We start from the raw sequence: 144,179 nt of genomic DNA, 5'->3' as shown, positions 1-144,179 counted from the left end.
TTCAGCTACACTAGTTCCCTCAGAAAAAGTTACATCCTGTGTCTTGGCCAACCTCCAATCAACCCAAGGCTGCCTCATTGCTCTGCACTGTGAGACCCTTCATTGGTGGAACACTATAGTGCTTTCAGCTACACTAGTTCCCCCTCAGCAAAAGTTACATCCTGTGTCTTGGCCAGCCTCCAATCAACCCAAGGCTGTCTCGTTGCTCTGCACTGTGAGACCCTTCATCGGTGGAACACTATAGTGCTTTCAGCTACACTAGTTCCCCTCAGCAAAAGTTACATCCTGTGTCTTGGCCAGCCTCCAATCAACCCAAGGCTGTCTCGATGCCCTACACTGCGAGACCCTGCGTTGGTGGAATAATAAATTGCTTTCAGCTACACTAGTTCCCCTCAGCAAAAGTTACATCCTGTGTCTTGGCCAACCTACAATCAACCCAAGGCTGTCTCGTTGCCCTGCACTGTGAGACCCTTCATCGGTGGAACACTAAAGTGCTTTTAGCTACACTAGTTCCCCTCAGCAAAAGTTACATCCTATGTCTTGGCCAACCTCCAATCAACCCAAGGCTGTCTTGTTGCCCTGCACTGTGAGACCCTGCGTCAGTGGAATACTAAAGTGCTTTCAGCTACACTAGTGTATGATAGAGTTGTATTTAATCTGTCCTCCAAACTGAAGACTGTTTCCCCTTTCAACGTATGTGTGCACACTGCTGGTCACCCCCCATTTCTCTCTTCCTATAGTACTCATAGGTCAATAACTCAAAACTACTTTTTCTTGGAAAATGTTTACCTATGTAACTGCAGCCCATACTTCTTTTGTTTTTCCCTGCAGAAGTGGTGGTCCTTTCCACCACTCTGTACTATATTAGTAGTATAACATTTGTAGTTATTATGTAAATACTGCACCACACTGACCTGCAATTAACTTAGCTTGGTTTTCCTGTTTTCTTTTTAACAGTTGGCTTAGTCCAGTTTTTCTGACTTTCAACCTTGCATTACTTTGTGTCTATCCCTTCCCCCACCTTGAACCTGCACATCTCCCCACCCCCTTCTGCTTAATTACAGAGGTATCAAAAAGCCGGATGTAGAAAGGCACCATCATACTCCTAAAGTTTTTGTACATTTAAGTGCATCCTGGTGTCTCCCTCTTAGCTGCAACATTAAAGAATAACCTCCTGCTATCCTGAAGACCCCCTTGAAGCTGACTCCTTGCATGGCATCATAAAGCTTGTACTCCTAAAATTTTTGTACTTGTATGTTGCAAAATACGTTTTTACTACCTTTCTGTAGTGCCTATAACTAACTGCTTGTTAACCCTCCGGTGTGAGATTTAGTAGCCTACCACAGACCCAAAGCTACTTCCTCCCTCCACCTTTTTGTCCCCTCATCCTATATCTTATCCCTTTGGAATAGCTTCTTGCCTATCACCCCCAACTGCTATTACTCCCCTGACCACTAGGTGGCAGTCTTCACCTACACTATATTCTAGCATTAAATCTAACTATACCTCGGGTCCTACACACATTCTTTTGGCATTTCAGTACAATTCTAATCCCCCCTCTATGCACATGAGAACCTCACTCTCACTTTACTAAATCATCTACACATATCTGATAAGCGTATATACTCTGCTCCCCAGTTTTAACTTTAGTTACTTCTGTATTATGTCAAACACAAAAGACAGCTGATTGTCTTTTGGCTAAACTTACCTTACTGCTCTTGCCCGCTCCGTCCACCCTGCGGGCTCACTCCGCTCCCCTAGCCTACCCCCAATTCCTACCCACCCCCAGAGCACCTATCCTTATACCGCTAGATGCCACACCCCCACCCCACATCAACCAATAGCTCGACATATCTCATTACATACTCAACCATCTGTTACTAATTTACTCACACCTTCCACTATCTATACTTTCCTCATTAAACAAACCCACCTCATATTTGCCCTTCTATAACCCCTTATTTTCTCATTACTTACATTCCCACATTCTCTCATTATGTCAACCCCTGGGTTACTAAAACTTTCTAATTTCCTCCTCTTGCCCATAATATTTTCCACTCCACTTCTATCTCTTAGCCTCACAGGCTATGAATACCTAAGCTCCTTTCAATTTCAACACTCCTTTAAACAAACTTCCACTTTCTATCTATCAGCCTCACAAAACCACAGTAACATTACATCCTCATCAGCCTACCTTCTCCCACAGTTTCACAGATTAAACCATATTAAGTATTTCCAAACCAGAAAAATAGACCCTATTTTATGTAAACTAGCAAAACGTCCACACAATCCTCAGTACCTACTACTACACGGCGATATTCACCCAAACTCAGGGCCTGGTAATACCTTCCCTGACTCCCATTCTTCCTTCACCTCTATTTCCCATACCCCCTCTTCTTCCTGGAACTCTCTTCTCATTGCCCACCTCAATATACGTAGTTTAAATAATAAAATTACCCATCTTCATGCCCTACTAGACTTACATTCCTTTGACATCCTATATCTCAAGGAAACCTGGCTCAAACCAGTTACTAAAGACAATGATATCATCCCTCCAGGTTATAAGAACTGACCGTCCTAACAAAAAGGATGGGGGGGGTAGTGATATTGTTTAAATCTGAACTACAGGTAACCTCACTAAACACTCAACCTCCCTCACATAGCAATGCTGAAATCTTAATATCTAAGCTAATTATTAATTATTATTAATGCTAATAAATCTATATACATAATTTGCTCTTACATCCCCCCAGGCAACAACATAAGTACTCTTGAAAATATCCTTAACTGGATTTCCACATCATTCCCACAAGAAACCATTCTCCTTGGAGACTTTAATATTGACTGGAACTGTTGTATTTCTGACAAACCTACATCTCACATTAATCTCTGTGGCTTCTATCAAACTATCACCGACCCTACCAGAACCCATAAACCCAGCAACAAACAAACTACCTTAGACTGGATACTAGTCAACAATAACCCCCAATCTTACAAAATAGGCATACTTCCTGATGATATTAGTGGCCACTTTCTTACCTTTATAACTAAACAAAAGATCACCATTTCCACTGAACTAAACTTTAGAACCACCCAGAACAAAAAGAACCTGAACCTAGGTAACTTTCAAGCAGAGCTAAAAGCTTGCAATTGGTCACCCCTAAAATATCTACCTCTCAATAAAGAAGTCTCTTTTTTTAACAATACATTCCTAAAAATCCTTGAGCACCATGCTCCCTCTTGTACCATTAAAATTAGGACCAAACCTGCTCCCTGGCTCTCAAATGAGACAAGGCAAAAAATGAAACAGAAATAAAATCTGGAATATATGGAGAAGTACCAAAGACCCTATTGATCATTTAAACTTTAGACAGCTCAAGAATGCCACTAAAAAAATCAATATTCCTCGATAAAAAAAATATTACCTTAAATTCCAACAAACCCAATATCTAAACCCACAAAATTTCTGGTCAGGATTAAATAAATTACTCTATCCTGGACAAGCCAAAACACCTACCACCTCTAACTTGACTCATAATTCTCCCAACCAAATTGCTGATATTTTTAACAAATTTATTTCAGAAACTGTTCAATCTTTAGCAAATACCTTACCACCACTGACTCATCCTTGCCAACCACCCTACCCCAAGTATTACAACTGCAGCCTGTCCCAACATCTCTCATACACTCCCTACTTCTTAAGCTTAAACCATGCACTCCATCAGCTGACCTCCTCCCACCTGAATACCTTCAAATGGAAGCTGGAGTGCTTGCCTACCCTGTTTCCATCTTAATTAACAGAACCATTACAGAAAGTTCCATCCCATCCCTCTGGAAAGTCTCATATATTATCCCACTGCATAAGGGTGGGAACTCAAATGAACTCTCAAACTTCTGCCCCATATCCCTACTTTCCCCTTAGCAAAAATTATGGAGAGATGTATTCACCGTCAGCTACTTGATCATCTTCTGCAAAACCACCTGCTTGTTGACTGCCAGCATGGTTTTAGGCCTTTCCATAGTACTACAACTGCTCTACTATCCTTTTCTAACTGCATTAATAAAAATCGTAACAACAGCTTACTGTCCTCAGCCCTCTTTATTGACCTCTCAAAACCATTTGATATGGTTAATCATCAGTTACTGTTAAATTTCTTAAGTCACTTTCATTAGATACCCAGACAGTTAATTGGTTCAAGTCCTAGCTAGGAAATAGACAACAAGCAGTCCTCCGGGAAAATAAACTATCTACTCTTCTCCCTATAACTCTTGGAGTCCCACAAGGCTCTATTCTGGGACCCCTCCTCTTCACTATTTTCATAAATGATCTGAAAATCTCCCTTGCACAAACCACCTGCATACAATATGCCGACGACTCGACATTAATATGTTCAGCCTCCTCGCCTGTTGGATTTCATTCAAGTACCCAAGCAGTATTTACCTTAGTTGAAAACTGGTTCCATCAATGCTGTCTCCTCCTTAACCCCCAAAAGACTAAATTGGTACTATTCTCTCCCACTCAGAAGTCTCCTGTTATTATCTTCACAATTATACCTAATAATGGTACTGTAATAACTCCGGACCCAACCACCAAACTTTTAGGTGTAACAATTGATCTTAATCTAAACTTCGACACACATATCAACTTAACCATTAAATCAATTAATAAAAAAATTGTTTTCCTCTAAAGACTTAAACCCTATCTCACACCTCTAGCTAGGATTGCTATTGCCCAAACTCACTTAATCTCCACCCTTCTCTATGCATCCCCAATCTATACCAAATTATCCAAAAATAATCTTCATAAGTTGGAAACAGCCTATAATAACATAGCTAGATTTGCCACTGGTGCCCCTTTTCAAACCCACCACTGCCAAAATCTTAAATTGCTAGAATGGCTGGAATTGCAAAGTCAGATTCTTTTCCATCAACATACTACTATACACAAGTTCTTACACCATCCCACATATACACCCATACTCTCTACCCTCATCTGCCCATATAAAAATCTAACAACCCTTCGATTAGCTAATAAGGTACTAGTAGCAACCCTAAAGTCCAACAACAAATCTGGAGATAGCGTGTTCTCAAACTCTTTTGGTAACTCTTGGAAAACTCTTACAACTGAACTAACAGTCCTTTCTTCTACCCCACTTTTCAAGAAGCAATTAAGAATCTTCCTTAAAGCCCAATGGCTTTGCCCCTGCACAAATCCTGACTGACACTTTCTCCCCTAGCAGGATCATTCTTTACTATCTATCTTTAACATGCTATTTCAGGTGCTCTGATATTCTCTTTTAATTCCTACTGTAGTAGCTCACCTCCTAAGGTTTGGTAAACTTTATAAACAATGTTACCCTAAAAAAAAAAAATGTTTTATTAATCCTTTTACTCAAAAATTTTAACTTATTTAGTCGGATATGTTGGTATGTTACTGTAACAGTACTATATAAATGTTCCTGTATTTGAAATGTTTTACCTGTTTGACATTATCTGTATTGTATATGGTCAAGATTTCTGTCTTGTAAATTGTCTTAATGTGGAGCTTTTCTCCCCGGGCATCTGCTGAAAATGGACATACATCCAGTCTGACTATCTCGGTCAACAAATGTAAAATAAATAAATAAATACATACATAGCATATCAATAACAACCACACACAAACCAGCAATTAAATGTTTGCCATCCTTTCCAGCCTATGAAGATTGTGGCACTCAGATAACCCACATGGCTACAGTCAAATGTATCTTAGCTGTGCTATCCCAAGGAAGCTTGCATGATAATAAGCTGCAACTGATGGGGAGCATTACACAGCTGCAAATGAAAAAAGTGCCTCAACAGCAGATACATTTGAACAACAGGAACAAGTAAAACTTAAGGAACAAGTAAAACTTGCGGAGGGAAAAAGAAGAAATTGATGCTGAAAATTTGTAACGTAACAAAATGGAAAAGAAAAGCTTTCATGGAGAACAGCTCTTCCTCCATTGCTTAAGACTATATGTATTTACAAAGGTGCTGCTGTTTATGAAAATGTGTGTGTTTTATATTGTGTTATTTAAATATAAATATCTAGAGCTGCCACCTTTTCAAATGCTGAAGTGGGACATTTTTTGTAGAAATGTGACATTTTGTAAGACAAAACATACCCATGGCCAGCGCAAAGAAGAGAGCATCACTTTTTTGCTTAAATAAAAGCTTATTCTTGTAGCCTTTGGGTTGATTATGTTATTTCATGTAACAGTTTGGTGTTTCAAATACAAAATAATTGTTTTATGCAACTTTTAGAGAAAACAACCGAAATATTTTTGTCTTAAAATCTCACAACATTTACCATTTTTTTTTCCCCCACAGGAAACAACTTCCCAAAGAGGGACAGGTGATAATCCTATAAATGTCCTTCTGTGTTTTCTTTGACTCTGGCTTTATTTTTGTCTTCACTTGAAACTTCTTTGGTTCCCAGTTTTGCTGCACATTATGATAAGCAATATTTCTATGATATGTGAGTCATCACTATAATTTTTCATGTTGTATCCCTGACACCAGCATTATATTTAAAAGGAATACTTTGGTTTCAAGCAGAAGAGAGCTCCAACATAAGCTGGCAGACATTTCACATGCATCCTGAATCTTATTTCTGTCCATTCCATATCTGTCAATAACCTCCTTCTCCATGAACTCATTTAGGTGTTGTCTGGTGGAGTTTTGGAGTCTTCAGCAACAGACTGCATATTAGATTAATTTGTCCGGTTACCTCCTACCATCAGCACATTAACCTGCTAAATTTCATTTCCGAGAGAGAGAGAGGATCCTATTGCCCATGGGATGTTTGTACTAGCTGGTGTTCACTAATCTTTACCCATTCCTTTTAAGGATATTGAAAATTGCTTCACAGTTTTAGAATTGTGCATAATTATGTTGCAGGTTATGCAATGTTTGCTCACTTTATCACCTGCATTCTACTTTTAAAAAATACCTCTCAGAATGCAGCTGCTATGCAAATATAACTCTAGCACAAATTGTTTCAGTAAACAATGTTGATCTGCCAATTAAAATGAAAAGAAGGATAAAAGGACCAATCAGTAAACAATGTTGATCTGCCAATTAAAATGAAAAGAAGGATAAAAGGGCCAATCAGTAAACAATGTTGATCTGCCAATTAAAATGAAAAGAAGGATAAAAGGACCATTCCCATAATTCCTCTCCTAGAAGAGCTATCTTTCTCTCTTAGATGAATATTCCTGGGTATATTAAAATGCCTTTTGAGTTTATTTTCAGTGTGGGTAAAGGCAAATGTCTTTGCACTGCACACATGTGGTAGTAGCGGCTGTGTAATCACAGCCTAATAAGCTGGCGATAGACCCAAACAGAAAGAAAACTAATAATCTTGACAATGTTTAGTCCATTCCATAATTACCCCATATGCTGACTTGCCACACCACTAACAACTGCTTCCAGTGACTAAAGGACATCTCTATGCAATGTGCAGTATACATTAATAGAAGTGAAAATGATGGCTTTACCACTGAAGCATTTGTTTAACTCTTCTTGGAGAGGATGGGGAGCCAAATAAGTAAACTGATATGAGTGGTTCTCTAATTTGTAAGCTCAAAATTAAATAATAAAATATGCACATAAAGATAATGTGACATCAAATCTGTTCAAAATTTACCAGTAACCAAATATTATTATATCTTACTGCACATGGGGTTAAAGGACTTTATTGCTATACACCTATTATGAGAGATGTGCCTATCATACCTTTGACCAGTAGCACTAAAATATTCAGTTCCCATGGTGTCTCAGTATCATTTTTTTATATTTTGTGGTTATGGTGCATTAGCAGCAGCCATATGCAGTGTTCAGAATATAATCACTGAGAGGCCTTTCCTTGAGAGAAACAGTTTGCAACAAAACTACTGAAGAGCAGACTTCAATTTTGAGTATTATATGAAGACAATGGGGCATCATTCAGGGTAGCTTTATTATATGAACCCCTTTATGCTTAGTATGGGACATTAAGGGAGAGCAAAGTTATTCTACTGTTTTTGCTGTCCATTTACTACACATTTACAGCTTTCAGCAGCACTCAATAAATACTGCCTCAAAATCAGTCCAACGGCAAGAAGACATCTATTACCTGATGATTCATCCACTTCTTCAGCTCCCTCATTAGCTGTTAAAATGAATGCTGAAATGCAGTATCCTTTAAAAGTTGTTAATGGTGCTAATCAAAAGCTGAAAATGAAGTGTTATTTGCAGCCAAGAAAATAAAATGGGGGAAAATGCAAAGCTGGTCCAAGGGCAGAAAGAGTTGAGATATATACGTGTGTGAGTGTATGTGTGTGTGTGTGTGTGTGTGTGTGTGTGTGTGTGTGTGTGTGTGTGTGTGTGTGTGTGTGTGTGTGTGTGTGTGTGCACACAAAGAGAAAGAGAGAGGTGAAGTGTGATTTGATATATTTAAAAGGACCAGCTTAACTTCTTCACCGCCTTTGTGTTCTAGGGTTTGCAGCTTGGAAAATGTTCATCTGTGTCACTGTCCCTACCAGACTTGAACAAATTACCAAAAAAAAAAAAAACTTTGTAGATGGTAACGGTGCATACAAAAAAAAACCCCACATATCCTGAGCCTTAGAGTTTGTGGTCTTGGTAACTAATGCTGGCAAATATGACAGAAATAAAGCATCTAAGACAAAGTAAGTTATTCTTAAAGGTGTAAGATATCTATTAAATTTGTCTCTTCATAAAAGCATGCCAACATGTATATAAACAACAGAGTAAGCAGGAAAATAGAGTGAGCAGGCATGTTATTTTAGTTTGCCCACCCTTGTTGATTTATTGAATATATACATCAGTCTTCTAACTAAGAAAGACTATAGGCATGAAAATACAGGCATGTAAAAAGCAATATTGTTTTAAGACAGCTGCTCAGTCTGTGTTGCAGCAAAGGGAATCACTAGTCTTGCCTATAATTGGAACATACTTAGTACTCCTGCAGCACATCCTGTTCAATAGTGTCGCTTATAAGCTGGGACATACTGAGTATTCCTGCAGCATATACTGTTCAACAGTGTCGCTTATAAGCTGGGACATACTGAGTATTCCTGCAGCATATACTGTTCAATAGTGTTGCTTATTATCTGGGACATACTGAGTATTCCTGCAGCACATCCTGTTCACTAGTGTCACTTTTAATCTGGGTTTTACTGAGTATTCCTACAGCATATACTGTTCACTAGTGTTACTTATTATCTGGGACATACTGAGTATTCCTGCAGCATATCCTGTTTACTGTGTCACTTTTAATCTGGGATTTACTGAGTATTCTGCAGCATATACTGTTCACTAGTGTCACTTATTATCTGGGACATACTGAGTATTCCAGCAGCACATCCTGTTCAACTCTTCACCTTTCATAATGTATACATGACAGTATCACTACCAGAATAATATTGCATTGCCAAAATTAACTGTAATTAAAATATTTATATATAATGATAATTCTGAATCCAGACTATTAGAAAAAAATATTTAAAAAAAACTAGAATTTCCTTCTCATCTGATTTCTATTTACGCATTTTGAAAAAAGAAAAATATTTTTTTAAGTAATTTCTGTTTGCAGAAAAATTGCAGAAATGTATTCTGTTCAATCCAGCAAAAAGTTGGTGCCCAGAAGAAACAATACAAAAATGTTGCAGTTAATAACCATGGTTAATGACACATGCTAGTTAAATTTCCACAAGTACTTAACTCATTCACTCCAATGGAGCTTAGGAAATTTTCACCATAATTTCCAATGGGTGGGGCCTAAGCCTTTTGACTAAATCAAATTATGTCCTCACATTTCAAACAAATGTTCATAGCTCTAGAACCATAGGAGTTATGAAAGCAGTATAAATGGCATTCTAAACCCAAAAGTTTCACCATCACTGATATAATACATACTACAATGCAACAATTTAGACACTAAGGTGTAAATAATCATTGAAAACCATTATATTTTGCAAGCATGCTTTATTTCTGGTACTTTTGTGAATGTGGACTTGCATGTAACTATATAATTGCTAAGATAATCCATATGATGCAAATGAATAAAAAGCAGCTAAACATTTGCAGATGTAGTATCTGATATTTTCAATGCAGTCTATGAGCTCTTTATGCAATATTAGCTGCCCTAATAGTTTTCTGTCCTTCAAAATATGTAGTTCATTACTTAATATAGATTACAATCCTAGCACTTCAAATTATGACCTCATACTGTTTTATCATAAATGTCAAAGAAAGGATTTTTTTGTATTATTAAAAAAAGCACATGCGATAAAATACGTTTCTTGCTGTGCTGACATTCATGCCAGTATTCATGTGAAAATTCCTTTTTTCATGTAGATCACTTTCTGCTTATTACCCTTAAAGGTTTATATTTTATACAACTTACCTTGTACTCGGGCTGCACATCAGCTTACTGTGCTATAATACATTTTCTTTTACTTGAAGGCAAGTTAGGCAGAGTAAAGTGATTTAAAAAACTGGAAGGAACACACATGCATTGTGTAAAACATGAAATCAATGTAGTTGGGAAGTTATATTCCAGTAAATCAGGTTTCGTTATTGACTGAATTGCAATGCACCACAGTAAGTAGGTGTATATATGTATCAATCTACTGTTTGAATATTCTCCTTGCTTGAAACATAAAGCATGCTTATTCAACTAAACTCAACTGAAAGGAAACTAAAGGAATTGTAAATGGAAATGCGTGATATAGATGAAAAAATAATAAATCTAAAATCTGTTACATGAAATGTATATCTCACGACTGAGTATGGGACAATAATATATATTTTTTAATTTCTCAGTATATATGTTAAAGTAATTTGATAAGTATTATGTCTGTCAAACAGTCCACAGCAAATATAAAAGTTAAAAACATTTTGTGAAACTAGTTTTCAGATCAGAATTTTATTTGGATCATATTGAATGCCAGTTTGTTATTGCATTACTGTGAAGCAAATTTGAATAATATATAATTAACATAAACCTCACTTTAATGTTTGAACAAAGAACAGGGCACCCCTGCAATACTTTAAGCCATAATGGAGTATGTCAAAAATGTATAGATTAAGAATTCCTGCAGGGCATTAGATGACAGCAACATATCTGACACAATGTGTCAGTGGAGAAAGTGTATTTTTATTTGTTTTTTTATTATGGATATAGGTATATAGACCTGGTTAAAAACTTGTATCAGGTAAATAGGTTCTGTAATAAGGTGCTCTCAAAAAGGACTATTTTATATATATATATATATATATATATATATATCTATCTATATCTATGTATATATATATATATATATATATATATATATATATATATATATTTATATATATATATTTATATATGGGTGTACTACCCGAGATCAAAATTGCACTATTTTGAATTCCAGTAGTACATGCCCACTAACGCGGAAGTGCACTTCACCGAAAGTGCACTTTCACGAACACCACTTGAGCGAATGGTTATGGACCTTAGGGTTAGTGCTTGGGTTAAGCATAGTGGATAGCTAGTAGGGCTATCCACTATCCTTAACCCAAGTCCTAACCCTAAGGACCGTGACTACACACCACAGTGGAGGACATTGCCCATTCATTCTAGTGATGTTCGCGAAAGTGCACTTTCGGTGAAGTGCACTTTCAAGTTAGTGGGCATCTACTACTCGATTTTGAAATAGTGTAATTTGAATCTCCGGTAGTAGACCCATATATATATATATATATATATATATATATATATATATATATATATAAAACACACACAGAAAAAATAAAGAATGCAGTAAAATAAGAAAAAATAATAAGGAAAGAATACACAATACATCACTTATCTAAGCATTTGTCTAGCCTGTAATACAGGTTTAATGGAGATTTTAGATAAGTGATGTATTGTGTATTGTGTATTCTTTCCTTATAATTTTTTCTTATTTTACAACATTCTTTGTGTTTTTTTTCTGTCTGTGTTTTTATATATTTTATTCCACTATATATATATATATATATATATATATATATATATATATATATATATATATATATATATATATATATATATATATATATATATATATATGGGTCTACCTGATAACACCGACATGCCAAAACACCAACAACGAAATAACCGGCACGACAAAACCGAAAGTTCAAAAACACGAAACTTCACGTGCCCAACAAATCACAATCCCGACAATCAGCAAAACAAATACCTTTCCTGAAAAACACATACAAAACACAAGCACACTAAAAACCTTACAAACCTACACTAAACCTTACATACACAACTATCTATGCACTAACCTTAACACAAACCCTAACCCTAAGGTCCATCACTATGACACACTTACCTTACTTGCACCCTAACCTTAACTCACTTAATCCGCCCCTAACCCTTAATTCTGTCACTATCGCACACTTACCTTACCCACACCCTAACCCTAACTCACTTAACCCGCCCCTAAACCTAAAGTCTGTCACTATCGCACACTTACCTGACCCGCACCCTACCCTAATGTCCGTCACTATCATACACTTATGTTACCCACACCCTGTCCCTAACGTCCGTCCCTATTGCACACTTACCTTAACATGTTGGTGTTCTCAGCATCGGGATTCTCAACTTTCGGTCTTTTCCGTTGTCGATCTTCCAGTGTCGGTGTTATCATTGTAGGAGTTGTGCACTTTCAGCATTTTCAGGTAGACCCATATATATATATATATATATATATATATATATATGTATATATATATTTATATATTATAGTGATGCTTGCTTTATTGTTTTAAGGTGCTTTGTAATTTGGGCATTTAAATGTTTAATGAATCTTGTCATTTTATTGGTTATTTGATGTTTAAATATGGAGGGAATGTTAAGTGACTATGTCTGATGAAGCAGCGTAGGTAGCTGCGAAAGCGCTCACAATAAAGGAAGATTTTATGCTGTTGTTCCTGGCTGTGGTTTGGCTCTCTACTTTTCTGTTTTTTGGACTATAAAATACAATTATTTATTTATTTATTTATAGTTTGTTTGCCAGGATAGTCCATCGGGCCATGAGGAACCCATTTTCAATGGAATCCTGGCGAGAAAAGCTCCAGAAAATTACAAATTACAGATTTAACATCAGTAAGTTATTAGAGAAATGTAATGAGCACAAATGAAGCAAATAGAAAAACACATATTAGTAGAGTGCACATATTAGTACAATGCAATAGAAGTAATATTTACAGACAATCAAAGTTTTTAACAGTTTAACATATTAGCACAATGCAATAACAGAAACAGTCTTAAATTTTTTTAGCAGTTATGCTAATTCATGCATTTAACTTCTAGGCTACTGAACTGTACCATTCTAGGAGTTGTGCTAATTCCTAGAGTTTATTAGGGGTACAAAACAATTGGAGGCTGTTATGAATTATAGCTTATAGACAATAGTTATAGTGTAGGGAGATTATGTGGGGTGGGAGCAAGAGCAATCCCATAGTAAAGTTAGGTGTGTATGAAGTAAGGTTTTGAATGAAGAGAGGCTGCTGATGGTGTGGATGAGAGGTGGAGGGGATTCCAATGGCGTGCTAGAGAGAAGGACATTAGATGTTTGCCTGGTGGACAGACAGGTTTATGCAGTTCAATTAGATTTTGAGAATTAGATCTCAAAAGTCTATTTGGTTGGTGCATTTTAAAGGTGGTGGCAAGACAGAGACGGGGGGGGGGTGAAAATAAGTTTGTGTGCTTGGACAAGTTGAATATAGATTAGGTAACTGGACAGCTCAAGCTAATTCACTTGGTGTAGGGCAGTGCAGTGATGGAAAGTGGATTTATGGCCAGTTGCAAATTTTGTTATTTTATTATAGCAAGAGGAGAGTTTAGTCTTGAGGGAGGATTGCAGGTTAGTAAGACTAGAGGCTCTGTTATGGGATAAGGTAAGTGTTGGCAAGGGTGAGCCTAGTGGAGGGAGAGATGTAACAGTTGTGGTGGTAAAGCATGTCTATTTTTTGTGTGTTTTTTTATATTTACTTGTAGATGATTATCAAACTTTAGCTGGTCATCGATCAGGACTTCTATTAGTTTAGCATTAGAGACTATTTTGAGAGGAGTATTATTCTGACTGGTGACTGAGAATGAGGTTTTATCTAGGGTGGTGGTTTTGGAAGCAGTAAATATCATGAGTTTAGTTTTAGTCGAATTGAGTGATAGATGGTTGTTCATCATCCATTGCTCAGTGGAGAAGAGGTCATCTTGGGTTAATTTAACTAGGGTGGGTATAGAAGAGACAGAGCAGATTATTGTTGAATCGTCGGCATATTGGACAAGGTTGGCATTTGGGATAGCTTAGTAGAAATCATTTATGAATATATTGAATAGAAGGGGGCCTAAAATTGAACCCTGGGGGACACCTGTGGGAGTATTGAGAAAAGGTGAGGTGGCTTTTTTTCATCTGACTGCTTGTTGCCTGGTTGAGAGGTAACTGGTAAACCAGTTAATAGAGGAGTGGGATAGATTTAGTTTAGAGAGTTTAGTGAAAAGAAGCTTATGAGAGATAGTGTTGAATACCTTAGAGAGGTCAAGGAGGAGAGTGGACACGATGTGGCTAGTGTCACGGGCCTTATTAACTGTTTCTAGGAAGGAGAAGAGAGTTGTGGTAGTGCTGTGACTGAGTCTGAAACAATGTTGTGTAGGGGTTAGAAGTTGGTTGTTTATGAAGTAAGGTAGAAGATGTAGATGGATGCGTTTTTCGAGAAGTTTAGAAATGGGGGATAAGATAGCGATAGGTTGAAAGTTTGTGATATTATTGCTATTACCACCTTTATGGAGTGGAATAATAAAGGCCTTTTTCCAGAGCTGGGGACTTGACATTCAGTAATAGATTGATTTATAAGAATGCAGATGGGAAGAGCTATGCCTTCTGTGGCAACTTTTAAGAAATATGAGGGCATATCATCAGGGGCATTGGAGCTGGGTTTCAATGTTAGTATAAGTTTTTTTATGGTAGCTGTAAGGATGGGGTTGAAGGAGAAAGGAGGAGGTTGTGAGCAAAAGATGCTAGGGGAGGGAGGAATAGGTGGAAATAAGGGTGGGAAATCTGAGTGGGAGCTGAAGAATGATGTATGTTTACTTATGAAATCAATAAATAAAGTGTTAAATTGGGTGGCTAAGTACAAATTGGAGCCATCTGGATCAGGGCAGGGGGTTTCTTTTTTACCAGGGATGAGAAAGGAAGAAATTCATGCCAGAATCCTTTGGGGTTGGTGTTATGGCTGGTTTGGAATGTAGAGAAATAGGCTAACAAACTCAAATTGCTGGGTTAATGCTGGACAAAGTTTTGATTGCATTCTTTATGAAATCAGATATGATATGGTCCATAACCTTACATATTCGACTAGCCAGTCAAATGATTCTAGAATTCTCAGGGTGTGTGGCAGAATCTCTTTTGTGGATGGGCACCATAACAGCAGTTCTCAATGCTGCTGTGATGTACCCTGTAGGCGCTGAACTTATGTTAAACAAGTTTAGGAGAGGTTCCACCAAGACATATTTGGTACTGTCTATTAGGCAAGCGGAAAAATTATACGGACCCAGAGAAATAGCACCTTTTGGTTTTTAGAGATCACATTGTTGCATCTTTTGACTTATTAATATGTAAAACAACACAAACTAGGTATACCAAAGAAACTCTGGTTAAATCCACAAGGCACACTGGAACACACACCAAGAAATCTCCAAAGGAACTCCGGGCAAAAACAAAACTGAAGTCAAACATGTTAAGCAACAATTTCTTTCCGCAATGCTTACCTAGTACTTTCAATCCTCCCACACACCTGTCTCTTGTCTTATTCGAACACGTGTGAAATAGACATTAGGAATTTATGTCATGCTAAACGTAACTGTAATATAAACATGTCTAGGGATGAACATGAGGCATTGCAGACGTTTAAATCATTACTGGTGCATGTGTTGAAACCAGACAAGGGAGGGGGTTTGGTTTTAATGGACACAGAAAATTACAATGAGAAGATGAGGAATGTGATTAGTGGTAAAACTTATGAGGCATCTAGTGTTAGTGAATTGAATACTGCGTACAAACGCATCAATGGCTTTTTGGGAGACCTCTTTTTGGAAGGAGTTATGGATGTAGAAATGTTTAATTATTTATCTGTGGTTTCACCGAGAATTCCTACCTTGTTTGGATTGCCAAAACTACATAAAAGTACCATGGACCCTTCAATGAGAGTCTTAGCTAACGCTAGGTTTTCCATCACATACGCTAGTGCTAAACTTGTTGTCAGTATTTTGAAAAAATATGTCCAGATGGAGACCCAGATTTGTAAGGATTTGTGGTCCATTTTAGCAGCTATCGAACAATGCCCTTATCAGGACAACATTGGTTTGTTGACTATAGATGTCACTGATTTATACTTTTCAATACCCCACAATTTGGGTATTGATTGGGTGGTGGAGCGGATGCTAGCCCATGGAGCAGAGAGTAATGAAGTGCGTTTGGTACAGGAATTGTTGGATGCCATTTTAACCAACAATTTTGTGAAGTTTGACAATGACATCTACATCCAAAAAGTAGGGGTGGCTATGGGCTCCCGGTGTGGAGCCAGTTTTGACAACTTGGTTATGGCACAATGGGACCACCAGTATGTGTTGAATACACTTGAGATCAGGACTAGTGTCAAGTTTTATACAAGATTCCTTGACGATGTTTTTGTTTTGTTCGATGGGGATAAATTGGAGGTAGATAAATTTGTAGAAAGATTAATAACAGTGCCACTTTCTTGAAGTTTACCCACACTTTTGCGGAGGACAGTATAGCCTATCTAGACATTTATTTGAAGAAGGATTTTGTAAATAAGTGTTTCGTGGCTAGCATCTATCGTAAAGAAACATATTCTAACACAATGCTCCACTACTCTAGTGCCCACCCCCAACATCAGAAGAAATCTATAGTTAAGGGACAATTGGTTTGTGTTGCTTGGATGGTATCAGAAGATGTTAGTTTTGTTGAAGAATGTGAGGTTTTGAAGGACATGTTCACCAAGAGAGGGTACCTTGAGTCAATGGTTTTGGAAATAATAGAAGAGGTACAAAACAAAAGAAGAATGGGAGTTTACAAACTTATTTTGACAGGACAAACCATGATGTCTAGTACCGGTTACACTAACGCAGGTTCCCTCTCTTTCGTTTCCATTGATGAAAATAATGTAGAGGATAACAGGTTGAGTTTCACAATGAGATTTATTACCCCTTACAGTGTAGAGACAGATTTAATAAAGTGTATCCTGGTGAGAAACTGGGGTTTGTTCAGTTTTGATTCTGACATAATAGCCAAATTGGGTGACAGATCTTACATCACTTACAGAAAAGGGTATAATTTTAAGAGTATTATGGAGATGAGTAGTGGAGTGTGTCACCGGACTGATGGGACTTTCAAGTGTGAGGCATGCAGTTTTTGCAGGTATTTGGCAACTGGAGCCAGTTTTTCAATTGCTAACAAAACTTACAGGATAAAGGGAAGATATACATGTTCTTTGAGGTCTGTGGTTTACCTTGCTTCCTGTCAGCTTTGTCCCGCATTTTATGTGGACAAGACTGACAGGAAGTTTAAAGAAAGGATCTATGATCATGTATACAGCATAAGGAAGGCTAGGTTAGAAAATGCCTTGGCCAGTCATTGTAGTGAGAATCCCACTCACTCTTTTGTGTTTAGGGTTTTAAATCAAATTACACCAGATGTGAAAGGGGGCCCTTATCAGTTATTGTTAGAGAGACCGGAGTTGATTTTGCAGTTGAGGTTGAGTTCTTACAGAGCTCTGGGCCTTAACGACAAGGTTTCTCTTTCGTGCATATTGAAATTAAGAAGTTTATTCAGATAGAGCAATGGCTATCTGATGTTTGTGTTGATGGTAGTTGCACACACATTGTCGTGTACTTGTCTCCATTTGTCTACATGTTTGTTTGCGATTTAAGCAAGCATTATATCAACAGCATGTTTTTATAAACCTTGAAATGTGAATGTTTTGGTTAATATCTCATGATTGTTTTACTTTTCATTGGATTAGGTTTATTTTATACTAGTTTTCAGTTTCAAGTAGGATTTTTAATAATAATTTTTGTTGAGTTAGATTTTTTTATAAGTCCAGCATTTGAAGATGTTGGTTTTTATCAAGTAGTTAATATTTGATTGACTATGTATAAAATGTATTTTTTATTGTATATTTTATATTTTTTATTGTTGATTTGTAGTTTAGTTTTTTATGGTATAGTCCCTTTAAATGTCAATTAGTTTTAACATGTGTTTGTAAAGAAGATGTATATATGGGTGTGGGTGTTGGTTGCTCTGTTTGTCTGAAGAAGTTTGGCTATTAGTTGAACGAAAAGCGTTGTGGAAATAAATTGTTGCTTAACAAGTTTGACTTCAGTTTTGTTTTTGCCCGGACTTCCTTTGGAGATTTCTTGGTTGTGTTCCAGTGTGCCTTGTGGATTTAACCGACTTATTAATATGTACTATCCGAAATGAGTAGACATAATACTGGAGTTCCACAGGGCTCAGTACTAGGACCTCTCTAAATCACAATATTTCTGAACAATATCACACATTTTACCCAACTATAAGGTAATTATGATGGTTATAACTTTATACTTAAAGCTCAGAAAACCCACCTAAGACTCCAACAAGCTACACAGTCTCAATTTGCCAACCTTTGTAAGTGGATCCACACTAATAAATTCCATTTAACAGTACAAAGACAAATGTCATGTTTTTCTCTATCACACAGGAAGTGACGTCACTACCTCCTATAAACTTAAAAAGGAACTGACATCACTACCTCCTATAAACATAAAAAGGAACTGATATCACTACCTCCTAGAGACGTTAAAGAGAACATTATACCAAATGTTATGCAACAAAAATATCTTAGCATAACACTTGACCCCTCACTAAACTTCAATATTCATACAAATAAGGTTACCCCTAAGTTATTGACATAACTAAAACTGTGTTGTCGGCTCTTACACCTTCTCTCTTCAGTAGCATGTATGGCTTTAACCAAAACTGTCTTAATTATGAAGAATGAATGTGCCTTTCCCTTATTGCCGTTCTTTCAGTACAAAACTACAAGTATCTGAAAATAAAATATTTAGATTTGCACTTCCTGCAGAATTGATGCCATTGCACATTATACTAAAAGGCACGCTGGCTGCATGTTACTGACAGAGCTACTGATCTACCAAGTACTCTGATGTAAGACATAAAATTCTTACAACAGCCGACTGCCCACCCCTTAAATGGTTATTCCAGATTAGAGAGCAGAACTACTCTCTTAGATGCATCCAACTTAATAACTGATTTAAACTGGTCATTGAAGAAAAAGCCCTGTCTGGCGTGGGACTCACAAAATATGCCAGCAACTACCTACAGATATAAAAAAACCTGCAAACATTCAACCAAATCTTATAGTATATGTAGAAAGAAAGTGAACTTGCTTTTGTGCTACTGGATAATTTTGGCAGCGTATAACAGCAGGTACTCACTTTTATGATAACCTTTCTACCTGTAAATGTTATAAATAGAAACCTCTGATATTGATATGCATTTATTTCATACACTAACTAATATGATTTTGATACTGGTTTTATTGCTAAAATTAAGCATCTTTCTGTTACTTTTCTATGCTGATTTTTGTTACTGTACCCTTGTACAAAAGTTATGACTGTAAAGGTCAGTTGACCAGATCACCCATCTAGTTATCAAATTGCAAAATAAAAAAAAAAAATGGTTTTAGTGGGTGCGATAGACTCAGCAATTTGTAGAGTTTTGGTGATTTGTTATCCAGCTGAAGTTGACAATGAATCTATCTGCTAGTGTATTCGATAAGAGTCGGTAGTGACGTTCTGGAGCAGTTCAGCACACTCATGGCTGCTCTTTCTTAATTTCCTGATATAACTAAAGAAAGATTTAGAGCTGGCCACTGCTGTCAATGCTATTTTTAGTTTGTGGCTTGCTTATGCTTTAGTCTTCCTGATGGTAGCTTTGAGCTGCTAATCTATTTAATACAGTTTTTAATACAAGGCTATTTGGATTTGTTACAAGACTTCAGGGATTTCTTCCTCTTGTTATAGAGCTTATTTATAAAGGTGAACAACCATGGTTGTTCATACTTTTCCCATTATATAAGTGTGCAGACTGCCAGATCTAAGCTCTAAGGTGAGAATAGAATTCTGTTACAAAAGTAGCAGATGAGGTTGCATCGAGATGGTCATAGTATAACTGAATTTCAAACGTTTATCACAGAATTTGAATATGGTAGTACATTTCAAGTCCTTTCATGTAGATGTGTTGATTTTGGGGAGTGTTTGAGACTTTAAAGGAACAAGTGGCATGTTTGTTGTCAGATTTAACCATGAATAAGAATACTAAAGGATTGGTTCATGTAGTAGCTATTTTGGATAGAAACAGGTCTAGACTGTTCTGCTCCCTAGTTACATGGCTTACAACTTGCACAATATGTTCAGAGGAATTCCATTAGGTGTAGGAATCTCTGGGCATATCTTACAGTAGGTGTGTAGGTGCACCAGTTTATCAAATAATATTTGAGATCAATCATTATAAAGGAATTATTAATTATGAGTAGTTTGAGTACGTTAAGGGCTTTTTCATTGTACTCTGTGGACAAGGAGGGTGTCCCATAATGTGCTCTAAACTAATAACTCAAGATAAGTTGGAGCTTACTGTGTTCATTTTGTGAGTCTCCATGAATCTGCCTAGAGGTGATGTGGCGTCTGGAAAAACTGGAAATGCCACTGCAGCTTCCCTCAGCTCTAAATGCATGATGTACACAAACCCCTAATATGGAGGGAGTGCTGTTTCTACAGTGAAACCAAGTTTCGATTTCAAGACACATGTTGATGTATTCAAGCTGAAGGAGAGCCTCACATTTCTAGCTATTTATTAAGACTTCTGACATTGAGATACAGTCAGAGTTGGAGTTCAAATTAAGTATGTTTTTCTGTATGTTGGAATGTCTAGTAGCTGGAGTGCACCTAAAAAAAGCACTATGGAGACAGCAAAACATTTACCAATGCATGGAAGCAATGAAGTGAGAAAATCAGAGGCTTGGGCTGTCCTTTACAATGCAGCTTGGACTGTCAACCATCTCATCCCAAGATGACACATACTAGACTCTCTCCCATAATGCCCATAATGCCAATTACTTAGCCAGTTTTTCAAGCCAATTATATTTATTTATTTTTGCATTTGGGCATCATTCTTTGTTAACATATGATTACATTCAGGACAGAGTTTTGCCTGGATTTGATACCTGCATAGTGAGATGCAGCATATCTCTGTGCATGTCCCCTCAAGGCTGAGCACTTAGTCATTCAAACCCCCATGGGCTACCTGAAGATCATGGTCCATAACTGCCTTTTTTGAAGGACTGTAAAGACCTTGTAACATCATTGATCTTAGTGCCGGAGAGAAAACTGCATTCTTCTGCCTTTGTCCAGCCTAATAAGTATAGCTTCAGTGTGCCTGTTAATAGAGTCACTTATTGCTATAGGATTTCTATTTGTGGTCATGCAATTAGTGGTAGTAGATGGTCTTACTGCAGCCTGCAGGCTTTACTATTTGTGAGGAGGTTGAAATAGTGTTTGTAGATTTCTGCTGAGGCTTTATCTTTCTAGTTCTAGGAGGATTGGACGGATACTTTTTGAGTGGCTCAGGATGTGTAAGTGTCTAGGTATGTGTGGTAATGAGTGTTGCTGTCTGATAAAATTGTTTGGTGACAGGATAGTCTTGAAGTTGTATAATCAGTTTAATTTCTTACAGAATGAATAGTTTGTGTCAAGTATCATTCTCTTGGAGCATCTGCTAATTCTTGCACTGCTTAAAAATATCAAAGTGGTATGACTGGCAACAGAAGGGATGCAGGCAGATTTTGTTATCTATGTCATACGATTGGGTCAGAGGTCCTACATGGGTAAATGCACCTAAGCATACGCTTAGTTAATTAGTACAGTAATAATACAGAACATAGCTCTCATCTTCTTTGTTCATAAATTCTGGACAAAGTCACAAATAATGGGGGAATAGAGGTTCACAATTGGAGGGAATTATAAAATATTACTGTAATTTATTTAAAATGTTAGAACAGCTTCTGTATCAACATGCATTTTTAAAACAATAAGAAGTATGAAACTGTAATGATTGACTGTAATCCTCTTTTAAAGGACCACTATGGGCAAATGATGAAGAAAACATATATTTTTTATCTTGCCATGATTTATTACACCTCCCAAAGCTGCCTGCAGCAAAATAAGTACTCATTCCTAATTTTATTTTGTTTTGACTCTTTTCTGCCCTCATGGGGGCAGACATCGTGATTCCTTTGGAAAACTAAATCTGTCCCATAATGCACAGACTGAGAACAAATAGCCCTACCATTTGTTGTCAGACTAGACTTCCATTCACTTAGAATGGAACACCTGAAAAAACTGCCAAGTTTGTGAGTCTGCAGCTCATGTGACATTGACTGGTATGAGTTGAGTTTTACAAATGTTGTTCCTACTGATGTTCCATCCATATCTCTCAACAGTACAGATTTTTGCAGAAAGTCCAGATTTTTTGTCTCTTTTTCATAAAATTGCAGTTTTCTCAGTTTTCTGTCAAATCATTGGCAAATCATTGAACACTGAAGTCAGAAAGTTGACAGGCATTTGATTTTCAGACTTCATATCCTTAAGAAAATTCACTCTAATGCAAAACCTGTTTATCAACTTTCTAAGTTTGTAAGTGCAATATTTATAAATTGTCCCATTTTGGGGCCTTTGTCCCCTATTATTTATGGCCTTGTCCAGATTTCTTTTTCTATAATGTTGAGAGTTATGCTGCCATCCCTTCCTACTGGAGCCAGTCCTCTGCACTTGCACAAGTGTTCCCCTCAGCAGGGCAACAAGCAGGTATCAGTGCAGATTTGCTTTATAGTTCTTTTACACCACACACACACACACACACACACACACACACACACACACACACACACACACACACACACACACACACACACACACACACACTAAACCTTGTTGTCCATGTTATTTATTCTTTTCCTTGGTTTCGTTTCTCTTACTTTTATGTTGCTTTTACTCATTTTTTCTCCTGCCTCCCATATCTACCCTAATTATTACTTCTAACAAATACTTTTTCTCACTCTTTCTTCTCTTCCCCTCCTCCTCTTTATCCACTATTTGAACTTTTCCACTCTGACATTTGCTTTATGGGTAAATAATGAACTGTCACCCTCATAATGTTAGCACATTTCAATGCTACATAATATTGTATTTAGTCTAATAATAGGTTCATAGGTAGGTACTAGGCTATCGGCCTAAGGGCCTCAGTAAGCCTAGCCAACTAGTTTCCCTGACTTATGCCACCCAAGAAAGTTATTTTCTTGTGGCACTGTCAAGCAGAGCCACAGAAGTGATTCCCAGGGTATATTTTCATATCTCCCATCCACTTAAAGATTTTTCTTGAAAAGTGCTAATGAGAAACTTTGCTTGACATAGATGGGTAGCTTGTTCCAGAGTATGGGAAGTCTCTGGGACAGGAGTCTATCTCTCCAGCATGTCCTGTTTATTGTGGTGACAAGGTTTAGGTCCCTAGAGCATGTAGCTCAGAGGGATTGGGATTTCTTTAGGTGTAGCATGTCCAATAGCTCTGGGTTTGACATAGCTTTATATGTTAGGCAGAAATCACCTCGGAGTAGCCGATATGCTACGGAGTAAAGCTGGAATTTTTTTAGATCGTCAGTGTAGGGCATCTGTTTGAGGCCAATAATCCTCTTTGTGCGGTACTTCTGCAGCCTTTCCAGCTACTGCAAATGTCTTGTGAGGTACATTCCAAAAGGGGCGTTGTACTCTATAATGGGTCTAATGAGTGTCAAGTAAAGGAGAACAATGACCTCTTTTTTTCCTGGATGAGAACCCTTTTGTGATGAGGTGTGCCATGTAGAAGGACTTCCTGACTACTGTAGCGATGTGATTATCAAAGGAGAGACTACTGTCCACCTGGGTCCCAAGGTCTCATCACACATTCGGTGTTAAGTAGACTACCACCTATGTGGTAGCTCACGGGTACAGAGTTTTTACCAAAGGGGATGACAATGCACTTTTTGGCATCGAGCTTGAGGCCATGGCTCTAACACCAGGCATCTGTCTCAGTGAGGCCCTTCTGTAGGATGTCCACATCATTTGGGGACACGACTATAGCTCCTAGTTTGCAGTCATCTGCGAACTACGTTAGCCAGAGGCCTTCTGTGTTAGCTTGTACTTCAGAGAAGTAGATACCAAACAGGAGAGGTCCCAGGACTGAACCCGGTGGTACTCCACTTGTCACTGGTTTGATGTCAGATTTGGAGTCTGCAACTTTTACAGTGTGAGTTCTGTCAGTGAGTCAGTTGGCAACCCATCTTGTGACATAGGGATTTATAATTAGTTTAGTGAGTTTAGCTATAATTCCAGAATGGGGGATGGTGCAAAAAGCCTTGGTGAGGTCAAGATAGGCTGTGTGAACCACCTTAGCCTCATTGACTGCCTCAGAGAAGTTGATTAGGTTCAGGATGCATGATCTGCCTTTCACAAATCCGAACTGGGTAGGGTCCAGAGTTTGGAGGTTACCAGTGTCTTTGTTTATGAGTTCCATGATGATACGTTCCATGGCCTTGCAGACCAAACTCATCAGGCTAATAGGACGATAGTTTCTGGGATCAGTGGTGGCTCCCCCTTTGTGGAGTGGGATAACTGTTGCTGTGAGCCATTCAGTGGGCACAAAGCCTAATGTGAGGCTATGATTGAACATGGTGCTTATGTGGGGAGCCAGTTCGTTCTGAAGTTCGTGTAAAACACAGCCTGGGATGTTGTCCAGTCCCATGGATGCTGTGTTTTGGGCTTTAGAGAGTGCAGCTTTTACCTGTGTAGTTGTGATTACAGGGACTCTGCATTCTTCCTGTATAGATATGGGCCCTTTAGGGTATGAGAGCGTGGTAAAGTTAGCACTGAACCTATCTGTCAGAATGTTGGCAGTATCAGTTGGTTCTGTAATTTTCATGCTGTTTTGCTGTAACTCAGAGCAGATCTGGGTGTTGCCATTGAGATTCTTGACATAGCTGTAGAATGCTTTGTGGTTGTCCTTAGAATCAGTGGCAATTTTATTTTCATAGCTAGCTTTGGAGGCTCTTATAAGGGATCTCAGTGTCTTACTGAGGCTGACCAGGGAGCTCCACCACTCATGGGATTTTACTCTCTTTTGCAACAGTTTCTTCCTTCTGTTGTACAGTTTGTTTATGGCAGAGGACCACCAGATTGGCTTCCTTATTTTGAAGGATAGCTTTTTGGTTCTGTTTGGGATAGCACAATCCATGCACTCATGTAAGTGCTTATAGAGTGCATTTGTGTAGGATTCAGCAGTCGTAACTGTATTGTCTGTCTGCATGGGTGTCATGAAGTTTGCCACTTCTGTTTTAAGAAGCATGAAGTTGGCTTTGGAGAAATTTTTTACCGTGGTTTCCTTAATGTGGGGTGGGGGCGGGATGTGGATATCTAGGGTAATTAGCTTATGGTCGGATCTGACCAACAAGGAGTTGACTTCGGGTGTGGAACACCGGTCACTCATGTTGGTAATGACTAGGTCTAGGATATTGTTGCCCTTGGTGGGGATGTGGATAAGTTGATCCAGGGCACTGGAATTTATGAATTCCAGAAAGCATTGAGTGAAGGAGTGGGTACATGAGTAGTTTTCCCAGTTAATGGTGGGGTAGTTGAAATAGCACATTATTAGGGTGTTTGAACCCTAATATTTTCCAGTATATCAAGAAAAGAGGAGTGGGAATGCTGGAGCATGATGGGGGATCTGTAGCAAGCTACAATTTGGATTGCAGCTTTGCCCAGAGTTAGTTGCACTTGGATAAACTCGGATGCATTATGCTGAGCAACTAGCCTGGAGGTGTAGATATCCTTAATGAATATGGGCACACCTCTGCCTTTGATGTTTCGGTCCAGGTTACGTGGCCGAAAAGTGTGGTATGAGTTATAGCCTGGTAGTGCAGGGGTACTCTTTGGAGCCTTGAACCAGGTCTCAGTCACTGCACAGGTATCGATGCATTTTGAGATTTAGACTTCTAGCATTGAGTAGCATTACCCTCAGTTTTTGCTTGCCTGTTCCTGTTACATTTGAAACTTTTCTAAAAAAGGCACTATAGGGGCGGCAAAAGCCTTAGCCAGTATCTGGAATCCCATGGGCGATAGGTACAGGCCATCTCTGGCAAAGCATCATGGTCTGTCGACCATGTCGTCCCAGGCATACAGATACTGGATCCCCTTAGAATGACACCAGAAGCTTAGCCAATTGTTGAAGTCAATCATTTTGTCCTTGTACTGCGGTATCATTCTGGGCGATGGCAGAATGCTACTCAGGGCTAAGGTCATACCTCCCTGGGCTACAAGATCGGAGAGCTGTTCCATGTCTATTTTCATGTAGTCCAGGGAGGCATGTCTCAGGTCATTCACACCAACATGGACAATGACAGAGTCATATTTGTACTTGTTGTGGAGTGACCTGAGTGCATGGGTTATGTGGCAGATCCTGGTGCCCGACAGGCAGCTGACAGTAACCTTCTCCTTTTTTAGCCTGGTGAGTGGGACATCAGTGTGCCTGACTATAGATTCACCTATGACTAGTGTGTTGGGTACGTTGTTGTGCCTAATATATATGTTATAATATATATATATATATATATATATATATATATATATATATATATATATATATATATATATATATATATATATATATGTTTGCCCATAATATCTGAATAAGTGAGTGGGATTTTCATGACAGCATCAAGGAAACATTTTCCTTCCTTCTGTGTTTTTTTTCTTAAGTTTTGGATTTTTCTTGGTATATTGATTGAATTTCTTAGTATATTTTATTTTTTATTTATTTTCCATTTGTTTACCAGGTTAGTCCGAATGGACACAAGATGACCGTTTTCAGCGGAGTCTGGGGGAGAAAAGCTCCAGATACATAGTAAACAATTATAAAAACTAAGAAAAATAAATTATACAAACATAGCTATTTTGTACAAAGAGCATAGAAAATATAAAAGGAGTAAAATCAGAGTTTTACAATTGATGCAGCATACAGTGGTTAGAATATTGAGAAACAATTAAACAAGATAATATATAACAAATATACAACTGCTTGAACATAAATTCAAAAAGAAGTTTCCATAGACAAACAGGGTCATAAACTAGAAAGCATAACTATATTGATATGATTTATATTGCATTTATCTTGTTTTAATGATGGTATGTGTGTATTATTGTACGTGCCATATGTGCACATATATTTATATTAATCTATGTATTTACAGTATATTGACAAAGTACTGGGTCACATCAGAGGCTTGGGAGGTCATTGTTAAGAAACTGAGAACTGTTGTAAAGGTTGGCATTGAATACCATAAGTTCAGGTTATGCTATAAGAGAACTATGTAAAGATAACCATGTCAGCAGCTAGAATGCATTATAAACTGAATGTTTTACTGTGCACATTAAGAAATGGATAGATTGGCCCAAACTCTGGACTGATGTGTGTACTTTTTTTTTTTTTTTTTTATTCCTGGGGAAATGCTATTCAGAAGTGAAGAGACATATAAGGGAACAGTTTTAGTGGCACACCAGGCTGTGATTTTTTTGATGTTTATTGTCATGCAAAGTTGACTCAGTAGTTGAATCTAGTAAAGCTGGAAATGTGAGACTGTAGCCCACTGAAGGAGGTGAGATGGGAGGAGTAACTTGGCCAGGAATTGAAACTTGCAAAACTGCTCCTTGTGAAAAGTCTTTTTTATCTCAGTAATTTGTTGAAACTTTTGCAAGTTTCTTTCAGAGAATGTGTAGTACATCAAAAAGTACAACATTTGTAAAACTCCGCACATACCAGTCAATGACACATGAGCTGCAGACTCTCAAACTTGGCATTTTTTTCAGGTGGTCCATTCTAAGTGAATGGAAGTCTAGTCTGACAAACTAACAAATGGTAGGGCTATTTGTTCTCACAGTCTGTGCATTGAGACAGATTTAGCTTTCCAAAGGAATCACAATGTCTGCCCCCATGAGGGCAGACAAGAGTAAAAAAAATAAAATTAGGAAAGAGCATTTATTTTGCTGCAGGCAGCTTTAGGAAGTGCAGTAAATCATGGCAAGATAAAAATATATGTTTTTTCATTGTTTGCCCGTAGTGGTCTTGAGGTTTGGCAACAAACCAATTTATCCAGAGACATCTTCAGAAGGGGTTACAGTAATATATTAGTAGGAGTTAAGTGGGTTGGGAGAGATGAAAGGGTTAAATGGAAGGAGGGATGATTGAGAGGAAATGAGCCTGAGGTAAGGGTGGGGAGGGGCTTAAAGGGTTTAGGCAAGTGTAGTTGGGTAAGGAGCCACATCTTGGCGTGAACTTGCTAAGGCAAGTGTACGCCTGAGATGACCTACTGGTGTTCCCGAGGCGCAAGTGGGCCTCAGGTTCCTGTTTGGTGGCAGAGGTTCATGTGTGTATGGTGGATTGTATATGCAGGTATATTTATTTATTTATTTGTTTGTTTTTCTCCCCACGTGTAGTGTAGGTGGTAGATGTATAACTATATTGTTTATGTGTGGGTATTTATTAGTGATGAGTGTATTTGGTTGTCTTGCACTATGATATAAGAGGTGGGGCCTTTCCAGACATGTGTGCTTGGTTCATGGTAGTTGCCATGCTATTGAGGAAGAATCAAATGGTTAGTGAACTTTCCTGCAGGGTTGATTTGTGGCTGGATAGGGGAAGGTGATCTGGTTCACGGGTTCATTGCCGGGGGGGGGGGGGTTGGTGGTTGTCTGAATGGAGGCAGCGTGATTCCCTGGTGGGTAGCATTGATGATTGTGGACTGTTGGTGAGGGATTGCAGAAAGGGGGAGGGGGAGTTTGGCATGGAGGTGCTGGCATCTGCGGTCCTCCACTATGGTTGGAGCTCCTTTCATCTGCTCGTGTGGGTTTTTTGGTCTGTGGCCTTGGCTGGCTGCCTCAGTACTTTTTCAGAGTTGATGTCTTTCTTTGCTTGGCTTCTTTTGGTGGTGGTTTGTGGGCTGGAGGAGACTGCGATTGCTGTTTTCACAGGCTGCAGGTCACGGGAGGAGGAGGAGGTTGCTGCTCCACACGCTCTGTGTAATGCCAAAAAAAATTAAAAAAAAAAAAAAAAAAGGAAGGAGAAAACATTGAACCCAGGTATAGGGGACCAACTGTGTCTTTAAATTGTGCAGATGGTCGGTTCATTTTGCCTCATGGTTTAGGCTGTAATCACATCCTTAAGTGCATTAAGGGTGACTATATTTGGGCTTCATGCTTGCATCTGTGGGGGAGTGCTGGTGAGACTAGAGTGAGATGCAGTTTATGAAAGCTGTTTGTAGCAGTGCAGATTAGGGCCTGTGTCATCCCATGATTCTTGTTGAGTGTACTTGCATGAATGGTACATGTAGGCCATGCTCGCGTGGACAGTGTGCAAAGGAAAAGAAAGGAAATGGTTGACTGCTATGCATATCTTTTGACCATACAGATTTCGCAGAATGTACAGATGTTGCCTCATGCTTGGTCTGTTGTTGGAAAGTCGTGGTTTGTGGGTAGGTTGGTCATTGCAGGGCCGGGTGCTGTGCCTCCTGGTTAAAAAAAAAATGGGGGGGGATTCTTGCAGCATCATTTCTCATGTTTGGTTTGGTTTCTGTGGAGTTGGGGGTTCTGGTTCATTGGGGATTGTGATCGGAGGTGATGGCGGCTAGATGCAGTCTTGCATTTTTGCCTTGGGTTTGTGGAGGCAATAGTTGGAAGTTGTTTCCCTCTTTGGAACTTTGTTTGGATTTGCTTGGCTGTTACGTAGGGCTATGGGAGGGAAGGTTGGTGTTTTGGCTTGGTGTGTACTTGCAGATGATTGCAGAGTGACTTGGGGTTAATTGCGGATGTGGAGTTTGGGGATGCCTGGTTGAGTGAGGGGTGCAGAGAGTCAGGTGGCTGCTATGGTTGGATTCTAACAGTCCAGTGCAGCAGTTTTCACTCGGCTGAAGCAGTGAGTGGCTTCTTCTGGGCTTCAGTGAAGAGGAGTCATGGCTGCGACTGCGCATGCATTGTACAGTCTCTATGGTGAAGGGTTTTTGTGCTGCGAATGAGTGCTTTTAGGTAAAGACTACTACATATTTAAGGGAATTCTCTGTGGGTCTAGTTTCAAAAAAAAAAAAAATTTTACCTGTTTTAAAACTGAGGCCACTAAGAAAACCCATCAGGTATTTCTGTTTTACTACCAGTGGATGCACTTTACAGTGGAAAAGCTGGTCTATGAATCTGATTTTAGGTTGAGATAATAAAGTGCCATCCTGGGGTTCCCACTGGGGTCTCTGTTCGGATGGTTACAAATGCATTTTCAGGGTCGGAGTTTACCAGTTTGAGCTACTCTGTTTTGGATTTGTGGGGGCTTGACAAAAGTTCACCTCCTATACTATTAGTACAGTTTTGTACAGTGACAATCTGGCCTCTTGTATGTGTCTCAATGTGTTTTCAGAGCAACGTGGTAAGGTGTCTTTGTCTGAGCCTTCATTTTCACCATTGTGACAGGTTTGTACACAGTTCCTGCCTTAAGAGGTTGAGAGGTGTGGGCCTTCTTCTGGTGGGAGGTGGTAGTTCCCTGTTCTTCAATAATTTCCACCAATGATATAGGTGAAGATGTTCACTGGTGGAGGCTCATTCCTCTCACTGGTGCAAAGTTTCAGAGTGTCCGGGTTTATTCATATGTTGGCTCATAGGTTCATAGGTAGGTACTAGGCTATTGGCCCTAGGGCCTATATAAGCCTAGCCAAACGGTACCCTGGCTTTTGCCACCTAAGAAAATTATTTTCCTGTGCCCCTGTCAAGCAGAGCCACAGAAGTGATCCCGATGTGAATTCCCTATCTCCCATCCAATCATCAAGATTTTTCTTGAAGAGTGCTAATGAGGAGCTTTGTTTGATATATATAGGTAGTTTGTTCCAGAGTATGGGAAGTCTCTGGGACAGGAATCTATCCCTCCAGCATGTTCTGTTTATTGTGGTGACAAGGTTTAGGTCCCTAAAGCATGTAGCTCGGAGCGATTGGGATTTCTTTATGTGGAGCATGTCCAACAGCTCTGGGTTTGGCATAGCTTTGTATGTTAGGTAGAGATCGCCTCTGAGTAGGCAATATGCGACAGAGTAAAGCTGGAGTTTTTTGAGACAGTCTGCGTAGGGCATCTGTTTGAGGCCAGTAATCCTCTTTGTGAGGTATTTCTGTGGCCTTTCCAGTTGTTGTAGATGTCTAGTGAGGTACATACCAAAAGGGGCGTTGTACTCTATAATGGATCTAATGAGTGATGAGTAGAAGGGAACAATGACCTCTTTTTTCCTTGATGAGAAAACTTTTGTGACGAGGTGTGCCACGTAGAAGGATTTCCTGATTACTGTGGAGATGTGATTATCAAAGGAGAGACTACTGTCCACCTGTGTCCCAAGGTCTCTTATCACACTTTCAGTGTTAAGTAGACTATTGCCTATGTGGTAAGGGGTGACAATGCACTTTTTGGCATTGAGCTTGAGGCCATGGCTTTGACACCAGGCATCTATCTCAGTGAGGCCCTTTTGTAGGATGTCCACATCACTAGGAGTTTTGATTATGGCTCCTAGTTTGCAGTCATCTGCGAACTTCATTAGCCAAAGACCTTCTGTGTTAGCCTGTAGTTCAGAGAGGTAGATACCAAACAGGAGAGGACATAGGACTGAAGCCCGTGGTACTCCACTTGTCACTGGTCTGAAGTTGGATTTAGAGTCTGCTACTTTCACAGTGTGGGTTCTGTCATTGAGCCAGTTGGCAACCCATCTTGTGACATAGGGATTTATACCTAGTTTAGTGAGTTTGTCTATAATTCCAGAGTGGGAGATGGTGTCAAAAGCCTTGGCGAGATCTAGATAGGCTGCGTGAACCACCTTTCCCTCATCTATGGCTTTGGTGACTCATTCAAAGAAGTCTATCAGGTTTAGGAGACCTGATCTGCCTTTTGCAAACCCGAACTGGGTAGGATCCAGAGTTTGGAGATTACCAATGTCATTGTTTATAAGGTCCATGATGATATGCTCCATAGCCTTGCAGACCAGGCTCATCAGGCGGTAGTTCCTGGGGTCGGTGGTGGATCCCCCTTTGTGGAAGGGGATGACCGTTGCGGTGCACCATTCAGTGGGCACAAAGCCTGAGGTGAGGCTATGATTGAACATGGTACTTAGGTGGGGTGCCAGTTCATTCTGTAGTTCATGTAGAACACAGCCTGAGATGTTTTCAGGTCCCATGGATGCTGTGTACTTGGATTTGGAGAGTGTGTTTTTTACCTGTGCAGCCATGATTACAGGTACTTTGCATTCTTCCAGTCTAGAGATGGGCCCTTTAGGGGATGAGAGAGGGGTAAAGTTAGCACTGAACCTATCTGCCAGGATGTTGGCAATATCAGTTGGTTCTGTATATTTAGTGCCATTGTGCTGTAACTCAGAGCAGATCTGAGTGTTGCCATTGAGATTCTTGACATAGTTATAGAATGCTTTGTGGTTGTCTTTAGAATCAGTGGCGATTTTGTTTTTGTAACTAGCTTTGGAGGATTTTATGAGGGATCTCAACTTCTTACTGAGGCTGACCATGGAGTTCCTCCAATCATGGGATTTTACTCTTTTGTGCAAGTTTCTTTCTTCTGTTTGTTTGTTTATATCAGGGGACCACCAGATTGGCTTCCTTTTTTTGGAGGATAGCATCTTGGTTCTGTTAGGGATTGCATGATCCATGCACTTGTGCAAGTGCTTATGAAGTACAATTTTATAGGATTCAGCAGTCGTATCTCTATTGTCTGTCAGCATGGGTGTCGTGAAGTTTGCCACTTCTGTCTTAAAAAGCGTGAAGTAGGCTTTGGAGAAATTTTTTACGGTGGTTTCCCTAATGGGGGGTGGGGTGGGATGTGGATGTCTAGGGTGATTTGCTTGTGGTCGGATCTGACCAACGAGGAATTGACCTCTGGTGTGGAACACTGGTTGCCCATGTTGGTAATGACCAGGTCTAGGATATTGCTGCCCCTGGTGGGGGTGTGGATAAGTTGATCCAAGACATTGGAATTTATGAATTCCAGAAAACATTGAGCACAAGAGTTGGTACATGAGTAGTTTTCCCAAAGTTGCCCATTATTAGGGTGTTAGGTTGTACCCTAATATTTTTCAGTGTATCAAGAAATGAGGAGTGGGAATCCTGGGGCATGGTGGGGGATCTGTAGCAAGCTACAATTTGCATTGCGGTCTTGCTCAGAGTTAGTTGCACTTGGATAATCTCAGATGCATTATGCTGAGCAACTAGCATGGAGGTGTGGATATCCTTAATTAATATGGACACACCCCCACCTTTACTGCTTCAGTCCAGGGTAGGTGGCCGAAAGGTGTGGTATGAATTATAGCCTGGTAATGCAGGGGTGCTCTCTGGAGACTTGAACCAGGTCTCTGTCACTGCACAGATGTCGATGTTCTCCATTTTAAGGAGTTCCTCGAGTGAGTGTATTTTGAGGTTTAGACTTCAAGCATTAAGTAGCATTACGCTCAGATTGTGCTTACTTGTACCTGTTACAGTGGTGAATTTGTCATTTGAATCTTGCCTAAAAAAAGGCACTATAGGGGTGGCAAGAGCCTTAGCCAGTATCCGGAATCTCAAGGGTGACAGGTGCAGGCCATCTCTGGCAAAGCATCGTGGTTTGTCGATCATGTCATCCCAGGCAGACAGATACAGGATCCCCTTAGAATGACACCAGAAGCTTAGCCATTTGTTGAAGTCAATCATTTTGTTCTTGCACTGTGGTATCATTATGGGTGATGGCAGGATGCTATTCAGGGCTAGGGTCATACCTGCCTGGGCTACAAGATCAGAAAGCTACTCCATGTCTCTTTTCATGTAGTCCAGGGAGGTACATCTCAGGTCATTCACACCAACATGGACAATGACGGAGTCATATTTGTATGTGCTGTGGAGTGACCTGAGTGCATGCATTATGTGGTGTTTCCTGGCACCTGACAGGCAGCTGACAGTAACTTTCTCCTTGTTTAGCCTGGTGAGTGGAACATCAGTGCGCCTGACTATATAGTCACTTATGACTAGAGTGTTGGGTACATTGTTATGCCTTATGGGCTGTGGTTGAGTGGCACACTGAGTTTGTGGGCTATGTGTCATTTGGGTTGTGTTGGGGGGTGAGCATCTTGCGTTTCTGCTTTGGAGGTCCCTGTTGCTTGGGTAGATTTTTTTGAGAGCCTCCACAAAAGTAGGTGTGTGTTTTTTGCTTTTATGTGTGTGTTTTGGTGGTATAGGTTTTGAGGGACTATTTGATGAGTGTGGTGTGGTGTGGTGCAAGTGTTTACCTACTCCTCCTGACTGTCTAGTCCAGTCTTGGGTGAAGAGTGCTTTGCTTCCAGTTTGGTTATATAAGTGCATCTTTCACAGGTTGTAGTGTTGGGTGGTAGGAGGAGAGGATTGTCTGTGTACATGAGGCAATTGCTGCATTGCCACAAGATGCCCAGATTCATCAGGTAGACAGGAGAAAACACCGGGAGCTGACCCTTAGACATGCCTGGATAGGTGCTTATTTATTAAGTGCTAAAAACCGTTTTCCTCTAGACAAGTGAGGAAAGTTGAGTGCTGTAGTAATTTGTAGCTTATTTAGTGCTTACAATGAGTTCTGAACAAGTGCTGAGGTCAAAGAAACAGATTTGAGCACTGAAACTAGAAAACTAGCTAGTTCTAAGAAACAAAATTAAGCTAGAAGACTTCCCTCTAACACAGAAAAGATTGGGGGCTCAGAAGCTTACAAACAGTCCTGGATACAACAAATCTGTATCTGGACTAGACAACTTATAGGAAAGACAGGAAACAAGCTTAGAAAACATTTTATTTATTTATTTTTTTGTAAAGGGGAAAGAAGGAGCAGAAGCTAAATGTGTTGGCCTTCTCAAATGTTCTCCATAGAATAGGTAGAATGAGGTAATGATACTAGACTGGGAGGAGTGTCCCAGATCAAATTTACAGTAGGGACAGGTAACTGAGAGCCACCAAGTATAAAAACAGGATGCCAAGAGGGAGGGAAGGTGGGAAACAAAAATCAGAACAAACAAACCCAACCAGATGCTTAACATTTGTAGAAAATTCCACTTAATACCTCACACACAGTGAGTAAAATAAAAGTGCTACAAATAACTCAGAAATAAGTCAAAAAACAGCATACTTAATGTTATATATCAAAGGTTAGCTCAGAGCCCTTCCTCTGACTTCCTCCAAATAGCTCAATGTGAAATGGCAGAAACAGTCACAAGTTAACTTCTTAAGTAACAAAGTTGAAACCTGAAACAGCTTTAAAAAAAGCTTGAAAGAACCAATGAGGTGCTTACTTCAAGGTGTAGTCCAGGCAACCCCAGTCAGCCAATAACCACAAACAGTTTACTCTCACTGAAATGCTATACTGGCTTTGGCTAAGCTATGATGGCCTGTGACAAGTGCTCAGGCACACAGCCTCTACTAACAAATAACTATGCCCAAAACACAAGCCTGAATATGGACAATGCTACACTACAAGCACTACCGAGGTAGAAAAAACTGCAGAAATGTTTAAACAGATAAAGGATCAAGGAGACTCTAGAGAATGCTTTTAAATGTAACCAAATTATATGATACACTCCTAGCAGGAAATCAGAACAAACAAACCCAACCGGATGCTTAACAATTGTAGAAAATTCTACTTAATACCTAACACACAGTGAGTAAAATAAAAGTGCTATAAATAACTCAGAAATTAGCAAAAAACAGGATACTATATATATATATATATATAGTAGTCCAGGCAACCCCAGTCAGCCAATAACCACAAACAATTCACTCTCACTAAAATGCTATACTGGCTCTGGTTAAGCTATGATGGCCTGGGACATGTGCTCAGACACACAGCCTCTACTAACAAACAACTAGGCCCAAAACACAAGCCTGAATATGGACAATGCTACACTACCAACACTACTTAGGTAGAAAAAAACTGTAGAAATGTTTAAACAGATAAAGGATCAAGGACACTCTCGAGAATGCTTTTAAATGCAAACAAGTTATATGATAAACTCCTAGCAGGAAATCAGAACAAACAAACCCAACCAGACGCTTAACAATTGTAGAAAATTCTACTTAATGCCTCACACACAGTGAGTAAAATAAAAGTGCTAAAAATTACTCAGAAATAAGCAAAAAACAGGATACGTAATGTTATATATCACAGATTAGTTAGCTCAGAGCCCTTCCTCCGGCTTCCTTCGATTAGCTCAGTGTGAAAATGCTCATGAAATCATGATTATGGAAAACTGTGGTCAATCCTTGGAGGAGTGGCATCAGGGGTGGGGTGGGGGGATTTGTAGTTTCATGTTAATGCAAACCGGTATCTTTGTCAACTTGTGAAGTTGTAAGGGCAATATCTAAGTGTCCGTCAGGGGGTTTTGTTCCCCCCGTTCCCTGTGTGCTATGTCAGATGCCTTGCTGCAGTTAGTCATCTGCAAGTATTAATAATAAAATAAAAAAAGAAAAAGTGAAGGGAGCAGTGCATAACTACTAGTGGCAGGTTTGAGGTCACGTATTGTGCAGTACAGGAAAAATGGGGAGCTGTAAGTTGAGGCTTTGTTGTGTGGTCATGGAGGGCCCTTGGTGGTGGAAAGCAGGCATTCTGGTTGGCAGTGGGGTAATTTTGATTGCAGAGCAGGGTGGTTTGGCTGCCGATTTCTTCATGAAGGGGATCCTAGGCGGTGAGTCATAACTTTCATCTGTACAGATTTTGCAGAATGTTCAGAGTTTGCATCATAATTTTGTCCCATCTTTCCTAAAATTTCATTGAAGATTTACATAGAAAATGACAGACGTTTAAGTTGCAGACTTCATACCCTTCAGGAAGTTCATGCCAATTGAGACTTGTTGTTCTATTTACTTTCACAGTTGGTAAGCAGGAGTGTGTAATAGTTTATAAAGTGCAAGAAATTTTAGAAATTGTCCCTATATTGGGTGTCCCACTTTTACGTATAGCTTTGTTATACATTTTTCCTGGTGAAAGTGAGAGGGATGTCTTGCATGTAGTAAGTGGACATTGCTGCCCTGAGGTAGCAGAAGAGGCAGATTTAAGCTCATTAATTAAAGCCTTCTTTAAACTTTGGGGGTTTTCCATTTGGGGTTCTCATATCTTGACAGACTACGTACTGTAGACGTTAAGCGAGAGGTCATAGTGATAAGGTGTTTGCTGCATACACACTAGAGATAGGGTTTGAGGCTCATCATCATTTTCATTCTAGTAAAGACAAGGTGATTCATTTGTTTTCTTTTCCAGATACAGAACTTGAATGGGCTGTGATTGGTGTCCTGATGGAGGTGGATTCGGAAGTGATGGAGTCTGTTTCAGTGGAGGTCTCGGTTGCTGGTTAATGACAATGTTTTTTCTCATAAAACTATGGTTGTCTAGCAAATCATCATGAAGTCAGAAAGGACAGATTTCAGATTCAGGCTTAATACCCTTCAGGAAATTTGTGGTAATACAAAATGTGTTATTCTATCAGTTTAAGTTTGTAAGAGCAACATTTTAAGTGTCCCTACTTTTGGGCCTTTGTCCTCCAATTATTTATGGCTTTGTCCAGACTTCTTGGCTTAAGTGGTTGAGTAGTACGGGTTGACAGCATTTACGCTGAAGATTTTGGGGAGCTGGGTGGAATGTGCTAACAACATACCCTTGCTGCACAGACATTTTCCAATATCCTCATACCTCTCATGTACAGATTTCAGAGGAGGGAGAGGTATGCACAGAATGTCAGGATCTTGGTGTCATCATCAGATGTTCTCAGAATGCTCAGGGGTATGCCTCTCAAAAGGGGGGAAGGGAGAATGGATAGGAATGGGGGAGTTTGCACTGGAGACAGTTTATCTTCATTATACAAGATGTCTTGTGGTGCTCGGCACAAATTTGATTTCTTACACTGTTGAGTCATGCAAGACTTCAGAGGCCTCCAACTTACTTTTAAGGAATTATTTGAAATGGGATAAAATCTCTCTGGAAACTCGTATTTGGGGGTAGAAATATATGTAGGTGTCACTCGTTACTTTAATAGTACTGCTGCACAATTTTTTGAGAAGAATTTTATTTTAGTTATTTGCTTTATGTAGTTTATTTCCTATCATAGACCCATTTGGTAGCAGTATGTTCCATCTTTGGCTATGATAGGATTTGCTGACAGATGCGGTGGGGCCGGGTTACTGAGGATAGGGGATTTGAGACAGGCCCTCAGTAGCGCTTAATATTGTCAGTAAGGACATTTTGATTATATGTGTGGGAGTCCATTCTATTCATAATTCCGGTTGCAGGCAAGGGTAGTGGCTGGACAGTTGATCAATAGGATTAGTATTTGACAGGGTTTAATGTGGTCATCCAGAAGCATTGGTTACATGTGTGCCGTAAATTTACATTTTTTCTTTCTTTGCCAGGTGGGGAGGATTTAGCTGAGGGTACCATAATTGCATGGGTGACAAGGCTAACTGGACTTACTGAATCTTGATCGGTGGTTTATTGGTCAAGGGTTCGGGTAGGTTTAGATAAAGTTTGACAGGCTGTGGCTATTAAGAGAGGTTTTGTTTCAGGGGTTGGTGTTGGGAAATGGAAGTCCACGGAATTATATTTATGTGACACTTTATGTGATGGCGAGTATTTTAGTCATTCAGAAGGTGATTTGTTAAATGCTAGATTGATTATTATGTTTTTCTGTTTACATTGCATAGTTGGATGTTGTAAAGGAAATTTCAGTTTTGTTATTACATGCACTGGACTGACCTTGTATGGTTTCACGTGGCATTGGGTTAATGTTTTTGTGTTGACTTGGGCATGTAACATTCTGGGACTCATGATAATATTACTGGTAGTCAGAGTAAATGAGAGTTATTTAAGGTACAGACATTATACAAAATTATGGTTATTTTAGTATTGGAGAAGGATCGTTGGATTATTTTAACCATTTAGTCAACCAGTGGTTTTGGATAGTCATATGACATGGTGTTGGGCTGATAGGTATCGAGTTTGGTTTCAAGTAGAGGTTGTACACTGAATCATGCTTGGTTTAGCTCTCCCTTTATGTGTAGTTAGGTCTAAAAATTTCTTAAGAGGGAGAGGGATTGGCCTGGTCAGGCTGGTGGCAGAGAAGAGGGACAGGCTTGCCCTCGTCTGTTTCCCCTCTGGTGTTTGGATGTTCATTTCAAGGATTTGGGGAAAGGAAAGTGAGCAGCATTCTCTAAATAGATAAGCAAGCAGAGGTAAGGACGCTGCTTATTTGGTTGGAAGGTAATTCAAAAAATGATGTATGAAGTGAGATGGGGACGCTGCTTCATAAGTAAAGTAAGCAAGTAGAGGTATGGACGCTGCTTACTGGGTCAGGATGAGTAAGGTCATGTTGTCCTGAATTATTTGGTTGGATGGGTAATTCAATAAATGGGATATGAAGTGAATCTTGGATGCTGCTTCATAAATAAAGTAAGCGAGCAGAGGTATGGACGCGGCTTACTGGGGCAGGATGAGTAGGTACGCTGTCCTGATTAACATTACAAGGATATTTATGCTGTGATTAAAAGCAACTATACTATGTCCAGTTGTAATTAATAAATTTGGTGATCAAAGCTATGTTATGGAAGTTTAATAAAGGTCGTCAAATGTCATTCAGTGTGATGTGTTTATTGAAGGGGACCGGGACAAATGAGGTTTGGCAACAAACCAATTTGTCCAGGGACATCTTCAGAAGTGGTTAGCGTAATATATTAGTGGGAGTTAAGTGGGTTGGGGGAGATGAAAGGGTTATATGGAAGGAGGGATGATTGACAGGAAATGGGGTAAGGTTGGGGAGGGGCTTAAGGGGTTTAGGCAAGTGTAGTTGGGTAAGGAGCCACATTTTGGCATGAACTTGCTACCCATCCCCTCCCTTTTTGTTGGTGGACAGGAGGGGATTGGGGTTATTCTGTCAATCAGGGTAGGCAGAGAAGAGGGACAGGCTTGCCCTCTTCTGTTCCCCTCTGGTGTTTGGATGTTCATTTCAAGGATTTGAGGAAAGGAAAGTGAGCAGCTGGAGGATGCTTGCTAAACAGATAAGCAAGCAGAGGTAAGGACGCTGCTTGTTTGGTTGGAAGGTAATTCAATGAGTGGTGTATGAAGTAAGATGGGGACGCTGCTTCATAAGTAAAGTGAGCAAGTAGAGGTATGGACGCTGCTTACTGGGTCAGGATGAGTAAGATCATGTCATCCTGAATTATTTGGTTGGATGGGTAATTCAATAAATGGGATATGCAGTGAGTCTTGGATGCTGTTTCATAAGTAAAGAAAGTGAGCAGAGGTATGGACGCTGCTTACTGGGGCAGGATGAGTAGGTATGCTGTCTTGATTAACATTACAAGGATGTTTATGATGTGTTTAAAAGCATCTATACTATGTCCAGTTGTAATTAGTACATTTTGTGATCAAAGCTCTGTTATGGAAGTTTAATAAAGGACGTCAAATGTCATTTGGTGTGATGTGTTTATTGAAGCGGACCTGGACAAAACATTTTAAGAGGAGTGGAACAAAATGTGAAGCAAAATAGGGGACAGTCTCCCAAATAAAGGACAGTTGAGAGGTATAAGACAGAAAAAAAATTATTGTGAATTGCAGTTCACAGTAGAGCCATTAGCATTAATACAAAGATAAGGGAATGCTAACGGCATCACGTTTACACAGAGCAGTTAAGGGTAACCAAACAGAAAAGGGAATGTGATGCTAATGAAAGTACAAAGACGGTATGGAGGCAAGCAGTACATAATTACAGATTTCAAATCAAGTCAGTTGTGCTCGGCATAGAACAGTATGGTTCAAAGGTGGGCAATGTTATAGCAAGAAAGAAAATGGCTATGAAAACACATAAGAGGATACTGGCCAGTAGCAACAACACTCTTAAAAGTTCTAAATCAATCAGAGGCCTAAAACTGCTTGATTTATGCTCCTCTTACTAGAATTAAGCCAGCCAACAGTTTCTCAGTAAGTTTGCTTAAAAGCACAAAAAACAGCATGGAGCTATCATATTTATACTCTGTGAAGTAATAACAATCACTTTTGTAGGGCGTTGTTGTGCAGTCAGACCTGGTAGGTTAAACACTCTCCAGTCTCATAGACAGATGCAGCCCTGACTATGGTCCAGCTGACCCATGTACTATTAGTGGCTGTGGCAACTGACATTATGGCAGGGATGGGATGAGCATTGACATCCTGGGGAGAGGGCAGTCTCGAGAGAACGACTCACTTTAGCCCTGATGGAGGCTACGGATGTATGAAGAAGGATGCATGGTGCAAAGAGAGATAAGGGTGGGGACACTAAGCTGCCCTGGTGGTAGGGTGATTAGTCAGTATGTCCCCATTGCATGCCCACCCTTTGGACAAAACCAAGAGAGCACAGGGAAGAGGGGATAATGGGGTAGTGTGTAAATAAAAAAAATGCAGTTGGTGTGATGGACAGTGAACCCAGCACATTCTTAGGCTCTGCACTAGCCCTAGCCCTTATAGAGAAATTCTTGGGATGAGCTGAGAAAAAAAATGACTGGAAAATTTGGCAATGGATATTGGCCATGGGGGTAGGGTGCCATAGGATGAAGCAAGGGAGACAAAAAGCTTCTAGTAGGTTAGGTCAAAATCAGAAAATGTCCACTCTGCATATAACCACCAATAGCAAATGAACACACAGACAAGCAATTGTGAGCAATTTATAGCAAGACAGAAAACTGATGAAAATCTCAAAAGAATACCTTGGCCAAGAACAACATTCTTAAAGGTTCTAAAACAATTGGAGGCCTAGAAACAGACTGGTTCCCTCTGTTCTCAGCAGTATATAAAAATGTATCAGTTTCTCAGCAAGATTACTCAAAAGCACAAACAATAGATTAGAGCTGCAAATTACATTCTGCAAAATAACAAAATCATTTATCACCAATTTTGTCAGGTTTAGTAGTGCAAGAATGCAGTTACCCTAGATGATGTATTTAGATAGCTCTCCATTCCCTGTACAATATATGGGGCCTGGTGTTTGCATTTTTTTCTGTTATAAATTCTGAAATCAAAATCAGTAACTACAGAGTAGTATATATTTTTAAACTTTTATAAATGGATTCCTGGTGACTGTTGTTCTTAACTGTAATTGGGCTGTGAAGTTCTAAAAGTATAGTTTTTCAACTTTGTCTGCAAAATGTTTTAATCCAACTCTCAGGATAGTCAGAATATTGTTTTAGTAGTGTTTATAGTGTGTGTTCTATCTGTGCTCCTCTTTCAAAGCTCAAGTTGCAATTTGATGGAAGAGATTGGTTGTGACATCTTGGTGAAGGAATTAAGATGCAAGAGAGAGATTAATAAAATAATGTATTTAGGCAATATTAGATATCCTAGCAAAGCCACAAAAAGAAAAAAATAAAGAAATCTACTGGTAAGAACCACTCAAAATAAAATAAAAACACAGCTTTATCATAAAATACCCTATTGCCTCAGCTCATACACAGCATTCAAGGAGTACTAAGAAACGGATCAGCCTATCCTGCTTAAATACACATGCTAATTATACAATTAAACAATAAAAACAAAATCAATTATTCAAATAAGCACTCTCCAATTACAATCCATATTAACAACTAAGTGTCACAAAGTATTGCATTTTAAAATAAATGCAGCTTCTTTCTATAAAAGTTTTCTTTTAAAAACATTTTCTGAATTAAATTGCAAGGGTACTTTTTCCAAAACAGTGGCTAAACCACTAAGATCAGAATTATGTAACTGTGCAAAATGTTGAGCAATAGGACTCTCTACCTTAAGCTATTTTAGATTTCTAACATGTTCCTGTAGCCTCAATTTAAATTTTCTTTTACTGTCCCCTATGTATATCAATCCACACGGACACTGTAAAGCATATACAACACCATATGTATTACGGTTATAAAAATCTGAGGTATGAAAAGGAACGTCATTTAAATAATCAAATGCCCTAACAACATATTGGCAAAGAACAATAGTGTCCACAATGGTAAGTGCCCAAATGTTAGGGAAGTACAAGTGGAGCAATAGGGGGCAGATAAAAATAGTTATGAGCAAAATTGTCTCTTAAATTCCTGCCACATCTATATGAAGTACCACTAGATAGGAATACACTACATAATTGCTTAAACCTATTCCAGTAATGTTTAACTAAAGCTACCACCTCAGAACTCAAAACATTATATTATTACATTATATATATATTATATTATAACATTATATACAAAGGCAATTTTCCTTTTGCCACCACTATATTGACCCAACTCAGAAGTACAATTTATATCTAACTGTTCTAAATATACCCCCTGGATATTGTCCCATCAAGCATTTTCTTCATGGCAGATTCTACAAGTCAAGGATAATACCCCCTAGAATAAAAAATAGATGACATCCTATTTATTTCAGCCCAAAAATCTTTGTCATTATTACAAAACCTCTCAAGATTAAAATATTCACCATACGTAAGCACAGCTAGCACATGGGAGAGGTGACAACTGCGCCCATCCAAAAACTGTCTCCCATCCATAAAGTTCCTATGTACAGATGTAATCAGCTCATTCTTAAGGGTTAAAGGTAAATTAATATCCAAAAATAATCTGTCTCCCAAAGTGCAAACCATAAAAAAAAGTAAATTTCTTTGTAATGTACTATAAAAATCATAAACCAAATATATTTCACACTTACAAATAAAAATTAAATCATAAATAAATCAATAATACTTAACCACAAATCTATTAAAAATGTATATTGATAATCATAAATAAATCAATAATACTTAACCACAAATCTATTAAAAAATTATATTGATAAAGACACTCTATCTCATATAGACCCATAACCAAATTGGGATACATAGGAGCAAAAGATTCCCCCATTGCAATTCCCTGAAGTTTATGATATAAACAATTATTAAATACAAAAACATTATCAGTCAAACAATAATATAAAAGTTCTAATATACAATTAGACAACAGGGTATCATGCAAAAAATATTTACAGCCTCTAGACCTATGTTATGTTTAATGTTAGTATACAAGCTACACACATGAACACTCATAAAAGAAACATATCATCTAGTCAAGCAACATCAGAAATGTTTTCCAAAAAATCACTATTGTCCCATATATAAGATGGTAATTTCAAAACATATGTTAGCATAAATTCATGCAAAAACATACCCATATTTGACAAAAACTATTTATAGGTGGACACTATTGGTCTACCAGCAGGGTTCAAAACACTCATGTACCTTGGGAAGACAATAAAACACTTCTAAATCACTATCAAAAACTTGAAATCTGGTGTCTAAATCTATTCAAGAAAAATAATGTAGTCTAATTTTTTTTTCCAAAAGTTCAATATAATTGTCAACAGCCCTGTTATATTCTATACCATTAGCTACCTCATAAACATTTTCGTCCTGTAAATGAGACGTGCACATTTGTACATATTGATAACAATTCATAACAATAATTTTGTTACCTTTGTCCGAAGGGTTTACAACTAAGCTATTATTTTTGGAGACTAATTGTAATTCATCCCACTCCTTCTTAGACATATTATTTATAGCATTCTGTTTTGCTGATATAAAGTTTTGATAAGCAGGTTGAACTGCATAGATGAGCATACCTGAACATTGTTTAATACCTTCATGTTCAAAAGGTGGCATAAAAAAACTCTTGCAAGTAACTTTAGTAGTATCCAAATGGCTGTAATTAATAGTACAATCATCCCCCAGGTCACACAAACAACAGTAAAAACTAACATGCATCCTCATCAGTGTCAACAAATGCTTCTCCTGGTTTAACCAGATCATTAAAATTTGTAAAATCATGTAACCTGTCCCCCATATTAAAAAAAATACAATAAATGCAGTTTATGAATTAGCGTAAAAATATCACATTTTAAAATATGGATATGTGGTAGAACAGTCAGAATGAACTTAAGTCCATATTCAAGTGCATGTTGTTGAGTCTCAGCTTAATACCAGAAATGTTTAAAACTAACTTACCATATTTTAAAACATTATTGCCATTTGCCTTGCATATATTGTTGTCCCTCTCACACAGACATATCACCAATGTCTGGCTGATTTCTCCCTTGCTTACAGTCATTAAAATTCTCCCTCCGATCCTGGTGTCCATTCCAAAAATCTCTCTCAAATTTTGAAGGTTCTTGAGCTGGTGGCAAAAAAGCAAAAGACTGTTCATCTAAATTCAAGTTGGTAGAAATGCCCAAAGCATCAGATGCAAAGGAATCTCCCCTTGTTGAATTAGGTGACTTCCTGGAATGACGTTTCACATCCTGATGAGCTGGACTACTAGTAGATTTCCAAAGGAAGGCTCAACCGCATTCATAATCCTTTAGGTCTCTCTAAAATTTAGTAGTTTTATACACACTCAGTTCCTGTTCATATTTCTTAAGTTTATCATTAATATCCAATAAATAGGAATCCAAATGAGAAGGAACCAATAAAGCTGATAATTCAGAACATACAGTTTTAATTTCACTCTTCAATTTATTATGTTTAACTCCGTCTACTGAAAAATTGACAAACTCTAAAGTGCATTTATGTGCAACAACCAGCCACCTCTTGGAAAACTTTTTATCAACCTCATCAGTCAAATCAAAAAGAGTGGAAGGAGTCTTAAAAGCCTAAGACCCTTAGGTGAAACATCAAGTTCCATATATCACTGTAGACACAATAAATTAAAGTGAACAGCCATTTCCTTGTATAATAAAATTCCAGTTTGTCTAATATTATATATCTTAACTATCCATCTTCAGAATGACTCTTAGATAATCCATTTGTGGCACATGCATAGTATACTTTTCCCTAGACAAAAATATTAGACTACATTAAGAAAGAAATAAACTAAAAATAGTGTGTGCTGCTCTTCAGGAAATGCACTTTTCTGAGAAAGAGCATTTGAATCTAAATAAAAAAATGATTACATCCTCATAGTATATCTGACAACATGTAGAAGGAGAGGACAAGTTATTCTTATTAAACAGTCTTATCATTTAACATTTTTTCTCTAAAGTATTCAATTGGTCCATTTATTCATTTATTTATTTATTTATTTTATTTATTTATTGATTGATTGATTGACATTTGTTGTCTGAGAAAGTCCACTGGGTAAAAAACTCATTTTCAATGGAGGCCCAGGGAGAAAAGCTCCATTTACAAATGCAAGAAGTATTTAACACCATATTATATTTACAGACGTATCCAACAGTTTTTGCACAATTTTCTAAAGATGGGAAATACATCAGGTATAACGTTTTATACAGTTCTACAGCATACACAATTTTATAAAGATTATTAAAACATAGAATGCAAAGGTTTACATAATCTGGTTAGTGCTAGTAACTAATTTAGTAATTTACTATCCTCAGTTAAAGCTGTATCCAAGAGATCGTTATTTAAACCAATTAACTGATACCTGTATCCATGAATGAATGCTAAAAAGCAAGTGTTTTTAATCAATAAAATGTTATATTTTATGCAACGACCATTACTTATAAATTATTTTGTTTATAAAAACTGTCAGAGCTGTGTGTTGTATGAATGAAATGTCAATATTTTTTAAACGTATTAATTCTTGTATGTAATATTAATATATTTAAAGTCTATCATTTTCATTTTGAAGACTTTTAAATATAGGAAAGCTTCTCTCCTAGAAGTTAACCCTGAGCATACTGGGGCATACTCAAGTTGAATACTTATGCTTTCTTGTGGAAGGTGTAGTGTGTGTGTAGGTTGGAAAGTGGGAGAAATTAGTGTGACTGGTAAAATGTATTAAAAAAAGAATATTTTTCTTGTCAAAGTGATAAGGTGTTTTTTTGAATGAAATGTGATGGTGTGGCCAGTAAATAGTATATGGGTTCACCAAAACAAAAGGTAAAGTGTAGAATTCAGGAGCATCTTAGAGATGTTAAAGAATACCCAGTAAGTTCAGTTGCTTTACATATTAAAGACATTCATAATTTGAATATTGAAGGGGTAACATTTTTGGTACTGGACACAGTTCATTCCCCTAGAGGTGGAAATAAATGTGATTTCTTGGAACAAATTAGAATCTAGAATTTTGAAATTTAATACCCTGTATCCTGGGGGTTTAAATACATGAGTGAACTGGATATGCTTATTATGAGATTTTGATGTAATTTAAGTGAAAGAGTATTATATTACATTTAAAAATGTATGGTAGAATTTAATAATAAGCAGGCAACTTAACTGAATAATGTTAACTGATGTTATTTGTTGTTTTTTATTATACAATGTATGGAGGTGAATCAATTGGTGTTTACTCCCCATGAAGGCTTTCTGCTGAAGCACTAGGGAGAATAATGTCTTTTGCCTTTAACTCAGATGTGTGATACGTTATTTTTACTTTTGTGAGAAGATTGCATATCTTAAGTGTTGCAAAGAAGACAAGGATGATTCCAGACATATTCATTTTTTCTCTTGTAGACTTTTATCATGGATTTTGTGCAGTTATGTTAGCAGACGTTAGGTGTTAGTGCTGGAAAATGTAGTGTAACCTGCAAATTAGGTAACCTTCCTAGATTTAGTAAAATGCAGTCAGAACAAGAGTGGAATGATGTAGTAACTTGGACAGAAAAAGGTTAAGGTACTGTTGGTCAACAGTGTCACAAGATGCATTAGTGTTAGTACAATATGATATAAGGTTAAATAAAAAGTCAGACTTTTAATTTGATTCATACCCTTGCACCCAAAATAGTGAAACGTGTTTCAAGTAAAGCATGCTTGCTAAAAGGCATGAGAATATGCATGTATTTGACAACTGATTTCATCTTCAATATGCAAGGCTATGGGACGTCATATATTCACCTTAATTATTTTGTGTGCTATTATCATTGTGAGTCATACTTAACATACACACCCACTCATCCTGTGATGCACTTATTGTACTTACATACCAAAGTTGCACTGTAGTATAGCTAACATTTTTAGTATATTAGTATTTTTGTGCAGATTATAATCCAGATTTAGGGCTACAGTAATGCTGTATAAATTGGGCAGTATGGACTTTTCCATGGCTTAAGAGAGGGGAAAAATAATGCTTCAATGATCTTGGATTGTACTTAATTGAAGTGTTGAAGAAGTAAAAATACTTAAGTATATTTATTGCCTCCTCTTGTAATACCTTCTATAATTCTGAAGGTATAGCATCTGATCTAAATCATTTCTATATTTTATATTGTCAGTGGCAAAAAGTAATCCATGCAATGTAATTGTGATAGTGAGGAAAACTGACTGAATCCAGAGAGAGAATGAAGGATCGCTAATGGCATACAAAAATAAATTTATTGAGCCATCAATGGACTGTCTTTGATTCATGGTGTTAAAAAACAGTAACTTGTATTCCCTCTGAATAAGATAAGAATGTTTCTTAGGTCATGAATTCCACTGAACTCCTCATAACAATGAAGTAGTTTCATTTTATTTCCTCAAGAGTAAACTTTCAAAAGTTAGACCACTTTCTTAATTAACTTTATGGAAAAATAAATTGCTGTTTGAGACACACTGAAGCCTATCATATTTTATGTGCAACAATACTTGGATCCTGGCTTTGAGTTTTCCAATAAAAGTTTTCAGTGGTTAGTACATTTGTCTCAAGTGATATGATATAATTACTTCTAGTTTGGATGTGTACATTTTGGAAGCATCCCCATTGACTAACAGAGACCTTTGCTGAAATTTATTACATCAAAAATATCATTTTTTTATCTTTGTGTGAAGCAGAGGCCAAGGCCCCATACCCCATGCAAGATACATTACACCATACAACTCCTTATTTAACATGTCTATCTTATTTAAATACCAATAACCAAGAAAAGCGGAAAGCTCTCCACAAAGTACTAAATAAACCACAAGGAGGACAATAACGCTCAGAGAGAAAAACGAATCGACAGGCCAAAATTTTATTGAAGTACAACCGTAAAAGCACTATCATAAACGCCTTAAATCTACATGCGTTTTCGTCCTAACCACTGGACTTCATCAGATGTTTAATTTATAGTAATTAGTCACTTTTATACAATTCATTAAAACCACAAACCAATAGAAAACATTCATTTCATTTTAAATAAGCTAATCATATTTCACTTGGGCTCATAAATATTAATCAACCTTAATTCATTTCCACTAGGATTTTGTTATATTATTTAAAACAAGATATATATAAATTACTATTCCATATTATATTAATATCGTGATCACATAATTAAAATTCCATACTGATTATAAATAAGTTGATAAAAAATAAAATAAATTATGTTATTAAAAAAACATATAAATCCATCTATTTAAAAGGCAAATTCCTAATCCTATAGTGCCACCTTCTGTTACTTTTAAATATTACATCTTCTTTGTTGAAACTTTCATAATTTAGCTGCTCTCAACTTCAGAAGTGGAAGTATGGATACATATTCATTTAAACCTGGGGTTTTGTTTGCTTCCAAGGTTACTTGCCACCATAATTCCTTATATCCTATTATATCCTCCCAAGGGCCACCCCTGATGTCACTTTTAATTTGTTCTAAAACAAAAAAATAAAACTTATAACCATCACATGTCTTGGAATGTTTAAACAAGGCATTTGTTTCTTTCCCTTTTGTTATGTCGTAGATATGTTCATAGATTCTTCTCTTTAGGGTTCTCTCCGTTTTGCCCACATAAAAGGAGTTACATTTTTTACACGTGGCAAGGTATACTAAACCCCTAGATTCACAATTAAAAAAACCTTTACTAAATAACCATCTTTCTCTACTTTCTAGATAGATTTTTCTTTCATTAATAATATATTCACACTGGTTACACTTCCCACATTTGTAGGTACCAGTTATTCTACTGTCACTTAATTTACCAATTTTGTTATAATCCCTCTTACCTTCTAAAATATTCTTAATACTACTAGAATTTCTAAAAACCACCTTAGGTGTATTTTTGGAAAACCCTCCAGGTCTGTAAAGGAGGTAAATCTCTCCCATTCTTTCCGGAATATTGCTCTAGTATTGTTATTCAGTGCATTATATTCCAAAATAAGGGCTTGTTGGTATTCCTCATTAATATTCATTCCTTTTATTCCTACCTCATAATTTTCATTAACTTCATTCACCCCTAAAATGGGTTTATATCTATCTAATCTATCTTTTTCTACTTCAGATCTTATATTTTTAATAAAATCCATGGGATATCCCCTCTCTAAAAACATTCTTTCCAATAGGTCACACTCCATAGTAAAATCATCAGAATTACTAGTCATACGAGAACCCCTCACAAATTGCCCTTTCACAATATTTTTCTTACAATGTGAGGGGTGTGCACTGTTATAATGCAAATATGAATTACAGTAAGTGGGTTTCCTATATACTTTAGTTTCAAATAATTTGTCCAGTTTATATAATTCTAGATCCAAAAACTGTACTCTATTATCAGAAATTTTATGTGTAAACCTTAGGAAATCAGTAGTCCCATTAATATAATTCATAAATTCTTCGAATTTTTCTCTACCCCCTGTCCAAAAAATCACTATATCATCTAAAAACCTCCTATATAGACTCCAACAAGTATTACATTTTGAGTTAAGAACATATGTTTCTTCCCAGTTAGCTAATACCAGGTTTGCAAAGGTGGGTGCACAGGCCGCACCCATGGCCACTCCTTAAATTTGTTGAAAAAATTCCCCATTAAAAAGCAAAAAATTATTTTTCAAGACCATTTCCATCAAACCTGTGCAAACCACCTTTTCTCTATGAGTTAAATTTTTATCATGAAACACTTCATCTTCAAACATTTTCATACCTGATACATAGGGTATGGAGGAAAAAAGATCCACAATATCTATTGTGACAAACAATAAGTCTTCAGTATATAAATCTGGTGTAATTTCCTTTAGTAGATCCCAAGAATCTTTAAGTATAACTTTTTTACCCACCCATATATGTTTAGTTTTTATATCCACATATTTTGCTAAAGGTAGAGTTTTTGAACCATCTGCCGAGACAATAGGCCTCAGTGGGGGGTCCATTATATCTTTATGGATGTTAGGGATCCCAAATATTACAGGTATTTTTGGCTTATCAACCTTCAAGTAAGAAAACATTTTACCATCTATGGTACCTTCATTTATCATATCCTCTAATTCCATATCTATTCTTTTATAAGCCAAATTTATCTCATTCTTAGAAATGACAGAATATTTGTTTATTGTCTCTAAGTATCTGATTCATTTTCTCTTCATAAAAAATAAGATCCATAATAACAACCCCTCCACCCTTGTCTGGTTTCATAATTCATATGTTGTAATTATATTTAAATTCTTCCAGAATCTTATTTTCTTCCTCACTGAGGTTCATTTTAAATCCTGTTCTCTTTTGTACTTTCCTAACCTCTTTTTCTATTACACCTTCTAAATGTTTCAATTGGGGATGGATAGGGGGATTGAATATAGATTTCTTTGTTAAAACTTGGTTATCACCCTTCATGTTACTTATACCCTCTTTATTGTATAACATTTTCATATTAATTTTCCTTAGAAAAAGTTTAATATCAAAGAGAGTTGAAGCCAAATCACCTTTAGCATATGGAATGAATTTAAAGCCCTTTTCTAACAAACTAAAGTGTTCCTTTTCCAGGGAGACATTACTAAAATTGTATATAGTAAAGTAATTTAATGTGTTTTTACATCCTTCCACTACAATTTCTTGTCTAGTTCTATCTACATCTAGGTCCGGGGAATATTTAGTTAATATTCCCCCTTCCCCTTCTCCCCCCTCTCATTCGAAAATTTCCTTCATGACGTTCCTGTGGAACGGGGAACGTATATTCTCTTTCTAATGGGGGAAATTCATTATTGTAATTGTGTTCACTCCATCGTTCTCTCACTTGATCCTTTTTAAAGATCATATCCCTGCCTATATGTTTTTTGTTGTTATTATATAAATGTGAAGGCTTTGGATAACTAACATTATTTTCATAATCTTGTATATCCCGTTTTAATTTTTCCATTTTCCTATCTATTAAGGCTTTACATTTATCATCAATTTCATTTCTTACCTTAAAATACTTTTCTTTTTCTTCCCTTATCCCAAAAATAAGGTCCTCCTTAGTGAATACATCCAAGTCATCAATTTCTTTTTGCAAGTTTTCTAAATTCCTGTTATTCTCCTTAATAATCAACTTTAAAATATCCAAACCACATTTATTAAATAATTCCATCAACTCCTTGTGAAAAAATAGAGCCCATGTGAACATTGTTAGGGTATTTACATATTCTTAAACCCTTTGGAACAATGTTCCTATTAATGCATTCCGTTAAATAAGTGTTTTCTATGGAAAGTGTTTTGTATTTAAACATTAGTTTAGAAATACTGTCTAATTTTTTGCCATATGAATCTGTATTTTTAGACCCCTGAGGGCCACCATGGTCCATTTTAAAACAATAGCTCGCTTTCAACCATTCATTTGTTTCTATGGGTCTAGTAAAAGTTACAGTACCTGAATAATTACGACCCATATTCAAAATATTAGAGCCATTGCTGGTTTTTCTGTTGCTCTCCGGGCTGCTGCCACAAAAAACTCTAGGAGTAGCTGCAGGGTTAAAAGTTCCACCATTTGGTTCTTCAGGGTCGCCGGCATCCAATTCAGCGCCAATAAGCTCCCTTTTCCTTTTGGTTAGGACGAAAACGCATGTGGATTTAAGGTGTTTATGATAGTGCTTTTACAGTTGTACTTCAATAAAATTTTGGCCTGTCGATTCGTTTTTCTCTCCGAGCATTACTGCCCTCCTTGTGGTTTATTTATCTTATTTACATGCTTTGTCTGCCTGATGAAGACTTTAAAACTATACAGATGTATATATGTGTATACTGCTTAACTAGCTAACATTTACATTAGGTGACACTCTTGACTTCACTAGAGACATATTGCTTTGTTTACTGTCCTGACTCCTGCAGTCATAGTCTCTCTAAATTTTAATGTATTAGCAGTTTCATCCCACTTTGCATTTTTGTTTATGATTTAACTTATGTATTCATATTGTTACATCTGTTATTAATGCCATAAGGCTCAGGTTATATTGACCTTTGACCAGTATCTTCACTCAGTCAATGGATGGGAAATAAATAAGTGAATAAACTTACTCCAAGATCATATCATCATAGAAGATTATATGGATTCAACTGAATGGGCCATCAATTGACCAGGTCTTATCAGAATGTGCAGTTATCTTCTAATTTATATTTGTGTTTATGAAGGACCATGATGCTATTTTTGCAAAGAAGAAACACTTTCAAGAGTTCTGTATGATCATAATATTATGTAACTTTAGATCACACATCCAAAGAACATTATTTCTGTTGAACCTTTCAGCCAAAACTGAATATCTGGGAATTTGCCAAAGAAAAGAAAAAAATAGAATGACAGTGTATTTGTAGTAGTATGGAAACCAAAAATTTAGAAAAGAAACTCATATTTATTTTAAATATATCTCATAGCCTGAGGAGAAATGACTATTTGCCATGAGGACAGAGTAATGTTGCCTGAACTAGACATCATTGCTGGATTGCCTTTAATCGGTTAAATCCTCAAATGATGAACTAGTTATTTTAAAGCACATTCAAGACAATACATATATACTATGGTATACAAAACACACCAGGCATAACCTGTAACTATTGCTAGTGTTCCCCTCTCATCTTGAAAGTACATGTAAGATGGACAGATGTTAACCTCTCATTCATAAATATGGTTTCCTCTCAGCAGTTATCTCTGCTATCTGAGACAGAAGTAAACAGAGTAGCTCTATGGGAAAGGTTTCTCTTTTTGTGAGAAATCTGAGTCCTTGGAGATTGACTAATTATGGACTTGCTTTCTGTAGTTACTGAAAGCTCTAAAGCAGCTCCCTGGGCTATTTAGCCTATTAGACTAATAGAGTATTTAACAGCGGCCTCAGCCATCCTAGCACTGTTATAATGTCTGGCATCTCATTCACATATTTCTATTAAATATATTTACTGACAGACATGTTCTGTAGAGTGACTATACAACTTTTTACATATAAGGGAGTGGGTGAGAATTCTAGCAACTACTACTATTAATATTTTCTATTATTCTCATCTTATAACTGCTTGAAGATAACTAAGCAGTATCTGTTATTCTACAAACATCAAAAGTGTCCTTAGCATATTGCTCAGAAGGAATATTTATTTATCGCTATATTTTTTCACATGGTTCTGAGGATCACAAATATCACACCTGCACAACTCAAAAATGGCCTTCACAACTTTGTATACATTCCTTTATCCAGGCAAAAATATTTTCTACATAGTAAAAATTGATGCTTCTACCTTCAAGAAAAAAATCACAATTTATTTATATTAACTAAAAGTAAACATTTTCCAAATTCTTGGTAATATAAATGGTTATTAGTTCTTCTAGAATAAACCTACAGATTTAAAAATTTACATACGTACATTAATACAACTATTTCAGATATGAGCAAAACTGCCCTTCTAGCCTACAAATATGCCAACAGTCATTCAAATAATAAATGTCCAAATTCTTAATAAAATGCAAACTACTGCTGGCTTTAGTGCAATTTGGTAGTATAGTCCATGCATCAGCTACTCTGAGAATCAGTTATACAATCTCCTACACAGGCTGTTTAATGATGCTATTTGATAACCCCAAACATTCTCAGTGGTAGTTGTCTCTAAATGCCCTATATACCTGGATAAGGTCACCTCTTAAATATCTATGTGACAGTCTGTACAGGTTCAGATATTCTACTATTTCATACTAACTTACACTTACAATATCCATGGATGTCAATGGTATATATTTCCCCTGTACTCTTTCCAGTTTACTCATGCTAGTTTTCTTATAAGGCTTCTGTATTATTATTCCATACTCTAGTTTTGGGTCTAATGTAACTTACAAATAATAATTTCATCGTGTTTGATTTCCTAAACTTTATCAGTCATTGTGTATGCAGCCTATAGTTTTATAACCATCATTAACCTATTGGTTGATATGATTAGAAAAACTGGTATCTGGATCTACACCTATACCCAGGTCCCTAAATGAATCTACACTTCCAATTACTGTGCACTATATTAAATTTTCACCCTTCAGACTATGTCTACTACATCTCATATGATTAGTTTTGATGAATTTGTCAGCATATTATTCTCCTGTACCAAAATAGTCAGTTTAACCAAGGTCTTTTGCAGACATGCCATATTTGTAACAGATGTAATCAGTTTACCCATTTAAGTCATGTATGAACCAATTATAGAATTCCTCAGATCAAAAAGATACAACCTAAAGTATGGGACTAGGGCAGAACTGCATGAGACCCCCGACAGTAACTTAAATTTCACCTGTTAATTTGCTGTATGATACGTGCCATAGCCTATTTGTACGCCAAGCAGATATTTTATCTTTTCCAGATTACATTAATACCTAGTTGTTCTCATGTATTGATCTGTGTTTTGTTTAGGACCCTGTCATAGGTTGAATTAGTCTACATAAATTACATCACAACACAGTTTTTCATTTATAATTATTATATTATTATTATTATTATTATTATTATTATTATTATTACTACTACTATAAAACATTGTGTTGCAGGTAGTTTTAGATCTGTTTTCAACATATCCATGCTACTATATGCTTTCAAGTCACAACCTTTCCAAGTCTGACAATTTATTTTTTACAAGAAGAAAGTAAACATGCATGCCTATATGACTCTTGGCTTATCTTATTCCCATTTAACTTAAAGATTGGTATAACAAGTGCATGTCTCCAATCTTGATGAATCTCCCCATATGTAATGTGCTAGTGAATAACAGCTATAATGACACGTTACGTTCATACTCTAGTTTTTGTAGGTCATTATTACTAATGCAATCTCTTCTCTGTCTTTGTTTGACAGTGTGCACATTTTTTCAATATAATCTAATTTCATTTCAGTTTCTGACATTACCTGGATGTTACCAGTACAATTTATCATCCCTTTTAGGGGGACAAACAGTTTTACATAAGATTTTGTAAATATCATTTGTTATGTTTGAAAATACAATTTTGAAAATACAAAGGATGTATCAAATTTTTAAATGTTTGCCAAGTACCACATCTTTTATCTTTGTTTCATATTATGCCTAATTTCATTATAAAAATTTTCTTCAAATTTTTCCTCTTCTTGTCTTGCACTATATGCTTAATTTGTCTGTCTAGTTTATTTCAGTTTTCAAAATTATACTTCAGACTCATTTCCATTTTTTATCTCTCATCTTGATTAATTATCTTGTTTCTTATAAAAATATATCCTCCTAGCCTTGTGTACCCAGATCTTAATGTTAAACATTTTTTGATTTTTTTCTTTTTGCATTTAGTTTCCCTTTCAAATATTTTCACTTTCCTTCTGCAGTCTTTCCAATGAACACATCAGTCCAATTAGGTTTCTATAGTGACTGTTTTGCTTCTCTATAATCTCGTTGTAATCTTCTCCACATAGTGTTAGATTTCAGTTTGGCATAATTAGCTAGCAGTACTTTAACCTTTATAACCCCATGATCATTGCACAAAACATTATCAGATACAATAGAGGGTCCAAGACGCTTTTGTGGGCTTTTGGATGCCAAATATAAATAACTTGTTTCACTTTACATATTCACATTTGGTCACAGGGAACATAAGCTTTCCAACCAATTGTCAAGCCTTACTTAGGCTATATTGATCCCATTTTTAGACACTGGGAAATAAAAACTGCTTTCATTCATATAGCTCAGGGTTTAGCTTGCGTAATTAAAATAACCCATCAGCACAACCCCACCTTTCTCAGAATCCATTACCCTAATGGATTTGTCATAAGTCATTTAACAGCTTATTTTCCTCCCTGCTTAGGTTGTAATATTTAGGTCTTGTGTTGTGAGCAACTGCTGCTCACTGAAAAAATTGTTAAGGAAAGAAAGGAGAAGAAACTTAACAGCAGTAAGGAGGCTTATCCTATGCCAGCAATCAATATAGCCTACACAAGGCTTGACAATTGGTTGGAAGCCTTATGTTTGACCAATATGTTCCGAATAAATGTGAATCCCTAAAAGTGAAGCAACCAGTTCATTTTTCTATATTTGCAATCAACAAAACTCAACCCCTTACGCAACTGGGGGCTTGTTCTGTAACATACCCCCATGTACTTAAGGTTTCTTGGCTCTTTTGATTGCTGGCAGTGAATTTTTAACAGACTCACTTTTTTGTAACTATTGATGTGGTGGATTTGTTTTCAGTTATTCCACATGACTGCATGTAGTTTGGTCACAGACTTTTTTCCCCAATGGTATACCTATTGGTAACTACCAATAAACAAATTAAATCAGATAAATTTCATTAAGAATAACAGTCAGTACTGAACATTCTATGTCACTATAACCTCCATGATTCTGCTTAGCTACATCTTGAACTGAATAAGGCATAAGATGCTTCACTCAGTGTCTTCCCTGTGTAAGAATAAAGCAGCATATTATCCATCTATACAGTGGATTCCCAAGAATCATTTTACATTAACTCCATCCCACCTAAAAAAGATATTGATGATATTGTTGGGTGTATGGAGATAAGACTGAAGAATAACTATATACTTGATGGTGGCAAATTAAAGGTGCAGCAATGGGGGCTGCCTCAGCTCCAATTTACATAATTTGGTGAAAGACCAGAGAATGAGATTGTCTAGCTTGGTCTCTACCAATTTTACAGTTCAAAAAGAATTAATTAAACTTCCAAATATGTTGTTGGAGGCTAACCCAGAGAAATGTTAACTGAAATTAGTGAAGAGGTAGTCAAAAACAGGGTGACAAAATGTCAGCCTACTCTTATAGATCCCAGAGTAGTTGACATAAACTCTAAGCTTTAATCAAAAGACTACTCCAAAACCCTGATTATTCCATACAACAAATGGAATAATGATATCAAGAAAATTATGAACAGAAACTGGAAGGCAGTTTCAGACCCCCTAGACTTGGAGAAATAGGTTTTGTGTCGAAGAAGGGTAAAAAAACTTAAAATCATAACTACCCCAGGATTGAAAATGTGGTTGCAATGTAAAACTGTAACATGTTCTCAGTGTTGATATGTCTTTGATTCAGTGAATATTACTGTGAGTACATACCATAGAGTAGTTGCCCCAAGTGGTAAATATGATTTCAACACTAGGGGAGTAGTATACCTTGCTTATTGTATGACATGCTCAGCTTTCTATATTTGAAAACTGAATGAGATTTGAAAGCCAGAATTTATGAGCATGTATAAGCTATTAAGAAGAATGACATTAGTTAAACCATGAATAGGGTGTTTAAGGCATGTAGAAACTTTTCTATTTTTTTTATTCTTGAAAAAGTTCTACCTTTAGTATGAGGGGTACAACAGGAAGCTAGGTTGGAGCACTGGGAATTATATACTGGCAATTATTGCTTAATGCTTCCTGGCCCCCAGGGTTAAATGACAAAAATCAGCATTAGTAGTGTTTTATCCCTTAGAACAGCTAAATTGTACACCTAGCATAAAATCTTTACCTTTTTAAAGATAGTTGCACCTTATTTAAACAAATTTTAAACAAGCAAACATTTCAAACACATTGGAGAAAACATTTTTAAGCACTTTCATATAAATTTAATATACTTTATAAATTAATTTTGTAACATAATATGAACATCTTGTATTGATAACATAACCTGATCAGAGAAAACATGTCTTTTTTTCATAAGTGTTTATATTTCATTATTTATATTTATTAAACCAAGTGGGTTTCCTTCGGGTGCTCTGGTTTCCTTCCACATCCCAAAGACATACAGTGGACTGGACACTCCAAATTGGCCCTGGGTGTGAGTGTGTGCATGTGTGTGCCTTCCGTGGAAGGTTAAGTACCAGGCTGGCAACTCAACACCATAAAACTCTACTGCCAATCATGAGTGGACAGGTGATCCGCTGTGGTGACCCCCTAAACAGGAACAGCCGAAAGAAGAAGAAGAATTCAGTCAAGCATTTTACTTTTTTAATATATGGATTTAAAATGGTTCTGTATCTTTAAATCAGTTCAAATGACTGATTCATTATGCATGCATAGTGATGTCATTTGTTATATAACAGGAAAGGTTTTTAAACCACAATAAGATAATGTAACTTTTAGATCTGAAGAAGTTACTTATATTAAGGAATAAAAGCACTTAACTTGTTTATTAAACTCTGTGATGCTAAACCAAACTGGCATTTTTTATGTTCCTTTGGATTTTTTTGGTACACTGGTTTTTGGATAATATCCATTATGGAATGCCAAATGTCAGCAAGAGCTTTTGTCCGTTATTGCTCATAGTTATGTCTCATTATAACAGTAAAAATCCAGGGTTAAAAATAAAATATAAATCAAAATACATCTCTTCCTACAAAGTGGTTTCTAGATGGTTTCATATAAGCTCAGAAGTGTCCTGTCTGTATTAATTTGTAGCGGAGTAAGCCCTTTGGGAAGGTTTGAGATTGCCTTTCTACAATCTATCCCCTTCTTCCAACAAACAGTGGAAATCAGAGGTAAAAAGAAAAAAAAGAAAATCAAAATAAATCTTCTCCTAGCAAGCAGTTGCCCAATGACTCAGAAAACAACACTTGGAAGGTTCCAGATAAGCTCTGGGATTTAGCACATGCAATTCAGTGAAACTATAAAAATCAACTGCTTATCATGTTTGTACATCTGATCCCATTTCCTTTGTTATAGCAATCCATGTATAATTAAGTACTGATTTCCACAAAATTTAGAAAGGTTCAAAGTAATAATACTATCTGCAGATGGACAGGAAGGAAGAATATATCAAACTAATAGAAGATCTTGCCTTGATTTAAAAGGTTAGACTATGACTGTTAGACATCTGGGCTTAAAATGTATGTAACCCAAGCTAATAAACTAATACTAAGTCATGGTTGTGAACCATAAAAAATTTAAACATTTCTCTTTCTTGAGTTTTCTTACATTGTCCAAGCGTCTGTCCTTACAGTTATGGCAAATTTGTGAAGAAACAAATAAAATACAACTGAAATATTCACTAGTTGTATATATCCTCCATGATAATCTCAGAGAGAGCAAGTGTGTTTGTACGTGATGGGTTTATGCTCCCAATATAGGGGATGGGTTCTTTGCAAAAAATACTTTACATACTCTTATTTGCTATACTATTGAGCTGTTTTTTTTTCTCATGGCTTTATTTGTAGAGTATTCTTAATTGTTGTTTCTTTTCTTTTAGTATAATTAGGGTAAATGTGTTTAGTTGTTGTGAGATATGGGCTATGTTCATTTTAATATGAAAGTGATATAGATTTTATATGTGTGCTACTGTGATCTGACATATTAAGTGTATGTAGTTGTGCTCTGGTTTTGATTTTTGCAATACCAATGTTTATAAATAAAAGTTAATGAAACATTTTTCAAATATGTGGAAGTCACTTATGCCATTTGGCATTATTTGAAACAGTAAGGTGAGAAGCAGTCTGTTGGTATAGAAATGGTGATATAGGTAACACCAACCCTCAATATATATATATATATATATATATATATATATATATATATATATATATATATATACCAAAAGTTCACTTACCTGACTTGTAGATAGCAGAGACAAAAAGGCTGACAACTGCAGAACACTGACATCTCGGAACAGCGACTTCCTACTCTAGGTAAGTAACCTCTTGGCTACCATATTGAACTTTGCCACTTACCCCTGCAGTATTGCAATCGCAGACTTGGTATATTTAGTTAGGGGGGTGTGGGGGTGGATTTACTTCCCTTCAGTTTAACTCTTTTTTTTCCAGATGGCCAAGCAGTTACTTACCTGGAGTGGGAAGTCGGTGTTCAAGGATGTTGTTGTTCTGCGTTGTCAGCCTTTTCATCTTCGCTAACTGAAAGTTGAGTAAGTGAACTTTCAGTCTAATGAAGTAGAGCCATATATATATATATATATATATATATAGATATATATATACATATTTTATATATATATATATATATATATATATATATATATATATATATATATATATATATATATATATATATATTTATATATATACATATATATGTGTATGAAGAGAAATTAAAAGGAGCCCCCAAATGATCTCAAGGAATAGATTATATATAACAAAAAGAATGGGCCATACAATCCCTGGGATGAAGAAGTTGAAAATTTGCAGCTCACTCTCCATTTGTCAGTTGTATGATTCTGAGCAAGTCGTTTAACCTGACAGAGTTTTGGAGCAATTGAGAAATTAGGCTAGGCTCTTTATTACTTTCCTGGACTGCATGTAGTTTCGTCCTTTTTCCCCAATGGTATACCTATTGGTAACTACCAATAAACAAATTAAATCAGATAAATTTCATTAAGAATAACAGTCAGTACTGAACATTCTATGTCACTATAAACTCCATGATTCTGCTTAGCTACGTCTTGAATTGAATAAGACATAAGATGCTTCACTCAGTGTCTTCCCTGTGTAAGAATAAAGCAGCATATTATCCATCTATACAGTGGATCAGTAAGGCAAAGTGCGTGGTTCTGTAGACCTCATTTGTTTAACAACATGGCACTAAGTTCATTAGAAGCAACAAAAATGCCTCATCTAAATAACATGCAATATAGAAGAAGAAATGACAGCAGATGGACATAAACTTTCATGTACCTCAAGGAAACTTTAGATATTCTACAAAAATGCTATCATTCAAAACTGAAAATTATGTAGACAAAAATGATGATGTTACAGGATGAATGACTCAGAGGAATGCCAGGAAGTATTACTTCACACAGAGGTGGTAAGTGACTGGTAAAATGTTCATAAACAGGTGCATGGGCAAATTGAGGGAATTGTAAAATGAAATGCTCAAAATACATTTAAGACAATAAGTAGTTACTAAATGAATATCAAAATGAACAAAGGATGTTAAGTAACCCTTTTTTGGTTTGCCAGTATATGTGATGACTTTTTATCCAATAATGCTGGTACTTGCATTTTGCACATTGTACATTACAAAGCATAAGCAAAAGTCAGGAGAGCTACACGTTTGCTCTTACTGAAATTATGCAAAGCATTTGAGATTTTTGTCTGATTGCTGGTCTGACAAGGAAGAGATCTGTGTTACTTGCAGTGGAAACCACATTTCATACCACAACATGCCTTTAAAATATATAGATCAAACAAAGTTTGAACCAGAAGATAAAATCTCAATATATATTCCCTAAATGTCCCACTGTATCAGGTCAAGGCAAATTAAATAACACTCTTCAGTAAATAAAACTTAGTGGAGAATGTATTGAAAGTTTACAAATATTCTGAAAATGTAAAACCACAGAATGCATTCTTTCCATGGCAGAAAAGCTTTTCATTGATTGCCTAGCAGATGGAAGCATCAGTGCTACAAACAGGAGATTTATAAGGCTTACTAGTATGCTCCTGCATACAGCATAGTACCTTGCAGTATTAAACCATGCTTACTATGACTGCATACACCTCCATACAATGTATTAAGGTCAGTAGTTGTGGCTATGGCATTTCTTTTCTTAAAATAGTTAGCTGTAAGTGATGGTTGTACATTGTAAACCTATGAAATGCCCTAAAGGTGTTCTGTAAGATGCAGAAAATCTATAACATATGAAGCGATAAAAATGCAGTTTTAACATTTTTAAATGTATGCATATATGTTTGCAGGGGTAAAATGACAAAGTAAAGGGTGATCTTTTAACAGGAAAAGATAACTGAAGTTTATTCAGACTTAGCAGTATATAGATTAATACATGTCTCTTCTCCTCCAGTGTAGAGCTGCAATATGTAATGCATTTCATGGCTGCAAGCTGATATTGTACAAGTTCTATAGTTATATGTCTCTAAGAGAGTATGCTTTACCATACAATATGGTCATCTGGAAGGGAGAGAGACATTCTGCTCAAAGACTGTTACTGTAGGCAGAAAACGGAACTGAAGGAGAGAGGAACACAGCACCAGGCAAGAACACAGAGTTGACCAGATTTGTGCCTGATCATTACAAAGATTCCTAAAATGAACTTCACATCAAGCCATGTAATGTCACATATTTGTTCTGTTCACATCTGACATGGGGAGGTGGGGAATACACATGCCATTAATGTGTCTGCAAGGGGCAACATGCAGCCTCAAAAGTATATGTCAGCAAAAGGATGCAATCAGCTCAGCAGAGAAAAACAGGCATTCATTGATACAGATGGATATAAAATACAAGATAGGCATGGAAATACAATGGCATGATAACAGTAGTACTGTGGGGGAGGGTCACATTATTAAACATACATGTGTTAAGTGACTCCACAATATGTGCCATATATATAACCATATCCATCCATGAGAATGTGCAGAAATAATTTCATGACAACAGCACACATCAGACTAGAGCATATAGCTATAACACCAATATTAACATCACATTAATGCAGGATGCAATCCATATAACACATGCCAGGATAAGAAGGTAATATCAGAGAATGGCAGCCTCAGACAGACGTGGCACATATTTGAAGAAAATGGTGTCAAGTCATATCAGTTCAGTAGCAGACATTCCATCAATGTTACATATCTGGAGGCACATGTCTGGTGTTCTGACACAGGAAACAAAGTCCATGACAGTTGTTTGCAAATGGCCAACATTACAGTTGGTACAGTTATTCATTCATTCATTCATTCATTCATTCATTCATTCATTCATTCATTCATTCATTCATTCATTCAATTTGATAACCAGGGTAGAGCATTAATCCAAATGGATCTCCTTCAGTCCCAGCCTAGCCACATATAAATAACAAGACAAGCAAGTTCACAAGAGGTGTTATGAATGCAAACAAAATGCTGTGTGACGATAGCAATGAATCAAGAACAGTAATAAAGTACACAATGCAGGAGATAGAAAGGGATGGTTAGAGCAAGGAAGGAAGGAAGAAGAAAGTGAAACAGCACAATGTGTAAAAGATAGCAAAAGTAAGGTAAGGGCACACAGCAATTAAATATATGCAATCTGGAATAGATGTCACATATTAATGTAGGGGAAATATTGTGAGCAAGATAAAGATGCCTGACTGCTGAAAGGGAAGTGGCTCACTGGCCAGGCAGCACAGCATTATAAGTTCCGTATATTCTCATAAATGAAATGCAATACCTGATTAATAACAAGCCCAAAAGTGATATAAAGTAACAATGCTCAGTATAAATGGGTGGCTTGCAAAAATGTAGTGTCAGCTCAATAACAAATAACACAGAAACAACCAAATCAGATGCAATTCATAGCAAAAATGCAAGGACAGTATTGTGCAATAAAAAAGTTGATTACTTATAGCCTTAATAACATTATGTAAACAGTAAAACTTGGAAAAAATACATACCAAGCTTAGAGATCCATGCATCTATATCCTCTTTTCCCATTTTTGCACATGAGGTTGGGGTGTCACTTAAACAGTGATAATCATCTACAGCCAAGGTTCACACTGTTGGTGGCTAGCTCTGATGCAGCTGTTCTTCCATATGACACACTCACACCAATGGTCAATTTAGTGTATCCAATCCATCTACTGCAGGTGTTTGGAATATGGGTGGAAACTCACGTGAACACAGTGAATATGCAAGCACCACACAAAAGGCTCCTCAACTGAGAATCAAACTGGAGAACCTCTTGCTATGAGGCGACAATGCTATCCACTGCGCCACTGTGCCACCTTGTATTTTGTTAAATGTGTAAACCAATACAAATAAATACTTTAATTCTAGTTAGGAGAATGTCATCAGTCTAAAAACAATTACTAGTACTGGTATGTCCATAGCTGAGCAAAGTTAGTACATATGTACAAATTGGGACGAGCTGATACATACAATACTGTGAGCATACATTGCCTACATGATCATGTGAATATCCATGTATATAGCACCACAGCTTAAATACTCTGAATTCTGCTTGGTGCTAACATTGACATAGCTCTAGCATCACCTTAACATTACATGTTATTAGAGCACATCTCTTAAATATACCTAACAAACCAAACTCAGGCCAGTGCTACTCCAACCTCACACCAAAAGTAAAGCACCGCTACAGTGCAAATCATGATGCATGTATTGTGCATATGAAATCCTAAGATTGTATTTATGTTAGCCCATTAGCATGTATTTTAAAACTATGTGGCATAGAGGAATATATCCCTCTCTACCAGCCCAGATGACCAGAGTTCACTTTGTGGTCCAAGTACTGGAAGGGCTGGGGACGGGAGGAGTGAATGACCAACACTTACTCACTTAATCTTGAGTGGAGGGGGAGGGTGGTGCTGAGGTGCTTTAGACAATGTGTGAAAAGGCACTTGTAGTCAATCCAGCAATATCTGAAAATACAGGGCAGACTTACAAAACTGATGACAGCCCTCATTAGCATATGGGAGAGAGCAACTGTGTGCAGGATGAGAACATAGCAGGTTCCTACAGTAGCATGGGCAAAAGCTTCAGCCACCAAAAGGATTGGGTTTGAGCTAAAACTTGGAAAAGTTCCTGATGGCTTCCATGATTGGCTGTAATCTTACAGGAAATAAACTGGCCAAGTGATTGTGGAGGGTTGATAGTTGTCAGGTAGTAATGGGGATAAAAGCGATGCTAAAATCACATGTGAAATAAGTCTTTTCTCCTTTATGTCCACAGGGAACACAGAATTGTGCATATTACTGGCATAATAGAAAGCATATCCATTCACACACACAGCACACTTCACAGCATGGGACATGCAACACCAGTTAGACACATTGTTGTTCACTTTTTGACACATCTTCGTACTGTACAGTGGATTATGACAAAGGCCACATGCATGCTATCAGTAAATGTGACTTTATATTACTGGATTTTGAAATTGCTTTCCATTGTTTTCTTTTAACTTTATCCTCTGTCTACAGCTCCTCCTGATTTATACTATGGTGTACACTCAAAGACTTGTATGTGATACAGTGCATCTAAATGTTGTTGTATACTCTGTGGTGTGAAATGTGCCTTGTGATATTGGAAACTCTGCCTGTACATATGTTAAACAAGGGGTGAGCAAGTGAAGTGTGGAAGGGTGACAAAAAGAAAGGGTCATACAATTAAATATTGTTTTGTTAGCTTTCTCTCATGTTAATAAAGTCTACCTCTTCAATACCATTTTCTTGATAATTAGGCATGTTTTGCAGTCATTATTAAAAGACTTTCGGCTTTTCCCAGTTAGGGGTTGCCACAGCGGAACTCCGGTCTACTTATAATTGGCAGTGGATTTTTATGGTGCCGAGTTGCCAGCCCGATGCCCAACCTTCAAAGAAGCCACGCCCATTCTCGCTCGCACCTACCTGTTCTTTAATGTCACTCGACCACGGGGAGGACATGCAGACTCCCCACAGAAGGCGCTCCAGCCAAGAATGCTTTTTAAATGTTTTTTGATGTTCATTTTGGGAACACATCAGCCTGCCTTGTGTTTCTAGAGGCCTACAGTTTTAATGTGTTTTATTTTTATTTTTTTACTAAAACAGTGTGTTGATTCCTCTTGGCCATTTCAAGGCTCAGCCCAAGATATTAAAATTATAAACAGTGTTAAAATGAACAAACAGTATTCCTAGTATAGCACAAAATTGTCAGGCAGACGACACAATTTTTAGATATGAATACACAAAAAGTATGCACTGAATAGTTTTTCAGGAATGATGATGACCCATTTCAAAATGAGGTGATTTATTTTAGTGGGGAGAGGGCTTGAGGCATTAAATAAGCTTATTTGTTTCCTTTGTATAGATTTCAAGGTTCTGCAGTCTCAAGATCCTAAAATATTATAGCTTGCCATTTCAGTTCTGTGTCTTGCTGCTTGTAGGATGTGACCAATTAATACTCCTGAAGAAGAGTGACTATGTTTAAATATTGGTGAGTGTAGTAAAATTAATCTGATTTTTCCGTAATAGCAGTTTTAAGAGGAAAAGACATTTTTTAAGTGCACAAGGAAAAAGGTTAAGCAGCTTTGCATATTGGCGTTGCACAAAAATAATTCCATTATTATCCAGGCAAAATAAAAAATTGTGTGCTACAGGTATGTTAGTATGGATGTATGTTCATTATTTTCATGTATACCAAATGATGTAGGGATCCAATATATGAGAGATTTCTTGCGAAATCATAGTGATTTTGATAATGGATGCATACAGACTATATGTATGTTGATGGAATTGATGCTTACCAATAATGTATTTGTGTTTAAAGGGAAATTTTACATTAAACACTATGGAGTGGCCATGGGCACAGCATGTGCCAACTCCTATGCCAACATTGTAATGGCACAATGGGAAGATACTGTGTTGTTGAATAATGTTATAGTAGAAATTTGTTACATTGTAGTTGTTTTGTGGATGATATATTTTTTATTTGTAGAGGTTCCACAGAACTATTTGAGCAGCTTGTTTATTTTCTAAATGAGAGTACCTCTTTCCTGAAGTTCATCTCTATATGAGATGGATTTTTTTAGATGTCATGTTAACAAGAGGAGGGCATGTTTTCCACATTCAGGTTTATAGGAAAGAATGTAGGAAGAACAACCTTTTATCACATTCTAGTATGCATCCTACACATGTATTCAGAAATATTTTGAAAGGACAGGCTCTACATACTTCTAGACTTACCACCAAAGAGAGTACAGTGTTCCAGTAAGTAGCCTTATTAAATTAAGAGTTTAGGGATAGAGGATATACTGAGGCTGAATGGGATGAACATTTAAAAATGGCCTATAGTGAAAGAAAAGGTAGAGGTCAACCTTATTTCTCAAAAAGGAATATGCCACTGGTAAACAGGATGGATGGTTATTGCAAAAAAAGAATGTAGATTATGTCAACCTTATACCTCTGACAATAAGAAAGTATGGATATTATACGTAAGAATTGGCATATCCTAACAGCAGATAGTGGGATAGAGCAAGTTGTGGGGACATAAAAATTTGAAAATCATTGAAACTTAGGCTTTGCCTTAGAACTGGCATGGTAACTAGCAAAACTATTTCTAAGAGACAAGGAACATTTGGTTGTAGACATTGCCATTTCTGCAAGTATATTACCAATAAGAACATTTTTATATATCCTAATACAAATAAGGAATATATTTTTTAGGCATTATGCTGATTGTTCAACTGTTAATGTTAAATATTTAGCCCAATATGCTCAATGTTCTAAGTTCTATATTGGCATGACTACTAGACCATTGAGGGATAGGATTGGGGAGCATATATATTACAGCAACATTGGAGACACCAGAAGTGCTGTCGCCAAACATATTGTTGAAGAAGGTACCATTCATAGATTTGTATTTTTCATCATGGAGATTTTGCCAAGCACTATAAGGTTGGGGAATAATAGGAACACACTTGAAAAGATTGAGCAAAAATGGATTGTTTTGCTACAAGCTGACAAAGGCATGGGTTTAAATAAGGCTTTGTCACTTAAACCCTTTTGAAGCGGCAGAAGGCTTAGTTACATTTGGTAACCTTGTCCCCCCTTTTTTTAATACACTTTCTTTGCCTTTGCTGTTGTATATACATTTTTTATAGTAGTTATGGGTGTGTCTGCTTGGATACACTAGACAATCTCGACGTACTGAAATGTTGAAATTCAGTACGTCGAGACCGAATAGCGGAAAGTGCAGTTAACCGAAACTACACTATGCCGAATCCACAAATGTCAAATCCGCCGTTATCGTGGTGTCGCATTCCTGACGTGTGGTGCGTTTTGTGGATTTATCTGGGGTTTCAGGTAAGTGTTGTGTATTTGAGGATATTGGGTAGGGATTTTAGTGTGTGTGAGTATGTATGCTGGTGTTTTTTGTGTGTTTGTGTGTTTAGTGTGACCTCGTTGTTAGAATATATAAGTAGGGGGGGTGTGAGAGGTGCAGGGGGGCTTGCCTCCCTGCTTATAGGTAGGTTAGGTATGTTTGTGTGTGTTGTTATGTTTTTAGTTAGGTAGGTGTATGTGTGTATAATTATGTCCTGGTTTGTGTGTGTGTGTGAATGGTTGCAATTGTAGTATTCGTGATTGTGGGTTTTCGTGTATGTGGGTTTTCGACTATTCAGTCTCGAAATACTGAAATTCGACATTTCAGTATTTCGAGATTGTATAGTGAATCCATCTGCTCATATATATGTATAGACTTCTCATACATTATTTATTTATTTATTTATTTATTTATTTATTTATTTTCAGTTTTTATTGTTAAGACACTATATATACATTTTTATGTTAGCAGCATTTAGCTATGATGTTTAGTTTTGTTCATATTTATTTGTATATATATTTTTGTTTGTTTATGTTTTTGTTTTATGACTATCTTAGCAGACTGATGAGTGTTCATGTAGCAGTTTTAGTTTTTTATTGCTTTTATATAAGGTGTATACTTAGTTAACTATGTGGATGGCAGGACTGTTTCAGGCTTTGTTGACACAGTTCTGCATTAAAATGTCCCAGATATTAGTATATTTGTAACAGCATGATAAGATGGTTTATGCATGATGCATATTATATTGTTTAGATATCTGCAATATATGCCTTATTTATTATATTTGTAATCTGTTATATAAGTTGTGGTTGGAACATACTAAAAACGTACTTATTTTGCTATTAAGTGTTAGGTTACTTTAAATGACTTGGTTTTCACTAATTATTTAACTGGAGGGAAAAGGTTGCTAGCAGTGACTGGTTTAACAGTGTTTAAAATGATTAGGCTTGTGACAGAATTTTATGTCTGATGAAGCATAGGAGTACTACATGAAAGCGCTTACATGTTTTTTATTAAATACATTTTTGGTTTTATGCCGTGTGTGTCCTTTGCCTGCTTGGATTTCTTGCATTTTTTTTTGGAGCCTGGTCTGGACTTTATCTGGTGCAGTGGTTTTCTTTTTTGCCTGTAGTATTCCTAGTATAGTACAAAATTGTCAGGCAGAGGACACAATTTTCAGATATTAATACACAAAAAGTATGCATTTTTGCTAACAGAGTAATAATTTTTTTTAGGAATGATAATGACCCATTTCAAAATGAGATCATTTATTTTAGTGGGGAGAGGGCTTGAGGCATTAATACGCTTATTTGTTTCCTTTGTATAAATTTCAAGGTTCTGCAGTCTCACAATCCTAAAATATTATAGCTTGCCCTTTCAGTTCTGTGTCTTGCAGCTTGTAAGATGTGACCAATGAATACTCCTGAAGAAGAGTCACTATGTATAAATATTGGTGGGTGTGGAAAATGAATCTGATTTTTCCACAATAGCAGTTTTAAGAGGAAAAGGCATTTTTTAAGTGCACAAGAAAAAAGGTTAAGTAGCCCTGCAATATTGATGTTGCACAAAAAGAATTCCATTATTATCCGGGCAAAACAAAACCCTCTAAGGGGTCCTGCTACAAAGTCTGATGTGGTTGGTATGGAAGCCTTGGTGCTAATATATCAAAGCATGCATGGCAGCATGATGCGACTATTTTACTTTCCTTTTTTCTTTTTTTGCTCATACTTCCTGCAGCTCACCATCTCACTACCAGCTGTCATCAGCTCATCTTCTCTGAGACCCACTTTACAACATGAAGCGTGCCATGCTCGGTTCACTACTACTACTGCAGTGAGCTTAGGCTACCTCCCTCCCCGCTGGGTGAGACAACATCTGCTACTCACTTACATCCTCCCCTGCAAGGCCACTCCAGCACCGCTGCCACTCAAACACTGGTTGTGTGGGGCATAATAAGGGCTTTTTATTCTTCTAAGCAATGAGACCACTATAATGCTGCTACAAATTCTTGATTGACAAAGGCATTTATTATTCATTTGATATTTATTAATTGGGCTGGTAAACCTGTACAAGGACCCTTTTCCGCCATGACCTGGGTCAAGCAGGCAAATTACAAATGTTCAAACCACATAATTACAATTGTACAGAAAGGGGACATAGGGGAGAAAAAAGCAGTGCATAAGACTATATGCCATAGAGTAAAATGTAGCGAGTTGCAAATCACAGAAATACAGTAGGACAGAAAGAAAAAGGTGGGGGTCCGAGTTACTTTTGGCTGTTGTGACAGTAGAGTAACAAAGACAGGGAAGGAGGAAATAGTTTATCAGATTCTGTTAGCCAGTATCGCTGACATACCTCCATTTGCTTTTATGAAGTGAGTTAGTACGGAGGTATTTTTTGAAAGAAGCAAGATTATCTCATTCTTTAATATCACCAAACAGGGTGGGGTGAGCTTGATTTTTTTTAATAACAGGCAAAAGTAAAAGGATGCTGGGAAAATTGCAGAAAGCTGTAATTATCCATGAAGCAGTTTGAGGTTTTTATTCACACTTTATTGAGATGAGGTGGACAGTAACTTAAGCTAAGAAGTTTGCAGGTGAGTGTATTAAGAAGTGCCTCTTTCTCTGTCTTTCAGCATGGTAGTCATTTTCCTTTGCTGAGGGTTGTGCAGTGATGTTTGCATTTGCCAGAAAGGTGGATAAACATGATCTTTGTCATGTTGGTGGAAATGGAATGGTGTGCAGGGTCTGGAGCCAAGGACAATAATTGGCAGAACCTTGGAAGAAGGACATTAATGCCCATGGCTCATAGGGCTTAGATGGTAAGAGGAAGAGGGATTTTGTAGAAAAGTCGGGCTAATACTTTGTGAATATGACTTTCTGTAGGTTTATTGAAACTGACGTATTATTTGAGTAGGAGACCTAAGTATCATTGTGGTATGACACAAGGGAGTGAAAATTCTGCTTGGATCAGAGATTTCTATATTATATTTATTATTAATTAATTAATTTATTTATTGGCATTTGTTTACCGGAGTAGACCAGCTGGGCCAAAAAGAGCCTATTTTAATTAGAGGCTCAGGGGCAAAAGCTCCACAATAAACAAAAACAAGCATTATTGATTAGGCACAAATAATACAATGCAAAGTGAGGAAAAAAAAAACACAATTAAAAGGCTGAGCATTATACAAAAAAATCTGCCTAATAAAAGTTACATAGAAAAAGATAAGTATATGGAGAAACTGCCTTAGTTTTTGATGTGCGCCAATAAACATTAAAGAGCTTTTCTTGGTACTAACAGATTATTGCAACGCAGAACCTGGTTTCACAAAAAAATAAGTCAGTCAGAAGATCTTTTTGTAAGGAAGAAACAGTCTTACTCCTATAAGTAGAACAATATAATCAGTGTAGAGAAGATGGTGTTATTGAGGTCCCAAGGAAGGTCATTTTAAGAGGAGGGGGAAAACAGAAGTTGGTCTAGAAACAAGCCTTATGAAATGCTTTTGTGAGAGGAACCTGAGATAAAGGTGTTGGGTCCAAATGAGTATGAAGGTTTGACTGGGTTTGAATGACAGGAGATTGTTGCTGGAATAGCTGGACTATCTTACTTTGTGAAGAAGCAAGGAATGATCAGCAGTGTCGAAGGCTTTACTAAGGTCAAGGAAGATTGCCAAAATAGAGTTTACCTTGCTCCATATTGGACTATATATGGTCAGTGAGGGACAGAGTGGCAGTAATGGTAGTATAACTCTGTCAGAAATCCTGTCGATTCTGATTAAGAATGTCATATTTGGAAATGTTCAAGGTCTATGACCTTTAAGACATTCAAAGTCTGTGGGAATAATTAATTGAAGAATTTCATAGTTGTCAATACAGTACTCAAAAAAGAGTCTCTGGAGTTAATACCATGGATTTCTTTGTTTTCTTGCAGACTTCAGAACTATATTTCAGATGTTTTTTATGATCTTTCTTTAAAAAAGTTCAGGTATTTGGCATTTGTTTTGAATATCATGAAAAAAAATCAGTTAACAGTTTCAGAGTTTGGCAGACTTTGCATTTATTTGTAGAAAAATATCAGAGTCTGTCTCATAACATGAGCATTTGCAAAGTAAGAACAATTCCCACAGTAAAAACTTATTTGGAGAGAGATGCCCATCGGGGAGTGAGGGCAATGAGGCAGCACCTTTATCTGATAAATGCTTTAAATAATTGCAGTTTTGGAAAGGTATTGGGAACACCATTTTTGTAGCAACATGTATGCACATACTATAAAAGGACCCTTGGGAATTCAGCTGGTGACATCTCAACAGAGAGATAGGCTACCAGTTTTTTACAATCTGATGTTATTGATTTTATCAGTATTTGTAACACACAGCTTACTAGACATCTGTTTTGGCTAGGTTACAAGTGTTATCTGATGGTCATATTACACATACAAGTGCTACTTTGGGTATTCAGGTTTTGCTGTGGACCCACAATGATATAGACACCACAGCTGACTCCTCAGTTTCCGATAAGAATATTGTGCCTGAGTCAGTGCTGTCCATGTGACTGTGAACACACAAGACAGAACCATTGAGACAAGACCCATGGATGGTTATGTTGTTTGGTCCACATTTTCTACAGCTGATTTCTACAGAGATAATATAGGAATTCTCCTCCAGGTCTGATTACTTCACTGAACATCGTGAACCATTGGGATGGATTTTCATGCAGACAGCAATGCAGTTTATAGTTATGTGCCTTTCATATTTAAAACTATACATGATAGTGGCCATTCAGTCCACACAGTGTATATGAATCTGGTCAAGGCCTTCAGCACTGTATCATATACATTCATATGTTAGTACTAGGCTATCTACTCTAGCGGGGCATTTTGAACCTAGTCAAATTTTCCATCTCAAAAAGTAAGAATCAAACCTTGCACCTTCTGGCTATGAGGTAAATACTTTAACTATTATGCCAACCCCAACATGCTGGCATCATAAAGAAGATGAAAAAATGAATTGTTGACCTCTGCATGGGAAAATTAATTGTGAATATTACTGAAGGATAGAGCTCACATGACTAAGGTATCAAATGCCAATTCAGAAAGTAATAAATGGAATACCACAGGCATGAGTACTTAGACTCCTCCTTTGTGGCATATATTTTTTTTTCTGACCTCCCTACCACAAACCCTTACTTATGTTTGATCGCATTCACCAGTGAATACAAGCTGGTCTCCTCATGCATTTTCCCATTGATACAGAAGCCCTTCAGCAAGAAATAGTCCTTACACATTAGCTGTATAAAGAGAAAAGGCTCAAACTAAATAAAAAACAAGCACAGCGTTGTCACCTTCAGGAAATATCTCTCATTTACAACTTACAGAATAGCCACTATACACTCCACTCAAAATAGCCAGGGTTCTCTGTACCTGGGTCAACAATTCCTCCTGTCTAGCACATCTGATTTCTCATATAGGTCAAAGGATGTTGATATCCCTTTTTATACTCCCTTAATTAAATAGCTTATGGAGTAAGGAGCCCATATTGTCATGTTCCTAACCAAACATATCACATAGTAAGAAAGGCCCTAAGGGTTCATGATTAAAAAAAAAATAAGGAGTTGCAAACTTTAGCTACTAAGACAGACTAAAATCCCTATCTCTCAAATTCTTGAGTGAAGGTCTGTGCTTAGCATTCAGTGCCATCAAAGGCCCCACCCTAATGAATCTCTTTTACCTTCCCAGGATGAACAAAGACCTAAGTCAAGTATCTGAATCCCCATCGACATACAAGTAAAAACATTACAGGGATAGAATCTTTACCCAGTGTCTGCCCCATCTCTGGAAGAGACTGCCTTGCATGCTAGGTGGTGTGATACCTTGCCTCCTTCAAGATTAACCTTCATGATAGGCTGCACAACCATAAGTTCATTCCTGTCCTGATATGATTTTGCCTCCTTGAAGTGAGGGGTGCATCATTTGGGGGTGGTATTTGTCAAGACACAAACAGTCTTGAGACTCGTTGGTCTTGAAGTTTCCATGATCTTATGATCCTGTTAATTTATTTCACTTTTCCATTCTTATGAAACATAATATTTTCTCTATTGACTCTTGTTTTGGCTTTATCTGATTGCATTCCAACCACCAAAACCTTTCCAGCTACAGTGGCACCGATCTGAAAACTGATAATTGTGGTCTCAGTGTTTTGAGGTGTATCTGTGAGTGGCTTGCAGGGAAGCTTGAAAAATATACTATGAAATGTCCCTTCATGTTGCAGATGAGGAAGCCATTTAAGGTATTGAACACCACTGCCTACAGACAGAAGAAGACTGGCAGGATTTCTATATTAAAAATAAATTTCAAGCATACTCTAAGCCAAAGAGAACCAAAGAAAATGATATCATTTACCAGACATTTATTTTCACAAGAAAGCGAGAGATGCAGGATTCAGTAGGTACTTAAATTACTGGACAGAGAGAGAGAAAGAGAGAATTTTGCATGGAATTAGAAATGATCAGAAAAGGAGGTCTTTAATAGAAGCAGATCTAACACTGGAAAGTGCCATTCTTGTAGGTACAGTGGGCAGGATTCACGAAGGCTTGCACGGAGTGTAAGAGACGTGTAACACTCCATGCAAGCCTCGCGATCCAGGAACAGACCGAAACTCCGTGTAAGAGACCAGCTAAAACGTCTCTTACACGGACTGGGCGTGGATATGCTAAATACCTCACTTGCAGCCGAAAGGTATGCAAATGAGGTATATTAGCGATCCACGAAGCAGAAACCAGCCCGTGTAAGAGACGTTTTAGCTGCAGAAATGTACTCAGTTGACAACTGAGTACGTTTCTGCAAAAATCACAATGGAGCCATGTCAGCTCCAAATAAAGGGTGCATATGTGTCAGGCAGCATGCCAATGGCCAAATATGTGGCCATTGGCAAGGTAACCCGATGCAAAATAAAAAATATAATTTTTTTTTGGCCGATGTTTAAGCAGCAGCCCAGCGCAAATGGGCTGCGCTGTATAAAACATAAAATGAAGGTTATAAACCCACAAATGTGGGTTTTATGCAATACATGGAATGACAATGCAGGGACCAGCAGACCAAAACAACATGGCCACCGTGTAGTGGTTGCTAAGGGGAAGCTGAGTCTAAGACATGTAACTAAGCATTAGTAGGCAATCTCATGTAAATGAGGGTTAGGATACTGAATCCCACAGTCACATAGCAAATGAGCACAGTCTGAGTAGTGTAAGAGATACATAAGGGGAGGAATAGAGTAGGAGATAGGTGACATCACAGGGGGGAATGGTAGAAAGAAATGCAGTTCATTGGAGGTCAGTGTAACATGACAGATGACAGACACAGATCAGGGAAAGAGGAGTGCCACAAGATAAGCATGGGAAAGTCAAGAAATGGAAGGTGTACACTGTTACTTACACCAAAGTTTCTTGCTGGTCATGCATGTGCACGCCATGAAGTGCGAGTAGGTCAGTGTGCGCACGTGTAAGGCAGACTGAGCATGTGGGAGCATGGTGGTAGATGTTTAACACTGTTTGCGCTGGTGTGCGCGTGTGTAGGGCAGACTGAGCATGTGGGAGCCTGTTGGCAGACTTGTAACACTGTTTGTGCTGGTGTGCACGCGTTTTAACATGAATAGGCAGATCCTGAACCGTGTAAGCATGTGTGCACACGTGTAAACCACTGTGAGCGTGTTTCTGCTGGTATGCACGCTGCTCCCCCCTGAGGAAACAGAAAGGAAAAAGGAAGCAACAGAATTAGTAGGAAGCTAGCAGGGAATACTGCTGGAGCTAGCAGGTGAAAACAATTAGAAGCAGGCAATTACACAGGCAGAATAGTAGCCCAGCCCAGCACTTAAAACTCTGCAAACAGCAGTGCAGGATGTTTCTCTCAAGAGACACTGCAAGACAGGAGTAAGCTATTAGAAGTGAAAACTGAAAAAGCTGAACTCAGAGCAGAAATGTTAGGGGCTGCCATAGCTGTCATAATGAGACATAGGCGACTTGCTGAGGGTGGTGACAATGCAGATGGTGCCAGACAACCCACAGTGAGGAGACGGAGAAGAGTGTACAGGCCCAGGGTCACCTACCATGGGTTACATGAGCTGGAGATAGTAGAGCGCTATAGAGTGGACAGAGAGCTCCTGCAGCAAATAGTTGAGCTGTGCAGGCCACGCCTCACACACAGAACCAACAGAGGGGAACCCATCCCAGTGGAAACCAAGGTATGTGTTGGCCTAAGAATACTAGCAACAGGTACCTTCCAAAGACCAACTGGTGATATGATGGGGATATCACAGGCATCAGCCTCCAGGGTACTGCACCAGTTCCTGGATGCCATGTCAGCACATGTCGGTGATCATGTATATTTCCCCAATGCCCGTGAGGTATTGGCCAGCAATATGCATCTCTTCCAGCAAATAGCGGAATACCCTGAGGTAGTGGGTGCAATAGACTGCACGCACATACGCATCAAAGCACCAGCCGGTGAGTGGGGTAGGGCCTACATTAACCGCAAGGGCTTCCCCTCCATCAACTGCCAGGTCGTGTGTGATGCCCAGGGCATAATAATGAATGTGTGTGCTGGCTGCCCTGGGAGCTACCATGATTCCCACATCTGGCATTTGACGCAGCTGTACCAGACATTTGCCAATGGGGACATCCCACACGGACACCTAGTGGGGGATGCAGGTTATGCACTGGAGCCGTGGCTGATGACACCCATCAGAAATGCACACACACCTGAACAGGAATGCCATAATGAGGCACACGCACAAACACGTAATGTAATAGAGCGTGTGTTTGGGCTGCTCAAGTCACGGTTCTGGTGTCTGGACACATCTGGTGGAGCCTTGCAGTACACACCAACTACATGTACCCAAATTGTCATGGTATGTGCTATGCTACATAATATGATCTTGCGAAAACAGCTGCAGCAGGACCAGCATAGGGCTGGGCCAAACAGGCCCCACCATTGCCAAGGCCATCACAGGCAGAGCGTGACTCGGAGGAGGAACAACCTGAGCCTGCCCCAGTAGGCAGAAGGAGGCATGCCCAGTATGCCCTGGCCTTGGCAAAGAGGCAACGCATAGCACATACACTGGCTCAGTAGGAACCCTGGGAATGATACCCCTCTGATTCACTCAAATAATAACAGGGATGCCTAAAATGACATGACCTGCTCACAAACATGTACAGGAGTGTAATATGCGCATCCGACAGAGGCAGCCCTGCAGCACCACCTGAGGCATGAATGCCATGTGTTAAGTAATGTAACACCATGTACTATATGCACACCTGAGGACCCTGACTAACATCCACCCTCACCAAGCATGAAGCCACAAAATGACGATGGGATGATCAATTGCAATAACTGGCTGAAGTAATGCAGTTAGTCAAAGGGGAGCCAATGTGTTTCAGCCTGGGAAGACATGCGGAGCATGACATGATGCACCACCTGCTAGGGGTGGCGTGCACCTATCAGTCCAGGCCCCATGGATACTGGCAAAGGCTGTCAGTACCCACAGCATGCCCTGAATAGGTAAGTCTCAAAACACAAACCCACCTTCATAGGTACCACAAGGGATAGGAACCTAGATGTAATGCTACCCAATGCCAGAAGTCTAAACAGCAAGATGCGTGCAGTGTAAACACACACAGTATGGAGAATGTTGATATCAGTCCTGTAATAGAAAACTGGGTCAAGGCTCACATCAGCACCCTAACACTACCAGGTTACACCTCATACTGTGCTGTACAGCCGCAAAACATGGAACAAGCTACAAAAGGAGGGTGACTAGCAATAAATGTCAAGGATAACCACACCCCATGTTGGTACCACAACAAGAAGCAGCATGGATTAGCCATGGTCAAATACCAATGGCTAAAACCGCCTCCCAGTATATAGCCTGCTGCAGACTACTGTCCTAATACCAGGAACTGCACCTGGCCTATGTTGGAATACATGAATATATCAAGCCCCCAAACCACATTATATTGCTTGACTGAAAATACCCAGACATACACTGGGAGCATTATACTAGCACCAACACAGTAGGAGAAAAGTTCCCAGAATCCATAAACCAAAATGCCCAGGAACAACGTACCACTCCCACAAGAGGGTAAGCATACTGGATGTGATAATCAGCAACATGTGTACTGGATGGCAAGATGAGAAGTGTATCCCTCACTGGTAAGACCAGACCATAGAGTAATCACACTGGATATACACATCCTGACCACAGTCCCTGGCCAGAAAACCACAGTGAAAAACATGTGTAAAGCATAGGTTGCACCCGTCCAAACCGATATGGAATCCACAAAGGCCCTGTGCAAGTGCAGAATATGGGACACACCGCAGAACATGTTATACAGGCATTCCATGAACACAGCCAGGAATGCTTGGGGTATGCAATCACAAATAACAACAAGACACAATGCCATACACGCAGGCATCTGGCATGCTGGACTCCAGCCATTACCAAACCATGCAAGAGAATGAGGAAGCTACTACATGATAGAGCAAACATAAAAAGGGAAGTAATCACTGATCAGTAGTATGGCAATAAAATATGTCCACACATACAATCCACTAAGGCCAGCCACAACAAGTAGAATCTGTGAATCCAGAGGCAATGTGACACCTGCCCCAAGTACACAGACAACCCACAACTCCCCTCAATAAATACAAATATATGTGAGAGATGCAACCATTTATCCAAACCGGAGGCTGAGCTCCCCCAACTCAGTACTGTCAAAACTAGTCAGGAGGAGAAGGTAACCACATACACCACAAACCCAGTCCCACATAGACCTATCACAACTGTAAACCAAACACATAAACACAGAAAAACATTCCCAGAGGCCCTAATTACAAACACACCACACCAACAGAAGCCTCCAAAGCAGATCCCAAGCAACCACAACCTCCAAACATAGCACATGCAACACATAGTACACAAAGCTGGTGTGCCAAACAGTTACAGGCCAGAAGGAGAAACAACATGCCTGATACAGTTGTAATAGGTGTCTGTATAGGCAGACACACTGCTGTCCCACTCACCAGACTGAACAAGGGAAAGGGTACAGTAAGCTGCCTGTAGGCTGCCACAATATGCCACATAACACAAGTACGCAGGTCACCCCAAAGCAAGCAGAAATATGATGCACTCATTGTCCATGCTGGTGTGAATGACCTGAGATGTACCTCCCTGGACTACATGAAAAGAGACATGGATGAGCTCTCTGAGTATGTACCCCAGGCCGGTATGACACTGGCCATTTGCAGCATCCAACCCTCACCAAGAATGATGCCACAGTACAAACACAGAATGATCAGCTTTAACAGGTGGCACAGTTACAGCTGTCAGTCCAAGAGGGTCTAATGTCTGTCTGCTTGAGATGTCATGCATGACAAGCCATGCTGCTGTTCCAGGGATGGCTTGCACCTGTTACCCCTGGGTCTGGATACTGGATAAGGCCTTTGCCACCTCCATAGAGCCGCACGTAGGCAAGGCCGAAAAGACTAACCCACCACCCTAGAAAACATAAGTGGTAAGAAACATAAGGGTAATGCTGACCAATGCCAGATGTGTAAACTGCAATATGCATGCCCCTGAGGCACTTCCCAGTATGGAGAACATCGATGTCTGTGCAGTGACAGAAGCCTGCTGCAAGCCTACTGATAGCACACCAGCACTACCAGGTTATACCACATATCATGCGTTATGGCCCCAACACCTGGACCAAAACATCAAAGGAGGGAGTATCCATATGCAGCACAGACACCCATACGGCCAGGTAACTGACAATGCACGAAGCAGCGGAGACCACCCATGTGCACCTAAGTGTAGTCAAAACTGCTGTACAGTCTGTAGCATGCGACAGACCACACTCTCACACACAAGAACCCCACCCAGACATCCTGAAGACACTGGACAGTATGAATGTCCCACCAAATACCAGACAAGGTACTCACAAATTACCACATAGGTGGTAAACCATTATGTATGCAAGGAGTAATCAGGGACCTAGGGACACAAGTCGACAGTAACCTGTCATGTGACACTCACAATGCCAATGTGGCTAGGAAGACTGTCTATATTGGACACCGTATCATGAAAGGATTCACATCTACATCAACAGAGGTCACTGTCCCCTGTACTGTTCCCTTATCAGACCCATAATCTAGTACAATGACTCATATGGCATGTACCGTACCTGAAACCTGCAGCGGTTACGAAGACCTCAAAGGTACCCCACCAAGAGGATAAAGGGTGTCAAATATATGTCATATGCTGCCTGGCTGTAGACACCCCAGCTGAATGCAGTCACAGACTGCCTACACAGAGGCATTGTATGTCTGTTGTACAAGGCCATGTCCAACACAGGAGTAATGGACATGCTCCACCACAGGAAATCAAAGCCATTGGAGCTGTGAGAGTGACAGATGTCAGCCTCAACACATAATGAAATAGGATGTGCTGGAGGGACAGATACATAACCCAGAGGCTCCCCACACCCAGAAACAGGATCCCAATCCATGTTAGGCAGAGCCCTCACTGACACCCCTCAACAGGAATATTGCCAAGTGGATGGATGATCGTACATGTACACTGGGGGTCTTCACTGTGTCACGTCCAGACAGAGGCACAGTAAAGAAAATCATAAATGGCCATAATAGTCACATAGCAAGGGGCGGCGAAAGACACACACACTCTGGCTTGGCTTACTAATGCCCTAGGGTGGATAGCCTAGTATGAACCCATGAACCTATGAAGATACAAATTGTACAGGACACTAAGGATAATCACAAGGCTTACTTAACTGATGGTAGGAACCATGTTGGGAATTCACAGATATGCTCCGAATCACACAGATATTACAAACAACATACCAAACACACACACATATTGCCAACATACAACCTGACAGGTTCAGTGCAAACCCCCAGAATGCAAAATATCTATCCCAGCAGACTGCTGGTCCCTGACATTGCAGATGCTGAGGTAACAGCCATCATCTGCAAAGCAAAACACACAGCAGCAAAGGTATGTGATGGTGTCCTGGGCTGAGGCCAACATGGACTCCAAGAATAATGGAATGCCAAATCACACTACTGCCCAATGTCAGCCTTACCACAGGATATGTACCCAAAGAGCAGTGTACAACAACAGTGGTCCTTCACAACAAAGGTGTTGCCTGAATGGATACTGCAAACTACCACCCCAGGATCCTGACAAGCTTGGTCTGCACAGCTATGGAAAGGATCAGTATGTACCGCAGACATAAAGCTATCGTGGACCTACTGACACCGGACCCTACACAGTGTGGCTGTCGTAACTGCAGATCCTGCCCCTAAACATGTTTGACCCATTTGAAACAGTCATTAAGGTCATTGATGAGGGCAATGTGGTCCACACAGCGTAGCTGGACCGTGCATATGCTTCCAGACAATACCCTACGAGTTCAGTATGGATATGTTCACCAGCTTAAATATATACCCCTATGTCAGTAGAAGGGTTGCAAACCAGACCAAGGACAGAACTGACATGGTCAGACATGCTGCATCCATGTCAGACTACAAAGCAGATATGAGTGGCATCCCACAAGGCTTGGTCCTGGGACCCCCCGTTCCGTATATATGTCCCATAGGTACAGGCCAACATGGAAGGACTGTGACTGAACATGTATGCAGAGGAGTACAAACAGCCCACCATATCCGACCCCCAGCTGACACAAGCAACCCACAAAAGGGCCACCTAGAAACAGACAACTGGAGCCATAGCCATGTCAGCAAGCTAATTGCAGAACTGTGTATAGACAACCACCGTGGATATACAGTAAGTGCCCACAAATTACCACACAGGTGTTAACCCATTACGTACCTAACATGTAATGAGAGACCTGGGGACACAAGGTGATAGATATCCTGCATTGGACAAACATGTGGCTGTAGTGTTCGCAGAAACATACCATATACCCACCCAATCATGAAGGTTGTCAGATGTAGATAAGAGAGGTCACTGTGGCTCTGCAGTCATCCTTCATCAGCGTCACAATTGACTACAATAGCCCCTGTGGGATATACCTCAGCAGACACCTCCATCAACTGTAAAGTCCACAACAGTACCCCACCAGGAGTAGCAAAGAGCATGAACAGATGCCATGTGTTGCCTGAGTAAACAAACTGCAGCTCCACACACTGCCATACTGCCCACCCAGAGGCAAGCTGTGCCTGATGTATGAAGCCATGTCCAAGCTGGAATCAATGAACATGCTGCACCTTGTACAATCTGAATGGCAGTGAGCTATGCACATGAGAGACCTGAACCCCAGCACTGACATACATAGGACAAGCTGTACAGAATGATCCATAACACAGAAGGCACCCCACTCTTGAGTAAACTCCCAGTACAGGTTAGCCAGAGAGTCACCTATCGACACCCCTCAAGAGGAATCCTGATGAGTGGATGGGAGATGGTAGGTTAACCCTGGGTATCACTGTTATGTCAGAGGTAGACGGAGGCACAGTATACTAACCATGACATATGTCATGGCAAACTCCAGTTACAATGTGTGTCGAAGGACAAACACACTCTGTGACTAGCATCAGAAATGGCCTAGGGAACATCGCTAGTGTTTGCCAATGTCCACCTATGTTGTGGAATACACTACCAATGTTGGACAAGCCTGGTGTAGGTAGTCCATATCTGAACATAATGCAACATGGTCATATGTGCACAACTGGCCCCTACACAGTCTGTTGTGCTCACTATGAAGATGTCAAGCAGTGATAGGACTAAAGCCCAGGATACTGTCCACCACAGTGAAAGTACTGAACCAGTACACTATACGGTACTACAGTGTTAGGTCATTATGAAAGGATGTTGACAACTGTATGCAAAGTATCCCATGCAATCCCTGCAGGCACAGTATAATCCCTGTTGTGGCAGACACGAAGCAGTTGGCCAGTTAGTACACAACATGACACCCAACACACAACCATAAACGTGAGATATTGTTGAAGTTCACACACACCCAAATATGTGGTGGACTTCAGAGTTCAACATATGGAAAGCTCACACTGGGCATGCTCGCACACTTTGATAAATGAGGCATATGTCAGACAACATGCCATGGAAAGGCTGAACTGGGCATGCTCACACACTTAGGCCATATCTCCGTTTAGCAGTTGGCCACACATATCTGGTATTTGTATGCGTGTCATTCCAGGAACCAACCACAACACAGCAATCTGCCCAGTGCACACAGTAAATGACTACAGAGACATAAGTGATATAGTGGATCGCCCTCATATTCAAACATCTTCCACAGATACACAAGTTGTTCATAGGAACAGGGAATGCTATGGCAATAAAGACCTGCAAACAGTCTAACAGCACAACAAATATTGTGCATCTGACAATTGAACATATGGGTGTAGAGGTCAATACTAGGCTTGTTGCCCTAGGGAATGACAGCTTAGCCAGAGTGTGCTTGGCATCTGCATCCCCAGTACAGTAGGCTACTGTGCCACTGTAAAGTAGGTCACATAAGGCAACGTGTGAGGCTAGTGAGCTGTGCCTCTGTCAAGCAGGGGCACAGTGGAGATCCCAGGGTTTGAATGTGCTAAGCCACAGCCATGTTGTTGGTGTGTGCTGGAAGAGGGTTGCTGAGGACCTCTAACAGTAAGTGGGCATCAATAACAGACTGAGGGGAGCCCTATCTGCATTGTCTGGACAATTCCACTGTCAACACTGTGTTGTGATGATTATGTGGGAATGAAGTGTCATGCGGTACTGTTCACAGATGTCCTCCCTCTGTGGGCTACAGCTCTGCAATGTATTAGCTCACTCTGTCTGTTGGATGGCTCATATATGGCTGGTGTACACCTGACAGGTGTCTTGTTGTGGAGCAGTCATGGGTATATGTGGGATAGCATGATCAATGCAAACCTTACACATGCTCATAGAATGCAATTGTCAAGGATTATGCAGAGTGGCCAGTATAGTCCCCAGCATGGGTCCATTGAAGTCGTCCACCCCAGTCTTCACAAGTGTAGAGTCTGCTTATGCTAAATACAGTTTGTTTGCAGTGACAACCTTGCCTGGGGTGGGGATGGGATATGGATGTCCAGGGAAAGGTGGGTATGGTCAGATATCAACAATGGTGGTCTACCTCTGGTGTGGAACAGTGAGTACCCATGTTGCAGATGGACAGGTGCAATATGTATTCCCCATGTGGCTGTGGTGAGTGGTTCTGCCATAGCACATGGACCCACAAATTGTAGTGGCTGTAGGGTAAAGTGGTAGAGGCCTGAGTAGTTCCCACACACAATATGCCTGTACCTGATGTTAACAACTGGAATGGTGTATGTGAACACCTGCATATCCCGCACTGTTCCCAGGGAAGCAAAGTGTGTGTCCTGGATGTGGGAGTGGTGTTCTGGACTGGTTGTGTTGTGTGTTACAGGTCCTGTGGTCACGAAGCATGGTATAGAACATAACCTGCCAGTGCGATGTGCATATCTGACCCTGACGTAGGTGGCTGCAAATGCATATATATGCTATCCCCACCTGACAGGTAGTACTAGATGTACATACCTCTGTAGAAATAAAGATGTCAGCACCCTATAAATACTGCAGGTGCAGACCAGATGCCCAGTAATTCGGTTAGCGCTCTGCTAATGCGTCTCCCTCAAGTGTCATAATATAGGTAGGTAGGAGTTTGAACCATGCAAATGCTCAGTGTGTGTGTGTGTGTGTGTGTGTGTGTGCAAGTCTGTGTGAGGGAGATGTCCCTTTTGGCAACTGTGAAAGCACTCTACAGGATGCACATTCCCCTATCTAAGCACGGATGATGTCAGCACCCTATAAGTACAGCAGGAGAAGAAAACCTCCCAGTAATTTGAATAGCGTGCTCTGCTAATGCATCTGTCACGAGTGTCATAACATAGTTAGGTAGGGGTTTGAATCCTGCAACTGCCCAGTGTGTGTGGAGGGGGGTTAGTGTGTGTGCAAGTCTGTGTGAGGGAGATGTCCCTTTTGGCAACTGTGAAAGCACTCTACAGGATGCACATTCCCTATCTAAGCACGGATGATGTCAGCACCCTATAAGTACAGCAGGAGAAGGGAAACCTCCCAGTAATTCGAATAGCGCGCTCAGCTAATACATCTGTCACGAGTGTCATAACATAGTTAGGTAGGGGTTTGAATCCTGCAACTGCCCAGTGTGTGTGCAAGTCTGTGTGAGGAAGATGTCCCTTTTGGCAACTGTGAAAGCACTCTACAGGATGCACATTCCCCTATCTAAGCACGGATGATGTCAGCACCCTATAAGTACAGCAGGAGAAGGGAAACCTCCCAGTAATTCAAATAGCACTCCGCTAATGCGTCTCTCTCAAGTGTCATAACATAGTTAGGTAGGAGTTTGAAACCTGCAAATGGCAAGTGTGTGTGTTTGGATGTGGGGAGTTTGTGTGTGTGCAATTCTGTATGAAAGACGTGCTTTTTTGCAATCAGGAGATCACACTACATGATGCACATTACCCTTTCCAAACACTGATGATGTCAGCACCCTATACATACAGCTGGAGAAGAGACACCTCCCAGTAATCCGAATAGCGCACTCTGCTAAAGCATCTCTCTCAAGTGTCATAACATAGTTAGGTAGGAGTTTGAAACCTGCAAATGGCAAGTGTGTGTGTGTGTTTGGATGTGGGGAGTTTGTGTGTGTGCAATTCTGTATGAAAAACATGTTCTTTTTGGCAATCAGGAGATCACACTACATGATGCACATTACCCTTTCCAAACACTGATGATGTCAGCACCCTATAAGTACAGCCGGAGAAGAGGAACCTCCTAGTAATCCGAATAGTGCTTAGCTAATGCGTCTCTCACGTGTCGTGACATAGTTAGGTAGGGGTATGAATCCTGCAAATGGCAAGTGTGTGTGTGTGGTGTGTGTAATTGCAAGTGTGAGAGAACAGATCCTTTTGGCAAATACTACAATACACCAGATGCTGCATATTCCCCCAGTAAACACAGGGGATGTCACCACACTATCAGCACAGCCAAACAGGGCTACTTGGCCAGTAATGCCAATAGTGCACTCTGCTACTGGGTCTATTACCATTGTCAGAGTACAGATAGGTATGTTTTGGAAACCCACAACTGCCACGTGTGGTTGTGTCACACATTATGACCTTGTGTGGGTCTTTGTGCATAACAATGCATGCCATTGCCTAAACCAGCAATGGCAATGCACACATGATGTATGTGTGTGACACATACACATAAATACCTGTGACCTGCAGTAGTTACCATGTCTGACACGTGCCTCGAGTGGATAAATGGTATTCGCAATGCATAACAATATGACTGTGTCTTACTGTGCAGGGCCGCACGGTATGTGTCTATACAGTGTGGGTGTATATGGTAAAATACCTACAGCAGGGGATACACATCTGGTCTGGGCCATATAGTCTACATGTAGTCGATGAACAGGTGCTGCATGTTCCCACCTGTTGTGGGAGTGGTAACATGTTATTCCACTGCAATTCAGTGACCACATGCTGGGAACCTTTCAGCTAGTGTGTTGTAGCTACAGTAATGCTCACGCACAATGTTTGGCTGGATGCAGTCCAGCCATATAAAGACATTTCTTGAGACTGTCATATTGCCAGTGTTGTTATGGAGGATAGGTGGGTTTCCTGTGTATGGGAGGGTTGTGTGTGCCAGGCTATGAACCAGAAGGCAGTCCGACACACTGTTAGCTGCACATGAATAGGCCCTGATGCTTTGTGCTGTGCCAACAACCTGGAGGTGTGTGTATCTGTGGTGCCTTGGGATACCAACCCCTGTCCATGTGTGTTACATGTGTAGGGGACGACAGGCATGGTATGAGGTATAACCTGGCAGTGATGGGTTGCACCTGTGAGCCGTGAATCAGGACTCTGGTACTGCACAGACATTGCAGTTCACCGTGCTGAGGACAGTGTCCAGTGCATGCATCTTGCGGTGTACACTGCTGGTGTTGTGTAGCATCACTGTTAGTGTCCTATCCTGTGTGATACCCATGGAGGTGGCTATGTAATCCGTGTCCTGCAGCAAAAGGCACTATGTGTGTATCAAGGGGCTTCGCCAATATACAATGGCCCATGGGTGTCACGTGCAAGCTGCCCCTCGCAAATCATTGTGGCTTCCCTAGCATGTAAGCACACGTTGACAGCCAGTGGATACCCTATGAATGACATTGGAGATTGAGCAGAATGTAGACATAGAACACCCTTCCTACATATAGTGGTAGCATACCTGGTGAGGGTATGATGGCAACCAAGATCAGGCTCATACTGGCCCGTGCCACATGCTGAGAGATCCCTTCTATGTTCCCTATCATGTAGTCCAGGGAGGTATGTCTCAGGTCATCCATAGTGGCATGGTCAATGACTGAGTCATATGTGTCCATGCCTCTGACTGACCTGTATGCATGTGTTTTGTGGTGGACCATAGTGCCCCACAGGCATATCACTGTGACCTTCACCATGTACAGCCTGTTGAGCGGGACCCCACTGCAGCGGCCAAGAGAGGTACCTGACACATCTGTAGCAGGTGTGTTGTGTAGCCCTACAGGCTGTGAGTGTGTGGCACATGGGATGTGTGTGCCATGTGTGGCATGTGCTCTGTTCCGACGTAATGTATGCCTGTGTGCCAGCTGCGGAGGTGTGTGATGCTCAGGCAGGATGCTATTCTGAGTCTCCAAGTATGCCCCAGTGTGTTCAGATTGCTGTCAGTGCGGGTCTATGTCAGACTGGTATTGTAGTCACTGTAGTATGTCATGCCACCTGACAGGGTATGGCATTACTGGGTTCAGAGTGCTCAGTCCCCAGATTGGCTATGTGGTGGCATCCCACACATGTGTTGTATGTTCCTGGCCAGGGGTGAGGGTTGACTGCATACATGTGGCAGCTGTGACATTGCCACATGACTCACATAAACCACAACTGGACCATAGAGGTGATTCACAGGTTACCTTTGCACATGCTACCATAGTAGTGTGATTGCCATGGTGATTACCAACACATAGGGCCAATGGGGAACAACATACTGAAGGTGTGTATGTGTGGGTGTACTGCTACTGATTTCATAGCACTGGCATATATGACTGCACATGTGGGTAAATGCCAGGTAAGACATGTGCAATGTGTCACAGGCAACGTACATGCGAACAGGACAGACAGTGACGTTCTGTCATGTGTAAACTTGACATACGTATAGTACGCTATGCAGATGTCACTAGGAGTCCACAGAAGCACTGTAACTCTGCATTGCAGGTGGAAGCAGTGTTCCAGGGAACCCCAAGCGAACATGCATGCAAACAAAGCTACAGTAAGCAGGGCTGGAAGTAGTCCATTGTACAACAAAGAAGGGGTAACACTAACAGTAGGTAACAGTGCAAATATGTAGGCACTATCAACATGTACCCAGGAATGCACAGCTCAGATGTCCATGGTAGAACTGATATTATGTCATAGTTAATTGTGATTTGGATTACATTGGTACTGCACACATATCAACATGCGCAAACATCCACATTGCATAGTCGTTGTGGGCAACTTGCCACCATTACTGTACATGTCCATCATTGCGTATCACTACTTGCATTAGCTTCCCCCCTGTGCTACCCATGTATGTGGCTATCTGTTGACATCCTTACCACCGGTATGCAATAATGTGCAGCTGTTACACTTTGGTACGTACTATGGGTGTAGATAACAATTCAGGACAGTCATACGGTTACTGCATCAGGCATGCTGGGATATACACACAGTCATATCAGCACACTGTACTGTTACCAACATGATACTACTAATACACTTCTATGTAGTCACCCTGTGCATCAGCAACGTGTTTACCTGTTCCTGCACTGATGTTGGAGATTGCAGGAGGTGGCACAGTTTCATCATATGCACAGGGTGTGAATTAGGTATGCCTGAGTCTGCCACTGATACCACCAATTGACATGTGTGTGTATGTGTGTTGGTGAGGGACAGCAGTACAGGGTGGGGCACTGTTGGTGCAGTGTGTGCATGTATGTGGTAGCCCTAGGTGTTAACATTTCACATGTGTGTATGCACGCACACAGTTCCACCTCATGGCTGCCATATACAGGAGTTTGTGGACAGCCACAGACTGCACCTGGCAGGTCATACAGATCAGTGTCTGTGGGCACGGACACGGTACCTGTGCCTGGCAGGGGTGCTACGGACCATATCCGGTACTAAGCCAGACTGGGTACTGTCATCAGAAGCGGGAGTGTGTTGACTGGACACAGGTCCCTGTTGGGACTGTCCAGAGCCACGTGCACGTGGTCTCCTGGGGCGTTCCGATGACAGCACAGACCCAGCATTGCTGGGGCTGCTGCTGGCACTATGGGGCATCCGCGGGCCTGTTGTCATCCGCGCCGACTGCCAGCTGCTGCTGTTGCTGGCATACGGCCACGTCGACGCCGCAACCGCCCACCATTGCCCTGGCTCATGGACATGTGGTTGTGGAACTGCTGTAATATGTCCCCACAACGTCTGTCTATGACATCGGTGAAATTACGGATAGCATCCGCGATGTCACGCATACTGTCAGTCATGGCTGTGCGACATGCTCTCAGCTCCCTCAGACCCTGTCTGGTGTACCTTTCCATACGCGACTGTGCCTGCATGACAGCCCGAAACATAGCTGAGGTTGACAGACCTCTTTGGGCACGTCTGCCAGAGGCAGTATGCCCACGGATGCTCCCACGAGAACCCATGGGCAACTGTCTGTGTGGTACCATCGCAGGACCCTGCCCATGGCTGCTGTGTGGGGAAGCATGTGCCACAGATACCACATTACCCTGGTCAATGCCCACTGTATCCTGTCCATCACCTAGGGACAATGGTGACATAGGATGTACTGGCAGGATGACTGTGCGCAATGATGGGGTTGACAGCTGTGTACTGTCAATTGGCTGACCAATGGCGGACCCTGACACACCTTCCTGTGCCATTACACAGATATCATCATTATCAGTACCTGTGGCACCAGATTCAGGTTCCCTGCTGCAGGACACCAGAGCAGCACCAGAACCTGTGGGAGGAAGACAGGAAACACAGTTTACAGTGTCCACACAATGTTACCAGTGATGCACTTATGCACACATGCACACATGGACACATGCACACATGCACACATGCACACATGGACACAGGCACACATGCACACATGCACACATGCACACATGCACACATGCACACATGCACACGTGGACACATGCACACATGCACACATGCACACGTGGACACATGCACACATGCACACATGCACACATGCACACATGCACACGTGGACACAGGCACACATGCACACATGCACACATGCACACATGCACATGTGGACACAGGCACACATGCACACATGCACACCCCGCAGTATACACACAGAGCACTACTGAGTTACACTAGTATTACTAGCACTATCAGGACTATTATAGGTATTGTTAAAACACACTCACCAGCATGGATGGCCTGCCTTGCTGTAACACCGGAGGGACCTGCAGAAATGAGGAGATTAATGTCAGTGGGCACAACTGTGCCATTGATACTGCATATGATACAGTGCAGTAGTACACCAGTTGCCTTTCACATGTCAGCTGCTGATATTGCCAATATCACACCTGCACAATTACATACTATGTTGACAGCTACATACCACGGACACACCTTACACATGCATAAACTAACAGTGTACAGAACAGTCAAGTGTACATATGGCATATTACCTGCATGCTCCATGTCGTGCTGCTGTGTGGATCCAGCCTCCATCATGATGCAGGTGTATTGCTGTTGCTGTTCGGGGCTGGAGCCACAACACTTAGGAGTAGCCCCTCCAGTCTGGTGAGGGGGATGTGGGCCACCCACCTCCTGTGGCAACCTGTTGCCTGTGGATATCCGATGCACGCTGACGGACATTTCTGATTAAATCACTGCAGTGATGTCGTACCTGCTCATATGTCCTATTATGCGTGCCAATGTCATTTACCCTACGGACAAGGTCTTGCCACAGTGCAGCCCTCTCCTGCTGATTCTGGCTGGTGCGGAAAACAGTATGTCATAATCCCGCACCAGGCTCTGGTGTATCTCCTCATCTTCTGCTGCAGAGTAGGCGGGATTACGCTGACGCGCCATGTCCCTGGAAGAGAACACAAACAGGATATCAGCAGACTATGTCAGCAATATATGGCACACATACTATACATGATACTCAACTGTAGTGATATACTACTACTCCCATATGTAGCATGTGTGTGTCTCTTGGTGGATACACAAGTACATGGCCAGATATCAGTGCTCAGCCAACACCTGTGCAACAATACCTGCCACATTCCATACAACATAGTAGCATGCCCCATCGGTCAGCACACTGCGACAGGTCCAATGCACAACCTCACTCGGGGGTTCATACCAAGGTACTGTATGTGGAACGCCATCCACTAGTGTGATCTGGACACAAGTTACTCGGCCTGGATATACATATCCCACCACCACCACCACCAGCACAGTAGACTACTTTGATATGTATGTGATTAGACAGTTATTCACTTGTTAGGACTGAGATGGTATCCATGCAGCCCACTGGGCCAGTGGAAGCCACAACCCACACTGCTGACCCCTTTGCGAATGCTTCCCACGGACATCCCAAAGATTGCATGGAACATGCACACACATTTCTAACCCAGACCCTATGCACAAAGGTTAGGCATCCTGTCCGGTGGACCCCAGCCAAAGGCAGATTGTATAACGATAGAAGGAGGCTACTGCAGGACAGAGCAGATTCACATTAAGGGAAGGCATCTGTGGTCAGCACTGGTAATAAGCTACGGTCTCTCATAACAACATCCACGGCCTACTCTGGGAGGAAATGGCCACGAACACTATAGATAACCACAAGGCCTTCTTCAGTTATGTTACACATATGGACCAAATGCCTCAGATATGCTCTGAGTTAATACACACCTACTTAACATTCACCGAACACACAGATATTGGCAACATTCTTGCAGACAGGTTCGGTGCACGTATCCCCCCTCCTTCTCCCCCACACTTAGAAATACTTATCACAGCTGAATGTAACCTCCCTATCATCTCACATGTCCAGGTGAGGGCTGCCCTCAGCAAAGCAGAACACACAGCATCAATGTGACCTGATGGTATCCCTGGATGTGTGCTACGTGAACTCCAAGAGGACATACAACCGCATATAAGACTGATATTTAACCTTGGCCGTACTACAGGATATGTACCTGAACACTGGCATACAGCAACAGTGGTCCCACTCCACTAAGGAGGCACCTCTACTGACCCTGGGAACTACCGCACCATAAGCTTAACCAGCCTGGTCTGCAAAGCTATGGAATGATTCAGTATGGGACGCATATACAGCGATATTGGGTACCTGCAGACACTTGTTTCCGGCCAGTTTGCCTTTGTGATGGGCTGATCCTGCCTTTTGAACCTGGTTGACCTTTCAAAACAGTCACTACAGCCATTGATGAGGGCAACACAATCCATACAGCCTACCTGGACTTGCCTAAGGCCTTCAACACAGTACTCCACTCAGGCATCATAGACAAGCTCATTAGCTTACATGTTACTACATATGTCACATGATGGGTTGCACACTGGTTGACATACAGAATCCATAATATCGATATTGTAGGAGCCATGTCAGACTCAATGCCAGTCACATGTGGTATCCCACAGGCCTCTGTCCTAGGACCCCTCTTGTTTGGCATTTATTTCTCAGATGTAAAAGCAAACATGTGCGGGTTGTGGATGACAAAGTTCCCAGATGACTGCTAACTAAGCGCCATAGTCGTTACACCAGCTGACACACACATCCTACAGACAGGCCTCACTGCAACGGAAAACTGCTGCCAGGATCATGGCCTAACACTGAATGACATGTAATGTATAGTCATCCCCTTTTGGTGGAACTACGTGCACACAACATATCACATGGACATACCTATAGATACAGACCTATGACACATATGGAGGGTTCACAGTATGCAGACTATTAACCTGTTACTTTACATTACCTGTGTTTGTCACAGCTGGTTGCGTTACCGCTACTACTGCTTCCTGCTGCTGCTGGCACGGCTTGGTACTGTCACTGCTGACAGCTTCAACTCAGTTTGTGTACCGTGTGTTGTTGTTTGTGTTGTTTTTTTCTCTCTCTCTCTCTCTCTCTCTCTCTCTCTCTCTCTCTGTCTGCCTCCAGACAGTGCAATGAACGTATTGCATGTGTGGAGTGTGAGTACAGGATGCTTTTGTAGGTATCTGCATAAGTCCATGTGATGGCCTCTGCACCAATTGTAAGCCAGCATTTGCTAATTGCATGCAGCCAGTTGTGTACTGATTGCAGTTCTCACTGTGATTTCAGGACAGTGCTATAAAAGGGTATGTGAGATAGGCGTTGCCCTTTCAGATTGTAAGGGCGGGGACCATGCTGGTATGCTGTGGACACTGTTCTGTGAGTGTAAAGGTTAGTATCTCTCTCATGATTCAGGCTGTGTTGTAGATTCACATTTCTCCATTCCTCTCTCCTGTTTCCTGTAGTAAGTGTGTATGCACACCTACAACTATATATATATATATATATATATATATATATATATATATATATATATATATATATGTAAATATACATACATTTATATATGTACATTAACTGACATTATTACCTACTAGCTACCAACTAGCATGGCTGTTTCTGTTCACACACTACTATTATGGAAATCCACTAGTTCTGACAGTAAGTATGAATGACATGCTTTGTGTACTACACATCCTATATTCCCTTTACATTCATTCCTACTATTACATGATATATTTATTTTAGCACAATGTTCTTGTATAAGAGTCATGGCTTAGTGGTAGGTCATGCAGACTACTGTTTCCAAGGTCCTGGGTTTGGGACTGACAGTGGGATTTTATTTTGCTTTTGAACTGACTACAGGACCTGTCAATCAGAGTGACTAAGGCACTTTTAAGCAGTTGTAACTGGGTTAGCGCTGGTTTGCGCGGAGCTCCTGCATGCGCACTGGCATTCAGCTCCACGCACACCCGCTTACAACCGCTTAACAGTGCTTACTCTGGCGCACACGCGAGCTATTTTCTTTGAAAGAAATGAAAATGGGGAGACAGGAAAGTGGTGAAAAAGGGGTCACAAAGAGGGTAAGACAGTAGGGAAACAAGCTTGGGTTTTGCAGGAGGGATGTAGGTAAGGCCCATAGCTGCCCATTTCTTCATCAGCAACAGCTGTGCATATGTATGTAATTTGGTGTGACATTTGAAACCTTCCACCCCTGAGAGAGGTGTCAGGACAACAATAATACTTGTTGTACAGCCAATTGTAATTGATAGTTTCCATGTCCAGCAGACATGTGTGCGGAATGGGCAGCTATGTATGGGGAGTAATTTTTTTGTGGGTACAGAGTGCCCTTTTTTTTTTTTTCAGGTGAGAGTGGTATGTCAGGTGAAGGAAGTCGGTATAGCTGGGGAGGTAGGTTGGGTAGGTCAACAGACAAGACAAACAAGATGCATACAGGGGCGGTGTATGACACGTGTGGGGGGTTACACAATTGATGGGGATGGATGTTTGGATATCCAGAGCCCATGAGCCCACAGATGGCAACAGTGGAACTGATATCCCCACCCATGGGCAGTTGCCACTGTTCCTTCACTGCCCAGGACGGGGCTGTGCTGGGGGCTGTGTAGGCCGGGCAACAGGCATGCCCGTAAGTTGTGCCACCTGTGCCTCAAGCTGGCATAGGGGCCCAAGAACAGAGTCCCAGATCTCCCTACGCACCACAGTCCGGACGCTACGGAGGGTGAGTGGTGGTTCTCCTCCAGCCACACTTGCAGAGGGGGGACGGGCCCCATCCCCTGCAGTGCTTCCACCCGCAGGTGGCACAGGGCCACCGGAGGAGGGTCCAGACTGGGCACTAGTGCCAGGTGCACTCGCCAGCTGAGGTGGGAGAGGTGGGTCCGCTGGAACCCGCCTTCCCTGTCGTCCTATGTTTTGCATTATGTCATGACAGTTTGGGTTAGTAACATACAATACCATTCGCAATTAGTTGTAACAGCATGCATTAGTATTCCCATTAACCAAACACCCAGATATTCACACCATTGAACAGCGAGCATAACACATGCATAATTTGAACAGCAATACACAGTCCAACAACATGCAGGGTTGATTGATGGCAACAGGCCATCAGGTTTGGATGTATGAACAGGGCAGATGCATCAACGGACATGCAAATATTTATGACCCAACAGGACAAATGTCCAGGGGTGTTAATTGTGATTGCACATACCATTTTCACGTGGAATGGGTTATATGTGGTTATAGGGTGGGGTGAAGAAAATAATATTAACACCTTTGAATACCAATACATATGCTGTACATTTCTAATAGCTGCAGATATATACACACTACTGTTCTAACTACAGTTTCCTATATGATAACTACTTCAATTTGGTGATAGGACTGTTACTGCTACATCAATATACATTTTATTGTTCTTCATACACATTCATATCTGGCTTTGTTCAGCTACATCATCCTGCTACATTTGCTTTATATAGCTATAGACAACTGTGGATGTTTGGTATTTCAGACAATCATACTATCTGCATATTGCAGACTGAGAGCAACATATCCAGATTTTGGGATACACATTCCAGCTGCAGCAACACTTTGAACACATTTCGCTGTTTGGTTCTGCTTGTCACATTCATTTCATTCTGTACTGACTGCAGTATACTTTATTCAGGGGTTATTACTACTTTATTGGTGGATTCATAACTCTTTCTCACACTCTCTCACTTGTTTTCATTTTACTATTCAGGATGGTACTTACTTCTAGGCTTTATTGACATGTTTTACCTGTAGTTATTACAATCCTTTCCAGCAGTCTCACTTCTGTCATGTTTCAGTATTTCAACAGGGGTATATTTCACACATGTGATTTGCTCATCTTCTGCAGCTGTACTTTTCAGCCTGCTGCAGGTTGTGTACTATTATATTACAGGTGGGGCATCTTTATTTCAGACTTTATTTCAGACATTTTCATTTTTCTGTTTGGATTACAGACTGCAACACACTTTTGTAATCAAGCAATACTTGCAAACACTCTTACACTGTTACTTGCACATTTTATTACTTAGTGACTACACTGCACTCTTTTGCTAACTGTCATACTTTTATATTTCTTTACAGTTACTGGGAGAGGATTACTGACCTGCCTGGTGGCGCAACCGCACCAGCCTATCGCCATAGGCTCTGCGGTTCGCAGAACGGACACCTGCAGCTGTAATATAAATGAAGTAATATTGGAATACACATCTCCATAATATCAGCTAGTTTAATTTCTTACATACATAATTAAATGTAACTTACTCAGTAGTGGGGCGTTGGGCCTCCTGGATCCAAAGGTTCAATTGGTCCTGCTTGTGTCTCTTCAGGTCCGCATGGTGGTGACGGACCTGCTCACCAGTCCTTGGAATCCCTGTGGCACTGGTGAGATCATGAGCCAACCGGTCCCATGCCTCAGCCCTATATGCTCCCCACAGGACCTGGCCCTGCATGAGTTGGGCCTCATGATTGTGGACTAGGAGCCAGACCATGTATCTGGACTCCTCAATGCCCCACCTCTGTGCTCGAAAGCAACTACCCTCACCTACTCCTGACATTCTGGCTGCAAGTTAGTTCTACAATCGTTTATGCTGTGTATTCCCACCTATGGGGCTTATATATGCCGTTTTTCCCGCACATATCTGTGATTGGCCATTTTGGAATTGTATCAACTTCACAAAACCTGCTTTGTCATGCTCCACTTTGTATTCATTCCTATATATTTGCTATTACTGCATTTCTAGGTACTGCTGTCATGGCTTAGTGGTTCAGTACCTTGACTATGGTGCATAGTATCCTGGGTTCGAACCTGGCCACTGCTTTTTATTTTTTATGACTGTCTAGACAGGCTAGGGGGTGTGTCTGTGTAAAGGCAGTTTTGATACAGCTTGCTCAACGTTGCCCATTGGTTAGCTTGTTGGCGCGATGCGCAGCTCCGCGCAAACGGGGTACGCTGGTTTACGCTTCATTTGGCTGTTAGCACGCATATTACGCTCAGCTCAGCTAGGGGCACACAGTTTCAGCGTGTTAAACCACTGCTCACCTACGGGCACTCATTTTACACCTGTTAAACCACTGCTCACCTACGGGCAGATGCACTCACCTTGTTAAACTGTAGCTCAGCTATAGGCACATCTCGCATTTTTTATTGTTTTGTTATCTCACATTTCTTCAAAATAAATGGACTATTTCATTACATTTTACATAAAATATGATTTTATATGTGTACATATTTGTCAGGGACTTGTTTCGTGCTTATTTTACTAAAAATAAAAATTGATGTTGTGGGGGCTCGAACCATGGATGCCTGCTCTTCAGCCGATGTCTCTACCACTACGCTATTGCTTCTTGGCTTACTTTGCATATTTAGTTCTTATATGCTTTTCCACTGACTGCTAACTGTGGCTAAGCTACGGGCATGCCCGTGCAAACAAGCGCACTCACGGGCAAACATCTTTACGATTTAAAAAATATATATAACATGTTCATTTATATATTTTATGTTCATAGTCTGTGGGGGCATGTGTTGTGTTGTGTTTATTCACATTTCCATGGCCTCTGTCGTGGGTGTTTACTTTGGGCACTTTTACTCTTCTGGGGCGTGTCCGCTTGCAGGGCTCGGCCTACGGACACGCCCCCTACTGTCTTCCATGGACCGTGTTAGCCTTAGGTGTGATTCAGCATGCCCTCATGCATATGCATGACATGCTGACATCACACCGTTTAACTGCAGCCTCCGTGTAAGCCATGTATCTCTTACACGGAGGCTTCGTGAATCCTGCCCAGTGAGTATACTTTATAGCATACAGCTCAAAAGTATAACTTACTAATTAGAAGTATAGAAAACATGGCCAATAAATGTTAGATTCTGGAAAAAGGCATAAAAGTGTTAATCTAAAAATAACTGCTAGAGAATAACTGATGGGCAAAATAGCATCTAGTAACACATGAACGACAGAAACAACACCCAGTGTGTTCTGACAGTAGTCATAAAAAAGGATTACTGCAAAGTATTTAATAAATCTGTAAACCATCTGGAGGTAGCAAACATTTTGGCTGAGTTTGCAACAAATGGAATAAAGTGCTGCAGCAAGATGTTAAATGTTTTAGAAGCAAAAAAGATTACAGCTGAAATGTTTGTTTTTACTCTTGGACTATATTTACTTAATAAATGGTATGATGGACACTCGGGGTTGAAATCATTAAGGTATAGTGTACATGTCACGTTACCTTTCTCCTATTCAGCAACCATTCTTTGCCAGCTAACATGTTTCTGAATCACAAATGGGCACTTTGTGGGAGAAGGGCCTTTCAAACATGAACTGTGTTGCGTGTTCTAGGCAGTTTAATGAATTATTTGGCCTGTGATTATGCATAAATAAACCTTTAGAATGTGGCTGTGCATCCAATTCACTGTACATAACATGGCAACAATAATTGGACTGAAAAGTTTCCAATTAAAGCATTCCAGTTGTGATTAAGTTGGATATTAGAAATGAGGGTAATGTGATGCCAGAATCTACTTTTAAGGACTAAAGTTAAACTGAAACTACATGACAAATCTCTCTCCATCATGATTTATTTGCTGAAACAAGTTAATTCTGATCCTAGTGTTAGCTAGAATGTTTGATTTGTAGACATATAAGAGGTTTTTGACTGATGGATCCCTAATGGCTCAAAAGACAAAGCTTACATAATCACAAAGGAGTCTGTATAGCACTGACAAAACACCTATTCAAATCACAGCTAGCTACAGTTCCCCAACCATGACTCAGGATGCCCAGTCCACCTATCTGTACTTACTTGAATCCATCAAGATTCAACCATCTACCCTGATCCTGGGTGACTTTAACAACCCAGCCATAGAGTGGAAGGCCTATTCTAGCCTAGAGATTACTCGACTTCATCAATGGCAATGTATTGGATAGGATGATCGACACCCCTACAAGAGGTGAAAATGTCCAGGACCTGGTCCTAACCAACATGAGTAGCCACTGTAGCACCCCTACAGTGTCATCCTCCTAGGTAAGATCCAACAATAAAGTGATCATTTTCAAAGTCACTATCACCCCTGACCCCCCCCCCCGTCATGTTCAAACAAAAAACTTTTCCAAAGCTGACTACAATCTCCAGAGAACAGGTATAATCAGCTTCACAGCCACCATCCCTTCAGTTGAAACTAGCACTAATGTCCAAATACACACCAAAAAAATATATGAGCACCTACGTTGCTGTATGGACTCAACAATACCTGACAGGACCAAATCATCTTCCTCAAGGAAGAGTAAACCCATCTGGTGGACCGCAGCAATAAAACAACTCTATTATAAAAGGGAAAAAAATTGCTGTCCAGGTCCAAAAAGGAGCAGGTGCTAAGTTGGAAGCAATCTTTCCTTTGTCTGGATAAGTAAATAAAATCACTGCTGAAATCCTCTAAGGCTAACTTCGAGTCCAAATTGGCCACATCCACTAAGGACAATCACAAGGCCTTCTTTATATACATCCGCAATCTCAAAGGTAACACCCAAATATGCTCTGAACTGGATGTCAATAACACCACATACACAAACAAAGTAGATATAGCCAACTTGGTGGCAGACAGGTTCAGTGAAAACTTCAACCCCATTCCCCCCATCAGTAAACCAGGACATCCCCAGCACCTGCCCCCTCCCCTCATCACCAGGGAGAAGGTCTTTAATGCTCTCCCAAAGGCAAAAAATAGTCTCCATGTGACCTGACAACATCCCTGGCTGCATCCTACATGAACTCAGGCATAAGCTCTCAGCTCCAATAGGTACCCTATTCAATCAAATCCTGAGCACCAGCTTCATCTCAACAGAATGGAGGACAGCCACTGTCATCCCTCTACACAAAGGTGGAGTGTCCACTAACCCAGGCAATTATAGGCCCATCAGCCTAACTAGCCTGATCTGCAAGGCCATGGAATGCACTATCATGGACCTTGTAAACAAGGACATTGGCAACCTCCATTATGCTTGATCTCACACAGTTTTGTTTTGTCAAAGGGAGATCATGCCTGTTAAACTTGATCAACTTCTTTGAAACAGTCACCAAAGCCATGAAAGAGGGGAAGATGGTACATACTCCTATCTTGACCTAGTCAAAGCTTTTGACACTATTCTCCACTTGGGCATAATAGATAAACTCTCCCAGCTAGGCATGAACCCGTATGTTACCAGATGGGTAGCTAACTGGCTCACTGATAGAGCTCACTCAGTCAAAATAGGGGACGCCACCTCTAGTAGTAGAACCTTAATGAGTGGTTTACCCCAAGGATCAGTCTTGGGACCTCTACTGTTTGGGATATACTTTTCTGAGGTGCAAGCCAAAACCAGTGGTTTGTGGCTGACCAAATTTGCAGATGACTGCAAGCTGGGTGCTGTCTTAAATTCTCCTAGTGATGTGAACATCCTCCAAGAGGGCCTTACCCAAACTAATGACTGGTGCCAGAAGCATGGCCTCAAACTGAATGCCAAGAAATGCATTATTATCCCCTTTGGGGAAAATGGCACCCCCACTAATTATCACATTAGTAACAACATACTAAGCTCGCAATCATTCATGAAGGACTTGGACACCAAGGTTGATAGCAACCTGACTTTTGACCACCGCGTTGCCTCCATTGTATGGAAGGCATTCTACATGGCCCACCTCATAAGTAAGGGTATTTCATCCAGGAACAAGGAGGTCATAACATCCCTGGATTCCTCCTTTATCAGATCCATTATTGAGTACAATGCCCCCTTTGGCATGTACCTTACCAAGTACATGCAGCAGCTGGAGAGACCACAGAGGTTCCTGACCAGGATAATCCAGGGTCTCAAACACCTATCCTCTACAGATATGCTAAAAACCTTGTCCCTCTATTTAGTCTCATATGGACTGCTCAGAGGTGACCTGTGTTTGGCATGCAAGGCCATCTTGGACTCAGCCTTGATGGAGTTGCTGCATATCCATAAGTTAAACTCCACTTGTGCAATCCACATACAAGGCCTCAACTTGGTTTGTGACATTAATAGAACTTGTTGGCAGGATAGATTTGTGTCCCAATGACTCCCCCATCTGTGAAATAGACTCCATCTCCATGTCAAGCAGAGTACCCCTCTAGCCCTCTTTAAGAGCAACATGGATGAATGGATGGGAAACAGAAAATACACCCCTGAGATCAAACATGTGTCCCTGCTGGACAGGGGAAACAGGTGCTGACTGTGGGAACATGGGCAAAATTCTTGGCTAGGATTATAAGGGCCTCTGGGCCAGTAGCCTAGTATCATCCTATGAATCTATGAACCTATGAATGCATGACAAAACCTCCATCATCTCTTGTAGCTCAGATCTTTTAGGCATGTGGCTTTTTTTTGTCGGCAACCTTTGGTGTCTCTCCTACTGCTAGATATGTCTAGTAAGATACATACCAAAGGGGCAATTTAATTCATTGATGCACCTGAATAGTACAGAATATAGAGGGTAGTAAGAACCTTTTTTGATCTATATGAGGTACATGTTGTCAGCAAATATGATGGAGAGAAGGATTTCCTAAGCACTGTTGCCACATAATGATCAAAAGAAACAGAGTTGTCTACCCATGTTCCAGTGTTACCCACGACATCTTCATGTTTGAGCTGGATATTTTCTATATAGTAAGCTGGCTGGGGGATTTCTTTACGAAATCCAACAGTATTGTATTGTTTAACATTTACTTTTAATCCATTATCTGAGCACCAACTACTAATGTGACTTAGGTCACTTTTCTTGTTGTTCTAGTAAAGTGGTTCATTTGTCCCAGTGTGTCTTATGCCCAGCTTTTTATGTGGGCAAAACATCTAGGGCCCTTAAGAGATGGATTTATGAGCATTGTGCTGATATTAGAAACAAGAAAAAAAATAATGCTCTTTATAAACACATAGAATCATATTCTGATCATCATTTTATGTTTTTAGTGTTAGAACAAGTCGAGTGATGCTCAAGGTTGTATTATAGATGCATATCTTGATAGGACTGAATTGAAGTGGCAGTTGATGCTCGATGCAGTAAATAGTCCAGGGTTGAATGAATCCTGTTCTATTTAATCTCTTCTTTAAATTAAAATGTTATGATGCTTTTAAGTTTTTACATGTTTATGTCTTATGGTTTTGCATTCATATTTTCATAAGGATTAGGTTGCTTAGGTACCTTGTATTTTATTAATGTGGTATTTTATTATTGCGGTATTTCTTTTAGGATGTCTTTTTAGGACATGTATTTAATTCTAATTAATCATGTGATCAGTTTCATCATGTATTTAAACTTGTTAATTGATTTCTAGTTTGCTCTGAAGAAGAATGAATAAACAAGTTGTGCTTAACCAATAAACAAGTGTAGTTGGTTTTGGTTGTATTCGAGATCTATTGGTAGACAAGCAGAGAAGGTCACTAAATGCACCTTAATAGATCTATCCAATAGACCATGTTGAAGTAGCTCACATGAATGTTTCAAGACCAGAAGGATGTTAACCCCAAGGGGCACTCTGTTCCCTTTTAGGCACCACATAGAAAAAAAACTCATCCATTTGTAAATGTATGATTTTCGAGTAGCAAGTTCTCTGGATTCCTATAAGAACTAAAAAAAATCCAAAACATACACTGTGAAGCAGTAGAAAACAGTTTCAGTCAGCCAAAGTCTTCAGTCCAAGCTGTTTTTATTTTTCCAACACACAAAGACACAGATGAGTGCTTTCATCCCCTGAAACTGGGGACTTCTTCAGAATCTAACTGCACTCCATAGTACAGCCTCCTTCTTTAAGAACTGCTACACCTCTTCATGAAACAAGTACTTAAACTGAACAAGTTTGAATCATCCAGACTTTCAGTTGTAGTTTCTCCAAATTGTCACATACCAGTCATCCCTGAGGCTGTGTGAGCCAATCCATAGTGTGAGGACATCTGGGATAATTGTCCTTAACCAATACCATTGGAAGGGAAAACCAAGATTGCCTTGGCCAACAGGGGATCATCACAATGATTTTTGTCATTTCTTTCAAAATCTACAGAAGTACTTTGTGAACCAGTGGTAAAGGAGGAACATTTACGTCCAAGGGAAAGAGAATGCATTTGTCCTCCAAGCATGGCTGCAAGGATGTCTAGAAAAGAATTTTCCAGCTGCCTGTTTCAAGAGGGTGTGAACAGATCTATTGGATGCATTCCTCACAGCTGGACTAGATCCTGGAACACCACTGCTTGACCTAACACTCATGCTGATCTGCCAAGGATCTGCTTAGTCTGTCAGCCACAGTGTTTTGCTCTAATGGGATGCACGGTGCCTAAGGAAAATGCTGTAAATCCAGCTCCCAGGCCATCATTGCCAAATGTTACAGAGGGTATGACTTTGTACCCCCTTGTTTGTTGAGGTACCACATCAGTGTGGTGTCATCTGTAACCACAAGAAGAGGACCTGCAGTTCATACATGATGAAAGGCTTTTAAAGTGTGGATCACCATGAACATTTCCTTGATATTGATGTGCTTTCTTGCATGCTTGAGACCCCAAGTGGCCTGCACTTGCAGTCCCTTGATCAAGATCCCCAAATTAATTCACACAAATCTGTCTGGGCAGATTGCACCAAAACAGAAGAGAAGAAGGGAAGCCCAGGCTTGATACTCAGCTGTGCTGTCCACCACTGTAATTCTTATCTGATGAAGAGAGCACTGACAACTGAGATTCCACTGAATGTAGGTGCTGGGATCAGCAGTACTGGACCCCCATCTTTGCAAGGGTGTCAGGTATGACTTGTGAAGGTACAACATGAACCCTAGCTGAAAGAGTCAACTTGAAACCTTCACTAGTAAGTCTAAACATCTGGATGCAGACTCTGCACAGATCAGAAAGTTGTCCAAGTAAGTAAAAATGTGAATGTCAAAATCCAACAGTGGAGCCACTACCAGAGCAAGGCATTTGGTAAACACTCGAGGTGCACTGGATAGCCCAAAGGGCAATGCAGACAACTGATAGGGTGAACCAGATGCAACAAATATCAGATATCTCCTTAAGCAATGGGGATATGGTGATATGTATCCTTCAAGTCCAGGGTCACCATGAAGCAGTAGTTTGACAAAAGTGAAAGCTTCTTGAACTTGGAGACCTTGACAAAGGTGTTTAGAAAAGATAGGTATAACACCATTTTCTATGACAACTCTTTCTGGGGAACAATGAAAAATCTGGAGTAGAAACCTTCCATTCTCTCTGAAGGAGGGAATGTTTCTATGACTCATTAGTTCAGCATTTGCCAGGGCATATAAGGGAATAACAATGTCTGGTCTGACAGGAGATGGGGAATTCCTTTGAATGGAGGTGTATGTTCCTTCTTTTGCCACCTGTAACCTCTGACAATGATGTAAGCACCCATTTGTCAAAAAACACTGACAGCTAGGTTGTCTTGTTGAGAGCTAACTTTCAAAATAGGGGAGCTGGAGGTTGGACTTGAGAAAAACTGGTGCCTTACCTTGGTATAATCATAAGCTGGGCTGGGGGATTATCTTTCTTGAGAAAGAAACCCCTCTTGTTAGGTTTGAAGAAGTTTTTGTCCTGCTATTTCCTTTTGGTGCCTTGATTTTTGTTTGGCTGAGACTCTGTGTATTGGGCCACTGAAATTAACATCCTTAATGAAGGGAAGCTTGGGAATATGGAACATTTTCAGCACCCCTTGTTTCGTGATACTTGTGTCAAAATGTAATCAGAATGAAGTGGAGCATTCGTATTCTCATTTTTTAACTAATTAGAAATGTTTTGGCTGTGTAACCAAGCATATCTCTTTATCACCACTGATGTTGCTGCATTTATAGAAACAGTATCAGCCCCTTCTAAGGCACTCTTTTTAAAGCATGTTTAGATACATGAGAAAAATGGGAAACAATATCTTTGACAGACTTTTTGCTCAGCATGTAATGATGCATTGAACTCACCAGGGCTATCATATACTTCAACACAAACCTCCACATAAAATGCCAATAGTTAAACACTTTAAAAGCTACCATGCTGGACTGCATCTTTTTCTTTCCCTGAGACTCTAGCCACTTGCCTAGCTTATCTAAAGGGACTGGGTTTGATGAAGACCTGGCAATTTTAGTGGAACAGGTCACTGGGGACACATAAGAAGAGGCCATAGACAAGTGTCTTGGAGGCTAGACAGGGTCGAGCATACCCTGAATTTCTTAAACACTTTTTTAGGCAGAGACTCATTCAGCAGAGGAGAAATGCAAGCTTTCTTTAAAAAAAATCCTCCAGTGCTGGGATCAGTGGATGGAAGGTTGCCATATCCAGTGCCTCATCTTCTAAAAGATTATATACCCTGCTGAACTTGGGAGCAGCCAATGATTACCCCCACTCAAAAACATCCTCAATCTAGACAGCATTTGGGATAAAGAAAACATGTATTTCTGAACTTGTTTGTCCTCCAAGTAAACAGCTCAGACGCTGACACTTCTGAAACCTCAAAATCTGTATCCCCTTCCAAATTGTGATCCTTGGGTGGTTGAATGGGGTTGGAGCACCCACACTGCCCATAACCCTGGTTTGTACCAACTTAATCATTTGCCTGAGTAATTGAGCTAGCCATAGCTACCATCTCAGGTGGAAACACAGTCAGATATTGCTGCCGTGCAACATAGTTGGTCTTCTGTCTCTTTTTAACATGCACCACACTAGTTGGAGAATCCCTGGGGGTGGGAGATGCATCCTTACTGGCAACAGATTTTGCACCACTGATTTCCCTGCACCTAAAGAGTTTGGTTTTCCTGTGCCGGAATCAAGCAATGATAAAGCCCCAGGAGATGTGTCTGAGCCTCGAGGTGAGTTGTCCGATAGTGTGCCCGAGGGTACTAAGGAGTCACAAGCTGTACTTTAGAGCATATTTCTAGATTTAGTTCTATGTTTTTAGGTGCACAAGAGGTAGATGGTGGGGCTGTCGTACAATGTTGTGGTACTAATACCACACCATGGGACCTGGAGGCAAAAGAAGGTGTGTGGTGTGATAGTCTGTTCAAGGCTACTGCAGAGTCACAAGTCATAAGCTGAGACATATTTCTAGATTTATTTCTATGATTTTTAGAGGCACAGTGTGTAGGTGGTGGTGATGGGCACTGTATCTAACTTCATCAAGTTAGGCGACAAAAAATAGCCAGATTAATACCAAATACTGGCTGCATGGTCAGCCTAGAAAAAAATGAATGAATCCCACTATTCTTCCTCTTTATAGCAATCTGAAGTCTATTTCTGTCAGATATTATTCTGAGGATTGCACTGAGTAATATGACTCTAGTTTCATCATTACAGATTAAAGCACAAAATAGATTTTACAAGATTCCCAAGTTTAATAAACAAAGGCTAATTTCAGCCCCAAATGATTAAAAACAACATAAAACAGTCCAAGACAAGGAATAAAGTATAAACTTACAAACATTTCCTGTCAGAAATGTTTAACATACACTATGGTGCCAAAAACTGCGGTGGTGGTGCTGCGGTAGTGTTGTTGCCTCACAGTAAAACGTTGTCCTGTTCGATTCTCAGCTAGAGCGTCTTCTGTGTGGGGACATGCGTGAATGGGCATACCATCTAGAAGGTTGTGCGGCAGGGCCAGCAACTCGGCACGTAAAAATCTACTGCCAATCATTAGTGGACCGGAGTTCCGCTGTGGCGACCCCTAACCGGGAAAAGCCGAAAGACACAACAACAACAACACTATGCTGCCAAAATTGATTTTTAAAGGGAAAAAATCATTTAAAGTGCTGTAAACCTACTTAATCACATCAAACATCTGCAAAAACAGCAACATTTTCTGTGAAACCTTTCTAATGAAGGCTTTTAAAAATCAAAATAAGAGAAAATTAACTTGTGGCTCTGGAAGCACAAAGCAATGAGAGGAACTGCACTAAAATGGCCGGGACTATGTTCGGCTACCAAAAAATAAAAAATCCGAACGGGGAAATATCAAATGGAAGACAGCAAAACTGACAATTACCGAACAATGACATAACTGAAAAAAAGTCATCCAATGGCCATAGTTGGCCAGCATTGCAAACACAACCAATCAAGGTTGGGGGGTGTGCCCCCACATCTCCTCTAACTATCTATACCAACTCCAGAATCACACTACAGTGGGGAATAAGGCAAATTTAAAAGGTTTTCTTTCACTTACTTATGCATTCCATTACTTCATGGTTGTTGGCCAACTATGGCCATTCTATGAATTTAATTTCGATTATGTCATTATTCTGTGATTGTCAGTTTCACTGTCTTCAGTTCACTATTTCACCATTTGGGTGTTTCATGGTTCAGTAGCTGAACATAGATCCAAAATGGCTTTAGTACAGAAATTCAGTTAAACATTCATAAGTGGCCATAAAGCATACCGCTCAACCTCTTAGAGCAAGAAATCTAGACAAAGCCATAAATGAAAGTGGGACAAAGACCCAAAAGTAGGGACAATTTTAACTATTGCTCTTACAAACTTAGACTAACAGTTTTTACATTAGCATGCATTTTCTGAAGAGTATGAAGTCAGAAACTCAAATGTCTGTCTTTATTTTCTCACTTCAGTCTTTAATGATTTGCCTCTAATTTGCAAGAAAACCACAAAAAACAGGCCAAAATATGAGGCAAAAATCTAGACATTCTGCAAAAATCTGTACAGTTGAGAAGTATACCATAAAACACAATATAGAGGTTAAAAATACACAGAAACTAAGAATCGGCTTAAAATAAACACTATAAATTATATATTGTAGGTAAAATAAAACTCCAAGTATATACATTTTCCTAATAAGAAAAGAAAAAAGTAATGCAAAGAAATACAGTCATTAAGCACTGAAAGAAAAAAGCAAAGACAGGAAATAAAACCCAAAAGGGTTTCTTTTCTGAGCTCAGCATGCAAAGAGATCCACAGTTAGGAGCAGTCTACCAAGAGATCCTTCTCTTAATATGGCACTAGTATAACTGAAAGAGTCTTTGTCTATAGGTCTGAAAGGTAGTCTCTTCACTGCCAAGTGATTGGTCCATCACACCCACAAACAGGCAGTGGGAGGAGCTCTGAGCTTGGGTAAATTTCTAGAGGAAGGGTAGTGGGGCACTATCACCCATATTCCAGTAAGGAAGTATGTTTGTTGAACATGTGTTTTTGCTTAATTTGAATTCTAGTATAATTATTCCAACATTTTTTTAATAAGTAGTCATTTCAAAGGTTTGATTCTGAATTTTATTTTAATCCAGAAAAATGACATCATTTGTCAGGCACAAATGCTGCTAGTCTGAGTGAATGCAGCAAGGTTAGCAATGTTCCTAAACCAAACACTGGCAATAAATATTCCAGATTTAGGAAACATAAAGTCAGATACTGAGACTGTACATAACTGCAAAATATAAACATGTTGTTTCTATTATTTGTGTGCATCTTGTAGCTTGTATAGTATAGTGGCAGGCTATAATTTTTATACTGATATATGTAAAGTTTTTCTATAGCATTGTATGAATGAAATGGCTTGGTGTTTAATTAAGAGAGCTAAGGCTAAAAGGACAGTCAGACTTGCGATAAGGTAATCAATACAGGATTAAGATCATGTACTGTTTTATGTATTACAAGCATTAAACAACTTTTTACTGCTTCCAATGCATTTTCCTGGACAATCTGGTGAATGAATTACATTTTTGGATTTATTGTTGTGACGCTTAATGTTGTGGTTTATGACTTTACAAAAAGTAATTATCATCTTCATTTGCAAATATATTTACTCTCTACAGTCATATACATTCAATACATACAAAGGGGGGCATTTATTTTTTTGCATTCTTTTTTATTCTGTCTCTGCTTCCAATTGGCATACTGTTATGTGAAGGTGGAGCTGTTGCATGAATTTGACTTAACCCCCATGCAAACTTATGCAAATGAAAACTGAAGATATTTCCCTGTATTTAGACCAGTCAGAAATGCCTCTTCCTGAGTGATGGCTAGCAACATGCTAAGCACCTTGGGGATTTTTTCTCTGATTCTAACTTCTTTACATGTGCCCAATTCATCCCTTGCAGCTGTGTTGACAATAATGAGTAAAACTGAGCTCATGTCCCACTCTGGGACCATAGTCATGCCTTCACTGCCTTCCCACCCCCAGCCTAGTATTCACTTTGTCACTATTTGAGCTCTAGCCTTCACCAGATTTTCACTAAAGAGGCACCCAACATGTTCATGCCCCTAGAATAGACCCACTATATTCCCTGTTCCCCATCAAGTGCCCAGGCCACTAATCGAAGATGGGTCACCTGAGTCAGTGGCAGGGCTTTATCCGCTTACACCACCAGTGCAGTTATGCAAAGGATGCTGTTTGCCATTCTTTCATGCCATTTGTCCATCTGGCATATGACCATCAGCAAAGAATCTGTGTGGAGCAGTTACTCTGTGCATCATTTCAGGTTATTGTGTTAACATCAGTGTTGATATGTCACCTGCATAGCTCAGAAATTGACAGCTCAGGATCTGCCACGCACACTAATCATCATGCATAGTACCTCGATTGCATAGCAATCCAGTCAATGGTATCAAGTACTCTTCTGAAGTGTGTAGCTTAGTGCAGCCTTTTGGTCTCTACATTCTGCCCAGCCATAGATGGTAAACTGATATTTTCCAGTCTCACTTCACAGCCATGCCAGAGCTATTTCTGGAATGGGAGAATGCAGTCAGATATTCCTATAAAGTCACACCTTTAGCATAACAGTCTCAGATACAAGTGTAAAGGTTACAGATGTACTTACATTTCTCCCACAGACATTTTGTTGTCTATTACAATGTACAATTTCTACTTTCCAGGACTATTGATTTGGTATTTTTAGAATGCACATCAGATATTACTTGAACCATCTACCCATACATATGCTATCTCTCAAATACCTTGGGGTCAGAGAGCTGTCCTGATACAATTTTGTACTGACACATATAACCTACCACCTGAAAAGAACTTTCAGTATGCCATGTCTTCAACCATCTTCATATTTGCTAACATGACTGTGTGCTTTTAAGAATGTTTCTCCTATACTGAGCTATTTTATAGCATTCATTAACAATGTTTGCTTTCACCTTTTAAAAATACAGAATGTCACCATAACATTTCAAAATCACAATGTCATAAACTGGTGAATGCTTAGCTTGTTTTCATTTGCATTCTATGATTGCAAACATTCTTTAGATATTAAAAATGCTCTATATGCACTCATAGCTTCTCTGCAGTGAACATATACTGTTATGGAATCAAAACCTGTACAGAAATATAAACAATTCTTTAGTTATTACAATGAAGTAATGTAATTAATACTGTATAAAAGGTATATCATGGTTTACTTTACAAAACTGTTTATGCTGCTTAAGAAATAACACCACAGAACTACTGTTAACATTTCATCTGCAATACATGGTAACTGCATAACACTGAAAATTATAACAACCCATTGATGTATTTTTATTCTGCAATCTAGGTACTGTTTTGTATGACATAATGTCTGAAAACAAACCACAATCATTATTGTCAAATGATGCCATTACAAAAGATACTTACAAGAGCATTGAATGTTCCGTTGGGAAGAGACTTTTTACCAAATAGATGCAATGACTGAGGATAAGATTTTGATTTGTATTGTAAACCTGGCGTGTTTATACAACACAGTTTCATATTACAGTTTATTAAAGTTTTTTTCCATTTTAGTTTCACATGGGCATTCTTACATTACTCATTATGTGACTTTGGACAGATAAAAGCTTTAATACTCATCTGAAGCTATAACTGAATAAAACTTAGACACATTTCTATAACATTTTTGTTGCTAGGGAGTTTTCTTACTCTGAACATAGTAAGTCTTAAATTAAACATGTGGGTCAAATCAAATTAAGTTAAAAATAAATTAAATGGAGAAGTATTATTGGTAATGTAAAATGTAGCTGAAATCAATGTTTGATTAATCTTGGCTGTAATGAATTCAGTTTGTAATTAAAAAATATTCTACACCTCATTAATGAAATCCAATAAAATGATTTAATTAAAACTCTTACTAGCTCATCTAGTTCGTGTTTTGTATGGGCATCTTAATTTTCTTGTCAGGGGTGCATATATATGGGCCACATTTTAGAGAATTTATAGTGTTACAATGTTTTTCATCAATATTTATGCTGAGGAGTATTTAGCATAACATTGTTTTACATAAATTTTAATGCTTAACAATGTTTAGCATAAGGTATTCACTTGAAAATATAAAGCCTCAGCTTAAATTTCATAGTTAAATATATTACATTAAGCTTAAGCAAACATCACAAACACACATGTTTTTGTTAGTTGCAACAGGAGCAAGATGGATTCCACTAAAGTTAAATACTGCACTGGATAACAACCACCAAGAAGAAATTTTCTACAAGCATGCATTATTTTTCTTACTACTTACACTCAAAATGGTTTCCTGAGTAGAAAATGTAAGCTTAATTGAATACTGCAAACTGAAAGGTGTCTAGCATTGCTAATGAAGGCTGATCAGAAATCAAAATAACACAAGTAACATCAGAAGCTGTGTGAAAAAGCTATGCAGTTGCATGGCAACATGGAATATGTTCCCTGCAAGATATATCTGGAAAAAAGACTGGATTACTCATGCAGAGAGAAAAGAGAAGCAGTTGCCTGTTGTTGCTAGAAGGCATACTTGCATGCTGTTTTCCTAGGCTAATATGAATTACTTTATTTGCAATTTGTACATTTAGAATCTGAAAATGTAGCACAATTGCATTTACATCTTCAGTTGAAATCATTTTTGCCAATGAACTTTTTTCATTTTTGGTAGTTCCAAATACATTAGCTTTACCAGTCTGACATATGGTGACTGTTAGTGTTTCTACACTAGTGCAGAACAAGTGTGTTTTCTTTGTCAGAGTAAAGATATGAGGTAAAGTCATCTAACTTAACTAGAAAAACTGCATTACTGCATTCATCAGATATAACAGTACTTTCTTGTGTAAGGAAATATCTGAACATCGTTAATCCCTGTTCTGGAAAATTAAAAAAAAGATGACTATAACCGATACATGCAGCCAGCATCCTAGATGGATATTTGTGAAAACTTTATAGTATAACTGCACTGACTAGATCCAGCACAATGATTACATCCTACTCATCTGAACAGGAACAGACGTACACTAGGCCCACAAGCAGGGGAGTCCCTACCTTGCCACAACTAAACATGGAAATCACAAACACTTATCTTAGCCATGCTGTAGTTTACAGCTCCAGAAAGAAATGGACCTTACAGAACTGTGTGGAAACTATAGCTTCTCAGCAATAAATCTGGACAAAGCCATAAATAATGTGGGGACACAGGATAAAAAATAGGGACATTTTTTATTAAATATTGCCTTTATAAACTTAAAATGTTAAATAACAGGTTTTTCATTAGCATGGATTTTCTGAAGGGTATGAAGTCTCAAACTCAAAACCCTGTCATTATTTTCTGACTTACATCCAGAATGATTTGCCAATAGTTTGTCAGAAAACCAAAAATTTACGAGGAACAGACCAAAAATATGAACCAGAAAGTTGGAAGTTCTGTGAAAATCTGGACAACTGAGATGTGTGGAACTAACAGATAAATATCTGAACAGCGGCTTCCTGCATTTTCATGAGCTATTGCAAGTTGCTATTAAACTATATCTTCCTTAAGCAGGCCAGAGAATCATTGTGTTATAACAGATAGTTATGAATAGTTTTATATTTCTAGCCAAAGCATCATTTGAATATGTTGCAAAACTACCACACTGTAATGTCTCTTAAAACATGGCTCTTATTTTCTTAAATTGCATTTTTTATATTTTAGTAGTGCTGTCAGACCAAATTCCTGTGCAGTGTTTTCTCTGCTATACTAAAATCATATCCAGCTTTGCCTTGTGTGTGGAATCAGAATCCATATTCAATACCCCTTGCTACTAAATGATCTGTTCTCTTGTAGGAGGGTAATCTATTGTGGATTCCTGATTGTTTCAACAAGAGCATTAATGAATAAATGCTGAAGTATATAATTTCTTAGACAGTAATCGAAGAATATCTATGCCAGATTGAGATGGGGTCAACTAGTCTTCAACAAATGCCACATGTGTTTTGTTTTTTTGTTTTTTTGTGGTCGATCAGTGATCACTCTGAATAGACGATTGCTTCTCAGTCAAGCATTTTTAGAGTGTGAATTAAATTGATCATGTGGACACAGGAAATTAATGTGTGGGTACTAAATTACAGAAAATGTACAAGAATGAGGTTCAGTTTGTGAACACTGCAGAACAGGACTATTTTTTTGACACTATCATTTTATTTGTTTCATATAATTTATGTTGTGCTAACTGGAGTTTTTGAATTGGCGGAAGTCCATCTTCAGTGAAGGCCAATGAAAGGCTAATATGCATTTTAATTCAAGTGTCAAGACAAGCAGTGCAAAACTAAAAATAATGTTTTTTTTTTTAATTTGCTGCAGTAATAGTAATTCTGATTATTCATTCAGACAGCAGAACAAAGGTACAGTGCTGAGTCGTACTTGTACATTAGATACAAGCAGACACAATAATTTTCCATTTTTTCTGATTTCCAAATTTAGACTGCATGAGTATTCGAAAGGCACAGTAGTTTTCAGTTATGATGGAATCATGGTAATTACAATTAAAAATCAGTTTTAAATCTCAGACTTTATCTCATTTAAAATGGAATTATACCCCTTCCACCTTAATGCTTTACTCTTTCTGGCCATCCCAGCACCCCCCCCTATATATACCTAGGACTACAAGCTCCTCCTTACCCCCTTGAACTTTTTCCAAGTGAGGTATGGCTGGTTTAGATCATAGACATCTTGGGGAGTTGTGCCAACAACCATCTGTGCCATGAGTTTTTTTATGACATACCCTCATGCTCCCACCCCTTTGTTCTTACCTGCTTGTTTCTGGCCAGGTTGATTGCCCATCTTCCTCTTAACCATAAGACTCTAGTACCTGCTGTAGCTGTGACTGGGCTACTACAGGTAACCAGGGCCTGACTATTTGGTAGAGTGGGGTTATCTCCCCTTTCAAACACAAAGTTCACCTCCTGCTGTGGTTAGGACACAACAAGCAATGGGGTCAGGCTACCTGTTGGATAGGGGTCACTGTCTTCCTTACAGCAAGGAACCTCCCCATTACAATCCATGGCTACAGCCCTGAAAGAGGTAGAGTGTGGGTGAGACACCTACTCCACATCGTCTTCTGGAAACTGCAGAATGTCAGAGCATGGGAGGGAGTGGTGCTGTATGTTTATCAGTCTAGTAAGTACAATGGGTATGTGCCACAAAATGCTACCAGGGAGTAAAGAGTACAATGGGTGTGTACCACAAGATGGCACTGGGCAGCAAATGTACAATGGGTGTGAACCACAAGATAGCACCAGGTAATAAAAGTACAATGGGTGTGTACTGCAAGATAGCAACAGGCAGTAAAAGTACAATGGTTGTGTACTGCAAGAACACACCAGACAGCACTGGCAGTAAAGGTCCAATGGGTGTGTACCACAAGATCGCACCAGATAGCACAGGCAGTAAAAGTACAATGGGTGCGTATCACAAGATAGCACCGGACAGTAAAAGTATAATGGCTGTGTACTGCAAGATAGTACCAGGCAGTAATTCCAGCTCTGTTTCTCCTGCTGTGTGAGCAGTCTACCTGCAGCAGCCCATATATTTAGTAAAAGTGTCATGTCAGTGAACTGTGACAGGTGAAGGAAACAGTGACAGCACAATATACACTACCTGCTCCCTATAACTACATACCTTACCCTGTCAACAAACAGCAAGGCAGGTGTATGTCCTTTATCTACTGGTATGCTGACCTTCACAGTGACATTACGCTGTGACCTGGTTAATGTCCACAGACCAATAGTGCTGTGTATTAGCTCACACTGTTTTATATATATATATATATATATATATATATATATATATATATATATACACACACACACACACACACACACACACACACACACACGCAGATATATATATATATATATATATATATATATATATATATATATATATATATATATATATATATATACATAGATATATATATATATATATATATATATATGTATATGTATAAGCAGATTTTCTCAGATAAACCCATTCAGACTTCTAAGGGTCAGAAACTGTCTTTTCCTGATAAATATACCTTTATCTGACATCTAGCCTCCCCTTCCCCTTGGACAGATTTCTCTGTCCTTCAAGCTAACCCTACTCTGTTTGACAACAGATATCCATAGACACCTGGGTTTTATCCATCATCCAATATTGTCATTTCATGGCTTGGAGGTCCTTCCCTCATTTTCTGGTCTCCCTCAGCCTCCTCCTCTTTGCCTTTTAGACTTTGTACAGCTCCAAGGGTATTTACCAGATTTCTGGCCCCTTTGGTAGCATTCTGCAGACTTCAGGAAATCCAAATATTCCCTTATCTGGACAACATTTTGATTCAAACCCCTCTCAGCAACTCCTGCTTTAGAATCCACACTTCTCTATGCTTCTTCTGCACAGTAAGTGATGGCTTCCTATCAGGACCAAGTGTTTTTTGGTTGCAGGATTCAGACTATCCCACTGTTGGCTTCTCTTCTGCCCAAGGTCCTCACTTTGCTTATTTCCAATATCTTCTTCCTCTTCAAGTTCTTCCTGCAAGGGAATTTCTCCAAACCTGGGATTCATGACATCCTCCATTCCCATGGTTCCTTTTGCCAAACTACACATAGGGACATTTCAATGGTATCTCAAGGTTGTTTGGCTTCTTTTCCCTGTCTCAAACTCAAACTCTTCTGGTGAATTCAACAGATGTCCCTAAATCCATGCCTGCCTTTTCAGGTTCATCTTCCTACTCAAGAGCTATACACAAATGTTATTGATCAAGCCTGGGGAGCTTTTTCCAAAAGTTTGAAAGTTCAGGGTCTCTGGGCCCATCAACAGGTGTCATACCACATCAGCTTCAAAGAGGTGAGGGCTCTCATATTAGCTCTTTAGGCCTTTTACTCCTTTTGGGTTCCAGGTCCTCTAATGTGTTTTACAGACAATACCAGCACTTGGTTCTTCAGGTGGTTTACATGTGGGAAACTCTGAGCAGGTCCAGGGCACATCCTCATGAATGGATGCTTCACAGAGAGATGTTTTTGGACATTGTAAATTGGTGGGGTACACCTCAAGTAGATATTTTTTTTTGCATCCCCATCTGAACAGGCAATTTTCTCTGTTTTTTTCTAGGGTTCCATGTCCCCTGGCTTAGAAAGTGAGTGCAATGTCTTTTTCTTGGAAGGGAATTTTCATGTATGCCTAGCTTTCTTTACTTCCAGGGTCTTGCACAAGATCCTGTGAGGCACACTCAGAATCTTGGTGGTGACACCATTTTGGCCCAGACTGCACTGGTTCCTTCTTTCCATTCACTTGACCAGGGACAATCTTCACAAGTTACTTCAACTGATTGATCTTTTCGCACAAAGCAAGGGGACTCTCATTCACCCTATCTTGTCCATACTTCAAATGACACCTTGGGTGATAGGATTTTGATTCCTTACAAGTACCAGTTTTCTGAGGATATGCTTCAGGTTTTGCAGTAGGCCAGAAAACCCACTGCTAGAAAACCCTATGTGGCTAAATGGAAGAGATTTTCATTTGATGTCTCAAGCATGACCAGACCCTTTTTCTGTGGGAGTCTCTTTTCCTTTCAATTTGTGTGAATTGTTCAATACTGGCTTGGCATATTCTTCTGTTAAAGCTCATTTGTCAGTCCTTCTAACCTGTCTGCATTTGAGTCCGCCTTTGGCTTCTAGTTTGTAGTCAAACAGTGTGTAAAAGGCATTCTTCATGTCAGGTCCCCAAGGAATCCTATTCTTCCTTCTTGGGGCCTTAATTGTGCTCTTGAGAAACTGACTCAGTCCCATTTTTGAGCATGTCTTTTCTTCTTCCCTGCAGCATTGCACTTGGAAGCCTGTATTGTTGGTGGCTTTTATTTCTGCCAATAGAGTTTCTGAACACCAAGCCATCATGGCAGTCCCTCCTTTTTTGGTTTTTCACAAGGATAGCATTTGTATTCATAATAATATTTCTTTCATGCCCAAGGTGGATAATGATTTCTCCTTGAATCAGTCTCTTCTTTTTCTTTTTTACTTTTGCACAGTCTGTTAGTGAGGAGGTACTACACACCTTCTACTTAGACAGTTCAAATGTTACTTGGATAAGGCAAAATGCAGAGAAAATATCAGCAACTTTTTGTTTCCTTTCATGCCAGGAAATTGGGTTTGGCAGTGTTCTAAGCAAACCATTTCCTCCTCGATCTTTAAGGCTATTTCATTTTCTTATTCTTTTCCTGGAAAGCAGCTTCTCTTTTTAGTTTGCTGTCTTTCTACTAGGTAGTAGCTTCTTCGAGTGCTTTTTCATGGCTCTGGATAGTAGATCTACCTTAAAAGCTGCTACTTGGTCTTCTGTCCACACTTTTACCAAACGTTATAAGTTCGGTGTCATTTCCAGGACCAGGGCTGCATTTGCCAGGGCTATCATTCATGGGTATTTTACAGTAGCTTTTTTACTCTTCCAAGTATAAAGAATGCTGCAATGGTAATAAGGAAGGACATAGAACAGTTGTGCAAGATCTTACCAGAACAGTAAATGCCCTACTTCTCACTGTTGCAGTATTCAGTCCCTCCGTCCTGACCCTTTTTCTTTTTCTGTTGATTTACTTCTGGCAGTGGGGGTTTCTCTTGCTCCTTATCTCCTTCTGTTTCCTTTCCGGGATGGGTATGTTGTTGTTTCTCTGAGGTTGCTCTGGTTCTCCTGTCGCACTTCAGTGTTGATGATTAGGCGTCTGTACATTGCATATCTACCCTTACTCCTTGCATGTAGGATATACGTCAGACATATGATGCCATGAAACTTTAAAGATTTTGGTATGCTGGCCAGATGTTAGGCTATCCTTGGCAGGATATCCCAAGTATAAAGAATTCTGCAACAGCAAGAAATAGGGCATCTGCTGTTATGGTACGATCTTACTCAGCTGTACTTTACTTTCCTTTTGTCGGTGCCATATGTCTACCAGGATATTTCCAATGTCCCAATCAAAACAGATGCAATCAATTTTATCAGTGTAATAGTTGCACTCCTTTATGTGATTATTCATTTTTTAATTGTATTTCTTTGTTATTTGTTCAGTGTGTGTAAAAAGAAAAAAAAATATGCTCCTGTATCCATGGTATTTGCTACCTGATGCCACTTTGTTTTGTAATGTGGAAAGAAAGTAATGATTAAACATTTATGATGCCCTACAGAGAGTGCAAAAGGTTCATGTGTATTTGCAAGACATTGCTACCAGATTCACTGGATTTTTTTTTCAAGTTTGTACTTTACTAATTATCTCTGTGAGCACATAATCATTGTTTACCTCTATGAGGCTTGTACATGTGCAAAATAACTATTGGGATATAAAATCTTCAAAATAAGAAAAGTATTATATAATAATATATAATAATTGTATAAACATAATCATCTTATATTGCAAATCTCATGTCAATCTTTGACAGAGTAAAGCTAGCTGAACAGATAGAATGTGGAAGATTTGTAAAGTAATTTGATGTTTTTCCGCAAAAAATGATTAAGGATAAATAAGGGAGCCAGTTTGACTTAGTGTTAGCAAAGCATGCAACTCGGTATACAAAATAGGACACAAGGAATCATAGAACAAGTACATTCAGATGAAAGGATAGTTACTGGTCATGCAAGGAGTTACCATTCTCAATGTCTGCACAGGAGAAATTGCATCAGGTTTGAAAGGAAACATCCATGTTTTTCTCTATCTAATAAAACACACAGAGTAGGACTGTCTCAACAAAAAGAGAAAGATGAAAAATGTCCTTTTGAAGTTTGGGGAATTTTCAAAAATGTTGATGCATACACATCAGAAAAGGATACCCAAATATAGGACAAGCAGTAGTTACAATTTACAGGGTGTGGGGGTTGTGGCACTGGGTTTGTGAGATGTCATAAATGGAAATATGCAATGTGAGAAGACAGAAAAAAAGATACAAAGTGAGACCATATAAGTATGCAAAAAAGAAAAATAACAGAGAAGATTGTTATCCACAACAGGCAATTGGTAATGCCAAATTTAGAATACATTCGCAGCTTTGGGGAATTTATCATTATGTAAATGTAGAAAGAACAGATGCAGTTCAAAAAAAGGCAACATGAATGGTGAATGATATGTGGTAGAAGTTATATAAAAAGAAATTAGGAATAATTTATGCCAGTAATTCTGAAAGTACTAGAAGAAAGTGTTTCTAATGCAAACTGAAATATTTAAAATAACATTTCAAATGGAACTTCTATGAATATTTTTCTGTAGAAGAGGGGCTTTGCTGCCACCCTTCCAGCCCACAAATATTGCAAAGACAGAGTTAGTTTTAATTAACTATTTATGTTGAGATTGTATTTGCCTATAGGTCACTTAGCACTTGTATTGAATGATTTGCTGAAATACTTCAAATAAAAAAGTGGATGATATCCAGTCTTGAAGAAAGAACATGAAAAAAAAGGAACCGGGATTTTTGACAATAGGGCAAATTGAAGATTTGGAATGGACAGCTTAGATGATTCTCTTTTTTTGTAAGAGAAAGGGTGGTGGTGACTGGAGTAGCCTTCTGGAAGAGGTTACATGGCCAAACTGTAGCTAAAAAAATACCTGTTGGTTAGGGAGGATCTGTATCTAGTGAGATGTGTGTGCCATTTAATGTTTGAGAACAGTAATTGCAGTTCTCAGAAATGCCCCTCCCAAAAATAAATGTGAATAAGAATGCATACTGAGAGCGAGACTGTCGTGGCAGCATATTCCCCTTATTCTAAAGTACAGTTATCCAGGAGCTAGGATATGTATATATATATATATATATATATATATATATATATATATATATATATATATATATATAAAATTTCACAGCCCTTACGATGTTGATGAGTGCAGTTTTCAGAATATGCTGTTTCTGTTAAAAACAATTAAATTATAGCCTGTTTTCCTGTTGCAATGATTTAAATTAGAAATTATTTTTTAAAGTGTTGGCACTCGTTCGCACATCTGGTGCTTCTAACAGAGAGAAAAATAACTTTGATAATGAACAGGCAATGTAGTTTTGAACTACTTACCTTTCATTGAAATCTATGTCTGAATGCTCTGCTCTTGCACTTAAAAATAAACCAGTTAAACACTTCTGTCCTACTAGGAGGCTAGGAGAAAGATGAGGCATCCTAAATTCCTTCTCACCTACTCTACATGTAAGCAGACAACAAATAAATATTAGCATATAGCATAAATATTCCTCTATATTTCTTTGTTGCATCACCAAGATATTCTTCCATATCACTGTTGCAGTATTTATCATCTCTGGGATTTCTTGCCAAGGGCAGTCTAACATCCAGCTAGCATACCAAAGCCTTTATTACCTGGAGAGTTTCTTACTTCAGATTATGTTCCTCACATAAGCGTAGGGCGTAAAGGTCGTTGTTGTCATTGTTTTACCTCAGTCTGAATGCACATCATAGTCGCTGGTTATACTAAGTGTACATCTTTAAGATAAGTACTCTGTCGAGGTTCTTTTTTCTTTATTTTTTTTAATATTGATCAGTGGGTCACATGGTATCCAAGAAAGGGAAATGTTAGTGTGGGAGGCAGATTCCCCATAATGACCACCATGATAGGTGATTGTTTTGCTTAGGTGCATCTCATGACCCAAGACTTTGCATAGCTGCCTTTCATCACTTTCAATTTATCTTGAGAGCCATTGTCTTAAGCTTCTGGCCCAGGGCACCATTGCAGAATCAGTTCACCCAGAGGGACAGCTGTTGCTTAAAAAGAAAACCAAGAAGGCTAGGCCTGAGAGTGCTGCTGTTCAGCCTCCACTGGACATCTCTCTTGAGGTCTGTGAGAACCTAGAGGATAGCCTGGCATTACCTTTTTTTCTTCTTCCCGTGACCTTCCTGTAGGATGGCATGGAACCCACTTCTTGTCGTCTCATATGTCCTCAGAGGCATTGCAAGTGTCCACCAGGGATGTTAAGGGGAACCACAGCAAGTTATTTCTTGGGACTCAGAGAGATTCCTCAGATCCTTATAAGGAAAGATGGGCTGGGTACCTTAATAGCATCCAGGCAAAGGTCCAAACCTTTATGTTTTGTCAGAGCAGACAACCCAATGAAGAAAAGGCAGAGGATTAAGCATGTGGTGTCAGCCCCCATGGATCCACAAAGGGAATGGTAGCACTTTATTCAAGATTTGTTAAATAACTTCATAGCACTGAAGTCTCTTCAGGGGGGGTTGGTTCCTGCATCTCCTTGGTCCTCTACTGCTGAAAAGGCTAAAGACTTGGAGTCTTCAGAAGAGGATTTAGATTCAGAGGCTGACTCCTAGTCTATTCCTCTCAATTGCCTTCATCTTTAGACTATGGCTCTAAGGAGGATGAATCTATCAGTCCTGATTCTCCTTTGGAGACATGGTCCTGCATATGATGGAGCATTTCAAATGGGATTTGCTCCCAAGTATCAGATGTCCAGAAGAGGTACTGTGAGTTGCTACAAATGTACTCCCTGAAATCTTCTGCTGTACTCCCTGTGTTGGGTGCTCTAATAGCTACTTTCTCCGCTGCTTTCCTGGCTTTAGATTCTCAGCCTCCAGCTCCTAAGAAATCTGACAGGTTCTATAAGGTGCCAGATGCCTGCAAGCTCTTGACAAGTGTCATTCCTTTGATCCTGCAGTGATTTCTGAATCTACTAACAAGTCTTCTGTTGCCTTCTTCCAAGCTCCTTCATGCAGATATGGACAGCAGAGCCATGGAGAAAATTGGTAAGACGGTATACACTTAAGCTTCTTTAGCCTTCAAGGTCATTAATTGCCAGACTCACATGACTCGGTACATCCTGTTTCTTCTTTTCCAGATTGGGAAGATTGCTTCTGATATGCCTGAATCTGAGAGTCAGGTCTTATCACTCTCCTTGCTTGGTTCCACTTCTCAGGTTAACCGTCACTCTAGTAAATGCAGCAGATGCATGGTCCAGAGCTGCTCCATCTGGTCCTGTGATGAGGCATTATTTCTGGCTTCACCCTCAGGCTTTGCTAAATTATATCAATATAACATTTCAGGACCCTCCCTTGGATAAATATAACTTGTTTGGTATTGCTGTGGTTGACCTATTCAAGATTTTACAGGATCAAGGAGAGATTATTAAAGATTTGAAGCAGATTTTTGTTTTGTCTATCCCCAAGTTTCAGAGGAACTATCCCAGTAAAACTGCCTTTTTTTGCTGCCTGATAGTCTTCCAAAGGTAAGAAGAGTCCCAGGTATGTTTTCTTCTAAAACATCGAGGGCACAGAAGGAGTACTTTCTTGACAAATATGCAGCCATCTAACTGTTTTCCCTCCCTTCCTCTTGGTCAGGTTCCCTTGTCTCTCAGACTTTCCCTTTGTCTTCCAGATTTGAAAGAGGTTACCACAGACACCTGGGTTCTTTCTGTTATCCAGCAGGGTTGCTTTATGTCCTGGAAAACCCTTCCCACTTTTTCTGGTATTCCCAACCCCTGGAAAACAGCTTCCTTTCTTCAGGAGTGTTGCAGGGTTTACTGGAGCAGGTACCATTCAGCAAGTTCTGCAGACAGAGAGTTGTTTAGGCTTTTATTCCAGGATGTTTCTGGTCACCAGAATGGAGGGTTCCTGGAAACCAGTCCTGGATCTTTCCTTTCCGAACACCTTTCTCATAGTGCCTTCCTTCCAAATGCTCTCTCTTCAGACTCTGTTTCCTCTGTTGCTTCCCTAGGCCTTTCTGGTTTCCCTGGATCTGAAGGATGCTTGCCTTCACATCCCTATCCACCATCTATTCAGGAAATATTTGTGTTTCTGTGTTTGCTCCTCTAATTTTCAGTTCTCTGTTTTGCCCTTTGGGCTTTCAACAGCCCCAAGGGTGTTCACCAAATATCTAGCCTCTGTGGTTGCATTTTGTAGGCTTCAGGGGATTCAGATATTTCTTTAGCTGGACAACCGACCTCTTGCTCTAGGCTTCATCCCATTCCAGGGTAGTTCAGGATCGACATTTTACCCAGCTTCTTTTGTACATCCTGGGGTTCACTGTCAGTCTTCCAAAACCAATACTGAGTCCATATCAGGACCACATTTTCCTAATCTGCAAGTTCCAGACTCCTCTGATACAAGCATCTCTTCCTGCCTCCAAGATGTTGTCCCTTATAAATTATTTCCTTTCCTCGGTTTCCCCTGTCCTCTCTTTCATCTGGGGAGTTTCTGAAGGCTCTCAGGTTCATGGCCTCCACTGTCCCCATGCTTCTCTGGGCCAGGCTTCATATGAGGAAATTTCAGTGGTCCCTGAAATCAGTCTGGGTTCAACACCTGCACCCACTGGACAATTTCATTCTTTTACTCCCTTGTCTCAAGCTCTCCTCGGCCATCTCAGGAACTCTTGACATGCAGATCAGAGCTGGGTAAGGGAGTCTCTGAAGGTATAGGGTCTTTGTTCCCATCAGAATGGATGACATTAACATCAAGGAAATGTGGATTCTCATTTTGGCCCTTCAAGTATTCCTTCCACTCTGGATCCCAGGTCTCTTGAAGGTTTTTACTGACAGCACCACAGTCATGTGGTACTTCAACAAACAAGGCAGCACAAGGTCCTACATTCTTTGCAGCCTGGTCCTTCAAACATAGGAAATAACCATCCATCTGCAGGTGACCCCACAGTCAATTTATATACCCTCAGAGTGCAGGTTCTCTCAGCAGGTCCAGGACACAGTCTCACAAATGGATGCTTCACAGGGATGAGTTTCTGGACATAGTTCATTGGTGGGGTATTCCTCAAGTGGATCATTTTGCCTCCTCTATGAATAAGCAACTCTCTCAGTTCTGTTCTAGAGTCAAAAATCCTTTGGCTTGGAAGTTGGATGGCATGTCTTTTTTCTTGGAAGGGCATGCTCCTGTATGCATTTCCTCTTCTTCTTCTTCTTCCAAAGGTCCTTCACAAAATCAGTAAGAACTCTACAAAAATCTTGTTGGTGACTCCCTTTTGGCCCAGACAATACTGGTTCCCCCTCTTATTCCATTTGGTCAGGACAGTCATCACAAGTTACCTCACAACATGGATCTTCTCAAACAGGATAATGGCACTCTCCTTCACCCTCCTCTCTCCACTCTTCAGCTGACACTTTGGGTGATTGGTGTTGGAAAGGAAACATCCCTGTATTCTGAGGATGTGCTTAGGTTCCTGAAGGAGACCAGGAAACCCAATACCAGTAAAGGTTGCAAAATTATTATTCTTAAAATGTTTTTGTAATATTTTGGAGCTTTCCTCCCTATGCCGCCACTGAAAATGGACACTTACCAGTCGGACTTCCTTGGTCAACAAATGATAATGAATAAACTAAATAATAAGCCATGCAGTTTATTTATTTTTAATTTTAGAAAGGGCCAAAATAACTTAACTTGCATCAAAATAATTTCAAGAAGAGAGGTGTGATGAAGAATTGGGATTGAGACAAACAAGAGGGGAAGGTGAGGCAACGTTGGAAGATAATCTCTCTGCAAGAATATTGGAAATCTTCTTTGTGTTAAAGGAGGAGGCTCCTTTAGAGATAAGTTCAATACAGAACTGTCTGATTACTTCAGAGTTTTCTAATGTAATTGAAGAAGGCCTTGGAGTTGTTTTTTGAATTAGCTGCTAACATGCATTTTGTAATGGTAAGTTTGAGGGTCTTGCTTACTATTTTTAAATCCCTTTTATAGAGATGAAGTGGACCTCTTTAATAGATGGCCAGGGGTCTTTTTCATTTTTTATACAATTTGTTAATGTGGTAGCTTCCCTATATTGGTTGAGTTTTATTAAATTTGCCATTATGTTTCCATTGGACTAGAACAGATGCTTCAGTACAGCTATCCAAGGGAGATAAAGTTCAGAGGATTCAGCAGCAGGTACTTCATGGACACGATTTCCTGGGAAGCTGTGCCATTTGTGATTGTCAGTAAGGTCAGTAAATTGAAAATAAGTGGCTCTGAAGTAATCCCAGAATGTAGAAAAGTTATCAAGGCCTGCAAAACAAAAGTTTAGGAAGGCCACAGCTAAAGAGGATGTAAGAAGAGTGGTGATACAACTGGAAGAAATGTTTTTGAGGACATGATACCATCTCTAATGGGGGAGGGGGCGCAATTTGATGAAGTGTATTAGTATTTACAAAGTCCAGAAATCTCTGGAAATATTTGCTGATGATAGTGTATGTTTGCCAATTTACATATGGGTAGTTGGAGTCACTTCAATTTGTATTATGTAAAAACTTTCTTGACTTTCAAAGTTAAGCTGATGTTATGTAAAACTTTCTGTGATTGTATGGAGATTTTCTCCCTGGGCCTCCATTGAAAATGGGCCGTTGGGCCCAGTGGACTTTCCCAGTCAACAAATGTCAATAAATAATAAATAATAAATGCTTGTTTCCATGGTTATCTTTTCTGATAGTTTAAGGAATTTATGATCTGAACAGGCCATAGATGGAGTTCTTTAACTGGCTATAATATGATAATTTATTTTATTTAGTGTAACTATGACTTCAGCCAGTTTCAGATTTGTATTATGCTAAATCTGCCAAGAGACAATGAGGTTACTAATAAATATTGATACTCCATCACAGTTGCCTGTAGATCTGAACATATGATGTGCATTGTACCCAGGGATTGAGGGAATGCTATTACTGCACTGGAACTAGGTCTCTGTAATTGCACAAATGGAGTTATTGACAGTACTGAAGGTGTCAGGTTCAAAGATTTTATTTAGGTTCCTGCCATTCACCAGTGCAACCTTGATATTAACCATATTTTAAGTTTACATGTTGGAATTTCAATCAGGTGAACTCTACGTAAATGAAAAAAAAATACAATGGAGATAGCAAATGTTTTCAGCAATATACCAAAACTTTGGGGCAAAAGGTGCAGACCACTCCTGACAAAGCAGACAGGATGGTTCACCAATTCAATCCATGCAGACACACATTTGACCCCCTTACACGGACACCAATTTACTTGCCAATTATTAGAATGACTAAATCTTTTATAGCTTCATAGGTGAATACTAGGCTAACTGCCTTGAAAGGCCATTTTAAGCCTAACGAATAACCCAAGGTTAGCATCAGATCATGTACTTTGTCTATGTGCTAAAGAACTTAACTATTGTCCCAAACCTGCCCCCATTTGAAGTTTGTGTTGGAATCTTCATCAGTCATGAATTTAGGTACCATTTTTGAGGAAAGCAAAAGTGGCTCATTGCCAGGGCCCTACCTTTTTTTGAGGTCATAAGCAGAGAGCTCAGATATGTCTGTCTGCATTCCGACCAAGATAGAATGCCTAAGATTGTTCTTCACATGGATTGCAAGGTCATATATCTAAGTAGTGGTGGACCCAAGGACCTTATTCACATCCTTAATCCTAGTACATAGAGGCAAATAATTATAATCTTATTCTTTGACCACCTAATGAGTGTTGATTTTGTCTTTTTTACTGCAGAGACACTAACCACAAAAAGATTTCAAAGATGTGCTGTAGTCTCATGAGACCTTAATGGAACAGGCCTGCAATACAGGTGACTCCATGTAACAATAGGTGTGGGTGTGGCTCCACTTGAAAACATCGAAAACCCATAACATCTAAATTCATAACATCTAAACCACAACATCTAAAACCCAAAACATCTAAAACTCATAACATCGAATCTCAAAACATTGAAAGCTGTAAAGCAACTATAAATAACATCCCACAGAGGTTTTACTACGTTTATGTAGGGGGTAAACCCAGTAAACAGTGTGTGGGATGTTATTTATAGTTGCTTTGTAGTTTTCATTGTTTTGAGATTCAATGTTATGAGTTTTAAATGTTTTGGAATTTCGATCATTTGGTCTCGCTGTTTTGAATTTAGATGTTATGAGCTTTCGATCATATGAAGTGGAGCCATGGGTGCAGATGCGGTGCTATAATTTTGGTTGCCTGGGTAAGGGAAGATAGCAGGATGTCTATGAAGCTTAGGCAAGGATTTCTTTATAACCTCAAATTCATAGATTGCCATTGTGGGCCATTTTAAGCCTAGCTAATTACCCCATGTGAGAATCAAACCCTGCACCTTGTCTCTATAAGGCAAAAACCTTAACCACTATGCCAATACTACATAAAGCATATGCAAGACATTATGGATCTGTGGGAATGTAATTTAATTTTGTTGTGGTGCTGTTTATTGGTCATAGATGAGACAGAGACACTAATTACCAGTTTTGATAAATTAGTGCATCTCTCGCTAGTGGATCCAGTATGTGTTAGAGGGAGTGGGTTGTCAGTAAAGATGAGACAGTGACTTAAACCTCATTGCCTAAGAAAATCAAGAGCTAATACACTGACTAAGGAAGCAATTGTGTGAGGGATTTCCATCGAGTGTCCACCGTTCTTTTCAGCAGCTATGTCTTTCATTATTCTAAACCTTTTGTTTCATTGTGATTCCAACATATGGATTACAGAGCCATAGGCTCTGCTAATAATAATGGATTCTTCTCTTCTATTAAGGGAACTGAATTTGGTGAAGTGATTATTTCCTACTCTTCATAATTTCAGATTCCTATGGGACATGATGACCTGCAAGTTGTTGGTGGAGCCAGTCTCATGGCCTAATAACTTCCTGTTCTGCTTTGCAGTGGAGTTATATTAAATTATCCCCTACCATGCTGAATAGACTGAGTGCCATGAGCTTTCTAGTGCTTGGTTTCCATACTATGTCATTAGTTCCTGACAAGCAGAAGTGATCTTTGATGGCAGTAGGCCTCACTTCTTTTTCTGGGCTCACTATCCTTGTCTTTTGTACATTCTGTCCTGCTCTCGGCACATGAGTTATGGTGTGGCTTTGAGTTCTACTACCTGAGGCAGGAGGTAAAAAGAACATTATGCTCATTACCCATCATCTGTCTCCTGTAATAAGGCAGTTTTCCTAGAGAACTTGTAGCAGCTGATACAACAGTATAAGGACAAAATGACTGACTTCAACAATTGGCTAGGCTTATGGTGTCATTCTAAGGAGATTCATTATCTGTCTGCCTGGATGACATGACTGACAAACCAAGATGCTTTGATAGAGATGGCCTGCACCTGTCGCCCTTGGGATTCTGGATACTGGCTAAGGTTCTTGCCACCCCTATAGTATCTTTTTTAGGCAAGATTCGAATGACAAATTCACCACCGTAACAGGTACAAGCAAGCAAAATTTGAGGGTAATGCTACTCAATGCTAGAAGTCTAAACCTCAAAATGTACTCACTCAAGGCACTGCTTAAAATGGAGAAAATTGACATCTGTGCAGTTGCAGAGACCTGGATCAAGGCTCCAGAGAGCACCCCTTCATTACCAGGCTATAAATCATACCACACCTTTCGCCCACCTAACCTGGACCGAAACACTAAAAGTGGAGGCATGTCCATATTCATTAAGGATATCCACACCTCCAGGCTAGTTGCTCAGCATAATGCATCCGAGATTATCCAAGTGCAACTAACTCTGGGCAAGACCGCAATCCAAATTGTAGCTTACTACAGATCCCCCACCATGCCCCAGGATTCTCACTCCTCATTTCTTGAGACACTGGAAAATATTAGGGTATAACCTAACACCCTAATAATGGGCAATTTCAACTACCCCACCATTAACTGGGAAACTACTCATGTACCAACTCTTGTGCCCAACGTTTTCTGGAATTCATAAATTCCAATGGCTTGGGTCAACTTATCCACATCCCTGTCAGGGGCAGCAATATCCTAGACCTGGTCAGTACCAACATGGGCAACTGGTGTTCCATACCAGAGGTCAATTCCTTGTTGGTTAGATCCAACCACAAGCTAATCACCCTAGACATCCACATCCCACCCCCACCCCCATTAGGGAAACCACCGTAAAAAGTTTCTCCAAAACCAACTTCATGCTTCTTAAGACAGAAGTGGCAAGCTACACGACACCCATGCTGATGGACAATTGAGGTACGACTGCTGAATCCTACACAAATGCACTTTATAAGCACTTACACAAGTGCATGGATCGTGCAATCCCTAACAGAATCAAGATGCTATCCTCCAAAAAAAGGAAGCCAATCTGTTGGTCCACTGCCATAAACAAACTCTACAACAGAAAAAAGAAACTGTTACAAAAAAGAGCAAATTCCCATGATTGGAGGAACTCCCTGGTCAGCCTCAGTAAGAAGCTGAGATCCCTCATAAAATCTTCCAAAGTTAGTTACAAAATCAAAATTGCCACTGATTCTAAAGACAACCACAAAGCATTCTATAGCTATGTCAAGAATCTCAATGGGAACACTCAGATCTGCTCTGAGTTACAGCACAATGGCACTAAATATACAGAACCAACTGATATTGCCAACATCCTGGCAGATAGGTTCAGTGCTAACTTTACCCCCCTCTCATCGCTTAAAGAGACCATCTCTATACCGAAAGAATGCAATGTTCCTGTAATCATGGCTGCACAGGTAAAAAACACACTCTCCAAAGCCAATAACACAGCATCCATGGGACCTGACAACATCCCAGGCTGCGTTCTACATGAACTACAGAACGAACTGGCACCCCACTTAAGTATCATGTTCAATCATAGCCTCACCTCAGGCTTTGTGCCCACTGAATGGTGCACAGTGACAGTTATCCCACTCCACAAAGGGGAAGCCACCACGGACCCCAGGAACTACCACCCCATTAGCCTGGTGAGCCTGGTCTACAAGGCTATGGAAGTATCATCATGGAACTTATAAACAATAACACTGATAATCTCCAAACTTTGGACCCCACCCAGTTCGGGTTTGTAAAAGGCAGATCATGTCTCCTAAACCTGATAGACTTTTTTGAAGCGGTCACCAAAGCTGTAGATGAGGGTAAAGTGGTTCACACAGTCTATCTAGATCTCACCAAGGCTTTAGACACCATCCCCCACTCTGGACTTATAGATAAACTTACTAAACTAGGTATAAATCCCTATGTCACAAGGTGCACTGACAGAACCTACACTGTGAAAGTAGCAGACTCCAAATCCAGCTTCAGACCAGTGACAAGTGGAGTAGCACAGGGTTCAGTCCTGAGTCCTCTCCTGTTTGGTATCTACTTCTCTGAAGTACAGGCTAACATAGAAGGTCTTTGGCTAATGAAGTTCACAGATGACTGCAAACTAGGAGCCATAATCAAAACTCCTAACGATGTGGACATCCTACAAAAGGGCCTCACTGAGACAGATGCCTGGTGTCAAAGCCATGGCCTCAGGCTCAATGCCAAAAAGTGTACTGTCATCCCTTTTGGTAAAAACTCTGTATCCATGAACTACCACATAGGCGGTAGTCTGCTTAACACCGAAAGTGTGATAAGAGACCTTGGGACACAGGTGGACAGTAGTCTCTCCTTTGATAATCACATCATCACAGTAGTCAGGAAATCATTCTATGTGTCACACCTCATCACAAAAGGTTTCTCATCCAGGAAAAAAGAGGTCATTGTTCCCCTGTACTTGTCATTCATTAGACCTATTATAGAGTACAATGCCCCTTTTGGTATGTACCTCCCAAGACATCTACAACAACTGGAAAGACCACAGAAATACCTCACAAAGAGGATTACTGGCCTCAAACAGATGCCCTATGCATACTGTCTCAAAAAACTCCAGCTTTACTCTGTCACATATCGCCTACTCAGAGGTGATCTCTGCCTAACAAAGAAAGCTATGTCAAACCCAGAGCTGTTGGATATGCTCCACTTAAAAAAATCCCAATCCCTCCGAGCTACATGCTCTAGGGACCTAAACCTTGTCACCACAATAAACAGAACATGCTGGAGGGATAGATTCCTGTCCCAGGGACTTCCCATACTCTTGAACAAACTACCTATCTATATCGAAAAAAGCTCCTCATTGGCACTCTTCAAGAAAAATCTTGATGACTGAATGAGAGATAGGAAATTCACCCTGGGATCACTTTGTGGCTCTGCTCGACAGGGGCACAGGAAAATAATTTTCTTGGGTGGCAAAAGCCAGGGTACCTTTTGGCTAGGCTTATATAGGCCCTAGGGCCAATAGCCTAGTACCTACCTATGAACCTATGAACCTATTAATCCTTTAGATTGAGGACAGTCTGTGAAGCCCAGACTTGTCTTAAAACACAGAAAAAGTACAGTTGTGTAAAATTTTACCATAATTGTAGATGTCCTTGCCATCACTGCTGCAATATTATTAACAGATGAGATTCCCTGCTGTGGAAGCCTGAACATTTGGCCAGTCTACCAAAGATTACTTGTTGCCTTTTTAAAAATGTACACCAAACATCACTCAAACACTCCTTACATAGTGTAGGGCATAAAGGTGATGTTCAGGTATACTATAATCAGAAATGAATGCCCCAGTAGGAACACAGTCCGAGAAATCCAAAAGGTAACCTGTACATCCAGGAAGACAAAAGAATAGGGGGATAGAGGGAGAGAGCGAATATTGCAGCAGTGAAGGCAAGGACATCTACCATTATGGTACAATTTTACACAATTGTACTATGTCCTTACATTCACTGCTACAGAATTCTCAACAGATGGGAGAGTGTCAAAGCTCAAGGAAATTTGGGAAGGGCGAGGCACATAAGAGCCCCCTAAAGATCCATGAAGAATGACACAAGCAAAACTAGCCCTAGCTCTAGAGTTACCATCCAGCTTGCATTGCTTGGTAAAGGTACACATAGAAGTCCAGGTAGCTGCATCAATAATAAAATTAGTATCTAAGCCCTTGAAAAAATCACCCGAAGAAGCCACAGCTCTGATAGAATGAGCCTTAACTGAAGAATGAAGGCTCTTACCATGAAAAGTATAACAAAAGGAAATAGCCTTAGAAATCCAAGAAGAAGTAGTTTGCTTGGATACAGCAAGTCCCAAAGATCTAGGAAAAAAAGAAACAAGTAACTGATCATATTTTCTAATAGTCTTAGTCTTATCCAAATAAACCCAAGTTGCTGGCGCATGTCCAAAGTATGCAGCACCCTCTCAATGTCAGATTGTGAACAGGGGAAAAAAGTAGGCAGATTAATAGACTGAATCATTGATAGCTCATTAACCACCTTAGGCATAAAAGAAGGGTTAGTGTGCAAGGACACCCTATCCTCATGAAAGACCAAAAAAAAGGCGGACAAGCCATAAGGGCTTGCAACTCAGACACCCATTTGGCAGAAGTAACAGCTAACAAAAGAACAGTCTTCCAGGAACAGTGTAACAGGGAAACTGAACCAGCATGCTCAAAAGGAGCCTGATCAAATTCTCCAAAACAAAATTAAAATTCCAGGGAGGAGGAACAGCTTCCTGGGAGGTCTAATATTAAGGATGTCTTTAAAAAATGGAAGCTAAAGAAGGAGAAAAAGGCAGACAAGCAGAGATGGCTGATAATTGGGCCTTAATATAACAATAGGCCAAACCAGCATTGAGCAACTCATGCATATAAGAGAGAACCAAAGGAACATCCACAGTAAGTGGGTCCAGGTTATGAGAGAGACACCAAATAGAAAACCACTTCCATTTGGATAAGTAGGATTCCTAGTAGTAGGTTTTCTGGCCTCCTGCAGGACTTGCAGCACCTCCTCAGAAAAAAGGTATTTCTGAGGAATCAAAATCCTATTATCCATAGTGTCAGTTGAAGCATGGATGGGTGGGGATGATTGAGCAATCCCTTGTCTTATGTGATTAGATCCACCCTGTGAGGTAATATGTTATGATTGCCTCTGGCTAGATGCAGAATTAGAGGGAACCAGTGCTGTCACAACCAAATGAGAGTCAACCAGAGTTTGGGAGCATCATGTTGAATTTTGAATAGTACTTTTGGAATGAGGGGAAGGGGAGGGAACTCATTAAAGAAATGTCCCCTTTCTAGAAAATGAGAGGGCATCCACCTTCCTCACCAGAGGATCTGGGATTCTGGCACAAGACAGACAAAGTTGTCTTTTCAGAGGGGAGGCAAAAAGATCCACTTGAGGAGTACCCCACTGGTGGATAATGTCCAGAAACAAATCTCTGTGAAGCATCCATTTGTGGGACTAAGTTAAGGACCTGCTCAGAGTGCCACAATGTTCTGAATGGAAGAGATATAAACTGCCTGAAAATTCACTTGATACTTGACAGACAGATCTCATACCAGAAGTGCCAACCGGCAAAGAAGATAAGATCTTGTTCCTTCCTGTTTGTTGATATACCACATCACTGTGGTATTGTCTGTGAATACCTTGACAGGCCCTGGACAGAAAAGAGGATGAAAGGCCTGAATATCCAGGAGGAGAGCTCTCATCTCTTTGACACTGATGTGCTCCTTCCGCTGATGAGGTGGCCACACCCACTGTACTTTTAGGGAGCCAAATATTACTCCCTCATCCCATGTCTGAAGCATCTGTGAACAATTTCTGAGAGGGAAGAGGGGGATGAAAAGGGATCCCTGGATTCAGAGACAATTGCTGAATCCACCAATGAAGTTCTTGTCTGAGACAAGGAAGAAGATGAATCACAAAGTCTAGAGGATGTGCATGTTGGAGCCACGCTGACTTCAGAAACCACTGAAACTTTTTCATGTGAAGCTTGGCTAGAGGGAGCATTGGAATGGTGGATGCCATGAAACCCAGAGGTCTCAGAAACTCCTTGATGGCAATGGAAGCCAGAGGAAGAAGAGTTTGAAAGAAAGAAATGAGAGTTAAGGTCTTTAGAGGTGCAGGGAAGCAAGCATTGGTACCATCTGAATCCTGCAACCCAGAAAAACATGATCCTGACAAGGAGTCAGAGAAGACTTTATGAAATTTATAGTGAACCCCAGGCTCTGAAGAAGGGAAATGGCAAAGTGAAGATTTTGCAAAAGGGTCTTTGGAGAGGACACCTAAACCAACAGGTCATCTAAGTAAGGAAATATTTGGATCCCTCAAAGCCTGCAAAAAGCAATCACAGAAGCAAGGCATTTGGTGAACACCTGTGGGGCAGTAGAAAGGCCAAAGCAGAAAACTGAAACTGACAGGAAGCAACAGAGACATGTAAAAATGTCCTGAAAAGAGGATGGATCACAATATGAAGCTAAGCATCCTTGAGATCCAGACACCCATATAAGCTTGAGGCAGCAAGAGAGCCAACAGAATCTGACGGGACAACATCTAAAAGGAAGGCACTTTTAGAAAGTGTTTACATGAAAGAGGTCTAGAATAGGTCTCCAAGTGCACTGTTTTCTAAGCACTAGAAACAGTCTGGAGTAGAACCCTTTCCCTTTTTGAGACACAGGCACCTCTTGAATAATACCTTGAGTCAACTGATCTTGAAGAACCTCTGGTAAAAAGGGAAGATGTTCCTGAGGATGCTAAGGAATGCCCATAAAAGGAGGGTGGGATTTCCACACCATGATATACCCCTGACAAATAATTGACAAAACCCAAGAATCCTGGGTGATCTGAAGCCAAACAGGAAGAGAAAGGTGAAGAGAAAGAGGAATGTGGCTGGGAAGAGATGGAGAGTCAATACAGCACCTGGTTTATCCATAAAGAAAAGCTTCAGAGTCCCTGAAAACTGAGTAGTCTTAGCAGGAGGAGCCCATATGACACTCTTCCTATCTATAGTAGAAGGATGGAATTGCCTACAAACAAAGGCAGGCTTAGCGGGGTAGTTTCTCTGAAATTTAGGCGCAGGAGAAAAAACACATATTTAAGCTCCTGTAAGGCCTTAACCTTATCCTGAAGGGACTTAAACAAACCAGCAGTGCCTTCCCCAAGCTAAAGTTTAGAATCCAAAGGAGCATCCATCAACTTAGCTTTAATATCATCAGGTAGAAGTTGAAGCCTAAGCCAAGAATACCTCCTTATTACTGAACCAAAAACAGCAGCCCTTGTAGAGGCTTTGGTTGCATCATAACTACATTTAATAGAATTATTAATGACTTGAAAGGAAGTCCCTAGCAAGGAAAGAACAGACATTTTACCCTCAGAGTCTTGAAATTCAGAAATAAGTTGACAGTACTGAGGAAGAAGAGCCAACACATATCTAGACATATGGGTCTGATAATTAATAGCCCTAAAAGTTAGGGTAGCAGAAGTGTAAACCTTCTCACCCAGCCTTTCCATAGCTTTGCTGTCCTTGTCAGAAGAAAATAACTCGGACAAAGGAAGCAATTGAGATGGCTTATCAGAGACTTCAAACATGACAGAAGGGTCAGCAGCTGGACATTTATATAGGAAAGAATAACCTTCAGGACCCCAGTAAAAGCTGTCAGGCGTCTTGGGAGCAGGGGGCAGAGAATCAAGCACATGAGAGTCATTGGAAAAAGCATCCAGCAAAGCAACCAAAACAGGAGGAATAGCTGCAGGTTTACAGGATTCCAACTGCAGTAACTCATAGGACCTCCTTTGGATATCAGAGACCTGAGCACAATACAACTTAAAAAAGTCCACCATCCTAAAGAGTGTATTCACAAAGGAAATTTCCTCAAAAGGAACATCTGGACTAATAGATTCTTCCTCCTCTAACCCATAGTCAAAAGGATAAGGAATCTGAGTAGAATAAGTCAGGGATTCATTATCTGAATCCAACTTATCATCAGAAGAATCCTGTTCTCTAGGCCTTTTAAAGGGAGTAGAGGACCAAGGAGGAGCAGGAACGGAAACCCCTTGAGCAGGCTTTAAGGACATTAAAGAAGTAAATACCCCCTGAGTGAAGGCCTGCCACTCACATTGTGGGTCCCTATGAGTACAAGAAACATGTTTAATGTTTTGTTTCTTTTTTTTAAGGGAATGTCCCTTGCAAAAAACTGAGAAGGCTCAGACCCAGGAAAGCAGTCAAGAACCATAGGAGGAACTTCTTCCCCAACAAAAAACTGAGGAACTCCCCTGGGGCCCTCAAAAGAAATTAGCCATGGTTCCCCTGAGCATCCAAGATGGACACCTACAAAGCCTCTTTGGATATGCTGCCAGCCAGACCGTCACCATCCTCCATGGTTGCAACAGAGAAATCTGACATTGCAGCTGGGCGAGCCTCTGGGTTTGTAATGACCTTTGGAGAAACACCTGGCAGAGGCTGGACAGGGGAAGATTCTGGTCATACCTTTTTCACCTTCCTCACTAATGACTTATTCCCAGGGAGACAGATTCCTTCCAATGCATCTTTAGCGAGAAGCTTAAGATGCTGCTTCTCAAGATACAAGGAAAGGGAAGAAAGTCGACTGTGAAGGGTTACTATAGACGACCAATTACAATTCAAACTACATATCTTAAACTGTATCACAAAGTCTAATCAAAAACTAGGTTTTCTATACTACAATAACAAATCTATACCTAACAAATCTAGACCTACACTGGCTCAAACATTTTTCTACCATCCATATTGTATGCTGCTCCCATACTTACCTCCAACATAATCTCTTAACCAAACTCGAAACCACCTATAAGATAGCCAGATTTGCAGCTAGCAATAGCTACAAATCCCATCATTGTATATCCCTGAAAAGCTTACATGGCCTGAGCTCCCCCACATGCTTCAACTATTACAACTGCAAATTGCACATAGCATCCTAAATAGCCCTGCCCTTACATCCACAATTACACCCTACACACCCAATTGTGACCTCGGAAGCACACAAGAAAGCCTACTTCATGTCATCAATCCAAATAAAAATATTGGAAAATACTTTGCAGTTATTCAATCGATCCACAACCGAAAGTGTCAAATTCAAAAAGCAACTAAAAATTAATTTCCAGCATGCATGGATCTGTACTTGTCAGGAAATAACCTAATAAATGTCTCTTCTTCTCTCAGTCAACATATCTGCCTGGTAACTGCTATCTCAACTGTCTACACATAACTATCTTTGCAGTTAGTACCTATGCTATTAAAATATCTTTGTTGTACTATGTCATGATATTACTCTGAATTGTATATTACATATTTTTTTTAATTTTAGGCATTGCTGTATTCCTTGTATATAACTTAATGCTAACCAAATTTCTCAAACATATTGCTACTGCATTCTCAAAATACTGTACTTTTGTCTTGGAAGTATTCCTGTTGTATTATTTGTTTTTTTCTGTTTTAGTACTGTTAAGTATCTTACAACTTGAATTGTTAAGTTTTTTTCTTATTTTTTTAATTACTTTCCTGGAGCTTTTCTCCTTGGGTCTCTTCTGTAAAAGGGCTCTCTCAGCCCAGTTGGATTAACCCAGTTAACAAATTTAAAAATAAGTAAAATGCATTCATCTGGCAGAAAATTGATGCAGATAAACAGACCGACAGTAAAAAGATAAGGGGCTGGATTCACGATGGCTTGCACAGAGTGTACGAGTAGAGTAAGACTCCATGCAGCCATCATGTCCGACGAGCGATCCAGGGACAGCCTGTAGGGGCATGTAAGAGAGCTCCTAAAACGTCTCCTACACGGACAGTGCTGAAATATGCAAATTACCTCACTTGCAGCCGAAAGGCATGCAAATGAGGCAAATTTGCGATCCAGGAAGCACAAACCTGTCCGAGTAGGAGCCGTGTTAGTTGCAGAAATGTACTCAGTTGACAACTGAGTACCGTTCTGCAAATAGCACAATGGAGCCTTGTCAGCTCCAAATAACGGTTGCATATGGTTGAGGAAGCATGCCAATGGCCAAATATACAGCCACTGGAAATCTTCCCAGATGCAAAATTAAAATAAAAATACTTTTTTTTTTTCGGCGATTTTCGATGTTTAAGCGTAGCGCAGCGCCGCGCAAACGGGGAGCGCTATAAAAACCATAAAATAAGAAAATAAAAGCCACAAACGTGGAACTTATGAACATTCTTAAATTACAATGTTAGGGAATAGCAGGCTGAAGACAACATGGCCACCGAGTAGGGGTTGCTAAGGGGAGAAGCCCAGTCTACGACATGTAACCAAGCATTAGTAGGCAATCCTATGTAAATGAGTGTTAGGATAGTGAATCGCACTTTTACATAGCAAATGAGCACAGTCAGTGGAGTGTAGGAGTAGGATATGGGGAGTAACAGAGTAGGAGATAGGTGACATCACAAGGGGGTATGTATGAAAGTAGTGAAGCTCATTGGAACAGAGTGGCATGTGTTAGCTGTCAGTTAGACATCATGGAAAGAGGTGTGTCAACAGGTAGGCCAGGGAAAGCCAAGAAATGGAAGGTGTATACTGTGGATAACACCAAAGTTTCTTGCTGAGCAGGTATGCGTGCATATGCGTGCCTGTAAACTCGAGTAAGACAGAGTGCGTGCGTGGAAGCGTGAGTGCACGCGTTTAAGCCGGAGTAAGCATGTATAAGGCTGTTTAAAGACCTGTAAGCGCGTTTGCGCTGGTGTGCACGCGTTTTAACCTGAATAAGCAAGTATTAGTCCGTCTAAGCATGTGTGCGCGCGTGTGAGCTGCTGTGAGCGTGTTTGCGCTTGTATGCGCATCGCTCCCCCCTGAGGAAACAGAAAGGAAAAAGGAAGCACAATAAATAGTAGGAAGCTACCAGGGAATACTAGTAGAGCTAGCAGGTGCAAACAATCGGAATCAGGCAATTACACAGGCAGAACACTAGCCCAGCCCAGCACTTAAAACTCTGCAAATAACAGTGCAGTTTGTTTCGCTCAAGAGACACTGCATCACTGGAGTAAGCTACTAGAAGTGAAAACTGAAAAAGCTTCACTCAGACAAAAAATGCTAGGGGCTGCCATTGCTGTTATAATGCGACATATGCAACATGCTGAGGGTGGTGACAATGCAAATGCTGCCGGACAACCCACAGTGAGGAGACGGAGAAGAGTGTACAGGCCCAGGGTCACCTACCAGGGGTTACATGAGCTGGAGATAGTGGAGCGCTATAGAGTGGACAGAGACCTCCTGCAGCAAATTGTTGAGCTGTGCAGGCCACGTCTCACACACAGAACCAACAGAAGGGAACCCATCCCAGTGGAAACCAAGGTATGTGTTGGCCTAAGAATACTAGCAACAAGTATCTTCCAGAGACCAACTGGTGATATGATGGGGATATCACAGGCATCAGCATCCAGGGTACTGCACCAGTTCCTGGATGCCATGTCAGCACATGTCAGTGATCATGTATATTTCCCCAATTCCCGTGAGGTATTGGCCAGCAATATGCGTCTCTTCCAGCAAATAGCAGAATACTCTGAGGTAGTGGGTGCAATAGACTGCATGCATATACTCATCAAAGCACCAGCAGGTGAGCGGGGTAGGGCCTACATTAACCACAAGGGCTTCCCCTCCATCAACTGCCAGGTTGTGTGTGATGCCCAGGGCATAATAATGAATGTGTGTGCTGGCTGCCCTGGAAGCTACCATGATTCCCATATCTGGCATCTGGCGCAGCTGTACCAGACATTTGCCAATGGGGACATCCCACATGGTCACCTAGTGGGGGATGCTGGCTATGCACTGGAGCCGTGGCTGATGACACCCATCAGAAATGCACACACACCTGAACAAGAACACCATAATGAGGCACACACACAAACACGAAATGTAATCGAGCATGTGTTTGGGTTGCTCAAGTCACAGTTCCGATGCCTGGACACATCTGGTGGAGCCATGCAATACTCACCAACTACTTGTACCCAAATTGTCATGGTATTTGCCATGCTACATAATATGATTCTGCGAAAACAGCTGCAGCAGGACCAGCATAGGCTTGGGCCAAACAGCCCCCCACCATTGCCAAGGCCATCACAGGCAGAGCATGACTCGGAGGAGGAACAACCTGAGCCTGCCCCAGTAGGCAGAAGGAGGCATGCCCAGTATGCCTTGGCCTTGGCAAAGAGGCAATGCATAGCACATACACTGGCTCAGTAGGAACCCTGGAAATGATACCTCTCTCTGACTCCCACATATAGTGAAAGGAATGCCTAAGTTGACACAACCTGCTTTCAAACATGTGCAGGGAGTGTAGTATGTGCATCCGACATAGGCAGCCCAGCAGCACCACCTGAGACATGATTGCCATGTGTTAAGCAATGTAAGGTAGTGCTAAACAGCATTTACCACCATGTAGTATATGCAAACTTGATGACCTTGAGTATCATCCTACCCTCACCAAGCATGATGCCACAATATGAAGACAAGATGATCAATTACAACAATTGGCTTAAGCATTGGTGTCAGTGAAAGGGGATCCAATGCCTGTCAGCCTGGGATGACATGCTCGACAAGACATGATGCTTTGCTAGGGATGGCTTTCACCTTGTCACCTGTGGCCTTTTGGATATTGCCAAAGGCTCTTATCACCCCCATAGTGCCTTTTATAGGTAAGGCTCAAAAGACAAACCCACCTCCATAGGTATCACAAGGGATAAGAAACTAGAAGTAATGCTACTCAATGCCAGAAGTCTAAACCGCAATATGCACGCACTCCAAACTCTCCTCAGCATGGAGAATGTTGATATCTGTGCAGTAACAGAAACCTGGTTCAAGGGTCCCAAGAGCACCCTAGCACTAACAGGTTACACCTCATACCATGATTTACAGCCACAAAACATGGAACAAACTACAAAAGGAGGGTGAGTATCAATATTTGTTAAAGATACCCACACCCCCAGGTTGGTGGCACAGCATGAAGCATCAGAGACTATCCATGTGCAACTAACAGTGGGTAAAACCACCTTCCAGTTCATAGCCTGCTACAGACCACCCTCCTAAACTCAGGAACCACACTTGGCTGACTAGAGAACACATGAAAATATGAAGGTCTCCCCAAATACCATTCTATTGGGTGACTTCAACTACCCAAACATAGACTGGGGGCATTACCCTAGCTCCAACACCCTAGCCCAAAGGTTCCTAGAATTTATAAACTCAAATGCTATGGAACAACTTGCTACCACTCCCACAAGAGGGGAAAACATACTGGACCTGATCATCACCAACATGGGGACTCTATGCCCAAGACCAGAAGTGTATCCCTCACTGGTAAGATCAGACCATAGAGTAATCTCACTGGATATTCACATCCCGACCCCAGCCCATGGCCAGAAAACCACAGTGAAAAATTTTCACTAAAGCAAATGTCACACTCCTCCAAACCGAGGTGGAATCCTTCACAGCCCCTGTGCCTGTGGAAAATATGGCCCAGACCTCAGAACCCTTTATAAACGCATTCTATGAACACCTTCAGGAATGCATGGATCATGCAATCCCAAATAAAACCAAGACCCAATCCTCCAAAGGCAGGCATCCTGTCTGGTGGACCCCAGCCATAAACAAACCATACAATACAAGGAGGAAGCTACTATATGATAGAGCAAAATCACAAAAAGGGAAGGCATCTCGGATCAGTATTATTAAAAAACTACGGCCACACATAAAATCATCTAAGGCCATCTTTGAGATAAAAATTGTACAGGATACTAAGGATAATCACAAGGCTTTCTTTAGTTATGGTAGGAACCTGGGTGGGAATTCCCAGTTATGCTCAGAATTAGTCCAAAATGACAAACAGTACACCAAACCCACAGACATTGCCAACATCCGAGCTGACAGGTTCAGTGCAAACTTCCCCCCCCACCAAAAGGGCAAATATCTATCCCAGCAGAGTGCTGGCCCCCTGACATCTCAGATACTCAGGTAACAGCCAGCCTCTCCAAAGCAAAACACACAGCATCAATGGGACCAGATGGTGTCCTGGACTGTGTCCAACATGAACCCCAAGAAGAATTGAACACAAACATAAAACCACTGTTCAATCTCAGCCTTACCACAGGATATGTACCCAAAGAGCAGTGTACAGCAACAGTGGTCCCTCTCCACAAAGGTGGTGCCTTAATGGATACTGCAAACTAACGCCCCAAAAGCCTGACTAGCTTGGTCTGCAAAGCTATGGAAAGGATCATCATGGACCTCAGAAATAAAGATATTGGGGACCTACAGACACTGGATCCTACCCAGTTTGGATTTATTAAGGGCAGATCCTACCTCTTAAACCTGGTTGAGTCATTTGAAACAGTCACCAAGGCCATTGACGAGGGGAAGGTGGTCCACACAGCCTACCTGGACCACGCAAAAGCCTTCCATACAATACCCCACTTGGTCATTATAGATAAGCTCACCAGCTTCAATATAAACCCCTATGTCACTAGATGGGTTGCAAACTGGCTCAAGGACAGAACCCACATGGTCAGAAATGCTGGAACCATGTCAGACCCCAAACCAGCTACAAGTGGCATCCCACAAGGCTCAGTCCTGGGACCTCCCTTGCTTGGTATATATTTCTCGGAGGTACAGGCCAACACAGAAGGACTGTGGCTGAACAAGTTTTCAGATGACTACAAACTGGGTGCCATAATCGACCCTCCAGCTGACACAAGCATCCTACAAAAGGGCCTCATAGAAACAGACAACTGGTGCCAGAGACATGTCCTCAAGCTAAATGCAAAAAAGTGTATAGTCATCCACTTTGGCAAAAACTAAGTGCCCACAAATTACCACATAGGTGGTAACCCATTAAGTATGGAAGAAGTGATAAGGGACCTGGGGACCCAAGTTGATAGCAATCTCTCATTCGACAACCACATGGCCAAAGTGTTTAGAAAAACATTTCATATAGCCCACCTAATCATGAAGGTATTCACATCTAGATCA

The sequence above is a fragment of the Protopterus annectens genome, chromosome 7.part0 (genome assembly GCF_019279795.1).
Source record: "Protopterus annectens isolate FY-2018-M chromosome 7.part0, PAN1.0, whole genome shotgun sequence".
NCBI classification, from domain to species: Eukaryota; Metazoa; Chordata; order Ceratodontiformes; family Protopteridae; genus Protopterus; species Protopterus annectens.
The sequence above is the reverse complement of the archived record's forward strand: the minus strand, read 5'-3'. Positions refer to the sequence as shown.